The following is a 144,179-nucleotide window of genomic DNA, read 5'->3' on the forward strand; positions in this document are numbered from 1 at the left end:
CTGAGGGGAAGCGGCCCTGTAGTCCTGCAGCATCTCGCGAGATCTCGCCGGCTCTGCCCGAGTACTGAGAGTTCAGAACTTCAAAAAAAAAAAAAAAAAAAAAAAGCCGGCAGGCGAGAGCCGGGAGAGCAGCCGCTGCTGTGGCAGCTGCGCGGGAGCATCAGTGATCCGCTCGCGCCGAAGCAGGGCCCGCGCGCCCCTTCGCCAGCCGTGCCGGAGCCGTCCTCAGCCTGGTCTGCCGTGGCCCCGGCTGCCGGCCCGCAGACGCGCAGCCCCAGGGCGGGGAGAGGAGGCGGCGGCCGGGGGACCCGCTCCTCAGCACCGCAGAGCGGGCGGGGGAGGGAGGTGGAGGTGGCGGGTGAGAGGAGGGCGACGGAAGAGGAGGTGGCGGCGGGGCGATCTTCCCGGCGACCGCGGTCAGGCAGCGCGCGGCCACTCCTGATCGCGCTGCCCGCAGCCCGGCAGGAGGTGACCGGCCGGACCCCTCCCTTGCGCGGCTCGCTCTGGTGTGGGGTCGCTCAGGACCCCAGGGGGCCGGGGAACCCGGGGACCGTCCGCCGGGCGTCACTGCGGGACCGCGGGTGGGCGGGCCGAGGGGTGGAGGAGCCTCGGGCCCCGCCCCCCGCGTGCTGCAGCGGAGCCGCCACCGCCGCGGCTCCGCCGAGGCTTTAAACAGCGGAACCCGCCCCGCGCCTGCTGCACTCGCGAGCGGACTCGGCTGCCGGCGGCCTCGTGCCGGCACGGGCTAGCGGCGGAGAACGGGCGGAGGGGGAGCGGCTGCTCATCCGGCGTTGCGGCCGCGGACACCGCCGGCCAGGGGCGCGGAGGGCTCGCAGCCCGCGACGTCCGCCAGGCTCTCCGTGTCCGCCGAGGGTCGGGCGGCGATGGAGCCGGGGCCTACGGCGCCCTCCTCCGGCGCCCCGAGGCTGGCCGGGGTCGGAGAGACGCCTCCGGCGGGCGCAGCCGCCCCTAGGGTGGACCGGCCCGGCGGCGCCGTGCACTCGGCGCGGGAGGATGCTGCGGCCGCTAGCCGCGGCGGCGACGGGGTCCGCGGCGAGGGCACCGCGGCGGCTGGGGACGGGGTGGGCAGACCCCTGGGGCCCACCCCGAGCCAGAGCCGCTTCCAGGTGGACCTGGTTTCCGAGAACGCGGGGCGGGCTGCCGCGGCGGCGGCGGCGGCTGGTGTCGGGTCCGCGAGCAAGGGAACCTCCGTGGACGGGAAAGCCAGCAGCGAAAGCGGGCCGGCGAAAGGCAGCGAGGAAGCCAAGGGCCGCTTCCGTGTGAACTTCGTGGACCCGGCTGCCTCTTCGTCGGCGGAGGAGAGCCTGTCGGATGCGGCGGGGATCGGAGGCGACGGGCCCAACGTGAGCTTCCAGAACGGCGGGGACACAGTGCTGAGCGAGGGCAGCAGCCTGCACTCGGGCGGCGGCAGTGGGCACCACCAGCACTACTACTATGACACTCACACCAACACCTACTACCTGCGCACCTTCGGCCACAACACCATGGACGCCGTGCCCAGGATCGACCACTACCGGCACACGGTAGCGCAGCTGGGCGAGAAGTTGCTCCGGCCCAGCCTAGCGGAGCTTCACGATGAGCTGGAAAAGGTGAGCTCTCCCGGCCCTCTCCCTGCAGCCCTCTCGCCAGCCCTCCCTCCTGCCCCACACTGGTCTGCGCTGACCGCGGGATGTGGCCCCGGCTCTCCACCAGTGAGGTGGCGGGAATGGACACGCACGACGCGCTGGCATCTCTGGATTCAGCTGTCAAGGGTGGAATTGCAGAGGAATGTAACTTAATCTCTTAAAAGTTTGCAGCGGGTTAGGCTGGTTACGTGATACAGGAGAGGCTGCATTTAACAACCTTCCCCATCCAGTTATATATCTCGTGTGCGCCTTGTTTCTCACCCGCGCTTAACAATTACCATCTCTGAATGACAGTTATGTCTGTGGACCCCGGGAAGGGAATGTGCAAGAGCTCTAGGTGAGGACGCCTCTCAGCAGAGAGTGGAGAGCACACCTACCACTTGTGTCCTTTTTAAAGGCTGTATTTTAAGGCTTATGTACACCCATTAGGGGTCCCGAGAGTGGGGACTTTAGTGTTTAAGGGAAAAAATCTTAACAGGGTGTGTTTGTGGTCCATGAATTATTAAAGCTCAATTCCTGCAATCTTGAATATGCAAAGATCATAAATCTTGGGACGTACTGTTTCTGATAATGGCATAAGTCTGTTTTTGAATGCCAACCTTTTGGGGGGGAAAAAACTAATAAAAAAAAGGCGGGGGAGGGGGCACAGAATTGAGAGAGATTGAGAGGTTTTTTTCTATGGAGGAAGTCTGTTTCTGTAATTCTATTTTATGGCCACATATAACTTTTATTTCTTTAGGGTACATAATTGTTATTTCAAGATAACATTGATGCTTTTGAGATTCGGTTAATATTTAACTTTTTTAAAGTTGGGATCACTTGAAGTTTGCTTGTACAATGTGTAATGACTACATTGATGGAATTTTGATGAATGCAAAGAGTTGGTACCACACAGATTGAAAAGATCACAACTTTTCATAATATGGAAATGTTGAAATACATAAGTATGCAATTTCTTTTTTTTAAATTTTATTTATTGACTTTAGTGAGAGAGGAAGGAAGAGAGAGAGACAGAAACATTCATCTGTTCCTGTATGTGCCCTGACCAGGAATCGAACCAGCAACCTCTGTGCTGCAGGATGATGCTCTAACCAACTAAGCTATCCAGCCAGGACTGCAGTTTCTTTTTGATATGATTATTTGTTCTCATACATTTTCATATAAGACTACCTATATGAAAGTGTTTGATAATGTAGCATTAATATAGTTTGAAATAATTACAGAAGTCTCAACCCTTATAGCTTATTGATTAGAAGCCTGATAATCATTCAGCTTTGGATAATACTACTCCTGTTACTCTATTGTATATTGTTATAAGAAAAAGGTTTTATAACACTTATTCATACTGTTGTAGTTTCTCAAATCTTTTTTCCTTTCAAAACTCAGAAATTTTGTAAATTAGATATGTAGCTGGTAATTTTCCTTTTTTAAAGAGAACTTATTGAAAATATTATACAGGTATATTTCAGATTCATTTCATCAAAGCTGAGTAATTTAGCAGTAAAGCACTATATTTACCCATAAATTTTAGGAAGGCTTTTTAAATTAAAGGATGTTATATTCCTTGAACTTGTATGCTTCCTAGGGAAGTTTTTGTTATTTTAAATTAAATTCTCTCAGTAACAAAGCATTTGAAGATCCCCAAAACCTCAGGGTATTTTTGTTTGTTTTTACACTTTGGGCTCAGTTTACAGTGTGTAGAAAAGAACGCCTGTATTGTAAGCTGGATAGTAGTACTTGACGTCACTCTGCTTTTCAGCCTCAGCTCTTCAGCTTGCAGGGTTATTTTGAAGATTAGAAAAAAAAGAATGCACATAAAGCCCCATGTGCAGTGCTTGGAAAATAATAGTGTAATTATGATTTTCATCTTATATTGGCCTTTCGGAAAGTACATAAAGTCTCAGATTTCAATTTAGATCCTCTTAATTCCTACATTATTAGATGAATGTAGTATATAAAATGTTATGGTCAGAGTGGTAAATGAATTCTTTGAAGTTTTTGATCTTCTACCACTCGAGTCCTTTGTGGCCAAAAAACGGTTTATTAGGTTAACTAATATAGAACCTCATATTGAAGATAATTTTGTTTAGAATTTAGCAAATGGGTTAAAGAAATGTTTTGTGTTGAGAACCAACTTTGGCTACACCACTGCTGATGGAGGGCAGGAAAGGAGTGAGAGCATAGGTTGGTCAGATCAGCAAAAGTTCCTCCTCATCCTGTCTGGATTGAGTTCTACCTAAAAGCTTTCTAATGCTTCTAGCCCTCAGTGAACCATAGTCAGAATTTTTTAACATTTAGTTCTAGCACTTCATTGATTATCATGTAGTACTTTGGTCACCAAATACCTAAGTATCTGCCATGGAAATGACTTTGTGCTATGAACTATGGAAGAATAAAGAAGTAAAAAAACAAGCACTCCAGTAACTTGTTAGGGAACTTGTCCTTATACTTGAATTCTTGTCATTGCCCAGCACTGTGATTTTTAAAAGTATTTTGCCTAAAAATCCAACTGAAGGGAAATAAATATCTGTGGTGTATCTTGCTGTATAAAGCAGCACTCTAGGGCCAGGACTCGAGAGTTCTCTGTTTATAAAATATTTATTGTGGAGAGGAGTTTCTTAGGTGTTGGACACATGGCTCTGGCACTGGGGAATGATGCAGTGATTAGGGAAACAGATACTGACTCAGTTTAGACATGCATTAACCAAATAGTCATATACATACATAGTTCCAAACTTCTTTTTTCCCCAGTGTTGGAGAAGAAAACTATAGGCTGTTAGTGAGGATATAACTGGACGTAATTTTAGTTGGGGTTGGGGAGGCCTTTGACAAGAAGTGTGATTGAAGCTGAAACCTGGAAGGATAACTTGATGATGGGTGGGAAAACATTCCAGGTGGAAGGAACAACATATGTGTAGGTAGTGAGGTGAGAGAGTGGTATAGCCAAAGAACTGTAAGTGTAAGATTTTACTATTAATGTAGTCAGAAGTAATTGAAGGATTTTGTGTGAGGTAGCAACATGATCTATTTTAACATCGCTGGCTGGGGAATGGATTGGCAGGGCAAGAATGGAAGCAGGAAGACCCAAACTATTACTGTGGTCTGGGTTGCAGATAATAAGGCTTAGTGGCAGATTGAATTGGATGTTGGAGTGAAAGAGAAGCTGATTCTCAGGTTTTAGAGTCCAGCAACTGAATAGATAGCAATACTGTTGCCTGAGATGGGAAAGACTATAGAAAGAATAGATTTGGGGCAGTAAAGGAAGAATTCTGTTGAGTAGCCTGTAAAACACCTTAGTACATGAATCATGAGGGAGGGGAGCAGAAATATATATATATATTTTTTAGACTGTGTGTTTATATGTAGTGTCTAAGGTTGTGCATGAAATTATTTAAAAAGGAGACTGGGTAGAGAAGAGAACAGGTACAGGGTCTGGGATTGGGCCTAGGGAATATCTGCAGGTCTGTTAGGGGTTGAGGAAATTAAGGAGGAGCTGTGAAGGCTGGTCAGAAATAGCTAGGAGAGTAGTGTCAGGGAAGCTGAGAGAAGAGAGTTTTAAAGAAGGCAGAAACTCTAAAAGCTGATGCCAAGAATTGATTTTTTTAAATATTTAAAAAATAACCCCAAGGTAGTGATTCTCCTCCCTACAAGAGGAAAAAGAAAAAGAGGGTAAGCAAAGAAGTAAGTGTTAGATGGACGACTTCAAGATGTATGATGGAAGGCGTGGTTATCACATGTGGAAAAGTATCCAGTGGTCGGCAAACTCATTAGTCAACAGAGCCAAATATCAACAGTACAGCGACTGAAATTTCTTTTGAGAGACAAATTTTTTAAACTTAAACTATGTAGGTAGGTACATTCCTTATCGAGGTAGCGCCCGCACGTGGTATTTTGTGGAAGAGCCACGCTCAGGGGGCCAAAGAGCCGCATGTGGCTCGCAAGCTGCAGTTTGCCGACCAAGGGTAGACAATTGATAATAGCTCCTACTGTATTTTTTTTTTTTTTTTTTTTACAGAGACAGAGCGAGAGTCAGAAAGGGATAGATAGGGACAGACAGACAGGAACGGAGAGAGATGAGAAGCATCAATCATCAGTTTTTCGTTGCGACACCTTAGTTGTTCATTGACTGCTTTCTCATATGTGCCTTGACTATGGGCCTTCAGCAGATCAAGTAACCCCTTGCTCAAGCCAGTGACCTTGGGTCCAAGCTGGTGAGCTTTGCTCACACTAGATGAGCCTGCGCTCAAGCTGGCGACCTCGGGGTCTCGAACCTGGGTCCTCTGCATCCCAGTCCGACACTCTATCCACTGCGCCACCACCTGGACAGGCAGCTCCTACTGCATTTAAAGCAGTATTAAAAAAAAACAAAACAGTTTTAAAAGGTAGCATTACCTTGACACAGTTGTTTGTTCTTAGGCCAAGTCTTGGGAGCCTTTTGTTGGTGGTATGTCAGATCTTTGTATGTGGCCTGTTTTAGCCTTTTTCATGAATAAGTGGGTTCAATACCTGGTCGGAACACATACAGGAACAGATTGATGTTTCTGTCTGTCTGTCTCTTTGTCTCCCTTCCTTGCTTTCTAAAATCAATAAATAAAAATAAATAAAAAGGGAGAGTTAAAGAGAACAACTATATCAAATGTCTTTTAGGTCTTACTAAGCTCATTATATATTTTATTCATAAGAAATAGGTCTTGTACACATTTTACTTATGATGAAATGGACTCAGAAACTGAAGAAATTGCTGAATGTCACTCCTGGAAAGAGGTGCAGATGGAATTCACATCAGGTTTTGCTGACTTTAATGAAAGGACATAGTAACTCCTCTTTCTTATTTTTTCCTCCTGCCTATCCGCCCAGACCTGCTCTGAGAAGGCAGGGATGTTGAGAGGGGACCCACACTTGGGGATTACCACCATCACCTCTGTACCCTGACCTCCCAAGAGTGGAATGATTACATAGCCGATAAATGAAGAGGAATTCTTGATGTTTGATACGGCTGTCTCTTACACTAGGATCTGAAGTTGTGTCTCTTTCATCTCCATACAGAAAATAGGTACTGAATGAAGATTGGTCATTGAATGTATCAAGGTGGACAATTCTTTCCACCTAACAAGGACTTTCTGTAAAACATAAACAAGTATGTTATTTTCCTAAATCCTGTAGCTGCTCCTGAGTGGCTGTGTTGATTCTTGGGCAAGAAATTCCACACACTACTGATTACTTCAGTACATAGCTTGAGTTCTTTAAGGTCACCCAGGAGGAACAAGAATGGGCCACATCTCTGGGGTAAGGAGTAGCTCCAGGATTGAGTAAAGGTGCAACCCTGGTAAGAAATACCGTACTTGCATGTGTTAAGTCAAACTTGGACTATCTGACAATTTTATCAGAGGCTTTACCCTGTGATAAACCCATGCCTCTCGAACTGACATCTGGTTTATCCATAATACTGGATGCTTTCCCCAAGTATATTCCAATTGACTGCCTGGGTAGAAGGAAAGATAAATTTTGGCATAAAATGTGGAAAATAATATGTTATCATTATTAATGCTTTCTCTTTGTGTATTTGTGTTTACTCACATTTCCAATCCTGTGCAGTTGGAATCTAAAGGGCCAAAATAGTGTTTCTTGGTTCTTATATATTCAATGTGTTTGTTTTCATTAATTCCTAATTACATGTTTCATGTATGTTTTTGGAAAGTCGATAGTACTAATGAAATTGATTCCATGATGAAGTGAAAAGAATATGAATTTGATTATTCAGTAAATCCTTATTAAGTACCAACAATACTATGCTAAGTGCTGGGGATACATCAATGAGCACAATAAAATTTGGGGGCTTTCATTCTAATGGCAGGAGACACTATAGGTCAGATGTAATTGTGAAGAAATTGGAGGGTTGATGAATGGTGATTGCTGTTTTAGACTGGTTAGAAAAAGCCTCTCTGATATGGGAGCAGATACTAGAAGGGAGTAAGAGATCACCCCATGCAAAGTGCCTGAGGAGAAGACCACCCTACGCAGAGAACTGCAAACACCAACACCCTGAGATGGGGTTGTGCTGGGTGTGATTGAGAAACAAGGAAGCCACCAAGACTGGAGTGACGAGGGCAGGAGAGTGATAGCAAATCAAAGCAGTAGTGAGGAACAAATATGGGGGTCCTTGGGTTACAACACTGTTCTGTTCCTACAGCAGTGACATAACTCAAGTTTTGTTGAAAATCAAAACCCACCCTAGCCTAAGTCACTTACCTATCCTAACACAGTTGTAAAATAATCTAGAACATAAAAACACAACTAAGACACAGAGAAAGGAAAAGGACACAAACATACTGTACTGGACATTGCACTGTAACAGAAAAAATGACAAAAGAACGGGTAAGTCGAAACACTCAGTCTCAATTTTTTAAGTTTCTATGGGACTGAGTGTTGTAAACTCGAAACGTATGTCGAGCCTGTCATAATTCGACTCCCTGTAGCATAGAACCTTATAGATCATGATGAAGACTTAGCGTATTACTCTGTGATGTAGGGAGCCATGGAAGGTTTTGAGCACAGATGTGACATGATCTGACTTTTAAAAATATTGTTTTGATTGCTCTGTGGAGAATATACTATAAGGGCGTAATGGTGGAAGCTGGGAGACCAGTTAGAAGCCTATTGCACTATTTTAGTCAAGATGATAGGACTTTTATTAAGATTATAGTGTTTGAGACAGAAGTGTTCGGAAACTGGGTATGTTTGAAAGGGAGAATCACTGGGATTTGCTGATGGTTTGGAGAAGGAGGTGTATAGAAATGTTCATGCCTGGGTTTTCCCCTGGCTATAACGGAGTCTATAGGTACGGAGATGGGGAAGACTGGGAAGAGCAGGGTTTGGAGGTAGACTCAAGAGTTGGATTTCATTCTGAAAATTAGTTCTATGATAAAGCAGACATAAAATTTCACGTAGTGATTAGTGAAATATAATAACTTTAAAACCCGGGTTTTCAGTAGTCCTATAAAAATGTGCTTTTATGCCTCAAACTTAGGTAAAGCCATGAAAGTCAGTAGTTTTTCAAGTATATAGACTACAAAGGGGTGCAAACTAATGGATTGATTCCATCAAGTGAAAGTGTTGAGGGATGGACAACAAGGAAAACTACTTAAAATAGTGAAATTAAAAACATGTCCCGGTTGGCTCAGTGGTAGAGCGTCGGCCTGGCGTGCACAAGTCCCGGGTTCGATTCCCGGCCACGGCACACAGGAGAAGCACCCACTTGCTTCTCCACCCCTCCCCCTCTCCTTCCTCTCTCTCTCTCTCTCTTCCCCTCCCGCAGCCAAGGCTCCATTGGAGCAAAGATGGCCCGGGCCCTGGGGATGGCTCCTTGGCCTCTGCCCCAGGCGCTAGAGTGGCTCTGGTCGCAACAGAGCAACGCCCCGGAGGGGCAGAGCATCGCCCCCTGGTGGGCAGAGCTTCGCTCCTGGTGGGCGTGCCGGGTGGATCCCGGTCGGGCACATGCGGAGTCTGTCTGACTGTCTCTCCCCGTTTGCAGCTTCAGAAAAAAAAATACAAAAAACCATGTCAATGACTTCCTATTTAAAATATGAAAGCTGTAATTGGCCAGTGGCTTTATTATTCCATTTTTCACTAGAACCAGTACCAGTGCTCTTAAAGCCATTATGCAAACCATGGAGCTGATAAAGAACTTGGGGATTTCTAATTAGAGGGGAAAATCTGAAAAGTAAAAATAGCTTAGTGGAGTGGTATGTTGTCTTTCAGCAGAAGCTAATTATGGGCTCAGAACTTTCTCTGCTTTAAATGTTCACTATGGGGGTGGTGAACACACAAAACAATATGCCAATAATGTATTAAAGAATTGTATATCTGAAACCTATATAATTTTATTAACAATGTTATCCCAGTAAAATAAATAAAGGCATACATACATAAGTAAATATTCACTATGCTGTTCCTGAACATTTTAGGTTAAGAATTCTAAAAACCACTGGCCTGGTTATTTGTTGGGTTGCTGTGAATTAGTTCATCGGTGTATCTTCAAGTTTAGTATGCAAATTGTTTTGCAGTTTTTGTGGGTATCTGGCTTGGCAGGGCTGGCTTTGATTAGTGGAGGAGGACTTAACCCTTTGAGTAGTACGAACGTTCACATTGTCCTCATGCCTCCTGACCATCCAGAGTATGATTGTAACAAAAAATTTTATTTTAAAAACGTGTAAAGCAACATTTTTTAAAAAGGCAAATGTATGTTCTTGTTTCCATAAATTGGTTAACAAACAAACATGATTTTAAGTTAATAAAACTGGAACTGGAACTATTTTCATTTTTTGAAATAGAACTCACTACTCAAAGAGTTAAAGGGACCCATGACCATCTCCTGTAGTATGACTTCTACCCCATCATTCCACCTAAATAGTTCTGGTTCAGGTCACCAGTCACCTCCATCCTTATCACCAATTCCAGGACACTTTCTCCCCCCCAAGCAGCATTCACCCTTTCAGCAGCATTTGATGTTTTGAAGTTTTCTTATCACTTCCTTGGCTTCCATTATCCCATTCTGTCTTCATTTTTCTTCTTCCTCTCTGGCTTTTTCAGCCCAGTATCTTTTGCAGTTTCCGTTATCTCTAAACTTAGCCTCAAGGCTTGATTCTGGCTTTTCTTTCCCTGCTACTCTCCCTATGCTGTATTCTCTGTCTCTTTGCTAAAGAGTCCCACGCATACCCCTTTTCTGAGTGCTGGGCATCCAGTGCCTGCTGAACATTTTGCTTTGTATCTCAAAGGCACCCCAGACTCACAAACTTGTGATTGCCTCCCTCCCCTTTCAGAAACCAAACAACCCAGGCTTTCTTTCCGTGTGTTCTATGTCTCCGTGAATGGTACCACAACTCATCAGAGTGCACAAGTGAGAAACCTATGAGTCATCCTTGACACTTTCTCATTTCTCCATATCCAGATCATCACTGAGTTCTATCACCTTTATTTCCTAAATATTGTTTTTATCTTCACTTCTACCATCCTAGACCCAACTGCCCACATATCCCTCCTACAGTAACTGGGTTCCCCTAATTCACTATGGCCTCCCATCACTATTGTCCCCAGAATAATCTTTTCAAAACAAAATTGATTATGTCACCCCTTGGCTTAAAACTAGCTCTGCATTCTCTAGCTCTGGCCTACTTCTTCAGTGTGAAAATTACTCAATGACACAATACTTTCCTTTGGCCATAGGAACTATTTGTGATACTGACCATGAATTCCTTCTCCCTCATACACACAGTTAACTTTTCAGTTTAAAGATTTCACATTAATCTTTATTTCTTCAAAGAAGAAGCCTTATTGTCCTTCAATGTAGGACAAACTCCTTTTTCCTTCAAGCTCTTATTTCACTTAGTGATAGTATATTTATTCATACAATTATCTGAATCAACTGAGTTGACTTTATGTTCCATGAAAAGTAGCTTATGTTTGTGGCTGTTTATCATGTTTGTAGTACCTTACATATAGGCATGACACAGCAGACCCTCAATATATGTTGAATAATAGAATTTGTGTTTTTAAATAATATAGCACAAAAGAATCTTAAATGCTTTTATACCTTATATTTGTTATCTAGAATCTATAGGTCATTTGATTGGCAAACTGTCCCAATTTGCAGTTGGTATTTAAGGTGCAAAAATGCTAAGTAACTTGTACAGAATCATAGGGCCTGTAAGTGGCAGAACCAGGGTTGCAACCTGCTGCAAATATTCTGACTCCTAGTTGGTGTTACTTCCAAAGATTTGGACTCCTCAGTTTCACTGTATGGGTATCTCTTTTTCTAGTAGAAAAATCTTCAAAAAGAAATACAAGACAGTTTCTTATAAATAGAATGTTAAGTATTTTTCTTCCATTATGTCTGCATTTCCCTATCTATGTCTCCCAAAACTATGACCTAAAGTTTTAAATGTTCTAGGGTTCTGTTTTTTAATACCTTAATCACTAGTCACATGTTGTTATTAAACTCGGTTTAAATTAAAACATTCAGGCCTGACCCATGGTGGCGCAGTGGATAAAGTGTCGACCTGGAAATGCTGAGGTCGCCGGTTCGAAACCCTGGGCTTGCCTGGTCAAGGCACATATGGGAGTTGATGCTTCCAGCTCCTCCCCCCTTCTCTCTCTCTGTCTCTCCTCTCTCTCTCTCTCTCTCTCTCTCTCTCTCTCTCCCTCTCCTCTCTAAAATGAATAAATTAAAAATAAAAAAATAAATTAATTAAAATATTCGGTTCAGTTACTTGAGCCACATTTTTTTTTTTATATATTTTATTTGTTCATTTTAGAGAGGAAAGAGAGAGAGAGAAAGAAGTGGGGGACAAGCAGGAAGCATCAACTCCCATATGTGCCTTGACCAGGCAAGCCTAGGGTTTTGAACCTGAGACCTCAGCATTCCAGGTTGACGCTTTATCCACTGCGCCACCACAGGCCAGGCTTGAGCCACATTTTAAGGGCTGATGGCTGTTATATTGGACAGTGGAAATATAGGACATTTCCTTCATCACAGAGGTTACAGTTATACAGTTCAAGGGACCATTTTCCCCTTTCCTCATTCCTCCTTTTTCTTTTCTTTCACATTAGGTACCACTAGTGTAAAATTATTAACATTCAGATTTTCTTCTAATTTTGCATGGAATTCTTCCTCTTAGTGCAGTATTTGTTGAACTAGTGGAATTTATGTTTTTCTATCAAAGAATTAAGATCTGGTCTTAAATTGGAAAGGCTATGTACAATTTTATTTTTTTAAAAAAATTGTTTTGTTTTTTTAGAGAAGAAGGGAGAGAAACATTAATTTGTTGTTCCACTTATTTATGCATTCTTGGGTGATTCTTATATGTGCCCTAACCTGGGATTGTACCCACAACCCTGGCATATCAGGACAATGCTCTTAACTAACTAAACTACCCGGCCAGGGTAGAATTTCTTAATATTGTATAAACTGTTAAGAGTTTCTAAAACACTCTTAAGACTACTTACCTGTATCTGGTCTTCAAATCTATCTATGGAGTTGCAGTCACATTTTGCAAGGTTGTGATTTGCCTAAAGCCACATAACTAATTCTTGGTGAAGCTGAATCTTTTTTGAAATTAGGTCTCTGTCTCGCTGTCCTTTTCTTTCAGACCAGTGATTCCCAAATATCTAAAAGAATCACTTGAAGAAAAATTATATGTAAGTAGCTTTTGACAAGCTTTCTGGTGATTCCCAGAAAGCCAGATTGAGAGCCAGTGCCCCAGACCATGTTTTGAGTCTTAATCTTTGGTTGTCCCTGTGACTGTAGTATATAGTTATTTTCTTTGATGTGCTGATTATCAACTTTGATAAACACATATAAACAAGTGCTAACAATCAGAGATCTGACTTTAACCATTAGGTAATTGAATACTAAATTGTATTAAGATGCCCATTATTGAACATCTGCCATATTTCAGGAGCTCTCTCTTGTCTAGGCACAATAGCCTTCCAAACAAGGTAGTGTACAGATAGACAAACTCAGAGGCTAATAGTAACTTGCCCATGTCTGACAGCCAGTAAGTGGTAGATGCTGGAGTTATTTTTTAAGATTTTTTTCCCTTTCTGATTATGGGTTCTATTTTCCTGTTTAGTAATACTTTCAGGTAAAAACTGGTAATGTAGATAATACATTGTAGTGACTTTAGGTTGTGGTTGTTGTTTATCATCTTCTAAGGATTATTGATTTTGTTCTAACGGGTACTTAACTTGCCTAGGTACAAACTTTGAACTGAGTCTTCTTCCCCTTATGGGTAGCTGATGTCTCTTGTTCTGGGTTATGGTTCCAGCTGCTGCTTTTTGAGCCTGCTCCTGGGGGAAGGAGGGTGGTCTCTCCTACACCTGTGTCACTTAGTTGTCAGCTGAGATTTGAGGCTTACTCTTGCTATCATTCCAATTTTTTCCTAGAGATTCCCACTTAATTTTCATTCCTCTGTTGGCTTTTGGGCTCTCTTCTCTGATAATTTAAGACTTCACTTACAGCCTTCTAAGTTATATATGGTACATTTGGGAAATGCTCTCAGTTAAAAAGGGCAGTGAACTCAAGGATCTCACCCAGAGCAGCTCTGTCTATCAAGAGTATTTCCTTTTCTGGTCTTTGCTTTTTGTCCACTTGCCCTAGGTTCTTTTCCATGAATATATAATTAAGCTATTACCTTCAGAAAAAAGATTTGCCACCTCTGATCCTGTTTCCTTCTATAGAAAATGATACTTCATAGTGAGAAATAATGGTATGTTCATGTGAGAAATACATGAAATGCCAAGTACATGCCATGCACTAAACGTAATATTTTTGTGTTTCTCCGTGTATATTGTTTTTATAATATTTTGCCCATTTATGATTCCACTAGTCATGTATTTATATCCTTGACTACTTTTGGTTCTTATTTTAAAAATAAAACAATTTGAAATGTAGTTTACATTGTTATATAAATGAATGCTAGAAGGTACAAATTTACTGGTAATTTGGATTAAAATGCTTTCAAGTTATTAGTTTGTTGACATTAGCAAGTTGTATAGGATTTGAAATGATACATAATTATGTCATTATTAATGCATTCTATTGTAACTCAGTCTTGAATGATTAGTAAAGAAATGATGGGCTAGGTAGAGGACTGAACTCTGTGACTGCAGTCAGCAGTTCTGACTTGGTTCATTGTAAAGTCACATGGCCAAACCATCCACTTTTCTCTGTGGCACTTGAGTTTTGAGCTTTGCATTAATGCCACTGGATATTAATCGACCATTGTTAACGAGAGCAGATTGGATTCCTGTAAAACAATACTTTGTTTTGAGAGAGTAGTCTGCATGGGGAACATTACACTGAATACACCAATCACCGACAGCACGGATAGGAAATGTTGGTAACTTTGGGATAATATAATTGGCTAGTACTTGATGAAAAAAAAAATGTTAGAATAAACCCAGCAACTTTGGCATCTAAATTTGCATATGCATACACATCATATTTAATTATTCATTTGGCTATGTTTCATGAAACTAATTTAAGATTTTGGCTTACCCTAGTATTAAGCAGATGCTATTAAACTATAGTATATATATTAGAAATTTTTACCTTGAAAGTATCTTTATTAATACTTCAGAGGTTTGTTTTTAGGATTTAAATGTAGCATTTTTTGGTGAACATTAACATTCTTGGAGTGTAATTTTGGGTTTATTTAAGTCAATAATAAGATGTTTGTTAATAAAACAATAAATTCTTATATATTAAGAGTGTCCTAAAATAAAGATTCTCACTCCTTTGGCTGTCACTAACAGAGATTTAATTTGCTTAATTAAAATTGGGCCCAGAAATAATGATAGTTTTGCTTCTATTCTCAGACTATGCAATCCAACATGAACCTGCTGTAAAATGCTTAAAGTTGCCACTAAAGGAAATAGGGAAGGGAGAGAGCGGTCCTTTACTAAGCATGGTTTTAGTTATAGAGAAGTTGCAAAACATTGCTAGTAGTGTGATCCTTGATCATCAAAGCTACATTCTTCACACTGTACCCAATTGATTTCCGATGGTGTAGGACAGGGGTCGGGAACATTTTTGGCTGAGAGAACCATGAATGCCACATATTTTAAAATGTAATTCTGTGAGAGCCATACAACGACCCATGTATGTTACACATTATCCAATAAAAATTTGGTGTTGTCCTGGAGGACAGCTGTGATTGGCTCCAGCCACCAGCAACCATGAACATGAGCAGTAGGAAATGAATGTTTTATATTTTTAATGTTGTTATTTTTTTTACTAAAGATTTGTCTGCGAGCCAGATGCAACCATCAAAAGAGCCATATCTGGCTCGCGAGCTATAGGTTCCCAACCCCTGAAGTAGGAGGTGATAAATCCTTTCTCACCGGGCAGAATAGTGATGCCATGTTTGTATATAAAGGTCATTGTTTTTTGTTCTATTCTTCCAGAGGTAATCTTAAATTCTGCCAATATCATATTATAAGAAACTATGTATAATGTCTAGATGAACAATATTTTACAGCATTTATTTTTATGTACTTACTCAACATCTAGTTATTTAAACTCATGACATGGGCAATTGCAATGATGGAACATTTATTTCTTGTTTATAATAATACCCAAACTTTATTTAGCACTTATTCTGTGTTATAGCAGAAAAAAAAATTAAAAAAAGAAATGTATAACTTAATCAAATGATCGCCACCCAGATCAAGAAGTATAACATTGCTGGTACTCCCAGCAATCCTCAGTGCACTCCTTCTGATCCCTCTGCCAAAGCAGCTGCTGTCATGACTTGATAATTTCCTTGGGCCTTTGTTGTGATTTTTTTCCCCCAAAAAAGGCTTTTACTATCTTTATGTATTCTTTTTTTTTTTTTTAAGTGAGAGGAGGAAAGACAGTGAGACAGAACCCTGCATGAGCCCCTACTGGGATTCACCCAGCAAACCTTATCTGGGGCCGATGCTTGAATCATCTGAACTATCCTCACTGCCTGAGGCTGACGCTCGGACCAACCAAGCTACTGGCTGTGACAGGAGAAGAGAGAGAGAAGGGGGACAGGAAAGGCAGAAAAGTACATGGTTGCTTCTCATGTGTGCCCTGACCTGGGATCGAACTTGGGAAGTCAGCATGCTGGGTCAATGCTCTATCCACTGAGCCAACTGGCCAGGGCCACCTTCATGTATTCTTGAAGAATATTACAGTTGACTCTTGAACTATGCAGGTTTACTGTGCTGGTTCACTTATTTGTGGATTTTTTTTCAATAAATACTATAAATGTATTTATAATTTTCTTAATATTCTTTTCCCTAGCTTACTTTAAGAATATAGTATATAATGCATTTAATGTACAAAATATGTATTAATCAACTGAGTTTATGTTATTGGTAAGGCTCCTGATCAATAGTAGGCAATTAGCAGTTAAATTTTGGGGGAGGCAAAATTTATATATGTATTTTTGACTGCACGGAGGTTGATGCCCCCTAATTTCTGCATTGTTCAAAGGTCAATTGTAGCCTTGTTTTGCTTGCTTTAAAATTTTATATTAATGAAACTCTACAGTACATTCTTATCTGCCATCTTTGCTCAATGTGTGTGTTTATATTTATTGATTTTCATTGCTATTCCATTTTTATTCCAGTGCGTGAGATGCTACAATTTATTTACATGAGGAGGAACTGTATGTTGGGTGGACTGGGAAGGAAGTTGCTATTTCTAAGCTAAGAGCTAAAGGATAAGGAGCCCAGCCACACTCACAGTGTTACAGGCAGAGGGAGCAGCAAGCACAATGTCCCCCAGGGGAAAACACTTTAAACCCCATATTTTAGCAATAAAGTAATATTAGCTAATTAAATATTTTAGTTAGAGCTCTTTTTAATAATTTTTTAATTTAAAGGGTAGGAGTTTGAGGGGTAGGGTTAATTTTCAAAGAAAAGAAATAGAAATTGGAACATGATCTATGGTTAGAAAAATATAGAAACTTCACTCTAAAATGTAAAATAATACATTTACTTTAATCATGTCAATACTTTATGTGTGGTAAGAAAATATTAATGACAAATCTCAAGAATTCTGTGTGGGTAATTTATTTTTCAAGATTTCCTGAATGAGCATGCATGTGTATGTGGGCCCAGAGGTCGAGGTTGCAATGGTAAAGCATATAAAGGAAGAAAAGACCTAGTATGGCCTAGAACATTTGACTAAATGGAATTGCTAGTTTGAGCTAATGTGGATAACATCCTAGGTAACCTAAAAATGATTGGCTATTTTACCTATCCTCTCCACCACAACAAATCTGTCTAGGACATAGTTTCATACTTAAATATCTGACACGCCTTCCAGATGGGTTATGTTTGGACACTAGCAATTCTTTCTCCTCCATAGGTGGTCTGGTGCAGCTGTCTTAACAGTCCTGTAGGGCAGAGCATCAGAGACCCTGGGGGAATATCTACAAAGCACAGAGATGTTTAAAAAATCCCCTTGGGTGCTGTCCCTTGCAGAACTCCTGTGCTTTCTATGAGGACCATGTCAGAAGTCTGTAGGTTAGGAAGGAGAGATGAAGCAAGGTAAAGAGTGAAATGGCTGGGGAGTTGGGAAGTTTAAGTAGGACTGTTTTCTGAGTTGCCTGATTTGTCTATCTTTTGTTCCCTTGCCCAGAATAGATACCCACTGTGAGTCTGTGCTTCTGTGTAAAGGTCCATAGAGGAACAAAATATGTTTTTAGGATCACCACTAGAAAGTGGTTCTTAAACTATTGTAATTCACTAACTTACATAGTATTATAAAGATTGTATAAGATAAGATATTTGTTTACAAAAAATAAACAAGGGTGATTATTGAAGATGAAGAAAACTGCAAAGAAAGAAAAATGTAATATGAGATTATTTTAGTTTTTCATTAAGACAAAGTTATATGTATTGGCTAATCATTTTCCTGCTGTCCCAAAATATGAGTCAAACAGTGACTAACCCTGCCAAATGAAGACCAGGCAATTACACTGTGTAGCTTTCTGATCTGGAAAATAAAATTTAGATCCCCATCACAATTCATGTGCATTTTTTCACAGTAAATCAACCTGACTAAATAATCTAAAGTGACAGTATGTATTTCAGGGACAGGAGGAGAATCCCTCATTGCGGGAGTTGGTGACAACTTTGATCTTCCCATAATATAAAGGGTCTGATTTTCACAACAGATGCTACTGGAGCAGCACTGTGGGCACTGAGAGCTTGAGTTGTTTCCGGGGAACTGCTGCCCTCACTCTGCATGTGATCTTGTTCTTGATGGAAAATGGCCAGGCACTGAAAAGGCAGGTCACCTAGGACTAAGTTTCCTACTACCGTATTTCCCCGTGTAGTGTATAAGACTCTCCCATGTATAAGATGCACCTTAATTTGGGGGCTCGAAATTTGAAAAAAAAATGTATTACATAAAGTTATTCAACTCGTTTTATTCATCATAAAATTCATACATCTCATCACTGTCAAAGCTCCCATCCATTAGCTTGTCCTCATCTGTGATGATGAATCACTGTCTTCAACAATGAGCACAAAAAAAGCGGGAATGCAAGTAAAAAAATCTAACCACTGTATAAGATGCACCCAGTTTTTAGACCCCAAGTTTCTCGGGAAAAGTTGTGTCTTAAACATGCGGAATACAGTAATTCTTTTGAAATATATAACTTAAGACAGTCACGTTTTCATATTTCTGATGTGGCACTGGCACTTAAATATTATCAAATTGGGCCCTGGCCGGTTGGCTCAGCGGTAGAGCGTCGGCCTGGCGTGCAGGGGACCCAGGTTCGATTCCCAGCCAGGGCACATAGGAGAAGCGCCCATTTGCTTCTCCACCCCCCCCCCCTCCTTCCCCTCTGTCTCTCTCTTCCCCTCCCGCAGCCAAGGCTCCATTGGAGCAAAGATGGCCGGGCGCTGGGGATGGCTCCTTGGCCTCTGCCCCAGGCGCTAGAGTGGCGCTGGTCGCGGCAGAGCAATGCCCCGGAGGGGCAGAGCATCTCCCCCTGGTGGGCAGAGCATCGCCCCTGGTGGGTGTGCCGGGTGGATCCCGGTCGGGTGCATGCGGGAGTCTGTCTCTGTCTCCCCCCGTTTCCAGCTTCAGAAAAATACAAAAAAAAAAAATAAAAAAAAAATCAAATTGTATCATGAGAATTCTCAGCTGCCTTATGTGGCTGTCTTATTACAAATTGGTCTTTATTTAGAGAGCCTCAGGATTCCATTATCTCCATTTTACAGATTAGAAAATAATTTTTCACAGGAAGGCTGACTTGACAAGAGTATTATTGAACAGACACCTAACTTTCTTTTGACTGTTAAGCACTTAAATTAATAGATGCTACTGGGTATAGTGGAAAATACCCTGGATTAAAGACAGAAAACCTACCTTTCATCTCTAGTCTTTACTATAAAAATATCAACTCTAGAAGGGCTGGAAAGTACCAAGTATGGTGCTCGATAAAGTTGATTAATAAGTTTTTTAATGAATGAGTGGAAGGATGTGATTGTGGTTTATACCCAGAAAATTTTTCTCTTCAAATTCAAAATTGGGAAAATAATAGAACATCAGTAATTACTTTGGACATTTTAATATATTAAGTACGGTTAAGGGAATGGAACATATTTCTCTTCAAAGAGAGTCCATATTTGAGCATCCTTAATCCTACCTGTAGGCAACATTGTGGCATCCTTAAGACCCAAACAGATACTTTGATATATCTTTGTTCAATTGGTCTTTAAAATGATAGTAAAACAAAAACCCAAACATTTTCTCCTTCCAAATTAAAAAACAAAACAAAACAAAAAGCTTATTGTTTTCTGTCTACTATGGCCTGAAATTGATGAGCAAAGGACCCTTTAGCCCAACCTTTACCAGTTAAACTGTAAAAGTAGCATAAATTTGTACAGAAAATGAATAGATTGGTAATAAACATTGCCAGAAATGTATTTTATTAGTACTTTAAACTGTTAACTTAGAAGTCGCACTGTTTAAATGATCGTGATTTCTCTTTGCACAATGATAAACATCTTATTAACTTACTCTGGAAAAAACGTGATCATGGGTCATTTGATGACAATACAACCATCTTTCATGGGTATTAAGTCCTTGGTTAGTGACATTGCAAAGACCACTTTACGCTATGCTACCTAGTACACCTGAGATACAAATTTTGTGAACTTAGTAACTGGGATGTTCAAAGAAAGAGAAAAAACTTATATTTTAATGTAATGTGTACTTACAGCATTTAACAATGAGAAAAAAGCACATTGGTATGCACATTTGGGAACTGATAAGGATGTAATGTACACAGAAGACAGTCCTGCCCTTGAAGTTACAGAGCTAGTTAAAGCAGTTAAGTTTTTTGTTTTGTTCTGTTTTGTTTTTTTTTCAGAGAGAGAGAGGGATAGACAGGGACAGACAGGACTGGAAAGAGATGAGAAGCATCAATCATTAGTTTTTCATTGCGCGTTGCAACACATTAGTTGTTCATTGATTGCTTTCTCACATGTGCCTTGACTGCGGGCCTTCAGCAGACCGAGTAATCCCTTGCTGGAGCCAGCAACCTTGGGTTCAAGCTGGTGGGTTTTTTGCTCAAACCAGATGAGCCCACACTCAAGCTGGCGACCTCAGGGTCTCGAACCTGGGTCCTCTGCATCCCAGTCCAATGCTCTATCCACTGCGCCACCGCCTGGTCAGGCGCAGTTAAGTTTTTGATTGTAAGTTTTTTAAAAACTTGGTTAAGTATTGATTTTTGACCATTGTTTTTAAAAGAAATCTGATTTCATCATAGGCTGTAGCTAAAATACTGAAGAAAATTATAGGGTTAGGAAATAAACAGCTTGATTTTATGAGAATTTTTTTATTGAAAAATCATTGAACCAAGTCATTGTGTTATAAGTATGTTTTCTCTTGGGTCAAGCGGAATTGAAATGTGTTCTTTGTTATATAAAAGATAAATCAGTGAGTTAAAAGACAAGTTAATTTCTGGATATTGGAAACTAAGAACACTTTGTAAATATATATTTAAGACGTGCAAGGAGGAATAAATCTAAAATACATCTTACATTATAAAAGACTTTAATTATTAAGGACTTAATATCTTTCTGGTCAAATTCTTTTTTTGATAGTTAAATTTTCACTGAAAGCTTCGGAAATAACTAATCAAAAAAGAGAAATTACTTTTTTTATTTAGAGAAAAGTGCTGTTCATTGCACATTGACAATTTCTTATTTGGTAAGAATCAGAATAGTAAATGTTATGAAATATCCAAGTGGCAACATCAATATTTATACACAGGCCGAAATTCAGAGGAGAGGTCTAATCTGGAAATGAATGGGGGGCCTCACTTACTCCTTACAACATTTAGATGTTGCTTATAGCTACGGGTCTGGTGAGATGACCTTAGAAAGAAAATATAAGTGAAAAAAGGAGACAGGTTGGGACCAAGTGTTGAAGGGACTCTTACTATTTAATTGCTGGGTAGAAGAGGCTCAGAGAAAGTACAGTATTTCAAGAAAGAGAGAGTGGTTAACCATATCATATGTTGTTTCAAAAGTCCGTCGAGATAGGGACTGAAAAATGTACATTAGACTTGGCAGCAGGAAGGTCTTTGGATGTTTTATAAACCAGTTTGGTGTTGTGGGGTAAAGCTAGGTTGGTGTGCACTGAGGAGTGTGCTGTAGTATTTCAGCAGGTTTGGGCATTTGGTGACGGATAAGGGGAGCAGAGTGCAGTAAAATGTCAACCATAGTTAAAGGAGAGAGAATGATCAAGTTGAGGTGGAAAGTTGAATATACACGAGATAAGACATTATCCACAGTGTAAAAATCCTCCTTTTCTCTACTGCCTACAAAGAAATAATGACCATGGAGACCAGAGGTCTTATATTTCATTCTTGTATTTTCTATATCCTCAGAAAAATGTTCAACTCTGTTCTCTCTGTAAGGTTCTCTTTTCTTTGTTTCCATAGCTTCACCCACTGGCTTGTGTGCTGGCCCCTCTCCTAAGTTCCAGTCATGAATTTTTTAACTGCCTGGTAGAACTCTTAATTGTCTCATGGCTCCTCAAATTCAACATGTCCAACTGAGTTAATCATTTCCTTTTCAGGCTGACATAATTTACTAGTTCTCTATTTCTTCATTAAGAAATCCTTCTATTTACTGAGGGTCTTCCCTTACCTCCTGTCTTCCTTGCTTCCCCATTGTAGTCTCACCTCACTCACCCTCAGTCCCCGCTTGGTAGGCTCAAAATCACAATGCTCATTTTTGAAGGGTTGTTGCCCAAGTAAGTACAAATTAATTTATTACACCTCATTTAATATGGTGTTATCTCTAAAATCACTTATGTTTGATGTTTTATCCATTATGTGAAAAAACAAAAACTCATCATTTCTGTGAAAATAGCAGGTAGATTGAAGTTTTTATTTATGTACCTATGTATCAGCATAATTAGCATAATATATATCAGTTCATGATAGTAATAAATGTAAAATTTTCCCGATTATAAGATTTTTATGCAGTTTTTAATGTATGCAAGCCAAATACCCTACGTGACAATTGACTTCTCTCAGTTGGATGTATTTACAGAAATATAATGCAGGTATCCCACATTTTTTGAAAGTTCATTTTATGCCACCTTGCTTTTACAAAAGACCTAAAATTAGTATCTGTTTAAGCTGACTGAAAAATAAAAGTCTAAAGAGGATTTTTGCTTTATAAGAAAACAAAAAGTGAAAACAGCATTCAGCAGTTGTTTTGTAGAGAGCCTCTGTTGAAGCAGGCCACAGTGAGAGTGGCGCCACCAACCGGCTTCTCTGGGAACTACACTCGCTATCAAACTACCATCAGTTGTGAACCCTGTGTGAGCAGCTGTGCTTTGTCTCAGTTTATTTTGTGCATCTGTTAGCAAGATTGTCTGAAACTAATTGCTTCTTCACTTTCCACCATTTCATCTTATAAAAGGTTTTGTAGATACCCTGTATTTTTGGATAGTAGGGGAAACTTATATGTGTATTCTACTTTGGTTTCCTCTTACTTCAGGAAATTAACATAATTGTAAACCCAATTCCATTATATTTAAATCTATTGATTGAATTATAAATAACGTACTTGTTTTTTAATTTTTAAATTGTATATTAGAGATGACTGACATACTTTTTGAAATAGAGCTATTGAAACATGGTGAGGAAGATAAACTTTAATTTATGTGGACCCATCTTTATTTTAAAGCAGTTTCATACATATTATACTATGGAAAATATTACTTTTTTAAAAAAAATGTTCCATTGATAGAGAGAGAGAGAGAGAGAGAGAGAGAAGGTAAAGGAAAGTATGAGAGAGAAGCATTAACCCGTTGTTACACTTAATTGTTCCATCTAGTTATGCACTCAGTGATTGCTTCTCATATGTGCCCTGACCAGGGATTGAACCCATGCCCTCAGAGTGCTGGGACGACACTTCACCCACTAACCCACCCAGCCAGGGCTACTTTGTTTTTTAATATAGTTCTCAATTTAGTGGAAACTAGCATAATTACTACTAAACCTTCAACTTCAAAGTAGAAATCTGATGAACACCCACAACAAAAATTTTAAGATGCCTGTATACTTTTACAATTTGGAAAACATGCCCACATCAATACTTAGTCTTGCAAAGAGTTTCCTATTATATACACACATCTTTAGTTTTCTTTTTACAGAGATGGGAAGAGAGATGTCTTTCTGTGTATATTATATACATTATATTTTTTGGTAGTACTTGGAGGTTATGTAATATTTTAAAGTATTTAATAAATTAACTGCACAGTATTAAATATCCTAGAATGAACATTAAGGAACTGCTGTATACTTTAGATTTAATTGAATTAGCAGGCAAACATTTTATCCTGGTGTTTTTTCTTTTTTTTTTTTACTCTTTTCCAAGTGAGAGAAGGGGGATAGACAGACTCCTGCATGCACCTCAATTGGGATCCACCCAGCAACCCCCATCTGGGGCCAGGCTTGCAACAGTGCTATTTTTAATGCCTGAGGAAGAGGCTCTGTGGGGCTGTCCTCAGCGCCTAGCCATTGCGCTTGAACCAATCGAGCCATGGCTGCAGGAGGGGAAGAGAGAAGAAAAAGGGACGTGGGGTGGAGAAGCAGATGGTCGCTCCTCCTGTGTGCCCTGGCTAGGAATCAAACTCAGGACATCCACATACCTGGCTGATGCTCTACCACTGAGCCAACTGGCCAGAATAGTATCCTGGCTTTTGTTTGAATAATTGAACAGTTAAGTTATCAGTCCCTATGAGAAATCTTTTTCTTTTTTCTATTTTTAATTTGATGCTTGACCATCTAGAACATATCTAATAGTGGAAATAACCGAAAGTGGGTTGCTCTTGTGACTGAGCTACACAGAATCCTGGTCATAATTTCTATTTATACATATTTCTAACAAGTTTAATGGTTACTGGTTTTCATGTGTATGCCAGAGTCTAAGTGAGGCAGAGAGAGAAATATAGGCAGACACATTGATTGAAATGAGGACAGTCTACAGCCTGATACAAGAGATTAGAAAAATGACCAGAAGTAGTCATTTTAAGAAGTATTCATGACCCAGCAATTCCATTGCTAGGTGTATACCCAAGATAAATGAAAACATACATTCACACAAAAACTTGTAGACAGATGTTCACAGCAGTGCTATTCATAAAGCCAAAATCTGGAATTAGTCCAAATGATCATCAACTGATAAATGGGAAAATAAAGTAGGGTAAATCTGATAAGTGAAATATTATTTGGCATTAAAAAGCAGTGAAATACTGATATATACAATATCAGAAAAACCTTGAAAACATTAGGCTAAGTGAAAAAGCCACACACAAAGGCCACATATTGTATGATTTCATTATTCCATTTATATGAAATTTAATATAGCAAATGCACAGGGACAGGAAGCTGGTGAGTGATTGCCAGGCGCTGGAGGAAAGGCATAGTGGGGAGTGACTGCTGGTGGGTGTGGAGATTCTTTTCAGGGTGACGAAAATACTGATTGTGGTGACAGTTGTACAACTCTGTGAATATACTAAAAATAATTGACTTGTGTGCTTTATGTGGGTGGATTGTGTGGTGTGTAAATTATATCTTAATAAAACTTTTTTAAAAGTATAGCAGATTGGGGTAATTGAAAAAATTTATGGGAGTGGTTCTAGATACGATAAGCCTGAGGCATCTCTTACAGGACAGTAATCATTGACAGGTAGGTAGTTTTGAAACTTTATTGAAAGGGAAATTATTATAATTAATTTCTCTTAGGATATATTTTAGGTTTGTGAACTATCAGAAGTGGTTAACATTAAAGTTCATTTTTTAAGTTCTTAGTGAGCTTTGAATGATTTATTTTCTGTGTATTTCACATAAAGTATTAGCTTTGTCTCAGTGCAAACATGGGAATTAGTTGAAAATTTGATTATTTTTCTCTTGACATTAAAAAGCCTAGGTAAAAATAATTTTTAAAAGATACACTTAAAGACATTATCACATCTAACTTATAATGTTTTTGTTATTGCTGAAAAATCTAAATATTAGCAGTAGTTAAGATATATAAGTTGGAATCTAAGAGCTAATCTATGTTGATAGTACTTTGAAAAAGCATATAGCAATAATGCATTAGACAATTAAATGAGTCTACTTGGCTAACAGATATTGGTCAAGGGAAATAGGGAAGTTTGGATTATGACAGATTTTGCTCTGTGGTAACACAGAACTTGCTACACATCATTTGTATGCAAACATTTGCCGACCTGTGGTGGCTCAGTGGATGAAGCGTCTACCTGGAATGCTGAGGTCACTGGTTCAGATCCCAGTCTTACCCAGTCAAGGCACATACAGAAGCAACTACTACTATGAGTTGATGCTTCTGGCTCTTCCCCTCCGCCCCCTTTCTCTCTTTTTCTCTCTCCTCTCTCTAAAAATCAATAAATAAAATCTTTTTAAAAATTATCTATATTCAGAATTCACTGGAGGGCATCACCCACTGAAAATGTTTTGTTTTTTTTTAAAAAAGTACCATAGGAAATATAGATCAATTTTCAGGATTAAATAAATAATTTTGGTGGCTCTTCTGCATTTAAAGAAAGACATCTGAAATACAGTTGGTTTTTGTTCCCAGCTGTTGAGAATAGTGGTAGAGGAAAACTATGGGGATAGTGTTAGGGATGTGATTCTAGATCTAGAACATTTTCTATCTCCCAACACTTCCCTTCACCCTTGATGATCTGTTTAAGGCACTGTTACTAGAAATTTGTCATAACTTGGATATGTTGGGACTGAACAAAAGTTGAGAACCAAGGAGAGGAAAAGAAAGAAAATAGAGAACAAAAAAAATAAGAATTATAGAATTAGACATGAAATGTAAAAATCTAAGAAGAAAACATTGGTTATGGAAATGGCATTGTATCAGCAAGTTCATACCTGAATCTAAGATTACAAAAGAGAAAATTTAGAGCACTGAGTGACTGAATGCAGATATCGGGAGTGAGTTAAGAGAGGCGTTGAGAGTGAATGCCGGGATCCTTGAGAACCCTGCTGTCATGGATATTAAAGAGAGAACTTCGTTGGTGATGAAGAGGAGTTTTAAATTGTTGACACTAAAAGCTCAATGTGGGGAAGATGCCATATAGGCAATGTGAAGTTGTGACTGGAGATACAAAGTCTAAATTGACTGACCTAGCTAGCCTGTGCTTAGCAAATAGTATTTATTGTGTTGTCCAGACACCACCAAAGTGTAATTAAAAGGTGAAATTATTAAACTGGGTTTACTGTCATAAGATTTAAAATATTTGCTCTGGCTGGGTAGCTCTGATGGTTAGAGCATCGTCCCAATATGCCAAGGTTGCAGGTTCAATCCCCAGTCAGGGCACATTCAAGAATCAACCAATGAATGCATAAATAAGTGGAACAACAAATTGATCTCTCTCTATCCTTTCCTCTCTTTCTAAAATCAAATCAAATAATAAAAAAAAAAAAAAGATTTAATTTTTTAAAGCTCAGTAAGTTTTCTTTCACTTCACTGCTTGACATTTTCCTCAGGTAAAATATTCAGAAACCTTTGATTCTTAGAAATCTGTACTGTGTGTCCTTCTAAATATGGTTAAGTTTATTTAGTGATGTTTGCTTTTATTAGGTGATTTTAAATTTTAAATAATTCTTAAGCATAATTCACATTTTTCATTTTATAACCAGGAACCTTTTGAGGATGGCTTTGCAAATGGGGAAGAAAGTACTCCCACCAGAGACGCCGTGGTCACGTACACTGCGGAAAGTAAAGGAGTCGTGAAGTTCGGCTGGATCAAGGGTGTATTAGTATGTACATATCGACTTAATTTTAGAGTTATAGCACTTGTATTTATTGTAAAATCTTCCTAATCTCATTAATTCAAAGGGAGATCTTTTTTCTCGTTTTTAAACTTTTTTGGTCTGAGTGTTATAGAAGACCAAATTAATAACTTGTACCTCCTTTCCTTATGCATATTAAATTCAGTAAAGGAAACATTTTAAATTTAATTCAACTATACTTGCTATACTTGATACCTCTAACATGTATTTATTGCCCCTTGTAAATTTCACATATTGTTATGTGTCAGTAATTAAGTAAGAAGCTGTTAAATTAATGGGGCATCAGGATCAAGAAGGCTGAGCAGGCAGTAGAAATATGTCTGTTTCCTTTTCTGCTACCCCATTATCTTTTGACAAGAAATTTATAGATGTTTCAGGGAACAGAATAGGAAAGATCCTTTCCTTAAGTGTTGAGGTCACTTCAGTAATAGACAGTTTTAGGTGATTAAGGTTCAGATTTGCTTGTTTTTCTGTGTTTGAATGTGCACTAAGGAACTGACTAGAGTAGACAGACTAAAATGACCTCACAGTGGGACTCTGAAAGCACTTAACTGGAGGAGTATTGACACTTAGGGGAGAAGTAGAGGGAACATCCCAGTTCTAGCAGTAATTTTATAGCCTAGTCAATAGAGTGAATGTGCAGCTCTAGATAGTTTAGTTTGCCTAGTCTTAGCTTTTAGTATTTTAGAAGACTATGTTCTATTTATAAGCACAATAAACAAATGTAAAATTAAATTGGGGAAACTGTCTCACAGGATTTTTGAAAGATATGTCAACAGTTGGCATTTTGTGTTGACAAATATTATGTAATACATCTCATAGAAATTATGAAATGGTGTTACATAAAAAAAGCAAAAATTAAGCTTACAGGTATTGACAAAGGGGAACATAAGTTACTTTTTTTAAGGGTTGACATCTGCCTTTCTTGTTCAGTTGCTTCTGCTGCTTCAGATCATTGTGATGGGTATGGGAATATGGGGGTATATACACACGATCACATACTATGTTATGCTCAGGTTAGCTCACATGTAAGTTCTCATTAAGCTCTTTTAAAGAGCTGTTAAAAGGGAGGGTTAAGAGTTATAATTAAAATGTCTTTCTGTAGTTTTAAATGTAGTTATCCTACTCTTAGCTAGTTTAACATTTATTGCTATATTATATTGATCACCTTTTTTTTATCTCTGATTTGGCCTCTTTTCCTTTCCCAGGTACGTTGTATGTTAAACATTTGGGGTGTGATGCTCTTCATTAGATTATCATGGATTGTGGGTCAAGCTGGAATAGGTAAGTGAAGTTACTGCTCGATTTCTTTGAGAACGAATAAACAATAGTAGTTGTGTGCATATCTAGGCTCTGAACCTCATAAAATACAAGCAATTTTTAGTCATTCTAAACTTTGCTCTACTTTGTATAAGATTGTTGTCTTAATGTCACTTTTTTCATAATTCTGATTTTTCTAAAATGGGATAAAAATAAGGTAATTATTATGATATTCGGTATACTTGGACAAACCAGTTCTAAATATAGCAGGTTTAAATAAGAGCATATTCTCAGTCTCTTCTCTTCTTCTGTAAAGGTCTGTCAGTCCTTGTAATAATGATGGCCACTGTTGTGACAACTATCACAGGATTGTCTACTTCAGCAATAGCTACCAATGGATTTGTACGAGGAGGTAAATTCAGTCTTGTTGCATTATTGTTATCAGATTACTATTACTAAAAAAAAATGAGATTTAAATCTTACTTTTTTTACCTTTAAAAAGCAATATATCAGCCTATATAGACAAGAAAGTGGCTACTAAGCCCTTTCAAACTAGTGTATTTGAATATAAAATTTTACATTGATCCATCCATATACAGCACGTAAGCTTTAAGTTATTTAGAGTGTTCGGTGTATTTGGTAGCAAGAGTGGAGCTTCTAACTGGGTTTCTCATCCACTGGGCTGCCCTTTTTCCTCCTCCCAGGCTTTAGCCCTTAGATCAGTAGGGCTAAAGGGTTGTCCTGCATTTGGTCTGTATTGTATAGGTGTGACTTCTTTCCTTCCCACTGAGGGAAACTTAGGCACAGTTCTTTCCTCATTTTCTAACAACTTTTGTGAGTTACACTTGGGACCCTGAATTCATACCTCAACTTGAGCTATCTTCTGTGGATGGATGCCTGAGGCCTCTTTCATTGGAGTTCACAAGTTCTGCCTACTAGGATTTTACCCTCCCTGTGAAGAGTATCCAGGAGACCAGGGGAGTGGCCGTGGGACCCCTGAGAACACAAGAAAAGAATCTTATTTTCCAAACAAAAACTCATCATTCAGCTAGAGAAAGGAGAAGAATTGTGTACCAGCTTCTGTAATGTTATCGTAGTATATCACCTGAGAAAAGTATCAACCTGTTCCATCTACCTCAACTGTTTTTCAGATCTGTGTTGGATATTACACATGATTTCTTATTTATCTGCATCAGTTTTTTGGAGAGATTGAAACCTAGGTTGAGCATTTCATTCTTCCCCATTATCTTCATGTTTCTTATATATCAGAGGATTCAGATCACTGGTCCTGGGGAAACTTATAGCTCACATTAATATGATTATGATGAACATGCAATCACTATTTGCTAAAGTTGCATGTGTAATGAGTCTGGATTGAGCAATAATGGGCTCTAAGATGTGGATATGTCCAAAGTTATCAGAAAACACTGAGAGTTGTTTCTTGGCTCCTTGTGTACTGGGTGCTCCCTGCTTCATTTCTTTCTGCTACTATTGGGGATTGGATTTGGAGGGAGAAAGGGAATGGGGTGTTAGGTATTTGACGGAATAAGGAAATCATCAACGAATTTCTCCTTCAGCTCTTCGAATCTAGGTTTTGAGCCTCAAGAAAAATGGGGCATGAAGCCACTGACAGTTTGAGCCCCAGACTGTTTTCCATGTGAATCCAAACTTAAGAGCTATGTACAGGTTTTCCTGCATTGTGACTAAAACTTATTTCATTTTTCAATACTACCAATAGTGTTTGTATATATTCACAAATAAATCTATCTCAGAGATTGTGTCTAGTCCTCTGTCCTAGGAAACTAAGGAAGTATGAGAATGTGGAGTGCATGAAGATGTGTCACAACAGATTACCATGGTGCAGGTTTGCCTGAGTTCCCTCAAAATGACAAAATCAGTCAGAAAGGAAGAAACTACAGGAATGAACCAGTTGAATCCTACAAGTCTGAATTCTTCTGTTATTATCAGATATTCATACAGCTGAGAAAGTAAATATGTTTGTTGTAATAATGAAACCTATAGAGGAAAAAGGGAGAAAGGCAATAACTAAATATTTTGGAGCTTTGCTAGAAGGCATTCATTTTCCACTTGTCATTTGGTGACTGGACACCTGGCTGATCCTTTACAGAATATAAATGAGCTGCATCATGTACACTGAACATTTCCTGGAGTCTCTCAGTGAATGTAAGCCCCTTCTGTCTTTTCTGTTTTCTGCTTCATGGACTTGGAGACCCCTAACAGGATTTATTGGTTTCCTGAGAAAACAGTACTTTCCACATGGGAGAAGGTAAATACAGACTTAGAACTGCTGAGATTACCTTGCATCCTGTCCTCATGATTCTAAATCGAAAGTATCAGATTAGTGTGACTCATGGATTTTATCCCTAAAAGGACTCATTTCTTAGCTCTGCCCACAACAATCACCTATAACAAATGATCCACCAGTAGCAACGAGCACCCCTAGTGCCCACATTGTGTATTTCTATTCAAGGAACCAGGGAACCTTGGAGAAAAGATTCCAGATCTGGGCAGGAAATGTACTAGAAGAGCCTAGATAATCTTCTCACTTCTGGAAGTAAAGAAGGTAATAAAGGCTACTAATTTCATATCAAAAGGACCCCAGAGCCAACTTGAAGAAGTTAATACTGACTGAAGTTTGCTGTTTGAACAACCATACTATTACCACTAATAACTGATTTGGATGAAAACGTATAAAATATATAAATTCATAGACACCACCAAAAATCTCATTTTTCACCTTTGAAGAATACTAGGGAATGCTGTGAACTTGATAAAGAATCTAATGTTGAATAAAGTTTTCAAAGAATTCAGTGCTGAATAAAGCTTTACTTAATAAATGTGAAGTGTGGTTATGGGCTAGAGGGTTGGAGGGGAGAGGATTGTGGTGAAGGGAGTAAAGAGGAACAAATATGGTGATGGAAAATGATTTGACGTTGGGTGATGGACTCACGATGCAATCAACAGTTCAAATGCTATAGAGATGTTTACCTGAAATCTATATACCCTTTTATTTATTTATTTTTTTAGTTGAGAAAGAGAGAGACAGACAGATAGGGACAGACAGCAGACAGGAAGAGAGAAAGATAAGAAGCATCAACTCATAGTTGCAGTGCCTTAGTTGTTCTTTGATTGCTTTCTTGATGTGCCTTGACCAGCAGGCTCCAGCTGAGCCAGTGACCCCTTGCTCAGCCAGAAACCATGGAGTTATGTCTATGATCCCACGCTCAAGCCAGGGACCCACGTTCAAGCAAGAGATCCCCGCTTAAGCTGGTGAACCACGCTCAACCCGGATGAACCTGTGCTCAAGTCAGCGACCTCAGTTTCAAACCTGGTTCCTCAGTAGTATACCAGGCCAACACTGTATCCACTGAGCCAATGCCTGGTCAGGTGGAACCTGTGAATTCTTTTTGATCAATGTCACCCCATTAAATTTAATTTTCTAAATCTAACCTAAAATCTTTACTTGGACTCAATGTAACTAAGAACTTAATAAAAGAGATTTTTTTCTTTAAATAATTTACATAAGTGAAGGAAAAAGATATAGAATATTCCAACTTTGTAAATTAGAATATTCCAACTTTGTAAATCCTTTACTCAGTAGGAATACCTGTGAAGCATTGTTTCCCAACAAACTTAATGTGAATTGCATCGTGCCTGCAGCTTCAGGAATCATTTTATAGAATATGCATGCAAGGGAGACAGGAGCTTACTAAATGACACTATAAAATGACAACATCACATTCCAAGCTGGGAATCTCCGTGGAACAAGAAATTTTTATTTAACAAAATTTTCCAAGGAGCAAAAGAGATAGGGAATTAGGATTGAAAACAAACTTTAAGAAACGTTGTATAAGTGTGACTTTGTTTGCTGTTCTTAACAATAAACTATGTTTTAGTAGGATGGGACCAAGGATGCCTGGATTGGATCTCCTCTAGCTCAACCACTGGACTTGATATGGGCTGTTTCTCTTAAAAGGGCTCCACAGAGTAGAGAGGGACAGAACCAGAACTGTGCAGAGGATCAGGGTGCCAAAGGCTTACAGATGGGAGCAATGGAGGGTACTATGGGAGTCGTGTGAGGAGGAGGCCCCTAACAGGATTTATTTTGGTTTTCTGAGACCCGACTTAGTTTTCTATGGACTGAAAGTTGTCAGTAAGGAAATTAATAGGGAAATATTTTACCTAAAAATTTCCTTAAAGGTTGCAATTGTTTTGTTTAGTAATTTCAATTTGGAGAGCTCCCTTTTAAACTTGTGTAGTTATCTTATTAATAGAACTATTTTGAGGTACTGCTTGATAGTTTAATTTTATTTATCTTGATTCTTAACTAAATTATGACATTTATACTTTATTAATATTGAATAATATTTTATTCTTGTTTTGTAAGATACGTGTTTCCAGCCCTGTGGAAGTTTATGAATGTATACTTTTCCTAGTGTTACGTGCTTTTTGCCATGGCAGAGATTTCATATTACAAAGTAACCTTAAATTGGTTTTAACAGTACCTTTTAGAGATTAAACAGATACCAGTCTAGAAAAGTGTAGGTGTGGAGGTTGATTCTCCTCTCTCTCCTTCCCTTACTCCCCCACTCAATCTTGGCTGCCACACTTGGACAGAAGGACCTTGTTTGTTTGTTTTTGCATCTGCAGTGGAAATAGTTTTTAAAGTATGGACCGCCTGTAAACATGTAATAATGTCCAATTCTGAAGTCTAGGATAAAAATAATATGGGAACATTCAGTGTTTCTGAAAAAAAGAGTCAAAATTCAGAAAATAAAAGATGCTTTGTTTCAGGCTTGATTAGATTTTAATAATTATTTTTTGGTGTGCTGTTTAAAGTTACTAGCAACAGGTTAATGAATCATCCCCTCAGTTCCCTGTCTTTACAGCATCAGAATAGCAATGACAGTGACTGGCATCACCTTACCTTCCTCTCTGGCATAGTCCCTGCCCTAACAGACAGTTATGTTCTACAGGGATTGCAGAATAGGAAGGGGCTCTGGCTCCTACTGGGCTGCAGTAACTGTAGTCTTCTCCAGAGTTTGGATTCTACAGAACTTTCTTGGGCCATGTGCAACAGGTTCTGCAACGTAGATGGTCCTGGCCAGTGGCCACTCAGGTCTGCATTTCCTGAATTCACAGAGCAGAGTTCTCCTATCCCCACTTAATCTGTGATACAGACTCACTTGTGAAATAGATGACAACCATAGGCAGCTGTTTACAAAAGGAAAGTGTAAATTCTGGTTTGTGAATCATATTGTATTATATGAATTGAGCAGTAGAAGGGAAAAAGTTTCTCAGCTCTTTGATTCAGAGCATTACGCTAAAAGCAGAAGTCAGTACACTTTCAAATAAAAACCCAGGTTGTATCAGATTTTAGACAGGTAGTTCTGAGAATATAAATATAAACCTGCCTTTTCTGTGACTAAGTTGAAGTTTTAGATTACTTGTATTTCAGTCAGTCAATAGATAACGGAAAAATTTGTGACGGGCACTGGTTTTGTAATAGTGAAAATCAGACAAGATCCTGTTTTCTTGGATCAGAAAATAGTAACAATTCTCTTTCAAGAGCTAATTGTGGCCCTGGCCGGTTGGCTCAGCGGTAGAGCGTCGGCCTTGCGTGCAGGAGTCCCGGGTTCGATTCCTGGCCAGGGCACACAGGAGAGGCACCTATTTGCTTCTCCACTCCTCCCCCTCTCCTTCCTCTCTATCTCTCTCTTCCTCTCCAGCAGCGAGGCTCCATTGGAGCAAAGATGGCCCGGGCGCTGGGGATGGCTCTGTGGCCTCTGCCTCAGGCGCTAGAATGGCTCTGGATGCAAAAGAGCGACGCCTCAGATGGGCAGAGCATCGCCCCCTGGTGGGTATGCCGGGTGGATCCCGGTCGGGCACATGCGGGAGTCTGTCTGACTGCCTCCCCATTTCCAGCTTCGGAAAAATGAAAAAAAAAAAAAAAAAAAAAAAAAAAGAGCTAATTGCTAGGCATGATACCATGGTTTTGACATACGTTATTTGATTTACTGTGACATTGCTTTTGGTCTCATAATTTCTAAGGATGATGAGAGCAAAAATGAAACAATTTATACTCATTTTATTCAACAAAATTAAATGTTATGCCAATTATACTGGTTAATCTTTTTTTTTTTTTTTTTTTTGTATTTTTCTTAAGTTGGAAACGGGGAGGCAGTCAGACAGACTCCCGCATGTGCCCCACAGGGATCCACCCGGCACACCCACCAGGGGGCGATGCTCTGCCTGTCTGGGGCGTTGCTCTGCCGCAATCAGAGCCATTCTAGCGCCTGAGGCAGAGGCCACAGAGCCATCCTCAGTGCCTGGGCAAACTTTGCTCCAGTGGAGCCTTGGCTGCGGGAGGGGAAGAGAGAGACAGAGATGAAGGAGAGGGGGAGGGGTGGAGAAGCAGATGGGCGCTTCTCCTGTGTGCCCTGGCCCGGAATCGAACCTGGGACTTCTGCACGCCAGGCCGACGCTCTACCACTGAGCCAACCGGCCAGGGCTGGTTAATCTTTTTAAAATAGTGAAATTTCAGAATTATCTCTATTTACTTAACTCTTTTTCTTTTCTCTGAAATAAATGAAGACCTCACTTTTGTGAGGTGAAGCCAAACATTGGAAGTGAGGGAAAACTACCATTTCTCACATGTTGTAAGTGATAGGAAGTGCTTTCTGTACTTGTAATCATTGACTGTCACATTTTTTGTTTAGTCTGTGTTATCTGCACCAATAGAAAGGCTTACCTTCTAATGTAATTATTTCCTTTCCCCTTCTCATAAATACCAATTGCATTTGTCTCCTAATTGGAACACTGTTTGGGTTTCTGCCTGAATCAGTGAGTACTGAATTGCTACTCTTATTGATAGCAATAAATATTAAGCTGCCTCGCTTTGAAAGGGTTTTTATTTTTTAGGTTAACAAGTCCATTATATAACTTTATTAATTCCCATCATCACCAAGCAAGGCGTTGTAGGTTAGAATTTAGCTCCATGCTTCTTTCATTGCTAATTTCTTTCAAATTACAGCCTTTCAGGTCAGTAAAATGTTTGAAGAAACTATAAAAAGCAGTTCTGTAACAGATGTATTATCAGACTTTATTAGACTTAATATAAACCTGTTCAAATAAAACCCTGCTTATAGCCATAAGTAGCTCAGATGTGAATCTGGGAGGTCATCGGAAATAACTTTTGACTTGGGTTTTTGGGTTTTGTTTTTGGGGGGGGTTTTTTTGAAGCAAGCGAGAGGGATGGACAGGGACAGACAAGAAGGGAGAGAATGAGAAGCATCAAATTGTAGTTGCAGCACCTTAGTTACTCATTGATTTCTTTTTCTTTTTTTTTAATATTTCTCTATTTTTTTAAGATTTTATTTATTCATTTTAGAGAGAGGAGACAGAGAGAGAGAGAGAGAGAGAGAGACAGAGAAGGGAGGGAGGAGCAGAAAGCATCAACTCCCATATGTGCCTTGACTAGGGAAGCCCGAGGTTTCGAACCAGTGACCTCAGTGTTCCAGGTCAACTCTTTTACCCACTGTGCCACTGTAGGTCAGGCAGATTTCTTTTTCATACATGCCTTTACTGGGGGGCTCCAGCCGAGCCAGTAACCCCTTACTCAAGCCAGAGACCTTGGGCTTTAAGCCAGCAACCTTTAGGCTCAAGCCAGCAACCATGTGATCATATCTATGATCCCACACTCAAGCCGGCAACTCTATACTCAAGCTGGCAACTCTATACTCAAGCTGGTAAGCCCATGCTCAATCCGATGAGCACACAATCAAGCTGGTGACCTCGGAGTTTTGAACCTGGGTCTTCAGTGTTTCAGGTTGACACTCTATCTACTGCGCCACCACCTTGTCGGGCTTGGGTTTTTCTTTGATTTACATGGAAATATTTCAATTTTGCCAGTCTTTAATTATTAAAATTACTCTAACTTGGTTCCTAAAATTGTCTGCTGCAGAATTAGAGTTGTATGTCTCTGCTATTATTTATTTATTTAATTATTTATTTATTGAATTTATTGGGATGACATGGTTAATAAAATTATACATAGGTAGAACTCGGAGATTGTTATACTAAGTGAAATAAGTTAGTCAGAGAAATAAAAATACCATGTGATCTTACTTGTACATGGAATATCAGGAACTAAACAAACTGAGGAACAAAAAAGAAACAGACATGGCTTCATGGAACAGACTGACAGCTGTAGAGGGGAGAGAGGGGGGGACTGGATGAAAGAAGGTGAAAGGATTGGCCAAAGTAAAACCATATGTACATAACACATAGACGCAGACAACTGTGTGGTGATGGCCAGAGGGAAAGGGGGCGGGGGCGGGGGAGGTGGCAAAGGGAAGAAAATGGGGACGGAAAGAGACTTGGCTTGGGGCACTAGGTGCACCATGCAGTGTTCAGATGATGTTTTGTTGAGTTGTATACTTGAAACCTGTGTGATTTTTGTGAACCAATGTCACCCCAATAAATACAATTTAAAATTATATACAGATGTCAGATGTACAATGTTATATATTATATTGTGTGTTTACCACCCCAAGTTATATGTCTCTGCTTTTGAAGTTTAACTTATTCAAGTGATCAATCACAATGATAACATAACACCCAATCCTTTTGAAGATTCTATGTTTGTTACTTTGCCTTTACCTATTTTACTTAATAATGGCAACAGAACAGAGAAAATTTGCCAAAAATTAAGGGCAAATTCCATATTCTGTGTTTATAAACCAGGATGTTACAGTGTTAGACTGCATTTCCTAGAACAGTAACCAAAATGTATATGACCTGTATTTTCATTTCCTTAATGGTGTCATTTGAAGAGCAGTACTTAGTTTTGATTGCATCTATCACATTTCTTCTTTTGGGGCTTATGCTTTTGCTGCTGTATTTAAGAAATCTCGTGTAGCCGAAGGTCCCAAAGATTTTCTTTTAGGAATCAGGATTCAGGTGGATGTTCAGTTACTACTCCAGCACAATTTGTTGAAAAGATTATCCTTTTTCTGTTTAATTGCTTTTGCACTTCTGTAAAAAATTAATTGACCCTAATTACCCAGTCATCTATAGATTCATTGCAATTCCTATCAAAATTCCAATGACATTTTTCACAGAAATAGAAAAAGTTGTCCTAAAATTACCATGGAGCCACAAAAGACCTCAAATAATCAAAGCATTCTTGGAAAAGAACAAAGGCTAAAGCATCATACATCCTGATTTCAGACTACATAGACATCTAACATATGGCGAGGGAGCCAAGAATACTCAGTGGGAAAAGGATAGTCTCTAAGCAAATGGTGTTAGGAAAACTGGGTATTTACGTGAGAGTGAATGAAATTGGACCTTTTCTCACACCACCCATAAAAATTAAGTCAAAAAGCATTAAGGACTGAAATAGAAGACCTGAAACCTTAATATTTCTAGAAGAAAACACAAGGAAAAAGCTCTTTGTCATTTGGGTTGACACTTTTTTTTTTTTTTTGCTGTGACACCAAAAGAACAACAGAAGCAAAAATTGACACCTGGGACTACATCACACTAAAAAGCTACTGCATGGCAAAAGAAACAACAGAATGAGAAGAGAACCTAAAGGATGGGGGAATAATTGCAAAACATATATCAAATAAAGGGTCAGTCCACACTAGATAAGGAGCTCATATAACTCAAAAGCAAAAAAACCCAATCTGATTAAAAAGTGGGCAGAAGACCTGAATAGGCTTTCCAAAGAAGAAAGCAAGTTCATGAAAAGGTGTTTAGCATGTCTAATCATCAGGGAAATGCAAATCAAAGCCACAATGAGACAGCACCTCACACTGGTCAGAATGGCTATTATCAAAAGGATTAGATAACAAAAGCTGGTGAGGATGTGGAGAAAATGGAATCTTTGTGCATTCTTGGGAATGTTAATTGGCACAGCCACTAAGGAAAACAGTATTGGAGGGACCTCAAAAAATAAAACTACCATATGATCTAGCAATTCCACTTCTGAGTATTTAGTCAAAGGAAATGAAATCATTTTTTTTGTAAAGATACTTCCATCTCTATGTTCATTATGTTCATTGCAGTATTTTTTTTTTTAATTGAGAGACAGACTCCTGCATGCACCTGAATGGGATCTATCCAGCAAGCCCCTACCAGGAGATGTTCTGCCAGGCTGGGCCACAGCTCTGTTGCTCAGCAACTGAGCTATTTTAGTGCCCGAGGCCAAGGCCATGTAGCTATCCTCAGCGTCTGGGGCCAACTGTGTTCAAACCATTTGAGACATGGCTGCGGGAGAGGGAAGAGTGAGAGGGAGACAGGGAGGGGTGGAGAAGCAGATGGTCACTTCCGTGTGCCCTGACCAGGAATCAAACCCAAGACTTCCACATGCCAGGCTGATACTCTACCACTGAGCCAACTGGCCAGAGCCTGCAACATTATTCTTAACAACCTAAGTGTTTACTGATGGATAGATGGGTGGATGGATGGATGGATGGAGAAAATGTGACACAGTGATCCCTTGTCTATTGTGGGAGTTAGGTTCCAGAACCCCATGCGATAGGTGAAAATCCATGAAGTAGCAACCTTATATTTATTTTATTATTTATATATCTTTTAAGGCTTTATAAACCCTCCTCACACTCTTATAAACCTTTCCCACACTCTTATAAACACTTCCTATGCTCTTAAACACTTTCTACTCTCTTAAACCTATATAATTTTAACAATATATAAAATTCTAATGGGTACTCACCAGTAGTATTTTATTTCGATTTAATATTTTAATGTTTTAATATTTTTATTTTTTTATAGTTTTCAATTTTTTTAGGCTAGAAAATGCTTATTTTACCACAAAGGTAATTAAAATAATAAATATATAAAAACACCTATATACCGCAAAATCCCGTGATATAGTAAAAAATCTGCAATACAAAATTAGATATATACAATTTAAAAATCTGCAATACAGTGAGACCGCAAAATGTGAACCATGATATGGCGAGGGATGACTGTATATATTTATACACACACACACAAATACAAAGGACTGTTATTCAGGCATAAAAAAGATCTTGCCGCTTGCAACAAGATGGATGAAACTTGAGGACATTATGCTAAATGAAGTAAGTCAGAGAAGGACAAATAACTGTAATCTCACTTTTATGTGGAATCTAAAAAAGCTGAACTCCTAGAAACAGAGTAGAAAGTGGTTACCCAGGGGGCTGTGAGAGAAATGAGATGGTCAAAGCACAGACTTCTATTTATAGTAATAAATTCTGGGAATCTAATACATAGCATAGAGATTGTAGTAAATAGTACTGTTGTATACTTGAAGGTTAAGAGTGAATCTTAAATGTTCTTACTGTAACAACAATAAAAAATGGTGATTCTGTGAAGTGTGAAGGATGTGTTAACTAACCTTATTTTGGCAAACATTTTGCAATGTATTACATGTATCAAATCATTACATAGTACATCTTAAACTTACACAATATTTTATGTCAATTATATATTAATAAAGCTGGGGGAAAACTGACCCTACGTGTGAGATTCTATTTTTGAATCTATGCTGGTCCATTATCTATAGATGTAGCCTTAATCCAATACCATGCTCTCTTGGTACTGTAGCTTTATAGTAATTCTGGAAACTAGGTAGTGTGAGTCTTCCAACTTTGTTAATTTTCAAAATTGTTCTGGCTATTTTAGTACTTGAGCCTTTTTATAGAAATTTTAGAATCACCTTGTGAATTTCTTTTGAAGTATCCTGATGGGATTTTGATAGGAATTATGTAAAATCTAGAGAACAGTTTGGAGAGAACAGACATCTTAACTGCCTTTCATTCCATAAACATGAATGAAATAAAACATATTTAATTATTTTTTGGGTTTGTCAGTATATAGATTTTGCAAATTCTTTTTTTTTTATTAAGTGAGAGGCAGGGAGGCAGTGACAGACTCCCCCACATGTGCCCCAACCAGGATCCACCCAGCAAGCCCCCTACCAGGTGATACTGCTCTGTTGCCCAGCAGTTGAACTATTTTAGTGTCTGAGGCAAGGCCATGGAGCCATCCTCAGTGCCTGGGGCCAACTTTGCTCAATTTGAGCTATGGCTGCAGGAAGAGAAATGAGAGAGAGGGGGAGAGAGAGAGAGAGAGAGATATGGGTGGGGGGGGGGGGTGGAGAAGCAGATGGTGGTTCCTCCCATGTGCCATGATTGGGAATTGAACCCGGGACTTCCACACACCAGGCTGACACTCTACCACTAAGCCAACTGGCTAGGGCAGTAAATATTTTTTAGATTTAAGTATTTCCTGTTTTTGAGTACTGTTGTAGGCTACTTTTTAAAATTTCAGTTTCTAAATGTTCATTGCTAGTATATGGTAAAATGATAGATTTTTGTATATTATAACATGTCTATATTAGCGTTCTCCAGAGAAACGGAACCAATAGTGGTGTGTGTGTGTGTGAAGATTTATTTGAGGGAATTGATTCCCATGATTATGGAGGGAAAGTCCAAAACTTGCAGAGTGGGCTTGCAGTCTGTAGTCCCCCACAAGAGTTGATGGTGTAGTTCAAGTCTGAAGGTCATCTGCTGCAGAATTCCCTCTTTCTTGGGGGAGTCTGTCTTTGTTTTCTTCAGGCAGTTAGCTGAGTATGGAGAAGGACATTTAAAATACTAACTTCAGTACTGTTGTTTTTTTTCCTTTTCTTTAGGAGGAGCATATTATTTAATATCTAGAAGTCTAGGGCCAGAATTTGGTGGTGCGATCGGCCTGATCTTCGCTTTTGCCAATGCTGTTGCAGTTGCTATGTATGTGGTTGGATTCGCAGAAACTGTGGTGGAGTTGCTTAAGGTAATTCGCCTTTCTTTTAGTCATTTGTTTCCCAAGTCTTTATTGACGGCTTATGTGCCACTCACCATATTAGATGCTTGGAATGCAGTGAAGAACTCATAACTCATTCTTCAATTTCAGTGTGTGAGACAAAGAGGAAAATCATTATAGAATGTCAGAAGTGGGTACCTGTAGGAGACCTTGACAACACAGAGGGATCACTTAACTTACCATCCAGAAATGGTGGTGGCAGAGGAGTGTCAAGGAAGGGAGTCTAGACTTGAGCAGGCAGATAGGGGAGGTTGGGTGGGGTCTGAGGGGAACGGAAGAAAAGGAAAGAGGCCTGGTAGGGATAGAGTATGGTGTTAAACTATAGATATTTCTATATGACCAGAGTACAAGGTGGCAGGACATTTAAAACTAGAGAGAGAAAATATCAAGTCAGGAAGGGTCTTGTTTGCTATTATATTAAATCTTATCTTGATTGGAGTTCGGGACCATGACATGATCAGATTACCTGAGATGACCTAAAGAACTATGACCACAGTGTAGAGAATGGATTGAGGGATCACAACTGGAGACAAAAACCATTTAAATGGTGGTTATAGCTATCCTGGGGAAGGGGAAGATGTGGCTTATATTAAAACAATGATGAATGGGATTGGAGAGGTGTGGGTGAATTTGACAGATTTTTTCAAAAAGTCAATTAAGTGGATTGGTGGTTAATATGGGAAGAGGGAAACTAAAGAGAGAGAAGGACTTCCAAGTTTACACGTAGACTTCTGAGTTGGGGAGTCAGATGGAAGGTAATGCCATTCATTTGAGATAGAGAACACAGAACAGTTTAGATGTCTAATTTGAGGAACCAGAGGTGAATATCAGAAGAGCTGGACAGAATGAGTCATTGGGATGTGTCTAGTTAGAGCAGTAGAAGAGAATTAGGATTCAATATTATTAAATGAACTGACACAGTTGTTCATGTTAGGATGTTGTAACTCTTCTGCAGTAGCATGTGGTACATTAGGAAGTGTAAGCTCTGAAAACAACTGGCACATGCTATTGCCCTCTTTGCTAGGCCAGAAGCGTGAAGGGGAGGAAGGGCTATAAGTAAGCAAGCAATGTGATCAGTAAGAGTTCGTGTTCTTTCATTGTTAAATTTAGTGTATGTTTTTAATTACATTGATACTGAACCACAAATACTTTTTTGCTCATAGAATGGTAACCGTGTATTTTGGACAACTGTGCAAAAAGTGTATTCTTCTCTTTATGCAAAGTAAAAGACCGTGCAAATCATGAGTTCACTAATCACAATAAATGCAAAATATTTTTATGTGAAGAAAATCCTAACCATTAGTACTGTTTAGTCATATTATGATTTTTATTTACTTGTTAGCAATTCCCTTTTTGATTTACTGTGTCTGATTAAATATAACATTATTAATTGATCTTATTTTTGATGTCATCAGATCCTTGAATGACAGACACATCACTAATAGTTACTCCTTTTTCATAGGACTTCCTATTCATTTGTTAAATAGACAGTTATTCAGCTTCTACATGTAAGGCACTGTGCTCTCTCTAAAATGTTTTTGAAGAATTAGACTTTATCTAAAATATCTAGTATTGCTTATTACATTTATAATTTTTCTAGGAACATTCCCTTTCTATGATAGATGGAATCAATGATATCCGAATTATTGGAGCCATCACAGTGGTGATCCTTCTAGGTATCTCCGTAGCTGGAATGGAATGGGAAGCAAAGGTAAGTAGTGACATCACTGGACTGTCTGTAAATATTTAATATATGAACTTCTATAGCTTTTGTTTTAGGAATGTTATAAAGTGTGGTAACATTTTTTAGATTTTGAAAGATCCTAAGTAATTATTTTCAGAAAAACTTATGTTAGATTATTTCTAATTGACAAGACGGAATATTTGGATATACCCATCAGTCTAGGATCCAGATAAACACAGTACTTTAAAATTTTTTTACTTTTAACTTCCCTCCCACCTGTGATTTACATTATATAGAAATGCTCAGGTCAGTATGTTAGGTAGCCCAAATTAAACTACTGGCTTTGTGATTTGTTACAAAGTTCAATTTCAAAAATAAACATGGGGGCAGCAAACTTCAAGTTGGTGCCATTAGGGATTAAAGAAACTAATTTTGCTCCTTGCTATTGAAATCTCAGAAATCATGACTACTAAGCCAATACCACTGTTTCCGGGAGAAATTGCTGACTTCTCATGTTAATATGTAGGCAGAGCACCCAAAAAAAGGGTGGGCAAAAGTAAGTTTACATTTTTGAGAACAAGAAAAACTTTATTCTTGTATTATTATTAATGAAGGCAAGTGGACAACGGTAAACCTACTTCTGCCCACCCCTGTAAATATCTGTGTCTTTGAGAGAATATGCCGTAGTACAGCTCCTGTTTCCTGAACCGTGCATATCTGCAAGGATGTTGCTGAGCATCTCAGAGTTGCTTCAGGTTTCTTTGAGTTTACTTTATAGATTGTATAAAATCACATATTTGTATTATATAAGAACTATGATAATATTTACTAAGTCAAAAATTTAGGAAAGTCTGAAAGAATAATTTCCTATGGTAAGTAAGTCATTAGTATAAAATTAAATGATTTACTTACACTTTTCACAAATTGACTTCACTGAGAATTATTTCATACTGACTGGGATATTACCATGTAAGTGGTCCTTATTCTCACAGGTGACACAGTTTTTCATGAGTATCTGCTCAGATTTATTGGGAGGTTAAAAGTGGAAGAGGAGAGAGGGTGGGAAAAATGGGCGAACAGGGGTTCAAAGAGTACAGACATGCAGTTATAAAATAAGTAAGTCATGGGATGTAATGTTCAGCCATGGTGACAATAGTTAATAATATTGCACTGTATATTTGTTAAGAGAGTATGTCTTAAAAGTTCTCATCACAGAAAAAAAAATTTGTAACTGTATAGAGATAGATGTTAACTAGACTTCTTGTAATCACTTCACAATATATCCAAATAGCAAATCATTATGTTGTATACCTGAAACTGATATTTTCAGTTATGTACCAATAAAACAAACAAAAAAAGTGAGAGATGGGAGATGGTAGTTCTCATAGATTGTTCCTTTCCTCCATTACCATTGCTACTTAAATTCCTCTCCTGGGTGTTGTCTTCTTTTTATACTTTTCCTTCTTTTCATATAGATGTCACACATTCAATATTGTGTTTGTTTGGACTTGTATGTAAAACTTGGGTATGTAGCAAGTATGTTAGCCATGTCAAGATTGTACTGTACCTTGGAGGGGACAGGAGAGGGATCGGTAGTACTAAAAGCCCACAGTGTTTTGAAAGTTATAGTGCTTTATGATTTGTGGGAAGGCATGCACATCATTAATTCATTTCAAGTATATGGCATCATCCTACTTTTGCTATCCATTTTTTTCCCCACTTCACTGAAAATTCTTGTTCATTCACTTAATAAAAGTTTATGGAGCACCTACTCTATGCTTGTCATTGTTTGAGGCACTGAGGCAACAAGACAGAAATCCTTTCCCCCATGGAAGTTACCTTCTGGTGGAACTGAACCAATGTACAGCATAAAAGATTTGATTTTGATTTTAAATGTTTGAAATTCTAGGCTCAGATTGTTCTTTTGGTGATTCTGCTGCTTGCCATTGGTGATTTCGTCATAGGAACCTTTATCCCATTTGAGAGCAAGAAGCCCAAAGGTTTCTTTGGTTACAAAAGTAAGTAAAAAAGATAAAATTTTTAAAGGTTCATATTACACCATTCTATTAGTAAATAAGTTTAAATACATTTTAGATGTATTGTGATGTAATTGAGTTTGACTAATTGGCAGTTCAGTGTGGTTTTGTATCCTTAATGTATGTTACAATTGAAATAAAATATCACTCTTATTTATATCTTTACTTTTATTATTATCAACAAAAGGTAACAGAATGTAAAACAAAATCATTGCTACTGAAAAAAAGTGTGTTAGTTCTCTACTGATTTTGAGAATGTAAGTGAAAAGTAACTTCTGTTCTGACTTGGCTTTTTTTTTAATTCTGATGTGGCTTTTTCATTCTTTTAGTTGTATTTCAGCACAACAGTCTAAGTGTCTGAGGAACTAGAAATAAAAAGGAACTAGAAGTATTAATTTCTGTGTAATTGCAGTTTAAGTTTTTCTATAGTTTTTATTATTAATTGTGTGGGAATTTTCCACAGTTTTCATCTGTATTTTGTGCTCTCATATATTTGTGACATTTCTTCTAATTATGAATATTTTTACTTCAATTTTTTACATTATACATTTTTACTTTTTTTTAAGATTTTATTTATTATTATTTTTTTTAGAGAGAGGAGAGAGAGAGAGAGAAATCGGGTCGGGGGAGTGGGAAGCATCAAACTGTTGTAGTTGCTTCTCAAATGTGCGTTGACTGGGCGAGCCCAGGGTTTTGAGCTGGCAACCTCAGCATTCCAGATCAATGCTTTATCCACTGTGCCACCACAGGTCACATTATATTATATATGTTTTTGAACATCTGTTTTTGTCACTTTTATTTTATTTTTTTTGTTTTTGTCACTTTTAAAAGTAGTATTAAAAATTATAGTGAATGAGTACTTCTAAAAATATTCCTAACTGTATATTTTCTACTTACGACTTTAATCGATTTAAAAAATATCTGCTAGCCCACATTTTTCATTTTCTTTATTTCAGATCCTTGGCAACTTATAATACGTAATAGTATTACATAGTTGGCTAGAATAGTAATAATTTACATTGTATTTAAGTGGCACATCTGGGCCTAATTCATTCTGAGGTAAATAAATCTAAATATACCTTGGATTGTGACTTTTCTTTTTGGTGGTTGACACTGCTTGGGTCTCCTCTCATTGTACTAAGGCAGTGCTAGTAGTAAACAAATTATATTGATAAACTTGTCAGTTCAAATGACTACCTAAAGAGGATTCATTTTCCCCTCTGTTTTTCTTTCCGATATGACAAGTATTTCTCTTTCACCAAAGACCAGTGTCTCTGCTGTTTTCTGGATCCTATTTTTCACTTCCTGAAAGGCATTTATCCTTTTATAATTGCCTCACTTTCCTGTATCAAAACTCTCACCTCTTATAAGCTTATGAACTTGCTTTAGTAATTCTCATCCTTGAAAATGATGTCTCTTGTCTTCTGTTCTCCTCCAGTTACTACCTCATTTTCTAGTTCCCTTTCATAAACAAATTTCTCAAATTCATACCTCTCACTTATTCCTTATTTCAGAATAATTTCAAACTTGCAGAGAACTTGAAAATTTGATACAATAAATCCCTTCCAGTGGTCAGCAAACTCATTAGTCAACAGAGCCAAATATCAACAGTACAACGATTGATATTTCTTTTGAGAGCCAAATTTTTTAAACTTAAACTATGTAGGTAGGTACATTCCTTATCGAGGTAGCGCCCGCACGTGGTATTTTGTGGAAGAGCCACACTCAAGGGGCCAAAGAGCCGCATGTGGCTCACGAGCCGTGGTTTGCCAACCAGGGCGAGATTCACCAATGATGAATGCTTTTATAGTCTATGTTTTTGCCACATTTGTTTTATAATTTCATGTGTATCTAACTACTATGACTGCTAAACCTTTTGAAAGAAGCTACAGATATCATGACTTGTCTCTCAACCCTGTACTTAAGCATGTATCTACTAAGGAGGACAATTCAGGGAGTATTTCAGTCCCCGTCTTCTCAGCAGTGTTATACTTAGTTGTCCCATTCTCCTTGAAATACTTTTCTGGTTTTGTTTGATGTCACACTGGTCACTTTGTTTGTTTCTCCTGACACCCCTCTTCTCTTCTTCCTGTCCTGTGAATGTCAGAGTTGCACAGGTTTGGTTCTGGGCCTTCTAACTATATTCTTTCCTTTAGTGATGTCTATTTTCCTGGCTCCAAATGCTATTGAGATACTGCCACGTTTTTATTTCTGGATTTCTCTGTTAAACACCAGACAAACATAGCTGCTTATTTGATGTCTCTCCTTCCTAATTCTTCTCAGACTTTTCCATTTGAGTACATCAAAAGAGCCCAGATCTCGGTGTTTCCCACCTGCCCCTTTACTTTCCAATCTTTCTTTAATCGGTATGTTCCTCTCCCCTCTCAGACTGACCCACTGGAGTCACCTCCTAATTGATCTGCCTGCTTCAGGCGCTGATGCCTTCAGCCCACTGTCCACACAGCCTTAACCACATCATGTCGTTTGCATGTTTCTAAGCCTACCTTGGCTTTTTGCTATATTTAGGATACAATCTAAACTCCTTTAAAATGTTGCATAGTCCCACCCCCACTGATCTTGCCTACCTGATTTTATTTTCTTCCTTACTATAATAAGACCTTTACATTCTTTTAGTTCCTTAAAAGAGCTAAGCCTTTTTCCTACCTCTGGGCCTTCATAAATGTCATTCTTTATTCCCGGTGTAATCTCTCCCCTAATGATCACCTGCCTGATTCTTGTTCAGTAAAGTCTCTTTTAAAGTATCGTCTCCTTAGTTACAGCTCTTTAGCCTCCTGTAACCACACTGAATTAGGTTCTCTCATTCTTTATCACAACACCCTGCTTCCGTCAGTACATTTGCTATTCATAATGGCCTGTTTCTTTACTTATTGTGTCGCTCCCCATTGAGACTATTAAGTTCTATAAAGGTAGGAACAATGTGTAGCTTCTTGCCAGTGTATCTCTTGACATACTAGATGGCTTAAGTACAGGACCTAGCACATTGTAGATACTCAGATATTGAATGGATGGGTGGATGGATGAAAAATGACAGTTAATTGGTTCTTTTAGTGTCAGTACCTCTCAGAATAGATGGAAACGGTAGGACTATTTGAAGCTTTCATTATTGTTGAAATGGAAAGGACCTTTACCTATTTGCTCTATTTAAAATTACTTGGAAGCCCCAAAAATAGCCTAAAAAATTAAACAAGTCACCACTGGGAAATAGAGAAAGCTGTACAGATAGTATTTAAGTTGGAAGAAAAAGAAAATGGTTCCAGATTTGTGTGATGTTCCTTTTTTTTCCTACTTCCTTTCTTATTTCTTTGACCTCTTCAGGGGTTTATCTACACTTTGACTTACGTTTGGACTAATTAATGGTAGCCATCAAGTTAGAGGTGCTTGAAACTTGATTATTAAAATACACAAAATAGTAGGGAATGTCCCAGGTCAAATCATCATTTTAGTTGTAAACTGTTCCCTCTTATAAGAAAACAGGAATACCAATATGTGAATTAGGAAATATTCAAGAGTTTATCAGATACCTGAACTGAAGAAATGGTAGGGATCATACATACCACTTACTCTTGACTTAAACTATTATGTTCTAATTTGCTCTTAATTGCCGAAAATACTTTGTTCTCTACAGCCGAAATATTTAATGAGAACTTTGGACCAGATTTTCGAGAAGAAGAGACTTTTTTCTCTGTCTTTGCCATCTTTTTTCCTGCTGCAACTGGTATTCTGGCTGGAGCAAATATCTCAGGTGATCTCGCAGTAAGTACTGCACTGGTTATATTAAAAAGTACTGTATTGGTTACATATTAATAATGATATATATTTATATATATATATTTAAAGGTAGACATAATAAAAAATCTTCTTGTTTTCTAGGATCCTCAGTCAGCTATACCCAAAGGAACACTCTTAGCCATTTTAATTACTACGGTGGTTTACACAGGAATTGCAGTATCTGTAGGTAAATGCCTCACATTTCTTTATATGCTTCAGAAATTTCATGATGTACATACTATAAATAGTTATTGCATGACATTTTTAAATTCATAAATATTTCAGTAAAAGACACAGTATCACATATTTGAATTTAAAAAACAGTTTTAAGTCAACTAGTAGTGATTTTATGGAATTATCTAAACCAGCAAAGGCTCTATTGCTCCTCCTCCAGGATTTTTATTAATTATACTAAATTAGAAAGTGACATAAAATCTTCTCTGCAAAATCTTAAATTTCACTAAGCTAAAGAAGCATTTATATGTAAAAGTAATGCACTTAACTCTCTGATCTTTATACATTATTGAATATTTTTTATAGTGGTTACTTAATATTTTCTTATAATCTTTTTATATAAGATTGTTTTAATGCTGAGGTCGCCGGTTCGAAACCCTGGGCTTGCCTGGTCAAGGCACATATGGGAGTTGATGCTTCTAGCTCCTCCCTCTGTCTCTCTCTCTCCTCTCTCTCTCTCTCTCTGTCTCTCGCCCTCTCTCTCTCCTCTCTAAAAATGAATAAATAAATAAAAAACATTAAAAAAAAAAAAAGATTGTTTTAAGGCCATTTAAGGCCTAGCAATTTTTTTACCATAAAAACTGATTTTGATGAATAGGGCATACTATATTGAATGAAAAAACTAACTGAAGTCTTAATAAATTGAATGCATATTGTGTTTAACCATTTCAGTACACTTAATGGACTTGGAATCACAGCATTTTAAAACTTGAAAGGACTTAAGTGTTCAAGCAGTTTCTAAAATCACTGTTTTATAGCTACCAGAAATGAAGCTTAGAGATTTCACTACCAAGGATAACTCTTTCTTGCTTTAAAGAATTGTTTTCATGGCGTCTGACCAGGCAGTGGCACAGTGGATAGAGTGCTGGCCTGGGACGCTGAGGACCCAAGTTTGAAACCCCACGAGTGCAGCTTGAACATGGGCTCATCTGGCTTGAGAGCAGGGTCACTGGCTTGAGCATGGGATCATAGACATGACCCCATAGTCAGTGGCTTGAGGTCTAAGGTTGCTGGCTTGAACCTAAGGTCACTGGCTTGAACAAGGGGTCACTGGCTTGGCTGGAGCTACTGGCTCAAGGCATATATAAAAAAGCAATCAATTAACAACTAAGGGGCTGCAACTATGAGTTGATGCTTCTCATCTCTCTCCCTTCCTATCTGTCCCTCTCTCGCTCAAAAAAACATTGTTTTTATGACAAAGCAGGTTTTTTTGGGTTTTTTTTTGTTTTTAAATAGTCTTTAAAGGCTGTGTATAATGGTAGGTTCTATGTATAATTCAGAGTTTTTACAAACTCTGATATTAATTTATATATAATTTGCATGCAGTGGTTAAACGTCTCAATTTTTTTTTAACACAGAGAGAGAGTCAGAGAGACAGATAGACAGGGACAGACAGACAGGAATAGAGAGATGAGAAGCATCAATCATTAGTTTTTCGTTGTGCTTTGCAATACCTTAGTTGTTCATTGATTGCTTTCTCATATATGCCTTGACCATGGGCCTTCAGCAGACCGAGTAACCCCTTGCTCGAGCCAGTGACCTTGGGTCCAATCCGGTGAGCTTTAGCTCAAACCAGATGAGCCTGCGCTCAAGCTGGCGACCTCGGGGTCTCAAACCTGGATCCTTCCGCATCCCAGTCCGAGGCTCTATCCACTGTGCCACCGCCTAGTCAGGCTAAACGTCTCAAATTTTTAATTACACTTGCATGAAACCATATACTTTACCCAGGAAACATAGGTATATTCTTGAAATGTAAGCATTGTTTTTAATGCATAAATTCTAGCCTGACCAGGAGGTGGCACAGTGGATAGAGCATTGGACTGCGATGTGGAGGACCCAGATTCGAAACCCTGAGGTTGCAGGTTTGAGCACAGACTCAGGTGGCTTGAGCTCAGGCTCACCAGCTTTAGTTCAGGGTCACTGGCTTGAGTGTGGGATCATAGACATGACCCCATGGTCGCTGGCTTAAGCCCAAGGTCACTGGCTTGAGCAAGGGGTCACTGGCTCTGCTCTCAAGGCACATAAGAGAAAGCAATCAGTAAACAACTAAGGTAGGGGTCCCCAAACTACCCCCTGAGGCCATTTATCTGGCCCTTGCCTTACTTCTGGGAGGGGCACCTCTTTCACTGGTGGTCAGTGAGAGGAGCACAGGATGCTGCAAAGCGTGGCATTGCTCACATACAGTACTACTTCCGGTGACGCAGGATGCACGCGTCACGGCTCCGGAAGCGCGTCATATCACTTGTTACGGCTAGCAGTGACAAATATGGAACCGGACATTGACCATCTCAGCCAAAAGCAGGCCCATAGTCCCCATTGAAATACTGGTCAGTTTGTTGATTTAAATTTACTTGTTCTTTATTTTAAATATTGTGTTTGTTCCCGTTTTGTTTTTTTACTTTAAAATAAGATATGTGCAGTGTGCATAGGGATTTGTTCATAGTTTTTTTATAGTCCGGCCCTCCAATTGTCTGAGGGACAGTGAACTGGCCCCTGTGTAAAAAGTTTGGGAACCCCTGAACTAAGGTGTAGCAACAAAGAATTGATGCTTCTCATTTCTCTCCCTTCCTGTCTGTCTGTCCCTATGTGTCCTTCTCTATCTGTGTGTGTCTCTGTCACACACAAAAAAATGTATAAACTCTAAAGTTTAAATTTTATAGTTAAATGTTTTAAGCATACTGTAAGAATCTATCTTATTTTAATACCAAATTAAAGAATCACAAACTCCAAATTCATAGACTATAGACTATAAGGTTTCCATAGTATTTCAGTAAGAAAATTTTATTTTTGCCATATAGTCAGTCATTTGGGGGCAGTAGTGACAGAACACTTTTTAACAAACTCTGATGCTAATTTGCATAAATGTAATTTTGAAATTTCATTAAACGGGGGTTATTGTGGTGGGCTAAATTAAATTTTTAAAAAGGAATTCATTTATGTATGGATTTCATTTATCCTTAAAATCCATACATAAACCTCATTTTCAAAAAATTTGTTCCCTTAAAAGTTCCTACTTAGCATTCTTGTTTATTTCATATACAAGCTAAAGAAAAGAAAATTTATTTTGTTTTGTTTTGTTTTATCGAGAGAGAGAGAGAGAGAGAGAGAAAGGGACAGACAGACAGGGAGAGAGATGAAAAGCATCAACTTGTAGTTGTGGCATCTTAGTTGTTCATTGATTGCTTTCTCATATGTGCCCTGATCCAGGGGTTCCAGCTGAGCCAGTGACCCCTTGCTGAAGCCAGTGACCTTGGGTTCAAGCCAACGACCTTGGGCTTCAAGGCAGTGACCTTTGGGCTCAAGCCAGCAACCATGAGGTCATGTCTATGATCCCACACTCAAGCCGGATGAGCCCGTGCTCAAGCCGGTGACTTTGGGGTTTCAAACCAGGGTTCTTAGTGTCCCAGGCCAACACTCTATACACTGTACCCCTTGTCAGGCAGAAAATTTAGTTTTAATTTAAAGAATGATATTAACTGACTATATTTAAAAGTGGAAAATAATTCTCTTTTTACCTGACCCCGTAACACTACTGGCCTCATCCTCATTTTATTCTGTCTACATTCACCCTTGGAGCAATAGCAGTAGTCCTTTCTCCCTAAGTCAGTGGCTGAGCCAGCACATTTTGCCTCTACACCAGTGGTTGTATAACTAGTTCAAAGCAATGGAGCCTTTTTCTCCAAAACATATTTTGGAACACAAAACATGTAAAAGCATACTTGCTTTAGGGCTAGACAGGGCTCGGCTCTTCCCTCATCCCCCAGTGGTTTCCAAAGTACCTTTAAGGAAACACGATTTTGCAGACAGTCCTCTGAAAGTTAAATGAAGAAATGTAAGTCATTAAAATATTCTCCCCTTTAAACTTAATTTTGCCTTTATTATTCTTTTTATTTATTTTTTGCTGTAATGTCTATATTACTTCGTATATGATGTGACAGTAGTGTTAAAATGCTTCAAAAGTAAAAATATATGAAGTCTAAGGAATGGTAATTACTTAACATCATATGTTATTCCAAATAATGAAGTGCTTTCTTCAAGAAAACACTTTAAATGTTTATTATGGGAGTTTTCAATTTTGCACAAAAGTAGAGAGCATTTTCTAACGATCCCAACATAACAATTATCACCAAGCTTCAGAAAGGTTTCAAGAACTATCAATACATAGTTAACCTTATTTCATCTATACCCATTCACTGTGCCCCACAGGTAATTTTTAAGTGAATCTCAGATACCATATATTTTATCAGGGCAGACCTATTTTAGACAAAGGTTTAAAAAGAATTATAATTCATTAATGTTCAAATTGTTTTCCCATACAGAAGATATTAACTGAAGTGTGACATTTGGCAGATTTTAAATATAAAGTATTTGGAGTATAGGAAAATATGCCATTTGGAACACTTAAAAAATATTTTATTGACTTTAGAGAGAATAGAGAGAGAAAGAGAAAAGTGGGGCAGGGAAGGAGCAGGAAGCATAAATTCATAGCAGTTGCTTCTTATATGTGCCTTGACCAGGCAAGCCTGGGGGTTAGAACCAGCGACCTCAGCATTCCAGGTCAACGCTTTATCCACTGCATCACCACAGTTCTGGCTTGGAACTCTTTCAACACAAGATTTTTATATTTGCTTAAGGATGTCTTAACCAAATAGGCCAGGAAATAGTTTTCCTAATATACTATTTATAAAGAACTATATTTAGAAGGTTGTAGAGTATACAAGTGTAAATAGTACTCTGTAAGTTTCCATTTCACTATGTAAATATTGGGGACAGTGATTTCCAAATTTTGTTCCATGTAAAGATGTCTTAATTGTAAATGCAGTGTATGCTATTACAAGCAAGTGTACATGCAGTATCATAATTTTTTATGGGTACATATAATACTTAAATGAATATAGACATTAGCTGTATTATTTGTTTTGTCATTTGTGCTCAGGTTCTTGTGTTGTTCGGGATGCCACAGGGAACATTAATGACACTATTGTAACCGAGCTGACAAACTGTACTTCTGCAGCCTGCAAATTAAACTTTGACTTTTCTTATTGTGAAAGCAATCCTTGTTCCTATGGCCTAATGAACAACTTTCAGGTGAGCATCAAATTTATGCTATACACACATTCTATATTTATCTAGATGTCAGACTACTACTGTCAAATCTGACCATTTAGAGTACAGCAGTAACTTAGAAAGGAGGATGGTTCTTTTTTTTTTTGCATTTTTCTGAAGCTGGAAACAGGGAGAGACAGGCAGACAGACTCCCGCATGCTCCCGACCGGGATCCACCCGGCACGCCCACTAGGGGCGAAGCTCTGCCCACCAGGGGGCGATGCTCTGCCCATCCTGGGCGTCGCCATGTTGCGACCAGAGCCACTCTAGCGCCTGAGGCAGAGGCCACAGAGCCATCCCCAGCGCCCGGGCCATCTTTGCTCCAATGGAGCCTCGGCTGCGGGAGGGGAAGAGAGAGACAGAGAGGAAGGCACCGCGGAGGGGTGGAGAAGCAAATGGGCGCTTCTCCTGTGTGCCCTGGCCGGGAATCGAACCCGGGTCCTCCGCACGCTAGGCCGACGCTTTACCGCTGAGCCAACCAGCCAGGGCCAAGGAGGATGGTTCTTATATTATATCTAGATATCTTTTCAGAAAGACTGTAGGTAATTAATTAGACAAACAGAAAAATATGAAATGGTAAAATCTCAAGCCATTCAAGAGCAAAACGTCCTCCATGGGTAACACCTAGAGTATAATATATATATAGTATACTGTTTTTGAAATAAAAGGATGCATAGGAAGCATCTCATTCATAGTCATTTTATTGGTCTTTTTCTGGATCCTCTGCTTTTTGCATTGATTTGTGTGTCTATTCCTCCACCAATACCATACATTCTTGATTACTGTAATTGTATAATAAGTTTTGAAGTCAGCTTGATCAATATTTCCCATTTTATCTTTTTTCAAAATTGTTGTAGCTATCTTAGTTTCTTTTCCATATACATTTTAGAATAATTTTATGTTTTTATTCTATCTACCAAAAGTCTTGCTGGGATTTTGATAGAAACTACATTAAACTCATATGTCAATCTGGGGAGATTTGACATGTTTACTATGTTGAGTGTTCCAATCCATGAATATGGTATGTTTTTCCATTTACTTAGATCTTTGATTTCTTTCATTAGCATTGTGTAGTTTTCAGAATACAAGTAAGTCCTGTACATATTTCATTAGATATATGCCTAAGTATTTCATTTTTAGTTTGAACAATTTAAATCCATACTAATTGAAATGATTTCAGTTTTCTAGTTAGAGAAAAGTCAATTTTCTCAATTTCGTTATGTAAATACCCCTTTAAAAGTATTGGTTAGTATTAATAGCGTTATTTAATTAGGTACGGCTCATAGAGTCATGCTGTGATAAACTACTATTTAACAATATAATTAAAATTCTTTTTAATTTTTTTTTTTTTTTTTTTTAATTTTTTTCTGAAGCTGGAAATGGGGAGAGACAGTCAGACAGACTCCCGCATGCACCCGACCGGGATCCACCCGGCACGCCCACCAGGGGCGACGCTCTGCCCACCAGGGCAGTTGCTCTGTTGCGACCAGAGCCACTCCAGTGCCTGGGGGAGAGGCCAAGGAGCCATCCCCAGCGCCCGGGCCATCTTTGCTCCAATGGAGCCTTGGCTGCGGGAGGGGAAGAGAGAGACAGAGAGGAAGGAGGGGGGGAGTGGAGAAGCAAATGGGCACTTCTCCTATGTGCCCTGGGGGGGGGGGTGGAGAAGCAAATGGGTGCTTCTATGTGCCCTGGCCGGGAATCGAACCCGGGTCCCCTCGCACGCCAGGCCGACGCTCTACCGCTGAGCCAACCGGCCAGGGCCTCTTTTTAATTCTTAATGGATGCTTGAAAGTTTGTGAACTTTTCAAACATATGAACAATGTAAAGATGAGTAATCACAAGTATTCATAGAATATTAGTCCTGCTTTTTTATTATTACCTTTATAAGGTATTCAAAGTACAAAGAAATTTCTATGAAATGTGTAGGATTTTAGAAACTGAGTAAAGACTATATAAAGAGAGAAAGAATTACTAAAATTTAAAGGATAACTTGAGAATTGCTTGATAGTCCTGGAATACTAGAAGAAAACACGAAGATGTAGTAGACTCAGGAACCTGAAATAATACATTCTGTTGTACATTTTTACAATAGATGGTTCTGTTATTCAAAGTAAAAAATAAAAGTTTTGCTTCCTAGTGGTTTTTTTTATTGTTATGTAAGTACAATAACCATAATAGTTGAGGATTCAATGTATTTCAGAACTGTAAATTTTATGTACAATACATAAATTTTATAACAAAATTTTGGAACTTAAATTTTTAATGGCATTATTTTTCTTTTCTATTATATAGTTTCAAGCAATTGACTACACTTTCAGTGCTTCTAAATATTGAATTCAATTATGTAACAGAAGTTTGTTTTGCTAATCACAAGACTAGGCAGAATTGTAGGAATGAAAGAAAGTATTCACGTCCAGCTATGATTCAGGCCAATTCTGACATTGATACTGTGTATGAAAGGCACAAATGTTGGCTTCTGACCAGTGACTGAAATGTCAATCACATTTCTGTGTTGCTACATTAAAACAGAAAAGTATGTTGTATCAAGTCTAGTATGGGTTCATTCAAGCAAAGAGGAGTTTTATATACATAAAGCTGCTTTTCTTATTTAAGTGAAATTTTAAGTAAAAAAAAAATTGTTAAATACTTTGTAAAGTGATACAAAATGGGGGGAAAATCCTGTGAAAATAAATTGCTTGTCTTTTAGAAAATTAAGAATGGAGGCTTGCACATAACTGAGGAACATATAAGTGGAAATCTCCATCATAAAATATATACAAAACCAAACTTTAGAATGCTGTTTTACATATAATTGACTTTTCACATTTCAGAAGGAAAAGTGATTTGGTCACTTTGTCTTAAATTTTTAAGTTTTTTTTTGTATATATATTCTTATGTTTCTTATTCTAGTAGTTCTAAATTTTAATGTCTGCTGAAACCTTGAATCCCCATTGTTTTATAAACAAAAATGTGAGTTTCTTTGCTCTTAGTCAAAGCAGTTCATACGCGGACTTAGATCCCACTGCCTTCTCCTTGGACGGGACTGCAGTCATGGTGTGTTTGTACACGTATACGTGCATACATGCTGACCTTGCCCTGTTCCTTTATTTGATGCTTCACTCTGCTTGGAAAGCAACTGCTTTTTATTTTTACGTGTCCAAATCAGTGTGCCCTGAAGATACTTCTGAACCCTAAATCATCAACACACATACCTGACACACAAAATTTCACCATTTTATTTGTCGTGTTTTTATCTTTCATTGTGCTTTTGTCTTTTTTTCTCATTTTTAGAGACAAAAACCATCTTTTTTCTTCTGATGTTACCAGTATTGATGTTATCATTATTCTTGCTACTCATATTTTACTATAAAATGGTGGCTAATGGAGAGGTATTGGGTAAATATATAACTAGAAAACAGGAAAACTGGCATAGAGTGTTTCCAAATGCTAAGTAGGAGAATTATTTATCTCAGTTTGAGTATATGGAAGAAGAGAAAACATAATTTTTTCCCTCACAACATGAAAGGTGAAAGGTTATGTTATTAGTAATGTGTCAATTTTGCTTTAGTCCATCAATGTGTTGTATTTTCTGTTCTCCACTTTTTTCTTCATTTATCTCTTGTTTTTACACTTACTTAGCTTTGAGGTCATTGCAGATAGGCATGGAATTTTGTATTATCTAATAAGTATACATAACAGAAATGAAGTCCGCCCATTTTTTATCTTGCTCCTCCTTATTTGTCTTACAATCTCATTTCCTAAAGATGGGGTTGGCAGTGCTAAGTAATCTAGCACTACTAGCTGTGAAAAATAGTGATTATGAAAAATGAATGGCCTATATATAACTACTAAATCATTAAAAGGCTGAATTGAAAATCATTTTTTCAAGTTTTTTTCTCCTCACGATGCTTAGAGAAGGCAATGCTAATGTATCTTAAAACACATGTATTCTTCACTTTTAACCCTAAGTCTTCTAAAAGATACATTTAAATGAAGTAATTTAAATACACATGAAACCAGACTTAAGTATTATGACCAGGTAATTTTACATTGGGTTTAAAGTATTACAGTCAGAGGTTTATAGTCATAAACTATTAGAGTAATAATAGCCATAACAGTGTAATGCCTGATTTCCTAATTCCTTGGTCTCAGTTGCCATGCTCTTGGTGAATGTAAATGAAAGGTAAATCTCCACTAATGAATGACTCTAGTGATGATCATCACTCACTACTGATGAAATTTATAATTGATGGATCAAGCTGAACAGTACCTGAACCCAACAACTCTTTCACCTCATTTTGGTATACTGACAGATTTTAGAGTTACAGAAAGAATAGCGCAGTGAATACCTGCATACCTACCCTTCACTTATATTTACTAGTTATTTATATTTTGCCCCATTTGTTTATCTTTCTGTGTATGTATATTCCTCTGTCCTCAAACATATAAGAATTGTAGACATTGCAACATGACAGTTTGAAGTATTTAAAACATTCTATGCAAGCACAGTACAATTATCCCACTCAAACAATTTAATGTCAGTGAAATGTTATCTAAATATATATATATTCCATATTCATATTTTCCCTCTTGTCCCACGAATGTCCTTTATAGCCATTTTCCCCACTTTCAGGATCTCATCTGGGATCATGCATGGCAGTTAATTACCTTGTTATTTTTAAATCCTTTAATCTAGAAGAGTTTCCAGCTTGCCTATTTTAATCTTTCAGGATGCTGACATTTTGAAGGGTTAAGGCAAGTGATTTTACATTGTGCCCCTCAGTTTGGATTCATCTTGTTATCTTCTCATGATCTAAATGATATATCCATTTTTTTTTAAACTTCATCATTGGGAAATGTTTGGACATGTACAAAGATAAGGGAAGCAATACAATGTACCTATACATACACATTTTCCAGATTCAACAATTTTCAATGGACAGCTGATTTTGTTGTATTTATAAATCCCACTTCTAGAAGCAAATCCTAGATTTAGATTGTTTCAGCTGGAAATATTTCCACATTTAGCTCTAAAAAGTATTCTTCAAACAAACAACCCCCCCCCCAAAAAAAAAAACATAAACACATCCACAATATCAATATACTATCTTAACAACAAAAAAAAAGAAACAACCCTCTTGATGGAACTATGTATATCGCATCACCTTGAAATATTCTTGCCAGAAAATCTGTACATTAGTCTGGTTCATTGTTGAGGCCTACTCAGCAGCTCACTGGAAACACAGAGGTGAGATAGCAGCTCACTGGAAACACAGAGGTGAGATAGAAGCTCACTGGAAACACAGAGGTGAGAGATGCAATCATCAAAATCTAGAGTGAAGGTTTTATAGGAGAAATAACATAAAAATCATAAAATGCAAAGGAAAGAGTGAACCTGTAGATTTAAAAGACTTTGAAGAGACACATCAAATGTAAAGCAAAATCCTTTTGCGGATCCTGATTTGTACAGACCATTTTGAAAAGCAAAAGAAGAGGGACAGTTTGGGAAATGTGAATGCTGGTTGGCTATTTGGTGCTGTAAATGAATTATTTAGGTTTTAAGCTGTGACAGTGGCTTTGCAGTTACAGTTTTTAAAAGTTCTTACCTATTAGAGGCAAATACTGAAACATTTGTGCATGAAATGATATCTGTGGTTTGATTCACAATAATGTGGGATTGGCGCAGGCTTGGTCATTGTTGAAACTGGGTGATGAATGGTTGGTAGTTCAATAGGCTCTTTTCTCTGCATTGTGTGTCTTTGAAATTTTACAAAAGAAAAAGATTTTTTATAGGTAAGGACTAGAGGTATATCTGTTTCTGAATTTGTAATGCATGTAACAGTTATTACTGTTGTTTATAATCAGAGTTTTTCCCAATATTAGTTTCTTTCATTAGAATAATGATGTATAAGTATGTTCCTTTTAAAATTGTTTGTCAAACTTATTTTTCCATTTTTATCACTTTTTTTTAGGTAATGAGTATGGTGTCAGGATTTGCCCCATTAATTTCTGCAGGTGTATTTTCAGCCACTCTTTCTTCTGCATTAGCATCCCTCGTGAGTGCGCCCAAAATATTTCAGGTAAGTATTTCCACATGACAAGTTTTACTATAGGGGAGTTTAAGGGAATATATTTTATTCTGCGATTGTTAATATTTTTAAATTATTTGCTTACTTCTGTCAATCCCATATGTATAATGCACACACACACACACACACACATATCAAGAATGGTGTTGCCTGACCAGGCTGTGGTGCAGTGGATAGAGTGTCAGTCTGGGATACTGAGAACCCAGTTTCAAAACCCCAAGGTCGCTGCTTGTGTGCAGGCTCATCCAGTTGAGCACGGTGTTGCCAGCTTGAACGTGGGATCATAGACATGAACCCACAGTCTCTGGCTTGAGCTCAAAGGTCGCTGGCTTGAGTCCAAGGTCGCTGGCTTGAGCAAGGGGCCACTTGCTCTGCTGGAGCCCCCTGGTCAGGGCACATATGAGAAAGCAGTCAATAAACAATTAAGGTGCCACAATGAAGAACTGATGCTTCTCATCTCTCTCCCTTCTATTCTTTGTGTCCCTGTCTGTCTCTGTCTCTATCTCTCTCTTAAAAAAAAAAAAAAAGACTAGTGTTTACTTTTAGGCATATAAATGTAAATGTCTATAAATAATAAACAGTTTTACATTTTTATACTGTCAGAATATAGTCTTTGAATTGTGTTTCTGGAAGTAGTGATAAATTTTTGCTTTTTTTTTAACATACTCTGTTAGCATAAATTTTCATATTTACCAAGGATAAGAAGTGCGATTCAAGACTGTAAATTAGAAGAATTAAAGGATCTTGTTTTGATTAGCATGATGCCAACCTAAATTTTTTTTTATTTTACAAATAATTGCTGAATATGTACCACACACTGTGTTAGGTACTCAGAGTATAATGATGAATTAGATAGATAATATCTCCCTTTAATGAGCATTAAATGAATAGCTGATACTGAATAAAACATTTTTATTACAAAATCAGATCAACAAAATTTTGATTTTGCAGCTTTGTTCTTAATGTAGTTGTAGCTAGTTATTACAGTGAAGATGTAGAATATATTTCTTAAAACAATATTCAGTAGTTTTTAAAAAATGAATGAGTTCTATAAATAAGATTTTTATCTGCTTTAAGTCTAGCATTGGAACTCACTGTAAAGTAGGTCACATCTCTGTCATACTTCTCAAGCTTCCAGATTTCTTCTATTTGTATGCCTGCTTTTCTGATTTTATTCATAAAAGAATTTCAGCATGGTGGTGGGATATGGTGAATAAAATCTTCAGGTATTGTAAGCTTTTTCTACTCTGAAAATGTTTGCATCTGCTTTACAGTTTGTAGGTAAAGTAATGTGAGACGGGAAAGAAAGAGGATAAAGAATTAGAAAAGTGGGTTTCATTCCTGACCAACCTGTTGTAACTATAAGCAAATCTGATGTCTAATTTCAAAATGTTTCATATTATTGTTTACATTTCTTCATTAGGCTCTATGTAAGGACAACATCTACCCAGCTTTCCAGATGTTTGCAAAAGGTTATGGGAAAAATAATGAACCTCTTCGTGGTTACCTCTTAACCTTCCTAATTGCACTTGGATTCATCTTAATTGGTTAGTCAAATAAATGGTGTGCCTAATGTAGATTTTGGTGTATTTATAGTATTAGCTGTAAACATTGAATTATTAAATAGTAAACAATGTTGCCTAGTATACTGTTAGTTTCTTTCTGATCAAATGAAAGAGTGTTTAAAAAATACTGCAAATAGCACTCAAAGCATATTTTCTAATAAAAAAGGTATTACCATCACTAAGTCCCCATTAGGGCTAGAAAGAACTCTTAGGTTTTGTCCCTACAACAAATACAATAATAGGGTAAAGAAAAGAATTTCAGCATTTCCCTTGAAAGTAGGAACTCTACTGTTTGGCACTTTGCCTCTGCTCGCCGGTGAGCTAATGGGTCACATTGCTAAAGACCATTTGACTTTTATTAAAAGTCTGATTATACCACCAGCTGTGGAAACTAACCATCAATTCTATTTAGGAGTATGTATCCTTTAGAAACTTGCATGTGTGCCTGCATACAAGAGTGTTTTTAGTGTTCTTAGTTAGAATAGTAAGAAATGAAAGCAACCTTGATACCTGTCAATGGAGGAATGAAACTGCAGAATAATACTCAGCAGTAAAAAAAGAATGAACTTGGTTTTCATATCTATCACCACTATTTTCATATCACTGTGGATGAACCTCAAATATAATAATTTGAAATCAAATTGCAGAATGATACATATAGTATGATACTATTTATGTGACTTCTAAAACACCTTAACAGTACTGCACAATGCTGATTGACTATATATGGATATAGGAAAACTTTATAGCATTGGGAAAAGAATATACCGACTTTGGAATAGTGATATATACTGGTGGTTTCAACTGTACATAAGGTTTGATTTCTAAAAAGTGAAGTGCATATGGCAAAATATATTTATTAAATCTAGATGGTCAATATAGGAGCAGCATTATGTCATTATCTGAAGATTTGAAATAATTCATAATTTTGAAAAGTTAAAAATATCTAATATGTCAATAATTGTGCCTTATTTCTTTTGCAGCTGAACTGAATGTTATTGCTCCAATTATCTCTAACTTCTTCCTTGCATCCTACGCACTGATCAATTTTTCAGTATTCCATGCATCACTCGCAAAATCTCCAGGTGATTTTACCCTGTTTAAAAGCTTTTTAAATGTGGTCATTTCTTAGATTTTAGAGGAAATAAACCTAACACATTTTAAAAGATGGTATGTGTAGGATTAGCTCATTAGTGCTCAGTCTGCTTTTATAGTTGAGTCACATTAACTGTGCCTTCAAAGACCTCTTTATCATGAATTTTACTGGTAATATTCTGTTTTTTATTTTCAAGTAATGCTATCATTTAAGATAACATTACTCCCAAATTCTGACCAGCACTGTGAAAGAATTATTTTGCTTTTTTTCTTCGTTTTTGTTTATTTAGCTGCTTTCTCTTTTAGTTCTAAGACCATTATATATAGTTGACCTGAGCAGATATATTTTTAACACAGTGAGTTCTAATATAGGGGCCTTTATCAGTGGGAAACACATTCGTTACAGGATTTTTGTTATAAGCCACGACACCACCTGGATATCAGGGAAGGAAATGAAAGGACAAAAAGCACTGTACTTGCAGGGGTCTGGAGGTCTCGGAATGGGCGAGAGAACGTGGTAACTCAGGACAGATAGCTTAGCTGCAGATTTTACTGTAAGAACGTGAATTTTAGAGGTGGGTGTGGCTTTAAAGGAATCTTGTGTTTGCCTCTTCTTTAATTTGAATGTGTTAATACCAGTACCATTAGTTGTGGTATTGTAATATCATTTTGCAAGAGATTATAACTGGGGGAAACAGGTAAAAGGTATGCGGATGTCTCTGTATTATTTCTTAAAACTTCATGTGAATTTGTAATTATCTCAAAATTAAAAGTTTAACTTTAAATATTGCAAATTTTATTGAAATGACTTAAAATTTTTAAAAATTTGAGTGAAGCTTAATTCATAAGTTTTTACCAAATGGGAAGATATGTTTCTATAACTAACTCTTAGTTTTTTCAACAAATAGATAAATTTTTAACAATTCTCAAGAATATTTTTTCCAAAATGTTTTGTATATTCATTAGAATATGGTATGTCTCATACCAAAAATCAGGAAAGATAACCACCACACTATCAAGGACTCAAACCTCTTTTTAAAAACTTTCTCCATCCAGTTATTAGTGGTCACTAGGGTAGGTTGAATTACACTTTTTTGCTAAAGAGTTTACTGGATACAGAACCACTAAGACAGAATAATGTAGAAGTGTACACAGGTGTGCTCTTTTCATGGCCACCCAGAGTCATGAAATTAAATCGTACTCAATAGTGGTTTATGACTTTACTGTTATGTATTAGCCTTATACTTAAATGTTTAAAGATCTCTCTGTATAGCAGCCACAAGAAAGTTATTTTGTACATACATAGGTACCACTGTCTAAAGCAGATGAGGTATGTGAATGACTCATTTATCTATTTTATTTGTTGTTAGGATGGCGTCCTGCATTCAAATACTACAACATGTGGATATCACTTATTGGAGCAATTCTTTGTTGCATAGTGATGTTTGTCATTAATTGGTGGGCTGCACTTCTGACATATGTCATAGTCCTTGGGCTCTATATATATGTTACCTACAAAAAACCAGGTTAGTAACCTTTTCTATTTAGTATTTCAAGCTAGAAACATCTGGAAATTCTTTATTTTTCATATCTAAGCATCATCTTCTATATATTTAAAAGATACTTTGTGTAAAATGTCAAATATTTTATTTTTAACCACATGTAGTTTTAATGAAATAATTATAAGACGTTTTATTCTATGAAATCCCATTCATACCCATAAATTAAATTTAATCCTTTTTGTGGAAAAATAACAAATTCATATACTTAACATTCTGTTGCACTCAAAAGATTTTTAAATTATTCTTTGAAATTATTTGATTTGCATTATTGTAGCTATAAGCTTAATAAGCATACGTATGGATGTACTACCTGGTATGGTCTGAGTACCTACTGTAATACATACCACAGAATTCACAAAATACCAAAAGATGTAGTATGTTTCCACTAGCTTACTATGTGACAGGGAAAACTGGACAAACATTTTAACTGGGAAATAGTTCAAGATTATCTAGAATGTGTCTTATTGGTAACTGTTGGTATATATTCATGTAAGAAGATGATGCTAAGATATAATAGAATTGCTCCACTATTCACTATGGTGACCTGTAATACAGAAGAAAGGTAAGTGATACAAGTTTGAAAATTTGGGGCCCAATAGACTAGATTAGGAACTGATTACAAGAGCAGTGAGGAAACATTTTTTAATTCTACTACTATACAATGACGTTTTGGATTAGATAGAATGGTGGCTTTAGAGATGAAGCGGACAAAGAAAGTATGGTTTTAACTATCTTAGAAGCAATCTTTTCTCTAATATGCCTATTGACTCTCTAAAGTAACAAATGCATAAAATCATCATTTGTGTTCAGGCTGCTTATTTAATAAAGAAAAAATTGCCTATCCAAATAGCTTTAAACTAGTAAGTACTATGAACTGTACTTTTTAACTTAATATTCACGGAGCTGCCTCTTTCCCTTTAACTTTGGCTATATAAACAATAATTTTAAAATGTTTTCTTTATCTATGAAAGACTCTGGAATTGCACACAGAGCATGTATGCAGCCCTGTCATCTCAGCCTTTTCTAAACTGTACTTTAAAAAAAAACAAAACACAATTATAGTTCCGATTAGCATTGTCTTAATGTCATGCTGTGAACTTGAACTATTAAAAGTTCCAACTATAATAGTTTATTTTAGCAATTGACTTTTTAGATGTGACAGCACTCTTTACTTCTCTGTGTCTCAAACTGGTGCTTGGTTGCTAACGTTGGTGTGCTGCGGCATGAACGCTGTCTCCTGCAGACGTGAACTGGGGGTCCTCCACGCAAGCCCTGACTTACCTGAGCGCGCTGCAGCATTCCATTCGTCTTTCGGGGGTGGAAGACCATGTGAAAAACTTCCGGTAAGTGAGGAAGTAATACAGAAATGTTCTGTCTTAGGTGGCAAGTAGTTATTCACTTACTGTCCAGTAATAATTGTATATGCTGGTATTTCATGAGAAGTTCTCTTAAAGTATAGAATATTATTTTTTGTTTTGGTTGAACTTGGGCATTTATTTAAACAAGGTGAGGTTCTTAGTCATCATATTTTACAAAGAGATAAATTATCCTCTACCTTACAAAAACATTGTAAAAGCCTTAGAGGTCTCATATGAAGACTTTTAGATAGTAGGTATCAAGTGAACAGTTTTTTCCTTCTGTGGCCAGTGAAGTCATAGAACTACTCCATAACTACTAAGTATGAAATCCATAAAGATTTTTGATGTAACTTATTTTGTAATTTTATTAAGGCACTAAATATTTTCATGTTAGTCATTTCTTTCTCATCATTGACTAACTGGAAACCAGTTTTAATGATTGAGTCAATGCCTTAATATATAGTATTTATTACTGTTTTTTTCAATAAATGACTTTACATTTTATCTTAATAGTTTATTGATCAGTCATCAATTTGAAAACTATTCCTAAATTTAACATGCTTCTAATAGTTGATAAGAACCAATTACTAAAGCACTATTGATAAATACTTTTTTAAATCCAGAAATATTACTTACATATTTTTTAAAGAAACCCTGAGGACGTCATAAGCACTAGAAAAGAATAGCTCTCCCAAATCTCTCCCAGTAAGAAAAGTTTTTGTGTCCTCTTTTTGTTATTTGTTTTTTATCCACTTCCCCTTTTTTCTCGAGTGAAAGGTTCCTCGAGAGCACAGATCTTCAGCTTTGGAGTAGAGAGAAATTGGGAAAAGAAACAGGAGTAAGAGCCCCGGGAGAGCATTTTCAGATCTTATTTTCAGTTTGGTTTAAATAAACTCTTGTAAAAGTCAAAAAGGAAAATAAGAGAGCCCTGGGAGGAAAACTAATTTCAGTGCAAGTTGAATAGTTGAGGCTAAATATTGCATAGTATAGAAATCATTCCTTTATGTAAAGTTGTATCCCAAAACTGAGAGTATATATATCCAAGAATCAAAGTTAATTTGCCATCAATAAAAACTGTTGCTTTGGTTTATTATAGTGATGGGAACATTTTTAAAAAGTTTTATATTCTAATAAGGCTTTTAAAGTTTTCATCAGAATTATATATGGACATAGTATAAAAAGGAAAAACTTAGTTTGTCATTAACATCAGCATTTTCCCCATTTATCATGTTTCTATTTCTCTTATGTATCACAGGCAACTACTTTCAACTCGTATTTCATTTAGTGTTTACTTCATTTTCCTAAACACATGCTGTCTTGCTGTACTTTTTGCTTTTTAATTTTAGGCGTTATCTATTGATGGCTTTCATCCCTGTGCACTCACCAAATACACACACGCCCTTCCTTTTATCTCATACTCCCAGAATATTTTAATGCCATTACTTTGATTAGATCATACTTGGTATTTTTATGACTTTTCAACATGATTCAGAGCTAAGCCATGTGGTAAATTATGACTGCTTTTTTTCCTGTATGGCTTTTTCTGTTTTCTCTATAGTTAGTAATTTTCTTATTTTTTTCTTACCACTATCTCAGTTTTCACCAAACTTGCTGAAAGATTTTGTTTCCTTCGGTTTGTAGTTTCTGTTTCCTTGAAATGTTTTTCTCACTGTTCCCTGTTTCTTTAACTTGAGTTCTTAGATTTCACCTGATCTTAAGTGATCCTTGGCCAGGGAAGCTCTGCACTGGTGGGTGGGGCTTGTCAGTGAGGTCCTTAATGTAGATTAGTGTGGCCTTGCTGGGTCTTTGAGAAATTTAAGTTATCTTAAAGGCTTTCTTTTTTATATGATTATATTTCCCAGAACAGAAGCTTTTAATCTCTGCTTGTTCGTAAATTCCTGACTACCAGAGTTCCGATAGCCAAGTGGGAAAGGAGCTTGGAGGCTTCTGCGTGCAGCATATAAATGCTCTCCTGACTCCCCTACTTCAAGTAGTTTCTGCCCTGAGCTGTTGCTGGTTTCTCCCAGACCAGATGCCCTCGTAGGAAATAAGCCCTAGCCTAATAGGATTGGAGAAGGAGAGGGACACCTGCCCATCGTAGTGATGGAAATAACTGGGTTTGTCTTATTGCTTCTTATGAAAACTTTAAACCAGTCCTTGGTTTCTTTAACACATTGCCCCTGCTACTTCCAAATGCATCTACTGCCTCTAATTCCTGGGGGTTTGGGTGATTTTTAAGATGTAAAATCAGTTAGCTTTGCAGATTTCTCTTATGCTCATTTAGGATATAGCCTTTTTCTGATGTACAAAAACCCTTTAGTGTTCTTCCATCTATTTCCAAGCTTTTAATATCTCAGTGCTGTGGTATCCTATTATAAATATTCTTTATAGTTTTGTGCCTTAAAAGATCCCATTATATCATGGAAACTTTTGAGAAGGAGTTAAAATCAAGGCTGATGTTTATACTCTGTCATCATTACTCAGTCATCCCTAGTATATTTTGCACAATACCTTTTTTTTGTATGATAAAACTATACCAAATGTATATGCCTTTGTGCTATGTTTACTATTTAGTAAATATAGAGACTAAAAATTAATTTCCCATAGTAATAGACTATACTGAGTATAGGTTAAAGTACCATAACAAAAAGCTAAAAAAAATACAGTGGCTAAATACGACAGACATCGGTGTCATGTGATATTCCAAAGATACATGGATGGTTCGTGGCAGGCAGATTGCTGCGCTTGGTCATTCAGTTCCCACATTCCTTGTATCTCCTCAGTCTGCCATTCCCCTAGGAGGTGTTTCTGTCCTTGTGGTCAGTGTCATTAGCACATCCAAGGTCTAGCTTGTAGGAAAGGAAAGGAAGGTATGGAGAGTGACCAGCTTCCCTATTAAAGGACGTGACCTGGAAATAGGAATATCATGTGGGCTGTAAATCAGTCAGAGCACTATTATTAGCTGCTAGGAAGGCTAGGGAATGTAATCGGTAGCTAGGGAGCCAGCACAACCTGCGAACGTGGGGACAGTGGACCATATTAGCAGTCTGGGCCCTAGAGGATGATTCCATGTTTGACTACCCCGAAGCACTTCTCCCAGGCAGAACTGATTTTTCAGATAGCTGCTAAATTATGAGTGTTCGTTCATTTTTCAGTCTTTAGTCAGGTTTGCATGCTTATTTTGTGAATATAGTTAATAACTACCCTAACAATTTAGTGATTAAGACAATTTTCAGTATATTTTCTTTTTGTTGTTTAAATTTTATACATTCTTGTTTTAAAGAATTTTTTCTTATCAGTTTGAACTTATAAAATGGATATTTGAATATTTTTTCATCAAAAGATTGATTTCTATCTGTAGGTAGGAGAAAATAAATACAAAAGTCATGTAGCTGTCTTGTATTTGCAAAGACATTTTAATTCAGTTTGGGCTTTCACCATAATTAATTGGATTTAAAATTTTTAGTTTAAATAGGAGCCTTAGAAGCCTTTTCTTAACCATAGGTGGATTTACTCATATGACAACAGTCATAAAAATTAAGGTAGGTTAGAAAGGGTTAATATTATAAAATAGAAGTAATTATGATTTGATCAGACTAAGAACAGTGACCTGTTTCTGTACATGGAGGCAAGGCCATGTTCTCGGGAAGTTTTGTGAGCTCTGTGAAAGAACTGGAATGTTTATTACCTTTAGAAGATTAAAAGTTGTTACATTCTTTTTAATCAGTATAGCCATTTCTTTCTGTAATACCTACCAGAATCTTGATGTATAATATATTAGCTGTTACTTTTGAAGAACATTTGGCATAATGTTTGTTCCAAGAAGGTTCTGTTCTACATTTCTCATGTATCAAGAAACCCTAGTTAAAAGTCATCTTTTATGAGAATCCTGTGACCTGTGTCTTGAAGACAGTTGCATAAATGAGATTCTAGTGTAAAATAATATATTCTTAGAGGAACAATGTAAAATCATGTCCATGTTATCTAAAACTTAAACTGTTAATTTTGTTTTTCTTTTTCTTTAAATTAGGCCACAGTGTCTTCTTATGACAGGTGCTCCAAACTCACGCCCAGCTTTACTTCATTTGGTTCATGCTTTCACAAAAAATGTTGGTTTGATGATCTGTGGTCATGTACATATGGTAAGTGTTGTTTTGTTTTCTTTTTTTCTTTTTCTTTTTCTTTTTTTTATCTTTTGTATTTTTCCAAAGTAAGAAGTGGGGGGGGGGGGGGGAGTGCAGAGAGACTGACTCCTGCATGAGCCCAACCGCAATCCACCCGGCATGCCCACCAGGGGGCGATGCTCTGCCCATCTGGGGCGTCACTCCGTTGCAGCCAGAGCCATTCTAGCACCTGAGCTGGAGGCCATGGAGCCGACCTCAGCACCCGGGCCAACTTTGCTCCAGTAGAGCCTTGGCTGCAGGAGGGGAAGAGAGAGAGAGAGAAAGGAGAGGGGAAGGGTGGAGAAGCAGATGGGTGCTTCTCCTGTGTGCCCTGGCTAGGCACTTTGGAAAAATATGAAAAAAAAACAAAAAAACATTTATCACTGTGTATGTAATTTATGTTGGGGGAGGCTTTCTAGAATCTGAAATGATTTTAAAATATAAACAAATATGTTGGGTGTTTTTTTAAAGGTAGTTATTTTCATCAAAATATTTTTGCAGCAAAACTGCCTTAAAACCTTATTTTTAAAAAGATGTTAGAATTTTAAACTTTGTTTTTCTTATTTATTCTGAGTAGATTTCAGTAAGCTGTATTGCCCTTATAGAATGGTTTGGCTAAGCAAAATAGCTTCTTGGTAACTAAGGAGGCTAAATGAAATTCAATATATGTTTCTTTCTTACTGATATTTCTCATAAAGCCCTGAGAATACTGGGAATATTTACTTACCAGAAAAAAAAAGAGGAAGGGGTTGGAGCAGATAGACAAAACGTGGTAAATATCTAGTATCCAGTATGTAAGAAGAGTAGAGCAAATGCTGAATTTCTAAGTTCAAACACTTTTAATTACCCATTAATTTTTGTTTTAACCATGAGTAATAAAAAATATTAAAAATAGTGATTAGCCTGACTAGATGGTGGTACAGTGGATAAAGTATCGGACTGGGACACAGAGGACCCAGGTTCAAAACCTCAAGGTCACCGGCTTAAGGGCAGGCAAGCTCATCTGTCTTGAGCGCAGGCTCACCAGCTTGAGGGTCACTGGCTTGAGTGTGGGATCATAGCCCTGACTTCGTGCTCGCTGGCTTGAAGCCCAAGGTCACTGGCTTGAGCAAGGGGTCATTCACTCTGCTCTAGATCCCAGGTCAAGGCACATATGAGAAAGCAATCAATGAACAACTAGGTGCCCCAATGAAGAATTGATGCTTCTCATTTCTCCCCTTCCTATCTGTCCCTATCTGTCTCTTGTCTCTGTCAAAAAAAAATAAATAAATAGTGGTTAGCTTTCATCTAAAAGTAATTTTCTATTTTTTGGCATCTTCGCTATTAAAAACAGTCACCTGTTCTGCGTAAGAAATTGGAATATTTAATTTGTCATACTAGTTTTTCTTGTTCATCTTGTTTTGGTGCTAGAAATGTGTGTGTTGTATGCCTGTGTTCCCGCCCCTGCTTGAGTTGCTCTTCTGCTTAGTAGCAAAGCCAAAGCCACATGTGTGCATCTGTAGGGTGGTGGAAGGACACACTGAGACACTGATTCCACTTGGGACCTGTGCAGTTTTCTAGTTTGTCTCCAAGTTCATCAATTCAAGTTGGCATTTTGAACACAAGAAATTACAAATGAGAATGTTTTTCTACCAGAAAAGATAAATTGTATTTTCCATTACTTATTCATGAGTAATTAGGGTGTAGTCATAAATTTACTTTCAGATTTTTGCTTTATATATTTGTGTATAACACATTTTATGTGTTGCTTACAAGGATCAAATGGACTTGCAAGTTAAAAAGCTCATTTCCTTTATTCTGTTATTTCATCATGTAACAGAAGTATGAAGAAAAAATGTATTTATATTGTATAGCACGCTTTGATTTTCAGTGATATTTCTAGAAAGCAAGTTGGGAGACTTTCTGTGGAAGGAAAGCAGAAATCGCCTTTTCTCTGCATAATCTCTTCCCCAAATTCAGTCATTCCTCACTGCAGTTACGTAATACCAAAGACTTCTTGTTTCTCAGCCTGTGTTTCTTCCTCTTCTGCCTTCTATGGGCACCCTGTGTGCCTTAACTATTCCACCAACACCATCTCTTCATAATCTTAAGTACTGGAAAGAATCCACTGACATGAAAAGGAAATGCCATTATTAAACTTCTCTTCCCGACTCCCAATGTTTAGGCACCTTGTTTAAGCCAGTACAATAGGAAGGTTTTTATAAATGTGAAATATATTACCTTTCAATTAAAGATATGATTAATATTTTTACCTTAAAGGGGCCTCGAAGACAAGCCATGAAAGAGATGTCCATTGATCAAGCTAAGTATCAGCGGTGGCTTATTAAAAATAAAATGAAAGCCTTTTATGCCCCAGTCCATGCAGACGACCTGAGAGAGGGAGCACAGTATTTGATGCAGGTAAATTTCTCATCCTTTCAAATGATAGCATTTTAGTTTGTTGTAAACTTTTAAAAACATTCTGGCTTTCATTCTTCATATTAATACAAATGGTAAATCTTTTAAAATATCTTGATTAAGGTAAACTAAGATTTGTATAACTTGAAAGTTAAAGGGACTCTAGAAACAAGGTGACTTTAGCTAATTGAAGAACCTATTATCTTGGCCTGTTTCTCTAACCTCATTGGGTTTTTGGTTTGTTTTTTGGATTTTTTGTAGGCATGTTCAGCAATGGTAGTTTTTAATTGTTTTGTTTTTAATTTAGGTTCCTTATTGTCTTCCTTGCTGTTTACTTACTGGCACTAAACTTAGCCCTGTCTTTCAGTTTTGTGATGGCGTGAGAGCCTGACTGTGGGGTTGGAATCAGTGGTAGTTTAAATGCTAGCACTGCCACCTCATTATTATGGATTTTGGAGTGAGCAAATTAATAAACTTCTCTGAAACTTCAGTTTTCTCAGCCCTAAAGATTGTGGAAAGAAAAAAAAATGGGCTGACAAGAGTGTTTGCCAACAGATTTTAATAGGAACCCTTCCTTCAAAAGGAGCTCTCTCAGTATGTTGATGGTGGAGCTGCTTTGTTAAAGTAGAAGTGGGAGGCTCAGAGCACTGTCATTTGAGCCCTTTCTGTTTTGTGTTTTTGAAAACTTGACAAACACAGGGTTAAGAATAGCCGAGGCAATCCTCAGGAATAATAAGAGGTAAGAATGGGTGTCTTTGGCAGATATAAAGCTTTATCATAAGCCTGTAGTAATTAAGACACTGCAGTATTGAAACAGCAATGTAACAAAACAGAGAGAAGAAAAAGAGCCACCCATTAGGAAACTTTATATTTGACAGGTGGCATCGAAAGGCAGAGCTAGGACGATTGATGTGAAAAAACAGTATAACAAGTCCTTACAAAGACCACTCTCAAACCATTTCTAGATGGATTAAAGACCTGTATGAAAGGCAGTTTTCTAAAACTTTTAGCCACACACCAACAGAAGATAACATGTTTACCAGTAAAAGAATATGGTTCAGAATATCTATAGAACTGTTAAGAGAAACGAGGGAACAAAAGGTATAAGGTACCCTACAAGATACAAGGAAACCTCAATGACAGAAGTAAACATTAACACTGCAGTGTAGTTTTATTCCGTACCCATCAGACTGACCACATGAAGCCTAACAGTACTGAGTGTTAACCATTGTGTAGAGCAACTGGAAACCTTTGAACTGTGTGGGAATGTTGAGTGGTCATCACTTTGGACAGTAACTTGGCAGTGTCCTGTAAATTTGAAAGTGGGAATATCCTAGGACATTTCCATTCTTAAGTGTATATATACTGTAGGGAAAATCGTACACATGAAAAAGGTTATTAAAACACTTGTGATACTGGAAAAAAATAAAAGAAACTTCAACTATCAATCACAAAATTAAAAGTTGTGGTATAATAATGCAGTGGAATTCTATATACCGTATTTTTTGCTCCATAAGACACACCTGACCGTAAGACACACCTAGGGTTTTAAGAAGGAAAATAAAAAAAATATTCTGAACCAAATGGTGTGTTAAAATATTTAATAAAATACTGTATTTTTTGCTCCATAAGATGCAGGAGCATTTTCCCCTCCACTTTTTTTGGGGAAAAGTGCATCTTATAGAGTTTAAAATACGGTAATGGTGAAAGGATCTAGATGTATATCAATGAGAATAAATTTCAAAAAGTAATCAGGGAAAATTGCAAGGTAAGAAAAGAATATGAACAATTTTAGGTTATACATTTTTAAAAATGCAAATTTAAAATGTATACATATGTGTGTCTAAATAATGGGATGCATAGTAAGACAGAGTGCATGAGAAAGACCAGTGGAGTGCTTGATGAGTGTTTGTAATGTTTATTTTCTTAAGGTAGGTGGTGGGCATGTGATTATTACTGTATTCACTTTTGTATGCAAAATATTTAAATATTTCAAGTAGAATGTGATTCCTGATCATAAGGTTGGATCCAGTGGGTAAATCTTGTTTGTTTTTACACAATTTATAGGAACAATTTAATAGCTATTTTATATATTTAATAAGTTTTATGAAGGAAAATACTTCCTTAGAGCAATGGTTCTTAAACTTCATTATGCATGAGAATCACCTAGTAGACTTGTTACAATACAGACTGCTAGGCCTCACCTTTGAATTGATTTCAGTGGGTCTGGGATAAGGCCTGAGAAGTAGCATTTCTAACAAGTTTCCATGTGATACTCTTGCTGCTGGTCCAGGCGAGGCACTATACATTGAGACTTCCACTTAAGGAAATATATAGGATAAACAAATTTACAGAGACTGAAGGAGATTCAGCATTACCAGGGCCGAGGTTACAGAACTTCTCATGAGACAGTTTTGGAAATAGGTAGGGGGGGTTGGTTGTACAACACTAAATGTAATTACAGGGGGTCCTCAGGTTATGGCAGTCTTGACATACGACATTTCAAGTTTACAACAGTCATTCCTATAAAAACTTTAAAAAATTGAGACGTGAGTGTTTCGGCTTAAGCCATGAGCATCATACTTACAGACCATGTGAGTGAACTAGTTTGGCTGCGCATGGCGGGAGAATATGTAGTAACGCGGCACATGATGGAGGAAGTTGGCGTTCCCCAGTATGCTCACCTACGCCATTGTTAAACTGTTAAGAGCTCAAGGATCCGTTTGTGTTAGGCTAGGGTGTGTTTCTGCTTACACCAAAATTCGGGTTATGTCACTGTCGTAAGAACGGAACTGTGTCATAACCCAAGGACACCCCCCCCCCCCCCCCGTAATGCCAATGAATTGTACAATTAAAAATGGTTAAAGTAGCAAAATATTTTATTTTTTACTGCAATAAAAAACTTTTTAAAAAGTGCACACCACCTTTGGAATAGAATTATAAAGTCTTACAAAAGAGAGGTTCATTGGCTTTTGGGGCATTTCTGTTAAGCATATTGAATTGCAACTGGATGTGGTAGCAAGAGAAACTGATGGAACAGCTGAGAAGGAAATTAGCTGAATTTCAGCAGAAACTTTTTCATGATTGGTAGAATTCAAAATTTAGTGTTGGTATGATTCAGAACTGTAAACAATGCATTTGGACTTTTGCTTCTAGGTCTTAATGGCTGCTATCAAAATATATAACTTAGAATATCACTTATAATTGATTTTTATAAAAGATGAAGTATATCTTTAAAATTATATTTTTCCTGTGTTTTAGGCTGCTGGTCTTGGACGTATGAAACCAAACACACTCGTCCTTGGATTTAAGAAAGACTGGCTGCAGGCAGATATGAAGGAAGTGGATATGTATATAAATTTATTCCAGTAAGTATCCTTTTAACTCAGTAACTTGGTTCAGAGAATACTAATTTTGAAACTTACCCTTATTTTTAAAGACTTTTTTATATAGTCTTTTCTAATAGTAGAAGCATAAGAATGTGGAGAATTGCACACTGTTATCTGGGTTTTGGACTAATGATCTATTAACAAAAGATTTGGACTGATGTTTCTGCGTTTCTTTATGCACGTGAACATTCACCCACATGAGTTCATATGTTCTGGCTCCCCATTTCAGTTAGTAAGCGTTTTCATATCCCTACAGCTGGTGCTAAGCAGAGTTCCTGAATGTTGGCAGACCCATGACCTTTTCAGTTATGTCATAATTATATCTGATACTGAGGAAGGCATTTCATCACTGACCTCAACCTCAGAGGTTAAATTTGGTACCCTCTCAAACTAATTTTGCAGTTAATCAATTGGTTCATCTATTAAGTTATTTACTTTTTTTTTTTTTTTAAGTATGTACTTAGATGTTTTGCTTTTCGACTCCTTGAAGTGTAAGTTTTGAGCTTACTATTTGCTTTCAGTGCTGTTTCCAGTGAGTGATCTTTACCAGATGGCTTAGTTTTGATTTACAGAACTTGAACTTCCCTCTTACGAGTTTTCTAGTGGGTTTTTTTCTTCTTTTGTTATTTGTCTTTCTAACTATACTATTCATGTTATTATTTATTTCCCTTACTTGAACTCCTCTTTTATCTGTAGAGAAAAGCACATAATTATTTGTCTGTGTCACATATGATAGTTTTGTCTTCATAGCTGTCTTAAAACAATTTGAGGAAGTAGCAAGATCTCATACTTTACTTTTATTTTTTTAAGTCTATTCCTACTGCATAGTAAAGTACACAATGAGTAAGATTTTCCAAGTAATTGTTAAATGCTTTTAGTAAATATTAAAGCTTCGCTGGCTTGTCCCATGTTGTGACTGCTCTTTGGCTTCGGGTTTATTACTTTAAGTAAGGATCCATCCTACATTTTAACCTGTTGCCATTCAGTGGAACAACCTGAAGCTTTGCAACTTGAAAATATTTTAGTAGATTTGAAGTCAAGTTTTAGAGCTGTGTAGTAGGGTTTAATGTATATTATGTATGTATGGGATGCTGCCATTTATTTCTGCTTTAAAAAAAATTAAAAGGACATATGAATACATGTCTGCAAATGCATATAATATCTTAGGACTACCTTTTAAACTAGTTTTGTAAAAAAATTTTAATTTCCTTAAAAATACTCTTTCTCCTTTTGCAGATCCTTTCATACTCTGCAGTCTGCTCTTATTCTCAGTAAAATCTATGTTTTCATGTATTTCTCTTGGCTTTAGGGGTATAAGCTTAAATTAATATGGTGGTATTCCTGAAAGGTGTTTTTCCATAAGTTTAGCTTGTTTCCAATAGGATAAAAATAGTTGCTGCTTTAAGCACTTTAGGTAGAATATCAGTACTATAAAGATCTACATGTAAATAGTTTTGAGATATTATAGAAAACGGAAAAAGGAATGATGTAGGATTTGAAACTAACATGGCTCTCAACATAATTTTAAAGACATTAAAGAATCAGATATTTAAAGCTGAAAGTAATTTTATAGATCAATTATTGCCTTCATTTTATAGAGGAGGGGACAAATTTTTGTGATTTTTTTTTTTTTTTTAATTTTTTCTTCTCCCCCCCTCCCTATTATAGTGATGCCTTTGACTTGCAATATGGAGTAGTGGTTATTCGTCTAAAAGAGGGTCTGGATATATCACATCTTCAAGGACAAGGTACATCTTTTCTGAAATAAGGTTTCTTATTTTAAAAATATAAATTACTTTGCTAGAAAAGTGTATATAATGCTTATAACTCCTTTAGTATCTTAAGTTTTTTTATTTTATTTTGCAAGAGGGAGAGAGACAGAGAGATAGGGACAGACAAACAAGAAGGGAGAGAGAAGAAAAGTATCATAATTGCCACACCTTAGTTTGATTGCTTTCTCATATGTGCCCTGACGGGGGGTTGAGGGGCTCTAGTCAAGCCAGGGACCTTTGGGCTCAGGCCACCGACCATGGGGTCATGTCTTTGATCCCATGTTCAAGCTGGTGAGCCCACGCACAGGCCGGCAACCTCGGGGTTTCGACTATGGGTCCTCAGCATCCCAGGCCAACATTCTATCCACTGCGCCACTGCCTGGTCAGGCAGTGTTTTAATATTTACCATCTATTTTGTTATGTACTTATTGTATGGCATTTAAGATAAGATCTGTTTGGCTCCACCAAAGTTTGTGTTTTCTCTTTATACCAACATGGATAATAATAACTTTAAGAGAAAAAAACATTAGTAATGATTACAAGTTGGCCAAACTTATAGAAATACATAGTAAGTCTGAGAAAAAAATTTTAAGTGCTAAATTGTTAGACATTTTTGTGTTTATGAAAGTCATGATTTGTATCTAGAGGCATGTTAATAGTGAAAAACTAAACTTTGTGATAGCATTTACTCTGTCTCCAAAAAAGACTCTAAAAATCATTTTTTAAAATATTTTATTTTGAAATAATTATAGATTCTCAAGAAGTTGTAAAAAATAGTACAGGGAAGTCCTGTGTGCCCTCTATTCAGTTTCCCCCAATGGTAATATCCTGCAGTTCTATACGTGCACACACACGTGTGTGTATGCTTGTGCTACTGATCACACATGTTGATTCATGTAACCAGCCCCACAGTCAAGATCGCACAATCAAGAGCTGTGTCACCACCACAAAGATCTCCCTTGTTCTACCCTACATAGCTGTCACCATACTCTCCCCTTATCTCCCATCATTAAACTCAGACACCCACCACCAATCTCTTCCCCAACAGTATAATATTTAAAGTATTTAAGAAATAAACCAACCATTTTTTTAAAGTTAAGATAAAAACCAATTAAGCTGTACTTAACAGCTTTTACAAACTTTAAAAACTGGAAAATTTCATAGCCTCTAATGATTTCCTGGTAGTTTAAAAAATACTATAAGCCTGACCAGGCAGTAGCACAGTGGATAGAGTGTCAGACTGGGATGTAGAGGACCCAGGTTTGAAACCCCGAGGTCGCTGGCTTGAGCATGGGATCATAGACATGACCCCATCCATTGTTGCTGGCTAGAGCCCAAAGGTCACTGGCTTGAGCCAGGGGTCACTTGCTCTGCTGTAGCTCCCCAGTCAAGGCACATATGAGAAAGCAGTCAATGAACAACTAAGGTGCCACAATGAAGAATTGATGCTTCTCATCTCTCTCCCTTCCTGTCTGTCTGTCCCTTTCTTTGTCTCTGTCACCAAAAAAAAAAAAAAAAAAAAAAAAAAAAAATATATATATATATATATATATATATATAGTATTAAGAAATTTTGTATACCTAATATTTTACCCTTATCGATTAATCAAATCATCAAAACAAGCTAAAGCCTAAAGAGCTGCGAGGCGTATAATGAACTTTTTGTCATCTGTTTATGTATGTAAACTGTTTTAATCCTCCCACTCCACCCACCATTTTAACGGTATTGTGCATTCAAGAAAGGAATACTTTGAAGTCTTTATTCATATAATACAAAAGTATGGCTTGATGAAAAAACACTTTCTTATTCTGGAGTAAGCCTTGCAAAATACTATTTTAATTTTCACATGCTCTAACAGTGACTTATGTTTAGGGTATTTGTTAACTGAATAATTATTTGTGGTGTTCCTTTCACTCAAAAGTATCACAGTTTGGCTGATAAATTAAAAGTTCTATAATTTCCTGAAATTTTGAATGTGATTGGAACTTGAAAATATTTTCATGTGTTTATAATCATTACCAAAATTGTTTTGAAAAATTGTTATTCACCATTAAGATCTGAAGACAGGGACTGGTTTAGCACAGGGATTAAGAGCACAGGTTTTGGAGTAAAATCTGCTTTAAAATCCCAGCTTTTTTTCTGAGCAGTTTTGTAGTCTGGGAAATGTATTGACTTCTAAGCCTCGGTTTCCTCATCTGTTAAAACATAATTACTTCATACTCTGGTTTCTCTTCAGATCGCGTAAATCTTTTGCCTTTTAAAACATAATTACTTCATAGGGTCATTGTGAAGATTAAAAAGGAGATACAGCCTGTGAAGCATTTAGCATAGTGTCACCTAATTTCTATTGTTATTTCTCTTAATGCACAAATCAGTGATGAGGGTTAAGGATAGAGGAGATGGTCAACTTTGTATTATGTTTGTCTTCATGGTAGTTTTATATGGTGGAAGTTAAATGTTTACTGACTCTTTCCTGAAAGACAGAAAATGAAGAAAGTACTTCAGAATGAAGAAATGATACTCTAGGAAAGGTCTCTATCCCCTAATTTTGATTCTATAGTTATGGGTATAGTGTTTCAGTGTTGTCTGTCATCTTACAGGTGTTTGATCATTTGTCACATTTTATATTTTATTTTTTACATGTGTAAATGACTTTGAGAGGAGGTTAACATTCACATATCATTCTTTCGTCTATAAGATTCTTGTGTTCCATGAATCTCATTCATTACTGATTTCCCAGCACCTAATTCAAATATCAAACACTTAGTTGTGGCTCAAGATATTGAAGTGAACAGTCATTTCAAAATAGATTATCACAGCCTGACCTGTGGTGGCGTAGTGGTAAAGTGTTGAATCTGAAATGCTGAGGTTGCTGCATAAGGCCCCGCTCAAGGCAGATATGGGAGTTGGTGCTTCCTGCTCCAACTCCTTTCTCTCTCTCTCTCTCTCTCTCTCTCTCTCTCACCCCCTCTATAAAATGAATAAAGTCTTTAATTAAAAACAATCACATTTTTTTTACATCAGAAATTATTTATTATAGCCTGACCAGGCAGTGGAGCAGTGGATAGAGCGTCAGACTGGGATATGGAGGACCCAGGTTTGAGACCCTGAGGTCACCAGCTTGAGTGCGGGCTCATCTGGTTTGAGCAAAGCTCACCAGCTTGAGCCCAAGGTCGCTGGCTCGAGCAAGGGGTTACCAGTCTGCTGAAGGCCCGCGGTCAAGGCACATACGAGAAATCAATCAATGAACAACTAAGGAGCCATAACGAAGAATTGATATTTCTCATCTCTCTTCGTTCCTGTCTGTCCCTATCTGTCCCTCTCTCTGACTCTCTCTGTCTCTGCCACAAAAAAAAAAAAAAAAAAAAATTATTTATTATAAACTTGTATCATAATAAACTTTGCTTGAAATTGTCCTCTAACTGATACTGTACTATGATATTTTCTTTAGTGGTTAAAATAAGATTTAGGTAATATTTTAAATCCTTTCATATCTACAGAAGAATTATTGTCATCACAAGAGAAATCACCTGGTGTCAAGGATGTGGTACTAAGTATGGAGTATAGTAAGAAATCAGATTTAGATACTTCCAAAACATCTGGTGAAAAACCTGTTACACATAAAGGTAATTTTTATTCAAACAAAAAATTTTATTAATGGTAATGTTTTTAATTTGGGAAAAAAATTGTTTTTATTATATAACATAGCTAATAAAGTAACCTGTTCTCAAATTTGTACTTTTCAGTTAAAATTTATGACTTTCAAAAATATCTACAAAACAATTAATTTTTAAGGTATTAAAGTAGATCACAGAACAGAAACCATGCCAATTATCTACTAATATGGTTTGCATGTTTTTATTTATACTTGCTTTAAAGAAAACATAAATTATCATTTGAAGCACAGGTTGACCTGAACTTAAAGAAACATGGTAATTTTAGAGTAATGTGCGTATAAGCACATAACATTGAAAGGAATGAAGTTTGTATAATTAATTTATTTATATTTTTGGCAACTCAAGGTATTTAAATACCAGGGGTTTTGTTTGCTGATATTTTTACATCTACTACATCTGCAGTTGTTTAGGTAAAACAGTGTAATAAAAAATCAAGTGCAATTTTATTTCTCAATTTAGTCTCTCTGAAGAAACAAACTATTTGTATTTGGGCTGCTGAACTATTCAGCCATAATACTTCTGGTAGCTCATGTGCTTTAAGCCACAAATTGATTTCCAGATCTCATGAAACTTTAGATAATTTCATCCACAAATCTCTTAAGTCGTGTTCATGACAAGGAAAGAGGGATGACTTCCAAATCCGACTCTCCTGCCCTCACTCTCCTACCTCTGTGCCGTCCAGTATCTCCGTCTGTCCTATGCCCAGGTGACATGCAGCCAGAAAGTATCTGCACTGTAAATCATCAAACCATATCATATTTTTGGTTCCTCTAAAATAATTACCCTTCTCTTTCTGAAATTGACCACATTGGACCATTCCTGTCTCTGAAAATTGATCTTTTCTAGATTATTTAGAAGCATTAATGTTGCTTTTTATTTCTTTCTTCCTTATTTATCTTGTTTGCTTAAAGTGATGGTAGCTGAGAGCTTAGTTGAGACACCTTTTCTCTTTCAGTTCTTTGCCGGCTTGATTGTACTTTTTTCCTGTTTCTTCTCAAAATTCCATGAACTGATTATGACAGTTCTTATGTTCCTGCTTTTATGTTTAGTTGATGGTATACATTCTTTCATTTCCTCTTACTTTTTTTTTGTCCTTTTCTCTTTCCTAAAGCAAGCCCTTGACAGAGTTTGTTAGGAATGAATAGACAAAACTACGATGGGAGGGGAAGAAGTAGTACTTGTCAAGCATCCACTTTGTGCCTCCCACAATTTAGTAGATGTTATCTGTCCATTAGCTCATTAATGTGTGTCACAATCCTGTGAATCATTATTTTTAAAAAGTAGGAAACTGGGTCACTTCATTTCTATTTATCCTTTTAATGTAAAAATGTAAATACTTTCAACTTAGCTTAATTAAAGTGTAAATATTTCCTTTACATTTCTGAGCTCTTTGAAATGAATACAGAATGTCCATAGTTACATTTCTGAGTGGTTTTTATCATCAAAGACAGATAATATCAAGTATCTATAGGAACAATAATACTACTAAAAAATTAAGTGCAATAATTAAAATGTTTCTTATTCCATAACAGGCATAAGAAATTAGCATTCTAATATAGCATTAATATTTTTTGTGTTTATTTTTTTATTTTGCCAATTATTTTCAAAATTAGCATAGAAACCATAGAAAAGTTTATGCAGTTTTAAAAGTCTTTAGGATTGTAAACATTCTGGTATAGTTATTATATAGTCATTGGTATGTCTGTCTTGAATATTAAGGCATACAGTATACAAGGGAACAAAAACAGCACCCTTTAAATACTATTTTGTGTTGAGCAGTGAGCTAAGTGCATTAATGTTTGCAATATAACAACCTTGAGAGGTAGGTATTCATCCTTTCTACAACTGAGGAAAGTAAGGAGTAAGTCAGACAGCCAGAAATGGGGTTAACAGGTATACTGGAATGCTGGGAGTCTGGCTTAAGAGCCTACTGTAATGTACTTTTCCCTGTCCTAGTTGGAAGTTTTATATGCCATAAACCAATAATGCGAGCTTATATTAAGAAAAAAATGAGATTAGGAAAACAGTTAACTCCTGGAAAACATTTATATTATTTAAATGTAAATGGATTAGTATATGCAGGCATACTTGCATATGAATAAATACAACTTTATGTATTTAAAAAAATTACTCCTGTATAACCTGGCATTTTACATAAGTCAAGAGACTGTCTGATAAAATTATTAATATTTCAAGCAGTGATTGATTTTTATAAAAACTATTCTTTAAGTGTTTACAAAATTACTTTTCAGTCATTTTCATAGTGATGCAGTGGCCTGTTTAAAGTTTATGTATTATCTGCAACGTCAGTTTTTTAAATATCATATTTCTATTCTGTTAGCCATAGTTCAACATCTTGTCAACTGATGTCAAGTACAAAAGTTTAAAAGTTTAAAATTCTGCTGAAGTTTTTGGTCAGTTGTATAGGAATACAATTTAGGGGTGAATGTTAATCAGTATCCCCATTGGAAATGTCCAAAATATGTTTGCTTTTTAAAATCCTGAATACTCAGTGTAGAAAATATCAATCTTCAGTCTTGATTATTTTTCAGACTGTTTCTTCATACTAGGTTTTGTTTTTAAATGTGCTCTATTTACATTTTTATTTATTAATAAATATAAAGGTGATTAACTTATATTTTGTGTTTTTTAAACATAATCTAGATGAGGAAGAGGATGGCAAGACTCCAACTCAACCACTGTTGAAAAAAGGCAGGCATTTTTCATCATTTTATTTTGATCCTTTTTTCATACTGTTAACTCTTTAACTCCAACCCTTTTATTTTCTTTTTTTACCTTAGTTTCTATTTTCATGGTGAGGTGATGTTACAGTTATTTATTAAATGCAGATTCGAAAAGTTATCATTCATCCAATTAAAGAGTTAAATCACCTCAGGGAAAGGTGATATATCAAAGACAAATTCTTTTAAATCATCATAGTATTTCTGAAAACTTCAAACTCTGAAAGTCAATATTAATTTTTTAATTTAAACTGCATGGTTTACATGATAAGTAGAGACACTGAAATAGATGTCTTTACAGTGTCACTGCATTCTTTACCATCAGTGGTACCCAGCCAAGTCCTTAATTTTGATACTAATATATTTTTTATTTCAAAAACTACAATATTTCTCACAGTCCTGCTGCGTTGGGAGATACACAGTCATGTCAACGTACATGAATTTAATGAGAAGGAGATAGAGGTGAGAGTTTCGGAGCAGTGTGGTTTGGTAGCCATATTATTCCATCACACGAGATCATTCGTCATGTTCACGTACATCGTGGCAGCATGAAAAGTGAATGATAGATGTTCTGCAATAGTGACCAGATTTCCTGCTATGGATTTCTGCTTTTAAAAGTTTAGCCTAGGAGTTTCATAATAGTCATTTGCTTGCTCAAAGAACCAGTGTTGATTTTTTTTTTTTAATTATCTGGGAATATAAATGGGAACTCCTTGGTATATTGTTCTTTCGACTTGTAGCATATGGGTACCCTTCCAAGGAGTTCCACCATCTTTCTGTAGTTCAAAGAAAGATGTGATTATATGGCTTTAGAATTGGGTGTCACATATTAAGGGCATAAATGCTAGGTAAAAATGAGTTTTTCCTTAGACTGAGGTTTCACTGTGATAACTGTAAGATTGTATTGGTATGTCTTCCACTTCCTTCTGTCTTTCATATTACAGATAACAACATTTTACCTAAAAAATTACTTTGAGCTTTAAATTATTGAAAAACCAGATTCCAAAAGAAATATATTTATGGAATAGTCATAAATTTAATTTATACAGTTAGCCTAAAAGAGCTTTTCAAAAATTCAAAATCTAGCAGTCAATTATAATTTTCTTGATTGATATTTATGATTCTCTTTCATTCAGATTGCTTCATCATAGTGGAAGTTAGGCAAGATAATTTGGATGAGTTTAGTTATATAAAGATGTATTTATCTGTAACCATCTTAAAAGTATGTTTTAATTATAAACAACTGAACGCTTATAATGAATGCCATATACAACTATCTGCATTGTAAACATCTGAATCTATAAAAGTTAGGAAACTATAGAATTCAGCCAAAGGGACTTTATTTATCTCCCTTACATCTTATTTTTCTGCTTACTCCTTTAGAACCCAAAGGCCCTGCTGTGCCTTTAAACATAGCTGACCAAAAGCTTCTCGAAGCGAGTTCTCAGTTTCAGAAAAAACAGGGAAAGAAGACTATTGATGTCTGGTGGCTTTTTGATGATGGAGGTAAGTTCGTTAATGTATTTTTTTAACAGTTTTAAATTTACTGAAGTTGTGGGAATAGTACTAAGAATCGGCACGTATTCCTCACCCATAAACCCCATTCTGGTTTTTGCAGCATTCCCGGAAACACCAGGACTCATTTCAGAATCGGGTGTTGCACTTAGTTGTCATATTTGGGAGTCGCTAGGTCCTTCTTTGAGCTTCATGACCTTAATCATTTTAAAATATTACAGACCAAATATTCTGTAGAATGTCACTTAGGAGTGCTGTTTGAAGTTTCATCACAATTACTTGTATTTTTGGTAGAAGCGTCACCAGCGACGCTGTGCTCTTCTGTCTCTAATCTCATCGGGTGGCACAGGGAGTGCTCTGTCTCGTCACTGGGGGGGGTTAGCTTTGCCTCCTGAGTAAGCTGGTTTTCACCAGCTTTCCTCACTGAAGTTACTGTTTTCCCCTTTTATGATTTCAGGTATTTGGGGGATGAGGAATTACTCTGAGACTATGTAAATACACCATCGGTACTGCAACTTTTACCACCCTCTTTAGCATACATTGACATTTCTGCCTGAATTAACTGTGGTGTGTTTGTGGTTGCCAGATGATGATTTTTCTATCCTAGTATTTCTTCCTCGTTTATTAGTTGGCATTTTACTGTAAGGAAGAGCTTTCTCTTTATTTCTGTGTGTACATGAATTTGTATTTTACTCAGTGGGATATGATTTATCAATGATCATTATTTGTTTTGATTTTCAGATTGTCCCGAATATCCTGTTTAGTCTGTGTCCATGTGTCATGTCCCAACCCTTCCTTATTTCCTTGTACAGTAAGAGGATCCAGGCTCAGTGCTGTGCTTTCTGTACACCAGCCGTTGAACCACCCTTTCTGGAGGAGCCCAGACTCCTTTTACTGGAGAGGGGCGCTGAGAACAAAGACCAGGGCCTCGGTCATGCTCGTTGGTGCTAGAGCAGCACTGCCCCCCCGCCTCTCCGTGGGCAGAGCTAGGAAATCACACACGTGTGTGTCTGTATGTGTGTAGTTTGAAAACCAGTTCCAGGCTAACACTGCAGGGTGCAGTCCAGCTTCTCCCCTTTGGTTTCTCATTCAGCGAGTGAATGTCGCTCCCATTAGGCTCAGTGAATACTCCCATCTCCTCTGTCTTCCTGTATGTGACTCATCTCAACTCTGCAGGCCACCTTCCCACTCCACTGACTTCCTCCCACGGCCCGACTCCCTTGGGGCTTCCTTCCAGTTCGGCCCTGTCTTAGGCTTTATGACTGAATCAAGGAAGGACAGAAAGAAAACATTGGTTTTATACTGAGTTGTAAACATGTTTTTAAATTGAATTAAAGATTAGAGATTAAGTTGAATTAAGAGTTCTTACTTAAGAAATTAGCATTTAGTATATGATTTGTTATATTTTTATGACTCAGGTTTGACCTTATTGATACCTTACCTTCTGACGACCAAGAAAAAATGGAAAGATTGTAAGATCAGAGTGTTCATTGGTGGAAAAATAAACAGAATAGACCATGACCGGAGAGCGTAAGTCTATTTAAAGGGCATTTAACTAGCAGTACTTTATTATTACTACATAGATTTGTTAGGATAAATATTAGGTCATCCATAAAATGTCAGTCATGTTGCTCTGTTCTGTACTGAAGCTGAAAATTCTCAAATAAAACCTCATGGTCTTTAATTTAGTCCTTATGTTTAAGTAGTAGATATTTAGTTTTACTGATATGTAATTTTTAAAAATATATTTACATTTTAGAAAGTCTTCATTAATATTTATGGCATTAAAGTGTTAAGCAGCTTTTTATTTAAATCGGGAGAAAGTGCACAAAAACTACATATTCATACATAGGGTACATTCTGTAGACTTCTAGACAACAGGATATGAATGCCGTTACCACCCATTCCCTATCGGTTTGTATTGTCATCAGTGTGGTTCTGGTTCCAGCGCTTCTCTAAGTCCCTTGTGTGGTGTCTCTGACCTTTTTAGCATTTATTTTGCACGCTGCTCACAATTTCATGTTTGGAAAATAGAACTTTGATCATGAGATTCCTCTGACCAAAATACTTCATAACTTTTTCTGTTACATACTATAGAAAGTCTATGCTAACTCTGACAATCAAGGTCTTTTACAAATCTACACTCCTGTTCCCTATTTTTATCTCCTGTTCCCCTAAATATGCCTTATAGTTTAGTTTATGTTTCTGCACCTATCCAAAACATGCATATGATTTCAGACTTTTACTCCTTTGCCTATTTTCATCTATCTACTATAAATAGCTTTTTATACTCTATTCTTTAAAACTCAGAACAGTTATCACCTTCTTTATAATACCTACTCTAATTTTTTCTCCTTATTCCCTCCACAATTTGTTACATTTCCTTCCTGACTCAAGATGTACTTGATACCACTCATCACATTCTGCACTTGTGTTATGTTTATTGTATTTTCTTAGATTTGAGTTTTGTGGGCCCTATAGCAAGCACATAGTAGGCACACAGTAGATTTATACCAGAATTCAACAAGGTGTTTTTCATTTCAAATAGTGAATTATATAAGAAATAGTAGAAATAATTAACAAGTTAAACCTGTTGCTCATCTGTTTTCTAATATCTTAATTTAGAAAACTCATTTTTGGCCCTGGCCAGTTGTCTCAGTGGTAGAGCATTGGCCTGGCGTGCAGATGTCCCAGGTTCAATTCCCAGTCTGGGCACACAGGAGAAGTGACCATCTGCTTCTCCATTCCTCTCCCTCCCCCTCCTCTCTCTTCCTCTCCCACAGCCATGGCTCAATTGGTTTGAGCTTATTGGCTCCAGGTGCTGAGGATGGCTCCATGGAGCCTCCACCTCAGGTACTAAAAATAGCTTGGTTGCGAGCATGGCCCCAGATGGGCAGAGCTTTGGCCCCATATGGGGGTTGCTGGGTGGATCCCAGTCAGGGTGCATGCAGGAGTCTGACTCTCTAATTCCCCTCCTCTCTTGGAAAAGAAAATAAAGTCAAAGAAAACTCTTTTTATTAAATATAAAATCCTATTAATCGCTTTTCCTGTTTGTATGTTTCAACTTTTCTGTTGTTGCTACCAAGATTTCATTACGAACTATGCTTCCAAAAAGATATTCATTGAAAAATCAGAGGCTTGTTGGAGCTCTGTTTCCATGCCTGTCCACGGTATCCCACCCTTATCCTCCACAGCCTCCAAGTGCTGTGAACCTAATCTACCATCACTTAGAGCTTCAAGTTCACCTGAAAAGTCATACTTGTGCCTTTTGAGGTATGCATTTGGCATGGATGGAAGAATCCAGAAATATCAAATAAGTAACTATACTAGTTTTTACTGAAATCCATATACTTTGAGTAAAATTAACTTTAAAAGAATAATTGCATTCAAATTTCATTATAATGTCTTTCGCTGTCCATTATTGGATACTAAGGAGAGATTCAGAGAAAGGGAAAGAATAAAAGTCTCGAGGGATTTTAGATGTTTACTCTGTGAATGTACAGTGTGAATTCAGACAGGCTTGTTTAGGATGTGATAGAAATTTTTCCTATAAATCATGCTTTTCAGATACACAGATTCACCCTAAATCGAATAAAATACTTATGTACAGCCTTCATGTATCTCAGTGCTATTCTTCTTTATTTAGGATGGCTACTTTGCTTAGCAAGTTCCGGATAGACTTCTCCGATATAATGGTCCTAGGAGATATTAATACTAAACCAAAGAAAGAAAAGTAAGTTATTGAATAAATTACTTTGTACAAATTTTTGATACTTTTTGAATAATCTACTCAGACATTCCAGTAACAGACCATTCAACATAAACTAATATGTGGGCATTCTGACTGCTTTAGTTACATGTGAAATCAGCTTTTTAAATTTAGCACTGATAGTTAACATGCTTCCAGCAGATACCAAGGTAAGTCTAAAGGGCCTTCAGTTTTCAGAGGATTCGATTACTACTTTGTAATTTCTAAAAATCATTAATGCCACAGAAATTCTAAATGGTTCTTTAAATTTCCACTTCTTATGCCCACATTGATTATGACTACTCAGTCCCTACTCCACATACAAATTACTTCCCACTATTTTATTATTAAAACAGGAGAATTTAAGAATTTGCCTATAATATTTGCATTCATAATTCTCAAGATTCAAAAGTGGATTCATGGAATATTCTATCTGAAAATGGTGTATGGTAGTTCTAATTATATGTATACTACTGGAGAGGATTTTAATTATTCTCAGATAAATGTTGAATGAATGATAAAGCCGATGTAAAGAAGTCATTGTAAATAAAAAAATATAAGGCTATACAAGGTTGTAAGGTTATAATCAGGGAAAGATTTGTTTCCTGTTATAAAATAAGAAAATCCAGGAGCTTTGTATAAGATACAGTATTTGCAAGGGGGGTGTTCCAGTAGTGAAGTCCAGTGTGTGTGTAGGCTTATCCACACCAAGCAATTCTCAGACACCAGCAGGGTATCCAAGAAGTCCCCATCTACCCAGAGATAGAATCAGATTGCACAGGTGAAGAGCTCCACCTCGCAAGAAACTCCCTCCACTTTCAATTCCAGTCACAAGCCCAGGTGACCTATTCTCTGACCAACTGGCTAGAAATCAGTGGTTCACATGACCCCCACATCTCTTTCAAATCGGTAAAATGGCTCACAGAACTCAAGAAAACCCAATTACCCACTAGATTACTGCTTTATTGCAGCGGGTAGTGAAGGATACAAATCTACAGTCAGATGAAGGGAGACATAGAGTGAGGTCCCCACCAAAAGAGCTTCTCACCTTGTGGAGCATAGGGCCTGCCCAGGTGGCACCTGGAAGCATTCTATTCTCCAGAAAAGGGGGAAAAGGAACAAGGAGCTGTCCTCTCTGGTTTTTATGGAGGCTTCATTACATAGTCATGACTGATGAAGTCATTAGTCATTGGCAATTGAACTCAATCTTCAGCACTTTCCTGGAGGTTGAGGTGGTGTGAGGACACGACTGGAAGTTCCAAACCTTTAATCACAAGGTCGGTGCCCCGGCAACCAGCTCTGACCCTTGGGTGGGGTCCAAGAGTCATTTCATTAACTTAATAAAAACACCTTCATCACTCTCAACACTTAGGAGATTCCAAGGGTTTTAAGAGCGGTAAGCTAGAGATGAAGACCTAGTATCTTATAAATCACAATATGGTAATACAAAAAACTTTTTCACATTCACACAGGAATAGAATGCTATTCATGTTCTTTGAATGTCTTTTGTCCTACTAAGTATACTTGGATCTAGAGATTAATTCAGCATTTTCTTAAATGTTTAATATCTGCCCCTTCCCTTCAACAGATTCTGGTACCTTTTCTTATACTACTTTTATTTTTTGGTACTTGAACTGGGAAAGCCTTTGCGTGTTTTGAGTATAGAAGTAAGACAATTTGACTTATTGAGCAAAAGGATCATTCTGGCTACTGTGGTGAAAATTTACACAGGGTTGGGGATTGATACAGAGATCAGAATAGTTAGAATATAGAGGGGAGACCAATAGATGGGAAACACTAACTTCTTCAATTATAATTCTGTGTTTAAGATCTTACTATAAAGTAATTCAAAATAAGGTTGTCAGTATTCTTTCTATTTTTTTAAGTATTGTAGCTTTCGATGAAATGATTGAGCCATTCAGACTGCATGAAGATGATAAAGAACAGGATATTGCAGATAGAATGAAAGAAGATGAACCATGGCGCATAACCGATAACGAGCTTGAACTTTATAAAACCAAGGTATTCTTTCTCTTCTGCTTAATTTTTATTAACCTTCCATGTGTTTTTAAAAAAATACTTAAGACATAAAAGTATCAAGCACTGAAATTTGTTACAGGTGGAACCAGCTGTGTAAATTAAATCTACTTTAAGTTGGATTTGTATGTGGACATTGCAAAGAGTTAATTTTTTTAAATTATAGACTGATTTTTATTATACCAAAATTAATTTGGTTTCTTTTTCTACTTACAGTTTTATGAACCACGATAAATTCCAATTTTCAAATGGTCTAGGAATGACCTTTTCTTGTTTCATTTCAGACATACCGGCAGATTAGGTTAAATGAATTATTAAAGGAACATTCAAGCACAGCTAATATCATTGTCATGTAAGTAATACCTATACTAAGATTTTCTTAGGTATTCATTTATGATAATGCAATTAGGATTAATTTCTATACCGAGTACATATCTATTTAATACCTATGACTTAGTAGTTATAAGGAAGAAAAAAACAAGCTTTTAAAAAGACACTTTGCTTTAAACATTTGGAGAAATCATTTAAGATAGGAGGAAAGAAAAATCTTAAGCTTATATGAATCTAAGTAGTTCTTTATCATAGCCTATTTTGGAATTTTTCCTTGATCCTTTTAAATTTTTTTTAGCTTGGAAACACTGTAGTATAACCATCAAGTATGCGTAGGGTATAACGGATTGGAGTTAAAATTTGGACCTCAGGCATCTTCCTCATAGAAATGATAAAGTTACTTAGAGAGTTAAATTTAAAAAGTGGTTCCCACACACAAGCTTTACATTACCACCACATTGTCCTTGTGGTGAATAAAGATCCTAATGCTCACTCTGGCTTGCCTTCCACTAAACCAGGTTAGCTACATATTACTTGAACCCAAATTTTCTCAGTTCTGGAGCATAGGTCCTTAAATAGGTCAGGAATGCTCAAGCCTTCAAAAACATGCCAAATGGCCTGACCCTGACCAGTGGTAGCGCAGTGGATAGAGTGTTGACCTGAGATGCTGAGGACCTAGGTTCGAAACCCAGAGGTCACTGGCTTGAGCGTGGGCTCACCAGCTTGAGCGTGCAGTCATCAGCATGACCCCATAGTCACCATCTGGAGCCCAAGGTCGCTGGCTTGAAGCCCAAGGTTGCTGGCTTGAGCAAGGGGTCACTGGCCTGGCTGGAGCCCCCCCAGTCAAGGCACGTATGAGAAGAAATCAATAAATTACTAAAAGTGATGCAACTACGAGTTGATGTTTCTCATCTCTCTCCCTTCTTTTCTGTCTCTCTCTTGCAAAAAGCAAATAAACAAGAACAAGCCTTTTTTGAATAAAGTACTACCAAAGGATTGTGCTTTTGATTAACAACAAACATTTACACTGGACAATTTTAAGTGTTGCTGATGATGATCAAATATCTGTAATGGAAGATGCTAATACCTAGAAATCTGGAAACACTCTATAGGGCAATAATAGGTCCTGTTACTACTTATCAACAAATAGAAGTGAAAGCCTAGAGACATAAGATAAAATTAGTATGTAGAAATGATTGTGTTTGAATTTTATCCATGTATAGTTTCCACTTTCTGAATTCAGATGGAAACATTGTTTTCTCCTAAAATAATTTTATACTTATTGATGAAGGGGAAATTAAGGATTTAATGTTAGATACCAAATGTGTTGTGATATTCTTATATAGAAACTTTTTAAAATCTTTTGTTCAAACTTGAAAAAACAGGAAGTGTTATGGCAGAGTATGGCAGTAGTTGCTATACTATATGAAGAATTTCCCTGCATTTAAAAATATTCTATAACTATAGTAATTTTTAGTTGCTATATTATAACATTTTAATTTTTATTACATTTTATTTTTCTCAACTTAAACGCATTGCTGAATTTCCTTTCTCTCTGATACCAGGAGTCTCCCAGTTGCACGAAAAGGTGCTGTGTCTAGTGCTCTCTACATGGCATGGTTAGAAGCTCTATCTGAGGACCTGCCACCAATTCTCCTAGTCCGTGGGAATCATCAGAGTGTCCTCACATTCTATTCCTAAATATTCTACACAGTGGACAGCCCTTCAGGTGGTACTTCATTGCCTAATGAAGTAACTGAAATCTTCAAGGACACGTCAACATCACAATGGCGAACTGAGACTTTTCTTTCACTATTTCATTAATTTGAAAGCACATAAGGAAGTTATTCCATTGATATGTGTGTGGAGACTTCAGTTTTAGGCGGTAATATATCTCAGTTTTAATGATGATTCCTTGTTGTTGGACTAAAGCTCATGAGAGTCAAGTTTTCCCTTGCTACTTGAATAGCAATAAAAGTGTGTTATTTTTTTTGATTGATGAAAGGAATACAAAAAGCCTTTAGCCTTGAGGTGCCTTCTGAAAATAACCAAATTTCATCCATAGATCCTCTTTTATAAATTTATACAATGTCAAACTTTGCCTCCAGCCATTATTTTTATTTCTGGTCTCTTCCACCTTCATATAAAATGGACACTACTTTTCTTCTTCCATTGACCAATTAGTGTTGAGTACTGTATGTTTTCTGTTATTTTTGTAAAGGTGTATGTTAGATAGTAAAGGTGAGAGCGCAAGTTAATGAAAAACGCAAAAAAATAAGTGGGAACCAAAAAGTGACCCCAAATTTTGGTTTGTATGAGTATGTATAATGTAGACCTAGGGGAAATGACCCAATAAACCTTTCTCTTTCTTTATTTAACTTCTAAGTGGATCTTATTGGTATCTTTATTCAATTATTATTGAAACCTTAGGGAAGATTGAAGATTTATCCAGTATTTCTATATACTGCTGAAAAATTATAGTCCTTCTTTAGATAAAAGTCCTTAAGACCATTACTATTTATTAGTGGAGAGATTTGTCCTAATTTAAGAGTTTTCTTCAAATCTAAGGGACTTTTAAAAAATGCTAAGAAAAATTTTCTGGAGGAAGGTTATTGCCATTTCTTAGAATATTTCAGTAAACACGACATGGAATTTGCTATACCATCCTTTATAATCATTAAAATAATGTTTCATCAAATGGTTAAATGGACCACTGGTTTCTTAGTGAAATGTTTTTAGGCTTAATTCATTCAATTGTCAAAGTACACTTAGTCTTAATTAATATACTCAGGTTTGAACAGATTATTCTGAACATTTAAATTTAATCCATTCTTAATACTTTAAAACTTTTGTGTTAAGAAAAACTGCCAGTTTGTGCTTTTTGAAATGTCTGTTTTGACATCATAGTCTACTAGTATAATATAACAGTGCATTATGTACTGTTACTAAAAGCTTTATATACAGTTATTAATGTGAAGTTTTTCATTCTTTATTCAAGGAAGGATTTCCTAAAAACATTTCAAGGGATACATATCTACATATCTGTATGTGTGTTTGTATATGTGTGCATACACAGATGCATATGTGTATATATAGTGACATCTATGTTGCTGGGTTTTTGCATTTTAAGTGATCAAGATTCATTAGACTAAAACTTTTTTGTTTGAGTAAACATAAGTTCACAATTAGATTGAAGGAGACAGGTTTTCTGGAGAACTAGATGATCATTTGAAGGGCATGTGAGTCCCACATTTATCATTCAGTGAGAAAATGGAGAACATTTCATCTGAAGTACTTACTGTTCAGTGAGTTCATTGCTATAAGTTTCAATGGTGATGACTTTATGCAGGTTTGCAGGAATCTTGATAGAAAGCTATAAAATTACTACTGTTGTCAATAGTGCGGTATTTTTGCTGCATGAATATGAACTAAGTTAATATACAAAATGGAGATCTGATAATTTTGAATTTAGAATGTTAAGAGACTAAAGTAATGATTTTTTCCAAAATATTTTTTCCTACATTATAACTCACAGCATTGTTGCATTTATTGCAGGTTTTGTATGTAGTGTTTGGGAGGAAAGACGATAGAAATCTATTAGTCAGTGAACAATATTTATGTTTGAATGTTTAAAATGGGGAACAGGGCACAAGCCGAGTGCTGCTCTCCTGAAATGTGCACAGGTACACCTCCTTTTATTTCCGGTTTCTCTCATTCAGGAAACTTTGTGATCTGTACTTCAGGAACCAGACGTCATGCATCATGCATATGTGTATAAAGTACATAAAATATATCTAAATATGCATCATGGGGGGTTAATATTGTCTGTGAAATACTATGAGAAGCTTTTCACTTAAAAAAATGCATTACTTTTACTTAAAACTAGATACCAGGTCAAAATTTTCAAGGTTATTGTAGTGTTCTAATAAAGGTCAATAATTAATTCTTAGAGATGCTAGCTAGTGTTGAAGCTATTCTACTCTATTTTATTTATACTGAATTTGATTATTTTAATGCCAATTTTTTTTCTTTTTTTAGTTCTAATCATTGGTGATAACTTGGAAACAAATAATTATGCAATGGCATTTGACAGTTCATTATCCCTATAGGTAAAAATTCAGTGGGTTTAGAGAGAATGGTGGTGTTAAGCTGATTATTAATGGTTAATTAAATCAAATATTTATTTGTTACATTATTTCATTTGTATTTAGGTTTTCTTTTACATTCTTTTTATATGCTTTCTGATATTACATATTTTTAAAGACTATGGAAATAATTTAAAGATTTGAGCTCTGGTGGATGTTTACTAAGTTTGAAAATGTAATATTTTGATAATACTGTACTATAACTGTCACACAAATGCTTTTCTAATGTTTTAACATTGAGTATTGCAGTTGCTGCTTTGTACAGAGGTTACTGCAATAAAGGAAGTGGATTCATTAAAACTATTTAATGTCTACTCATATCTTGCTCTATAAATGTGTCGTTTGTGACTTTATTTAACTATTTATATATGTATATATATGTAATTTTAATATTCACTCCTTGGGAAAGCTGTTTGAAATTGTTCACTATCCCTAAGCCTTTGGAATAATCATTATTGATACTGATAATATGATTGAGCCATATAAGATGCAGTTCATTTTGATTAAAAAAAATTTTAGCTTTTTAAATCCTGCTTTATTTATCTTTGGGCCAAATCATCATCAGATTAAATGAATTTATAGTTCCTGAATATTTAATCTGATTCTTTTCTTCCTAAAATATATTTGGCTAAACTGATTGACAGTTTCACAAAACGTTTTCAGTTTCTCACTTGGACATTACAGTAGGTGTGGCATATACGCAGGGCAGCTCTCGGTCCCTGTTCTACTCTTGAGAAAGCAGCTTGGAGCCATGTGGAGAATTTCCCAAGGCCACGTGGGGAATCAAGGAGGGATGCTGGCCCAGAGCCCAGGTCCTTCATCCCCAGGGCGATCTCTGTTAGGCATCTACTGCTGCTCGATCCGTAACTTAGAGGGCTGTGCTAGGCAGGTAATTCCCAAACTTTCTACACAATTAGGAAAATATAGATAAGCTGTTGGCTGCCTTAATAGACCTGAAACCAAATGTACGCATCCGTTTTATGATCTTTGCTTCTTGCTTATTTGCCAATAGGCTACTATTTAGGCCAGTGTACTCCCTACTTTGGAAAGTTAAAAGAGAATTCAAAGGCAACTAGGAATGTGGCATTTCCTAATAGGAATATAATTCACCTTTGATCTAGTGAGGTTTTTTTTGTTGTTGTTCATTCACCAGGAGGAAAGATAAATGCTTCTGTCTTTATGTATCAACAAGATGTTTGTCGGGTTTGAGCAGAGTTGGTAGTTTTTTTAACTGTTTGAGTAAATATGGCACAAGTCCTAGGATATACTTACGCATCAGAAAGGGCTATTTAGTTTAGCTAGTTCAGATAGTGGATACACAAACTGTGTTGGTGTGTTAACCAATTTGACATACTTTATTATTTTTGTTTTTAGAGAACTAAAATATTTAAAGATCTAACTCTCAATGCTCTTTATGGAATTTGGAGGCAGTGGTCACAGACCTGTTTCACACTGGTGACAGGCATTTCAGATGGGCTCGCAAATGGAGGCAGTAAGAACTTTAGCCCATTTTTCCCCTTGAAACTACCGCTGAATTTTGTGTTAGACAAGGTAAGAGAACTTACTTTAGGGAAAATGTGAAGGCCTCTGAATTTGTCACCTGCTGTTGGGCAGCCTTATTTGTGTTGCTGTCCTTACAGATCAGGAACTAATTCTAAAAAGTAAAGTGTCTGGTCAACACATATCCTTTGTTCCACTATTCTAGGATATGAATGCAAATTACTAAGATACTCTTCCCATGGCTACAAATGAAAATAAACTTATTTTTTATCCATAGAATAGGATCGGTGATCTATGGATATGTAAAAACAGAGGACTCTAACTCAATACTTGTCAAATTTCGTTAGAATACTGCTAAAGTCATTGGGGTAGAGAATTGTGGAGATCTTTGTCACGGAAGTGTTAACTTATCCAGTATAAGAAGGAAAGTAGTTTGCAGGGCAATTTTATATCCAGCTCTTATATCTCTAATAACAGATAATGCCAAAAAAAAAGTTTAAAATTATGATGGCGGTGTTTTTTAATTTGCATATGGTACACATAAAGGCATATATAAAGTACTGTGAGACACATGATTATACTTGCTCTTCTACATTCTAAATAAAATTGAGCCCTAGTTGAAATCATTTTTAATGGAGATAGTCAAAATTGGAAAAGCAGCGAGCTTTTGTATCTGAACGACCAATAAGCCACAGGTTATTTTATTTTAAACCCACATTTTTGCTTAAACCATGAAAAACTCTCCTTTGAGTTCCTAAGAAATATTACTAGTTAAGAAATTTAAAAGATGGGAAAGGCAGTAGAATAGGAAGCAATGCTCCCAGAAAGCTCCTCTTTGTGGCTACAAGTCTTGCAGTCATAACTTTCCTCTGGGAAACAGTGAATTGTGAAGAATGGAAGTCAAAGATTTTTTCTTTTTTTTTTCTGAATTTTTTTTTTAGATTTTATTTATTCATTTTAGAGAGAGGAGAGACAGAGAGAGACAGAGAGAGAAGGGAGGGAGGAGCAGAAAGTATCAACTCCCATATGTGCCCTGACCAGGGAAGCCCGAGGTCTCAAACCCACGACCTCAGTGTTCCAGGTCGATGCCTTTACCCACTGCGCCACCGCAGGTCAGGCCTTTTTCTGAATTTTTAAATCTGTTAATCAGCATCTCCTTTTAGCTGCATGGTACTAATCTCAGAGGTGTAACCTACAGCTCTCGGGTCGTCTGTTCCTCTATGGCTTTTCTGTCAGTAAAGATAACCTTTTGTTTACTGTCCCTGCACCTGTGAGTTTAGCATTGTTAACATAAATTTCACAATTGGGTTTTTAAAAATAATAATTAATGGTAATGAAGCACGGGTGTATTTATTATGTGTTGAAACACTAACTAGAACAGTGGTTTTCAAACCCGTTGCGTTGGAATTACCTGGAGGATTTGTTAAAACATACTTTATTCCTGCCAAACTGTCTCTTCTGAGTGAAATCCCTCCCTACCACATACGCTGCTGCTCAGCATAACCCTCCCTCCCTTTATGTTTGCCTCAGTCCTTTACCTGTGCCTTATCTATTTTCTTCCACAAGATACCCATATTTCCATCTCCTCTTGCACCAGCTGTGAATTCAGATACTGACCTCCAAAATTCATCCGTGCTTTCCTTTTATATTAGAGCTTCGTCAGGGGCAGGAATAGAACCCAAAATCGCCTAACAGAACAGTGAAGTCCAGGAAAACGACCGAGTGCATGGCCTCAAGTTAGTGTGAGCAGGGATTCGGGACAGTGTCAGAGGGCTCTGTCCTACCTTTCGCTTTCTGGTTTGCCTCTCCAGCTTGACTTGATTTTTCAGGTAAGCTGTCACCTTGTAGTGTCCTTGATGCCTTCTGAAAAAACCATACTCGATCCCAATAGGTCAGCAACAACTGTAGTTAAAAAAGGAAAGAAAAAAAAAGTGGGATGCTGGCAGAGACTAACCTCATTATTTGTCAGGAATCATACCCTCCCCCTCGGGTTTGCCCTTAGAATCTGGGTGTATCTAGTCCCTGAAATTAGGCAAGGGCCTCAGACCTCCAGTCCACCGTGGCTGGCTGCTCCAGGTGCTGGCTTGCCCAGATTCAGCTGTTGATTCAAAGTTGAACAGTTCTGTAGGCCAACCCTGGGCCACTGACACCATTACTAGGTTCCCAAATCTCTGCAGCTAAATACTGATTATAGCCATGCCCTCCCAACTCCCACCCAGCCCAGCAGCCGCACAGCCATCCCCAACTCCAAGTCTGCGTTCAGAGGGCGTTCGGCAGAAGATTCCCGTTTCCCTTGTATACAGAAGCTAGATCAGCAGCACCTCTCTCATCCTTTCTCTTTAGGGTAGTGTCTCAGGAACTCACTCCCACCCCTACCCCACACCAGGGAGCAGCCTCTGCTTTATTTTCATTTTCATTCCCCCTCCCGTGCCGATGGGTCTTCCTGACCCGTGGGAAAATGCATAAAAGCTCAGCTAGCAGACTTGAGATCACAGGAATGTCTGCTTTTCCTACAGCACCTAGAAATGCAATGACCACTTAACAGTGCTTTTAGAAATGCAACAGCAGAATCTTCCCTCACCAAAACAGGCACAGGATACCTTTTTAAATAATCTGACTGATTTTTCCTATTGTTCTGCATTAAATTCTTACCAGCTCATCCTATTAACCTAATACCATGCCCAAGCAATCGTAACCCACCAAAAGCTTTAAAAAGTGTAGTGCAGGATTGACATTTTGGGGGAAGACATTCATTAGCACCCAGACAAGAGCGGGAGGGAGCCAGAGGGCTCCAGTGGCATCAATACCAGTAGGGGATTTTAAAACAGAGAGAGATGACAGGGGACGGAGGGGTTAAACCAAGTAAGGAACAGAAAAAAGGAGAGTTTAGATTCAGAAAATGCTGAGGAAGAATTAAAAAGGCAATAATTTATACACTCACAAAAATTAAAAGATTTAAATGTAAGACTTGAAACAATGAAACTAGAAAACGTACGAGCAAATGACACCTAAAACACAAGCAACCCCCCCCCCCCAAATGGGACTACATCGAACTAAAAAGCTTCTGCACAGCAGAAAAACCAACAAAATGAAAAGACAGCCTACAGAACGGGAAAAAACTATTTGCAAACCATACATGTGATAAGGGGGTAGTGTCCAAAATACATAAAGAACTCATACAACTAAATAGCAAAAAAACTCACCCAATTTTATTTTAAATGAAGAGTAATGTTCATTGTTTATTTTATATATTTATTTATTTATTTGTTTATTTATTTTTGCAGAGACAGAGAGAGAGTCAGAGAGAGGGATAGATAGGGACAGACAGGAACGGAGAGAGATGAGAAGCATCAATCATCAGTTTTTCATTGCGACACCTTAGTTGTTCATTGATTGCTTTCTCATATGTGCCTTGACCGTGGGCCTTCAGCAGACGGAGTAACCCCTTGCTGGAGCCAGCGACCTTGGGTCCAAGCTAGTGAGCTTTGCTCAAACCAGATGAGCGCACGCTCAAGTTGGCAACCTCAGGGTCTCGAACCTGGGTCCTCCGCATCCCAGTCCGACACTCCATCCACTGTGCCACCACCTGGTCAGGCTAAAACTAACCCAATTTTAAAATGAGCAAAGGACCTGAATATACAGTTCTCTGAAGAAGATATACAAATGGCCAACAGGTACATGAAAAGATGTTTGACATCACTAATCATTAGGGAATTGGAAATTAAAACCCCAATTTAGATATTATCTCATGCTTGTTAAGAGTGGCCATCATCAAAAAGACAGACAATGCCGGTAAGGATGTGGACAAAAACCCTTGTGTACTGCTGCTGTGATTGTAAATTGGTATAGCTAGTATGAAAAACAGTATGGAGATCTTCAAAAATACAAAAATAGAACTACCATGTGATCAAACAATTCTACTTCTGGGAATATATCCAAAGGAAATGAAAACACTCACTTGAAAAGCTATCCGCACCCCATGTTCATAGCATTATTTTCAAGAGCCAAGATGTGGAAACAATCGTAAGTGTACACTGATGGATGAATGGATGAATACGTTGTAGTATGTGGTATATGTACACACACACACACACACACACACACACACACACACACACAATGGAACGCGCTTCAGCCTTAGAAAGGCAATCCCATCATCTTCGACAACATGGAAAGACCCTGAAGGCATTATGCTAAGTGAAACAGCTTAGAAAAAGACAAATACTGTATAATCTCACTTATATGTGGAATCTTGGGGGGAAAAAGAGAACTCATAAAAAGGGATCAGACCTCTGATTACCAGAGGCAGAGGGTGGGGGAGGCGGAAAAGAAGGAAGATGTTCAAAAGGTGCAAACTTCCAGTTTAAGGTAAGTTCTAGGGTTGTAATGTACAACATGATGACTATAGCTAACACTGAATTATATATAGAAAAGTTGCTGAGAGAGTAAATCCCAAGAGTTCTCATCACAAAGAGAAAAAAATTTTTTTTACCTTTATTTTTATCGTATTTATACAAGAAGATGGAGATTAGCTGAACCTATTGCGGTAATTATTTCACAATAAATGTAAATCAAGCCATTATGCTGTATGCCTTAAACAGATACAGTAATGTGTGTCAATTATTTCTCAACAAACTGGGGGCGGGGGCGGGAGACAATGAGATGTACTATGGATAGGGGGAGAGACTGGGGCGTGAGAGGAGGGTGACATCAAGCGTCCTGGCCCGGGCCACGGGTGGATGCTGACATTGCTAAGGCAGGAAGTGAAGCTGGTGGGGAAAGGCATGCATGTGAGAGGAGAAAAGGCGTCATGTTAGTGGAGAGACAGGTCAGAATGATGTAATGTGGGAGGCAAAGAGAATCATTTAATGGTTACTGTTTACTACGGTTTTTCTCTTGCTGTGTCAGTTTTAATCTTTTATTTTATTTTATTTTATTTTTTTCCAGAGACAGAGAGTCAGAGAGAGGGATAGACAGGGACAGACAGACAGGAACAGAGAGATGAGAAGCATCAATCATTAGTTTTTTGTTGCACATTGCGACACCTTAGTTGTTCATTGATTGCTTTCTCATATGTGCCTTGACCGCGGGCCTTCAGCAGACCGAGTAACCCCTTGCTCGAGCCAGCGAGACCTTGGGTCCAAGCTGGTGAGCTTTTGCTCAAACCAGATGAGCCCGTGCTCAAGCTGGTGACCTCAGGGTCTCAAACCTGGGTCGTCTGCATCTCAGTCTGATGCTCTATCCACTGCGCCACCGCCTGGTCAGGCCGTTTTAATAATCTTGTTACATGTTAATCCCTATGCACTGAAATCTTTTTTAGCAGTTAGGAAGAGCATGCTTTTATACTTTCAAATTTTATAGACAATATATTTCTTTTCTTTTTTTTTTTTTTTTACTATTTTTTCTCATTTTTGATTGGACTTCTTTCTGTTTCCTAGAAGAGACACACTTTTAGATTTATCTGTCACTTTCATTAATGCTCTCAGATATACTGGCTGAAGAAACAAATGCAGAGAAGCAACGCTCCAATGTTGTAATTCTCACCCTCATTCGAAATGAGCAAAATTCCATGAAAAAATTTTTTGTCTCATAATCCCTAAAAAAATATATTACAAGATATCAATCTATGGAAATATTCATTGGTTCTTGAGAGATCACTATCTTGGAAATCTGTAGATAAAGAAAAACTCATGCTCCTATCGCCAACAGGCTTAACTATTTCACAACGTCAAAGTAATTCTTCTATTTCTATAACCATGGCACAAAATTAGCTCCTTGGCAGAACGCTGCGCTCCGCTCAGGTTGCACAGAAAGCTGACAGGTTCCGTTGGCTGAGCTTGTTGTACTGGAATAGCTGATAAACAAAGAGCTATCTCTTCAACTTTTCAAAAAGTAATGAAGAAGAAAGTCACCAGGGTAGTTTGGTGAGAGGAAGAGTATTTTCTGCTTACTGTAGGAGACCATGTTTGTTCCAAGAAGTTAAGAAGTTGAGTATAAAAATACTGGAAGGCCCTTCTGTAAGAAGAAGGAAATGCAGACGTGGCTTATCGGAACCGGGTTTCAGTCCCAACCCGGTTGCTTCCTGTGACCAGGGCCCCTCTAAGCCTTCCTCCTCAACTCAGCAAGCATCGCTCTATCTGTCCGCTTCAGAGGGGTGTTGTGAGACCCAAGTGAGTTAAGAGATGTGAACTGGTGGCGTATGGGGAGTGCTCAGTGGATGTGCACTGTCTCTTCCCCTCTCTCTCTCCCAGGTCAGCAGTAAGAAGACAATACTCCACCAGTCAGGGCACCGTGGTGACTCCACCTTCTTCCTCACCACCCAGGGACAACCCAGCACCCAATCCTATCGAGGCTTTTTTTTTTAATTTTTAAAATATTTATTCTGAGTTCTTTAATTCTCCTTTTTAAATATTTATTTTATTGATTTGGGAGAGAGGAGAGAGATAGGAACATGTGTTTGTGTATGTGCCCTGACCAGGGATTAAACCCAGAACCTCTGTGCTTTGGGACAATGCTCTAACCAACAGAGCTATCCAGCCAGGGCTGATGTTCTCTGAACATCTCCAATCTCCACCTCTCACCAGCAACAGATGAGCTATGACATCTGTTCTGGTTTCCAGCATGGTGAGACTGGCCATGTCAGGCAACATGTCCTAAGCCAATGTGATGAGAAGGATTTACAAAGGCAAGACAGGAAAACTCCCTGAATCTGGGGAGGTGGCCCCTCGGGTGCTATGGGCCACATATGTGGGCTCTTTCCCTCCACATGCCCTGAATGTGGTGGGTGCATCCCTGAGGAACTGAAGTCCACCTCAGAGCTACATCTAACAACTCGTACCCTTATGTGGGAGACTGCAAGTGGCAAAGCCTTTGTAAGTTTGAGGCTTAACAAAAAGCTAAGTTCTCCCCCCCCCACACACACCTCTATATTGGCTATAAAGCTGAGTATTTGCACTCATCCCAACCCCTACTTCACTTGCTTGCTTAAGTTGCAGCCACTACCGCCCCTGGCCTTCAGCTCTCTACTCTAGCCAGACTAATCATCTGCATAGTGGTCCCTGTAGCCCTGGCTGGTCTGTCTTTGACTTCCCCCTCCAAGAGGAAGCTCAGAATCACCTGCTGTGGGAAGTTTCCCCTGATGCCAGCGGCCTGCGTTAGGGGCCCTCTTCTCCACTGTGCACACCCACTGGCCCCTCTGCGGCATCAGCACCGCAGCCCAGTCACCTTGCTCTGTTGTTTTACAGCAGTCTGGGAGCTCCCTGCGGGCAGGGACCTAACAACACAGGGCATACAACTTAATGCTGTCAAATGTGAAGTAAATGAATCAAGTGAATGAATAAACAAAAGAACTTGTGTTTTTATCTTATGAACCCCTTGGACCATGCAACTTATTTTATTTCTTACTGAACCTGCACTGATCGGTAAAGGACCATCAGGAGTTGATGGTAGCTAGTCAAGGTATTGCTACCGCTGGCTTTTCACCTCCTTCCCTTACTCTACTGCTACTCCTTAAATAATACCACAATATCAGTATATTTTTAGAACCGTGGGAGTGTTGAAATATTTTTAAACTAAATAAATCTGTTTTATCATTGTGAAAAAGCCAACTGAGTGTCTACCATCAATGCCTTCTCTTGTCAAGTGTCTGAGGACCGAATGCTTCTCCAACCCATACTCTTTATACCTACTTGATGAATGAGAAAATGCTATGTGAATATTATTCATGACTTTTCCTAAGTGGCAAAATCCTGCTCTTCCTATCTAACACAGCTCAAAAGTCACCTTCTCGGTGGAACTTCTCTGACATCCTGTTGCCAAACTCCTGCAGCCCTCTCACCTGTCCTTTTAAGCCACCTCATTATGTACTTGATTTTCCAATTAGACTAACTGACTTAATCACTTTCATATCATCTACAGCTTATTTGGGTTGTGAGCAGCTAGGAAATTTCCACACAGGATTTAGTATTACAAACATCTATTCCCAAGTACTGTGGGAGGTGCTGGGGACAGAAAAATAGGACACTGTCCCTGTCCTTGAGGAATTCACAGAGTCCTGATGTGAAGCCGTAATTGCAAAGCAACGCCAAAATCCAAGAACAGTGAAGCAGACGTTTAAAAACGCTCTAGTAAAACACTTGCTGGAGAAAGAGGCCAGAACTATTGGCCGTTACGGGACACATGGATACCTTTTTCATCTACATAGTTCATGAGCTGAGGATGCAGAGAAGTGCAGGGTTCGGGATACCTGACATGGAGGAACTTCCTTTTCCTCTCCTTTTCTTTCTTGTCCCCTCTCTTCCAATTAGTATAACTGTAGTTCTGACTTAGTTCATTCCCTTCTGTCTTCTTTTTGACATTTCTCAAGTTTCACCCTTTTAGTTATTTTTTGGAGGTGGAGTGTTTTGAAGGGGGGAAAAAGTGACCTGAAAATATTTTCTTTTAAAAAGCACATCTTTTTTCCTTATTTTTGACTTCAGTTTTATAAAACGCCAGAGTAAAGACTGGATGGGGTCGCCTCCCTGCTCTCTGGGGACGAGGGGTTAGCCCGGCAGGTCTCTCCCTCACGCGGCGAACCTGCTGCAGCCCGCAGCGACCTCCACTGGACTCCGGGCCGCGTAATTCACGTTCTCACTGACAAGCGCTCCCCCATGTGGCTCCAGGGTTAGTAACATCAGTGACTTGCATACTATTGACTTCCGTTCTTTTTAGCAGAGACGCTCTTGTTTTATTTTTAGCACTTTTTTTTTTGTCTCCCTCAGAGCAGAAGAAGTTCCCCGCTTTTCTCAGGCTAGCATGGACTCTGGCAGAGGATTTTAGTGGACAAGTAACCAAATTCTGCCTGGGGCACAAGTTGGGGTAGATACTGCAGGATGCCCCCAGACTACCCCTGCCATGCAAATGAGGGAAAGAGGAAAGACCTCCAGGAGCTGAATATTCCACTAGGTGCCAGGCAACTCACATCATTATTTAATTTTAGAATATCCCGATTTAAGTAGGAATTATGCCCAATTTACACAAGAGCAAATTGAGGCTCTCAGAGGGCCAAGGTCTCAAAATGATGTAGACAGGCTTTGGTCAAACTTGAACCTTACTAGTTCCAAAGCTTTGCACTAATGAGATGCAGTACAAGGGAGAATTTCCCACTCAATTCCCTTTTTCTAGGGATGTCACACTCAGGGAAAATTCCTTATGTTTTAAGTTCAGTAAAACAACATGGATCATCATCTATATGAATTTTTTATCTTAATGAAGCCCAGTCTAACATATGTTTTGTTGCTGTGCTTTTGATGTCAAATCTAAGAATCCATTTCTAAATCTGCAGTCATGAAGATTTACCCCTATGATTTCTTCTAACAGTTTTATAGATTAGCTTTTATATTTAGGTCATTGATCCATTTGGGGTTAATTTTTCCAGTTCATTCTTTTGCTTGTGGTCATCCAGTTGTCCTGGCACCATTTGTTGAAAAGACTATCCTTTTCTCCACGGAATGGTCTTGGCAGCCTTGTTATAAATCAGTTGACCATAAACAAATAGGTTTATTTCTGGATTCTTCTATTTTATTCCATTGATCTTTATGTCCATTCTTGTACCAGTGCGATGCTGTCTTGATCGCTGTTGCTTCACAGTATAAGTTTTGCCCTTCTTTTTGTTAAATTTTGTTGTTGTTGATGCTATTGTGAATGGAATAATTTTATTTTCAGATAGTTCATTATAAATGTTTAGAAGTACAGTTCACTTTTGTATATGGATCCAATACATTTTTAACTTTAATTCTGTCTGAACTGTATTTTTGGCACTTGAAACTGAAAGAATGCTAACCAGTATTTTTCCCTAGAGTTTGTCATGACAGTCTTCCCCGAAGGTTGGGATAAGGAAATATATAATATTTAACAGTGTTTACAAAGAGCTTTCACATGATTTTATTTGATCCCCACTCATCCTGGGAGGTATACAAAATGGGTATTTTCATCTGTGTGTTAAAGGTGAGGAAACTGAGGCTTGAGAGGCTACAGGACAAATCCAGGCCTGAGCTTAGTAAGTGGCATCTCTCGCACCAGAACCCAGTTTTTCAGACCCCTGGCAGCCCGAAGCCTTTCATGTAATGTTGCCCTGAGGAGCTCACCAGGCCTGTCAGATTCACTGTGCTGCTGGGCCTGCTGGGAAGAAAGCGCGGGACAGGGAACTATCGCCCTGTGATGACAAGGACACAGGGCCTCGGAGAACAGGTCAAGACTGAGCTGAAACTCAAGGGACTAAATTCTAGTACCCACCTGAAGGTAAAATGGTTACTTATCAACTGCAGAACCTTTTTTTTGTCTTAATTTGAAAGAGTATGAAAAATGAAACTGCATACCTCCCCCTCAAAAATAAATGGTTTGGAATATTTGTGGCAGACTATTGACACTATCTGAGCAACTATACCAACTCTTTAAACTGCAAGACCAACAGCTGAGGAGGCCAATTAGGCATTGCACTTTCTTTTTAATAAACATAATTATAACGAAAGCTGAGTCTCTCCTCACACAACTCCAATCCACCCCGCTCTCCGTCCACGGGAGCCCAGGCTGGCAGCCGTGAGCAGTCAGGGGAGAAGGCAGTATATTGAACTGGAGAAGTCAAGAACTGGTTTCCGATCTGGAGAGCTCCACAGTCAGAGCAGAGCGGAAGTGGCCACCTGCACGCCGAGGCAGAAGGCCCCACGCCCGGGCCTCACGTGTTGTTTTCCGGAGACCAGGCAACTTGCTGACTGTCCTCAGCAGCTCTTGCCACTTTCCTCCTCTTTGCTTTCTCCACTGCACACACTCACCTGCAGCAGCAAGAGCTGCTCTTCCCTTCTCCACTTGTCTCGTTGTTTTCCTAGGGACTGATTAAACCCATCGCTGTGTCCACGACTCACAGGCTGTGCAGTAAGGATATAAATTATACTTTTTGAAACTTCTGAATCACTTTTCAATACAATCGACTTTAGGAGAAGGTCTCTAACTTATTCACAGTTCCCTCTGACACCGGGGGGGGGGGGGGGAAGCCCGCATAGAACCAGCGCACCAGCACAGCCACACAGACTTTGCAAGACTCCCCGTACAATGGTGCTATGAGGGCATACAAGTGGTCAATGTGAAGACAGGTAGGGACAATTCTGCAGCCTTCCCACACTGGGACATTATGCAGAAACTGTGAGTCCTCTACAAGAAATCCTCTCAACACCCTTGCTGTGGGACCAGGCACAAGCACTTCTAAACGGTGCAACTCGGAGATGAGCCTCCAGGACTGCTAGCTAGCGTCATCCCTCCGTTAGAAAGACTTTTAGACTCTGCTGGACAAGCTGTCAGGTTGTTAGGACTGAGCTGTGCGAGGAGAAAGGCATCATTCGTTCCACTCCAATCTAAGACTTTTTGCTTGAGATGAGATCCACAGTGACAGAAAAGGACCAGGAATCTGGAATAGCTACCAGGCGCTGGAACAAGGCCAAGCCAGAAAGAAGTGGCCATCACATGGAAATCCCAAAAAAGTCTTTTTCATCTTTTTCATCCTTGTGTCGTGTGGCACCTGACTGCCTCAGTGATGGCTGCCAAGCCCCACCAGGCCCCTGGAAGCACTGGAAGCACCAGAGAGTGACTGCCCTCCCCGAAGTCTGAATGACAACGACACAAAGAGCCGTCATGGCAAACACGATTGCTTCAATGTTCTTACCACTCACTGTGCTGTCTGGGCAACCCGGGAACTGTAAACAAAACCAGGCAAGGAGAAGAGCCTGAGAGGAACTGACGTGTCCTTGTTGCTCTGGAGTTCAGTAGAGACCTGAGGATGGGCAGCTGTGCACAGCAGGAGCAGAAGCTGCAGGTCTTGACAAGAGTCCGGACCATGCGTTACTCTAGCCCTGAGTGATGGAACGGACAGTCAAATATAACTTGAAACTCTGCCTGTGAATAACCGATTTAAAGCTGAAGTTCATAATACCTTGAAAATTCTGCATTAGACTTTTCCTTGGAGCATTTAAGACATAAAGAATATGGAAGGTATAAGTACAATAGAAACTCTGAGCGGAACAGTCAGGGAATTGTCTGAATTTTGCTCCTTCCATTATTCTAGCATTTTTGGACGTATGGGAATGCGTGTTGCCCATCATTTTGAATAATGCTGTAAGAAGAAACTGTAACATTATCTCTGAGCCTCCTCGTGGACTTCCTTCGTTGTGTCTCTTTACTTCCTTTAGTTCGTATCTTGGAAAAATGCCTCTTGGATTTTTAAGCAGAATGTGACTCCTCATTCATAAAATAAAGATATTTTTAAACTTAAAAAAAAGTTGAAGCAATGGAAATTCAGTAGAGTGTGTGCTGTACTTGGCATATAGCTGAACACTGGAGTTAAGGTCAGTGAGGGAGGTCCAAGTTGGCTTGAGTGTTGAAAAATTTCTTTCTAATTGCTCTCCACTGGAGGTCATTTTTTAAAACTTAACAACTGCTTCAACCATGTTCTCATACTTTAGTAGGGCTATGACAAAAATAATTGTGTGTATTAATAGTGTCTGTTAACATAAAAGAATGGTTACAAAATTCTCCATCTTGCTCCTGAGTCAAATAATTCAAAGAGTCAGGTCCACTGAAAAGACGATGTATTTTTTAAAATTCTTATTCATGTGTCACAGAGGACAGTGATTGAGAGAAAGTTGGGTGGTGCCAATAGAACCTTGCTTGGCTGTCAGATCTCCTGTGAAGGGCATGGTTCACAACTGGAATGCCAGTCTTCTTGTGGGTCACCCACAGGAGAAGCGGTAGTGAAGGAGGTGGAGGGGTGTAGGCTATCTCATAATAATTTATAGTAGGGGGGAGGGTTAGGGAATTTCTCATTCATTAGAATCCTCCCCTGTTACACCAGCAACATTTTCTAATGATGCCACGTCGATTTGAGAACTAGATTACGTTTATGATTATGGCTTATTGCATATGAAGATTATAAAGAATGAAGCTTTGGTATTATTTAGAAATATGTGTACATATATTTATTTCTATAAACCATCTATGATGATGGCAGAGAAGGCATGGATAAAATGTTAGGCCCGATTTGAAGACCAAGCTGATAATCAGAGAGACTGTTGACTAAGTGAGGAGGACCGAGGGTGAGGTAGAACAGATACCCACACCGAGTCCACAAGCTGACAAATGTCGTCTATACACGTTGTCATCACTACACCCTGTCTCAGTGACACCCAACCGAGTGGGTAAAAAGCTTCCACAAAGGCCGCCAAGCTGGAGTGCTCTCATAGCCTGCTCCCACCTGAGAGCTCTGTGGAGGACAGCCCCGCTCCTAAGTGTGGGTCCAGAGGCCCAGAACAACCTGGGCTCAGTTGCCACCAGTAGGGGGCTCCTTCCTTCGCCAGAGGAGGCGGCCGGCCACCCAAGAGAAAATAGTTGGTCTTGAGCTGTGGACCCTATTCCTTTTCCCTCTCTGTCTTCCTCTGCCATAGGGGACTGGGGAAAAACCAGAAAGATATTTTTGTCTTTATTTTACTTAATCCTCCCCTTTCTCCTGACACAGATCAAAGAGTATAAGATGTCCTCACTGTCTTAAGACTGTTCCTTGAACATCATCGATTCTCAATGAATTTGGTAGGCCTGACCTGTGGTGGTGCAGTGGATAAAGCGTCGACCTGGAAATGCTGAGGTCGCCGGTTCAAAACCCTGGGCTTGCCTGGTCAAGGCACATATGGGAGTTGGTGCTTCCAGCTCCTCCCCACCTTCTCTCTCTGTCTCTCTCTCCTCTCTCTCTCCCTTTCTGTCTCTCTCTCTCCTCTCTAAAATGAATTAAAAAAAAATTAAAATTTTGCCTGACCTGTGGTGGCGCAGTGGGATAAAGCATCAATCTGGAACACTGAGGTCGCCAGTTCAAAACCCTGGACTTGCCTGGTCAAGGCATATATGGGAAGTTGATGCTTCCTGTTCCTCCTCCTTCTCTCTCTCTCTCTCCTCTTTGAAAATTGAATAAATAAAGTCTTTTAACAAAAAAAAAAAGTGAATTTGGTTAAAATGAACTGAATCTGCGATCACTTGCACTGTACCTTTGGTTCTGTTTACTTGACCTCAACACTGTGCAGTCTTCCTATGGTGCTATCCACTTACACGCTCAGCTTGCTTTCTTTGGTTTTGATGATCAGGAAGTTCCTTCTTGCTGGTGTAGCTGAGACCCTGCATCCTGTGTTTATCTGGCCATGGGGACATGTTCATCTCAAGTAAAGTGGCCATTTTCTTGAGAGACCGCAAAAAATCTGAGTCTCATAAATATCTCAGAAAAAAAATTTTTTTTTTAATTTTTCCCTTGATTTGAGGGGGTGATGGGAAGGGAGAGCAGGAGGGAGAAACATCAACTTGTTGTTCCACTTAGTTGTTGCGTTTAGTTGTGTACTCATTAGCTGCTGCTTGTATGTGCCCTGACCCGGGATCAAATCCTCAACCTCAGTGCAGTGGAATGACACGTTAGCCAGGGCTCAAATAATTTGAATGCCAGTTCATACAAGAAAGCAAATGCAAATATTTATCCGGGGGGGAGGGGGGGGGAAATGCTCTCTCCAGTGCAAATTCAAAGAAACACAAATTAAAGCAAATTTAAGGTGCCATTTGCCACTACTAAATTAGGAAACAAATACCTTAACATGGTAATCAAATATGTTAACACTTTTGTAGTGAATCTGATTTATTTTTACAGCACATTGGGGAGCGATCTGACAATATTAATATCTACCAACAGAATCTTAGTTAGCACATGTCACAGTGTAAACAGTGGCCCTCCACATAAAAGTATTTATCTTGTAATCTTTGCTGCCAGGTTTTTTTTAAAAGGACATAATGCAAAAGAAGTTAAAACTGTATGTGAAGGTATTGAGGACTTCTAGTGTTATTATATTACAGACTTGGTTAGCTGAAAACCTTCCCACTACAGACATCTTGAAATCATAAGTAAAATATAATAAATATTAGTTAAAATAAATAAATCAGAGTTACATGTTCAACATGACTGAATTTCCAAAATGTGAGCAAAGAAGTTGTTCATACAATATAATGACATTTAGGAAAAAATTTAAATGCTAAGTAATGTTATATAGTATTTGTAATAAGTACATTATAGAAAAAAAACTGTAAAATCAGCCAATAATAATACTAAATTCATATTGCTGATTACCTCTTTGCAATAGCTGGAAATATTTGATCAAAAATGGGCCTTCTACCATATCATTAAATTTTATTTATTTATTTTTCTTTTTCCTTTTTTTTTTTTTAGGTAAAAGCAGGGGAAATAGTGAGGTAGACTCCCACATATGCCCTAACCAGGAACCACCTGGCAACCCCATCTAGGGCTGATGCTTGAATACTGAGCTATTTTTAGCTCCTGAGACTGACACCTTACAGTAACTGAGCTATCCTCCGTGCCTAGAGCGGCTCAAACCAAGCCACCGGCTGTGGGAGGGGAAGAGGAAGATAATGGGGAGAAGGAGTAGGAGAGAAGCTGATGGTCACTCTTATGTGCCCTGACCAGGAATTGAACCCAGGACATGCATACACTGGGCTATATCCACTGAGCCATCCACCAGGGCCAACTTTTATTTCTTTCAAAAACAAAATATTCGAAGCAATATGGCAAACATTTTGTGAGTGTTAAGACTTGACAAAAGAAGGTACATGCTAGAAAGATTTTGTAATAAAAAGATATTCACTCTCATAACGACAGAGACAATATAAATGTTCAATAAATTTTGGAATGACTAGATAAGTTATGCCATTTAAATTTCATATAACATTATGCAGCTGTTTAAAAATGAGCATTTTCTAAGGTGTAATCAGAATAAAAGGAGGCAGTGTTGTAAACAAACATCATAAACAGATTCATTCAAAGAAATATCACGAAGTCTAACAAATTATTAGAAATCCAATCTCCTAATCTAAATTTCTCAAAGCTCCTTCATTCTTAAAGCACAGTAAAAGCTCTTAAGATCATCTTCTGCTTTATTGAAGATGGCTGGGTAGGTCAACGCGGCACTGGCATCCACCCATGACCACACTACAATTACAAATAAACTAAAGAACAACCATCATTGAGAAGATATCTTTCTGTCTTATTCTGACTGCCTCACAGGCAAGGTTAGCTACCTGGGAAGCCTCTACTCCATTTTTCCTCCACATTTTTAACAGGACTCCAAAACCAGTCCCACAAACTCTCTTTTCCTTTCTTTCCCAGGTTCTGGATTTATTTAATTTTTCTACTGCCATTAAGTCCGAGCCTGCTGCAATATAAACCACTCAAGCATGTTTCAAAGTTTTTTATTCTTTCTCCTTATCCATTGTCTCAATTCTGCAAATTAAAGGCTCTGGAACTGAACTGACGAAGAAGGAATGCTTAACTTATGAAGGAGGGGGAGTGGACATGAATATACTGCATTAATTTTCCCTGCTAGCAAAATCAAGTGAAACGTTTATGATCTATTGTTATGCAAAGAAAGTTACACTATAAAATTCATATTTGCTATGATTTAACTATAGATTCAAACTGAAATAAGTTCCAGTTTCAAGTAATAAGGTCGGCTAGGTATTTGGATCCAACTTCCCAGTGGGGGATAAAAAGTAAAAATGGAAAATAAAATATAAAAAATATATTTTGCAAAAGCATCAAAGTGCAATAGTAACTTATTGGGCCAATATCTGAGTGAAAGTGGGCTCTGAAACAGCTAACTAGACTCCTCAAGCCACAGTGCCCAGAAAGCATTTTCCCTATCTTCCCAACATGAGCTTCAGTTTTTAGGACCTTAAAGGGCTCATGGGACCAGCAGAGAAAAAGTTCAAGGCACACTCAGAAAAAGTCTAGTGGAAGAGCCTCTCAGAAAATGCTGAGACCTCAGAGGTTCACATTTTCAAGTAAGAGTTTAATCTATCTAAACTCCTGACTCTAAAGCAGGGGTCCCCAAACTTTTTACACAGGGGGCCAGTTCACTGTCCCTCAGACCGTTGGAGAGCCAGACTATAAAAAATTTAAGAAGATTAAATCACATCAAGTATCTTCTCTAACCATAATAATATGAAACTAAAAATCAAACTCAAGAAAAAAAATCTGAAAAACACAAAAAGACATGGAGGCTAAATAAATAACATGTTACTAAACAATGAATAGATTAACAATGAGATCAAGAAACAAATCAAAAGATACCTTGAAACAAATGAAAATGAGAACACAACAATCCCATTAAGAAATGTGCATAGGAGACTGACCAGGCGGTGGTGTGGTGGATAGAGCGTCGGACTAGGACACGGAGGACCCAGGTTCAAGACCCCGAGGTCGCCAGCTTGAGTGTGAGCTCATCTGGTTTCAGCAAAGCTCACCAGCTTGGACCCAAGTCACTGGCTTGAACAAGGGTTTACTCGGTCTGCTGTAGCCCCACAGTCAAGGCACATATGAGAAAGCAATCAATGAACAACTAAGGTGTCATGAAGAAAAACTAATGATTGATGCTTCTCACCTCTTTCCGTTCCTGTCTGTCTGTCCCTATCCATCCTGACTCTCATTCTCTCTTTAAAAAAAAAAAAAAAAAAAGGAAATGTGCATAGGACCTGAATAGACTCTTCTCCAAAGAGGACATACAGATGGCCACAGGCATATGAAAAGATACTTAACATCATCAGAGAAATACAAATTAAAACCATAATGAGAAATCACCTCACACCTGTCAGAATGGCTATCACCAATAAACCAACAAACAATAAGTATTGGCAAAGATGTGGAGAAAAGGGAACCCTTATGCACTGTTCGAAATGCAGAAAGGTGCAATCACTATGGAAAGCAGTATGGAGTTACATCAAAAAATTAAAAATAGGCCCTGGCCAGTTGGCTCAGTGGTAGAGCATTGACCTGGCGTGCAGGAGTCCCGGGGTCGATTCCTGGCCAGGGTACATGGGGGAGGTGCCCATCTGCTTCTCCACCCCTCCCCCTCTCCTTCCTCTCTGTCTCTCTCTTCCCCTCCCGCAGCCAAGACTCCATTGGAGCAAAGATGGCCCGGGTGCTGAGGATGGCTCTGTGGCCTCTGCCTCAGGCGCTGGAATGGCTCTGGTTGCAGCAGAGCGGTGCCCCAGAGGGGCAGAGCATCGCCCCCTGGTGGGTGTGCCGGGTGGATCCTGGTCGGGCGCATGTGGGAGTCTGTCTGACTGCCTCCCCATTTCCGGCTTCAGAAAAATACAAAAAAAATAAATTAAAAATAGAATTGCCTTATGACCCAGCGATTCCACTTCTGGGAAACACTAATGAAAAAGAATATATGCATCCCTATGTTCATTGCAGCATTATTTACAATAGCAAGATTTGGAAGCAGCCCAAGTGGCAATCAGTACATAAATGGATAAAATAGCTGTGCTATGTATATGCAATGGAATACTACTTGGTTGTAAAAAAGGAAAGAAATCTTACCTTTTGTGACAGCATGATGGACCAGAAGAGCAATATGCTACAGGAAATAAGCTAGTCAGAGAAATAAAAGGACCATAGGATTTCACTCATATGTGGAATCTAATGAACAAAATAAACTAATGAACACAATAGAAACAGACTCACAGATAGAGAACAAACTGACAGCTGTGAGAGGGGAGGGGGGTTGCAGGGCTGAGTGAAGAAGGTGAAGGGATAAAGAAAGAAAAAAGAAAACGAACCCTCATAGACACACATAGCAATATTCTGATTACCAGAGGAAAAGGGGGTGGGGCGAGGTAAAGGAGGGTAGAAAGGGGATAAATGGTGATGGAAGGAGACTTGACTTGGGGTGGTGAACACATAATACAAACTACAGGTGCTGTATTATAGAACTGTACACCTGAAACCTGTATAGTTTTATTAACCAATGTCACCCCAATAAATTCAATACAAAATAAATAAATAAGAAATTGACAATCTAGAAATTATCTATGGAAACCAGAAAGTGTAAGATTTTAGTTTTTTTTTTAAAAACTAAACAGAACTTCTTGACTTAAAAATTACGTAACATTTTAAAAATTGGATTGATAGATTTAGTAAAAGATTCAACATAGCCAAAGAGAGGATTAGCAGACTAGAAGGTAGGTCAGAAAAAGTTAGATTAGAAACAAAGAAATGAAAAGATGGAAATTATGAAAGAGAGAAGATGAGATACAGAGGATAGAACATGAAAGTCAAAATACATTTGTTAGGAATTCTTAAATAAGAGAATGACCTGAGACAAATGCAATATCTGGGATTAGAACACAGATTTTTGATGCTCACAAATAAGTAGGATAAAAAGAAATTCACTCATAGATATTTAATAGTGAAACTAGAGAAAATTGAAGTCAAAAAGAGATTTTAAAAGTGGCAACCTCAGTGACAACATAGATGAACCTTCAGGACATTATGCTAAGTGAAATAAGTTAGATAGAGAAAGATAGTATCTATCTGGTATCACTTATATGTAGAAAAAACAAAACAGACAAATTCAGAGAAAAAGAGACTAGAATTGCAGGTTCCAGAGGGTGGGGGTGGTGGTGGTAGAAATGAAGAGATGTTGATCAAAAAGTACAAATCTCCAGTTATAAGATGAATAAGTTTGGGAATCTAGTGTACAGCAGGGTGACTATAGTTAACTATTGGTAAGAGAATAGATCTTAAATGTTCTTACTCCAATAACAATGAATGGTACTTATATGAAGTGATAAATGGTATAATAATCATTTCACAATATATATATATATAAATCACATTGTATACTTAAATTTACATGATGTAGTATGTTACTTATATCTCAATAAAGCTAGAAAATTAAAAAAATATAAAAGCTGCAACAAAAAATATTATCTTGCCTGACCTGTGATGGCACAGTGAATGATGTGTTTACCTGGAATGCTGAAGTCATCGGTTCGAGACCCCAGGCTTGCCCAGTCAAGGCACATGCGAGAAGCAACTATGAGTTGATGCTTCCCACTCATCCCTCCTCCCTGCCTTTCTTTCTCTTTCCTGTCTCTAAAAGATCAATAAATAAAATCTTTAAAAGGAAATGATTATCTTAAAAGCAAGCTTCTCGACAGTAGCAGTAAAATTCAGAAGATAACAGACTATCTTTAATGTTTTCAACTAAAATAAATGCTGACCTAATATTTCATACACAGCAAAATATCTTTTAAGAATGAGGATAAAATAAAGACATTTGTAGATAAATGAAAATTGATTTCTAATCAGTACTCCTCACAAAAGAAAATTCCAAAGGTTATACTAGAGTTGGAAATAAAGTGAATCCAGAAAGAATAGATATAAGAACAAATGAAGGAAAAAAATGACTAATATATGGCTAATTCTTAGTAAATGTTGACCATATAAAGCAATATCTTGAGTGTGTGTTTTTTAAAAGCAAGACAAACTTTAAATAAACAATTGAAACAAAAATTTGGGTAGCTTTCGATCAAAAGAATGAAAAACAGTATGAAAAATACTGAAGCAATCCCCAGAAAGGCAAGAACAGATAGAAAAGAAACTCTTCATAGAATATCAAAAATAAATAGAAAACACAAAGACGTAATATAATTCAAAGTCAGGTAGTATGATACCTCTGGCTTTGTTCTTTTTTCTCAGGATTGCTTTGGGTATTTAGGGTCTTTTGAGGTTCTACACAAATCTGATTAATTTTTTTTTCTATTTCTTTAAAAAATGTCATTGGGATTTCAATGTAGATTGCATTAAATCTGTATATTGCTTTGGGTAATATGGCCATTTTAACAGTGTTGATTAATCCATGAACACAAAATAACTTTCCATTTCATTGTGTCTTTTTCAATCTTTTTTAATATTGCTTGGTAGTTTGCAGTATATAAATCCTTTACATCCTTTGTTAAGTTTATTCCTAAGTATTTTATTCTTTTAGTTGCAGTTGAAAAAGAAATTGTTTTTTCCCCTGAAATTTCGTTATTAGCATACAGAAATGCAGTAAATTTTTGTACATTGATTTTGTATTTTACAACTTCACTGTAGTTGTTTACTGTTTCTAATAGTTTTTTGGTGGAGTCTTTAGGGTTTTCTATATAAAGAATCATGTCATCTGCAAAAAGTCACACTTTTACTCCTTCATTCCAATTTGGATGTCTTTTATTTCTTTTTCTTGCCTGATTGCTCTGGGTAAGACTTCTATTACTATTTTTATAAGAGTAGAGAGAAGACATCCTTGTCTTGCTCCTGATTATAAAGGAAAAGCTTTCAGTTTTTCACCCTTGAGTATATTAGCTGAGGGTTTGCCATATATAGCTGAAGCTTTATGGTATTGAGGTACTTTTCTTCTACACCCACTTTACTGAGTGTATCAATCACAAATGGAAGTTATATCGAATGCTTTTTCTGTAGCTACTGATTATACTATAGAGCAATGACAATAAAAACATCATGGTAGCCTGACCAGGCGGTGACGCAGTGGATAGAGCGTCAGACTAGGATGCAAAGGACCCAGGTTCAAGACTCTGAGGTTGCCAGCTTGAGTGCAGGCTCATCTGGTTTGAGCAGAAGCCCACCAGCTTGAACCCAAGGTCGCTGGCTCCAGCAAGGGGTTACTCAGTCTGCTGAAGGCCCGCCGTCAAGGCACATATGAGAAAGCAATCAATGAACAACTAAGGTGTTGCAACGTGCATTGAAAAACTAATGATTGATGCTTCTCATCACTCTCCGTTCTTGTCTATCTGTCCCTGTCTATCCCCCTCTCTCTCTGACTCACTCTCTGTCTCTGTAAAAAAAAGAGAGAAAAAAAAAACATCATGGTATCGGCAGAAAAACAGACATACAGGCCAATGGAACAGAACTGAGTCCAGAAATAAAACCATATGTATATGTGGGCAAATGATTTTTGACAAAGGAGACCAAAAAAATACAATGGAGAAAAGAAAGCCTTTATAATAAACGATGCAGGGAAAACTGGAAAGCCACAAGAAATAAAATGAAACTTGACTACAGTTTATCCCCCTGTACAGAAATTAATTCAAAATGGATCAAAAACCTAAACATAAGATCTAAAACAATAAATTACATAAAAGAAAACACAGGAACTAAACATATGGACCTTGGTCTTAGAGAAGATTTTATGAATTTGACGCCAAAGGCAAGGGAAGTAACACCAAAAATAAATGAATGTAACTATAACAAACTAAAAAGTTTCTGCAAAGCAAAAAAGAAACCATCAACAAAACAAAAAGGCAACCAACTGAATGGGAGAAGATATGTGCAAACAATAGTTCCAACAAAGAATTAATGCCTAAGATATATGAAGAACTCATACAACTCAACATCAAACAAAAACAATCCAATTTAAAAATGGGCAGAGGACCTGAACACTTCTCCCAAGAAGGTATACAAATGGCCAACAGATACATGAAAAGATGCTCAACTTCACTAGCTGTTAGGGAAATGCAAATCAAATCAACAATGAGATACCACCTCGCATCTGTGGGAATCGCTATTATCAATGAGACAGGTAATAAATGTTGGAGAGGTTATGCAGAAAAAGGAATCCTCATTCGCTGTTGGTGGGACTGTAAACTGGTACAGCTACTATGGAAAACATTTTGGCTATTCCTCAAGAACATTAGGAACAGCACTACCATGTGACTCTGCAATTCCTCTTCTGGGTATCTACCCCACAAAGTTTGAAAACATTTACTCACAAAGACATATGCACCTCCATGTTCCTTGCAGCATTATTCATGGTGTCTAAGACATGGAGACAACTAAAGTGTCCTTCGAATGGGGACTGGATAAAGAAGATAGTGTACATATATACAAAAGAAGGTCAGCCATGAGAAAAGATAAAATAAAATACTGCCATTTGTGACAACATGGATGGACCCTGAGGACATCATGCTAAGCAAAATAAGTCGGCCAGAAAATTCAAAGAACCATATGATTTCATTAATATGTGGGATATAAAACTGAAACTCATAGACACAGACAACAGTGTGGCGGTTACCAGGGAGAAGGGGAGTGGGAGTGGGGGAAATAAAGAATGAAGGGATCTAAATATATTGTGATGATTGATGAAAGATGATTTGACTTTGGGTGGTGGGCACACAATGCAATATACAGATCATGTATTATAGAAATGTTGCACTTGAAACCTATATGATCTTATTAACCCTTTGAGTGGTACAAACATTCATGTACGTCCTCATGCCTCCTGACCATCCAGAGTATGGTTGATTTATTCTAAACATGTGTAAGGAACATTTAAAAAAGGCAAATATAGGCCCTGGCCGGTTGGCTCAGTGGTAGAGCATCGGCCTGGCGTGCGGGGGACCCGGGTTCGATTCCCGGCCAGGGCACATAGGAGAAGCGCCCATTTGCTTCTCCACCCCCCCCCCCTTCCTCTCTGTCTCTCTCTTCCCCTCCCGCAGCCAAGGCTCCATTGGAGCAAAGATGGCCCGGGTGCTGGGGATGGCTCCTTGGCCTCTGCCCTGGGCGCTAGAGTGGCTCTGGTCGCGACAGAGCGATGCCCCAGAGGGGCAGAGCATCGCCCCCTGGTGCGTAGAGCATCGCCCCTGGTGGGCGTGCTGGGTAGATCCTGGTCGGGCGCATGCGGGAGTCTGACTGTCTCTCCCCGTTTCCAGCTTCAGAAAAATACAAAAAAAAAAAAAGGCAAATACATGTTCTTGTTTCCATAAATTGGTTATCAAATAAACACGATTTTAAGTTAATAAAACTGGAACTGGCACTAATTTAATTTTTTGAAAAAACAAAAATAAAAAACTCACTCCCGGGGGTCAGCGAGCATGAAAAAATCTCACTACTCAAAGGGTTAACTGTCACCCCAATAAACTTAATAATCAATAAAACACAAAGATAAAATTACACTAAACCTAAATGAATTGCATCCTACAGTTAAAAGAAGATAAAATGCCTGCTTGGATACACAAAATCCTCAGCTATATGTTGTTTAACAAAAGACACATCTAAATCATAAGGACAAACAAATGTTGAAACTAAAGGATGAAAGAGAGTACCCCCGGTAAAGTCTAAAAGAGATGACTGGTGCGTTTACATTAATATCCAACTAAAGAAATTTTCAGGCATAAAGCATTACTAAAAAATAAAGCAGGTTGCCTTTAAAGCACAAAATGTTCAATTTACAAGAGAGATACAATAATTTAAAATTTATATGCATTTAATAGCATATCCTCATAATATATAAAGTAAAAACTGACAGACCTCCCAGGATAAGAAGAGAAATGCAAAACAACAGTAGGTTTTCCCACACTGCTCTGTAATTGGTAGAAAGAGCAGAAAACTGCAAGAAAACATACAAAGAAGAAATTCTGGGCCCTGGCCAGTTGGCTCAGTGGTAGAGCATTGACCTGGTATGTGGAAGTCCTGGGTTCAATTCCCTACCAGGGCACACAGGAGAAGCAACCATCTTCTTCTCCTCCCCTCCCCCCCTCTCCCCCACTCCTCTCCCCTGCCACAGCCATGGCTCATTGGAAAAAGTTGGCCTGGGGCACTGAGGGGATGGCATCATGGCCTCATCTGAGGCACTAAAATAGTTCGGTTGAGGAGCAATAGCTCCAGATGGGCAGAGCACACTGCCCCCTAATGGGCTTGCCAGGTGGATCCTGGTCAGGGTGCAGGTCTGTCTCTCTGCCTCCCTGCCTCTCACTTAAAAACAATAAAAAAAGAAAAGAGAAAGAAATTCTGGTGAGGTTATGCTTGGTTGTTTTTCTTTCTAAACGTTTTCCTCACCTCACACTTGTTAGAATGGTTATTATTAAACAGACAAGAAATCAGTGTTGGCGAGCATGTGGAGTAAAGGGAACCCTGGTGCACTACTGATGGAAATGTTAAATGGTAGAACCACTATGAAAAACAGTAAGTAGTTTCCTGAAAAATGGAAAATAGGCGTACCATATGTCTTAGCAATTCCACTTCTGGGTATTTATCTGAAGAAAACAAAACCATTAAATTAATAAAGATAAATGCATCCTCACCTTCACTGCAGCGTTATTCTTAATAGTCAAGATATGGAAATAACCTAAATGTCCATCAATGGATGAATGGATAAAGAAGATGTGATATATATTATAATACATACACTACACACACAATGGAATACTCTTCCACCATAAAAAGGATGCAATCTTGCCATCTGTGACAACATAGATTGACCTTGAGGGTATTATGCTAAGTCGTACAGAGAGAGACAAATACTGTATAAGCTCCCTTATAGTATGTGGATCTTAAAAACAAACCAAAAATCAAGCTCACAGACACAGAGAACAGATTGATGGTTGCCAAGGGCAGGGGATGGGAGATGGAAGACATGCGTGAAGGGGGTCAAAAGGTAAGAAAAAGAAAATCCCCTAATTTGAGTGTAGAATTGCAGTTGAACAAGAAACAGAGGAGTTGAAGTGAGGCTTCCATGGCTTTGTGTCTTGAGAGACCATACAAGTGGAGGTTGCCTATCCGTTCCTAATCATCTCAGTGGCCCTGAGTGATTCTGAGCAGCAGAGGGGGAGGAGAACACGTGTGAATCAGGTGTTAACAGCATTTCCCCAAACGTTCTCCTTCCTGCTTTTCGCTATGATTTGGGTTTCGGAAAGTCCCCGTGCTTGCTCTAAAGTAAACCACGCTGCCTCCCCAGGGAGTGTGCCGTGGGCTCTGTCCACTTTGATCCCGATTCCAGGAGGGAAATGACCTGGAAAGGAGCTGGCATCCAGTCCTGTGGTGGAGACAAACACACTTCCAAGGATGTGAAAAATCCCACTTGTTCTAAGTCATTTTGCTTCCTGCCTGAGATGTGAAAAGGGGCCCTTGTTCTCAGTGAAGGGGTGTGCAGTTTAGCCTGGTATGAGGTAAAGGCACTTTTTATTATTTTATTGTCTGTGCAGAATGCACCGCCACCTCCCCGATCATTACACAGGAGCCTTACAGTCTTACTTAGTATCAGAGGAACACACCCAGGGGCCAGAACAGTTCACCAGAGACTGAACTAACAGCAAAGTGTGGAAGAGAGCCATTCCAAGATGAAAGATGTTTCCTGGTGCCGAGTGAGGTGATGGAAAAATAAAAAGCCAGACAAGTATGTACACAAATGTAGAAAGGGTACCTCTTCTCCAACTCCATGCAGTACTTAGGGCTTGCTTTTGCAAAGTGCCTTTCATACAAACTCTTTCCAAAACCACTTTACAGTTAATAAAAAGCTCTGCATTAGCTATTTGTTGGTGTGCAGTAATAAATCATGGTAGAGGCAGAGGAAAAAACTGCATTCAGGAGATGACACTGTTGACAACTGTCTGTGTGGCAGGGATAGTTGAAGATCCGGTCCTGGGGCACAGGAGGGCTGCCCTTGTTCAACTGCAGGGCTGACTCCACACTGGCAGGGTCTCAGGAGGCTTTGTTAAGCAGGCATGACCACTTTTTGAGCAGTGGCCACAAAGATTGCTTCTCAGTATTTCTCAGGTCTCCACCCCCACCCCCCCCCACCCCCACCTCCCCGTGCCCATGCCTAATTTCTAAGGTGGAGATACAAAACCACACACAAATTGCCTCATTAGGTCAGTGTTAAGTATGATAGTCGGGGGTGGAAGGTTGAAGATAGATACACAGTGTACAAAATTTGGGAGAAGAAATTTGACTAAAATTAGCCAAGACCCATACTCAATGTAGAGCCACCTTCAGGCCTTAACAAGAGATATTCCAACAGTGAGCCTCTATAAAACAGTTTATTCTGGAAGCTGAAACAAAAACTGAAGTATTAGTTTTATAAAGTAGAAAAGGTTTTGCTGCTTGTTCAGAGCAAGCAGATACTCTTTGGTGATTGTGAAATGCAAGCAGTAGATGGCAATGTTGCTCTTATTTTGGGGAAGAAATAGCTATTTGAAGCTAATGAAATTGAGTCAAGAACACTTAAAATTTGGGGTTAAAATGTAGTTTCAGTTGTGTTAGAAATGTATGTACGATATCCCACTAGAAGATAGAGTTTCCATCAATTTTTTATGAGTTTTTATCCTTTTCTGCAGTGTTAAGGTTGTACTTTTATATTGCCAAGTGTGACCAGAACAGTAGATATATGGTAGGAATTTATGCTAACCCCAGGCCATTTGCTTTGACCTCCTAATATACTCATCAAAAGAGGTAGTCAGGAGCTGACAAATATCAAAAGTTACCAGTTTGGGAAAAAGTACTCTATTTGTTTGGAAGAAATGACAAATTGCAGAATTGATACATTTTCACAATAACTAGTTTCAGAAACTGGTAATAAAAAAGCAGTGGCTTTTACAATAAAAAAAAAGAGAGGGGACAGATGGTGCTGGAGGCAGTCTGGAAGGAAAAGAAAGCAATGGCAATAATATTATAATTATATCCACCATTTATTGAGTGTTCGCTCTGAGCCAGGCACTGTGACAAGGTTTCAACATGTTTTCTATTATGTAATTCTCAGAAAAATCTATAAGGCAGGTATCATGACTCCCATTTTACAGATGAGGTCACTGATTCTCAGAAAGTTCAGAGATTTTTTTCCTGAGGTTTTACAGAATTCAATTTTAACTCTTTTTATTGGCTACCCTGAACTATAAAAATAATTTCTCTCACTTGTTTAAAGCCAGTAAAAATAAAGGCAAATTTACTGTTTTCAGAATGAATTTTCAAAATTTATATGAGCCTGACCAGGTGGTGGTGCAGTGGACAGAGCATTGACCTGGGACGCTGAGGACCCAGGTTCAAAACCCTGAGGTCGCTGGCTTGAGCACACACAGGCTCACCAGCTTGAGCAGAGAGCTTACAGCTTGAGTGCAGACATGAACCCATGGTTGCTGGCTTGAGCTCAAAGGTCACTGGCATAAAGCCTAAGGTTGCTGGCTTAAGCCAGGGCTCACTGGCTCAGCTAGAATCCCCTGGTCAAGGCACATATGAGAAAGCAATCAATCAACAACTAAAGTGCCAAAACTACGAGTTGATGCTTCTCATCTCTCCCTTCCTGTCTATGTGTCTGTTTCTCTATTGTAAAAGAAAAATATATATATATATATTTCAGAAATGGGAAAAAAAGAAGCCTGTGGGATTAGAAGAACTATTTAAAAAAAATTTTTTAGAACCTTCCGTTCCTATTCAAAATAATCAGATCAAGTTTGTGTGTGTGTGTGTGTGTGTGTGTGTGTGTGCGCGCGCGCACGTGAAAGAGTAATATATATAAAATCTTGAAAATAATTAATATGGCAAAGGCATTAGGGACTGAGAAGCCTGCCAGCTTCTCTTTTAATGATATTGCCAATTCATAAGAGTTATGTGGTGCAAAAATAAGTTGCACAAACTGTCATCTCATAAATCAATAAAAATCTTTCTTAGCCATTATATCCTGCAGTATATGTTTATTTCAAGGAGACACTTTCCCCACAGTGAACCAGACAATAATTTTTCCTTACTGGCAAATTGCTATTTAATGTGAGTCCATATTGACGCGTGGCATTAGAACCTTGCCTGCTGCTCTCCCACCGGGAGGTTTAGCTAACCACGGATAAGCCCAGCCAGTACAGGGAAGCTCATCCGGAATCTCTTCAGCAGATACATGGGCCTCCTTTGTAAAGTCAAGGAAACTCCTTAGAGCCAGTCAAATCCTTTTGAAATGTCAACAGGAAAACAAAGAATTCCCCAAGTATGTACTTGTGAAGTTCGTTACACTTCAGATAAGCACAATGAGCAAAGAATATAAAAGCCCTTTCAAGGCTGTCTTTGGAATATCTTGGCTTTGAGGGTGAGGTTGGAGGAATAGGGTAGGCATAGAAAAATCAGCCGATCTTGTTTCCAGTTGGGGTTTGCTCATGCCTCTGAATGTGAAGTCATGGCTGACCAAACCACTCCACCTCTCTTTTCACTTACTTCAGTCTGTGAGTCCTTGTGGAAATAGGACCAGTCTGGGTGAATACGAACACAAACCCAGTACAAGAGTCCAGGCCCACCCCTCATGCTTACAAGGTTTGATCAAGAGTACAGATGAGGCCCCGGCACTGAGGATGGCTCTGTGGCCTCTGCCTCAGGCGCTAGAATGGCTCTGGTTGCAGCAGAGCAATACCCCAGATGGGCAGAGCATCACCCCCTGGTGGGCATGCTGAGTGGATCCCGGTCAGGTGCATGCGGGAGTCTATCTGACTGCCTCCCCGTTTCCAGCTTCGGAAAAATGCAGAAAAAAAAAAAGAGTACAGATGAAAGCCCTAGATCCTGTTTTCTCATTTTAACATTATATATCAAGCTATCAACTGTTGAATACAGCATGTCCTATTGTTCTGAGTCAACAAATATACCTTCCTAATGGCCTGAAAAGAGTCTGGATTCTCAGATCCCTCCAGGTTCTGCCTGAGAACATGGACATATAGGGACAGCCGTCTCCTGGCTGCCCAAAAGGCCTGTGTGAGGGCATCCCTGCCCATGAGTCCATTCTCCAGTCTGTCCCTTCTCCTCACAAACAGCTGTCCCTGGCCCTTCATCCCCCACCATCACCCCCGGCCTTACGAACCACCCTTTGGAGGAATGACCCAGAGAAGAAGCTGGCACTTCTAGAAGCTCTCTGGATCCACGGGAGTGGGGAATTCTGGGGACCATGTCTGAGCTGGGGATGGGGTGTGGGCTCTGAGTAATCATGTCCCCTGAACCCTGCAGACTTTCTGCTCCATGGAGAAGAGCATAGCAGAGGACAGCCAGGGCAGGGCACACACATGGGGCCTGGCTGAGGCCCTCGTGAATGAACCGAAATGAACCTAAATGCACCAAGTGTAAGATACTTCACAATTGGTCAAATGTATCTGTAAAGGGCAGCTTTCTCTGTAGAAAAGGAGGTCATGAGAAGAGATAGAAGATCAAGAGCAGGCAAGGAAGAAAAAAAGGAAGAAGAATCAAGAGAATGTTCCTCAAAAGAAGCAGGAAGGGAGTAATGTGATAACATTGCATGGCTCAGGCAGGGGACAGCAGAGAGGAGCCAAGTGGCATGAATAAAGACATGGACCCCTGAACTGTGGGCCCAGCATTTTAGAAATTAAGGAAGTATGTTCATCTTTTAGAAGCACTGTCATTGAAATAAAAGCAAAACCCATTTTGGTCATTGCAAACATAATGTATAATCATGCTACTACATCAAGTTGAAGGGACAGAGACGTGCAGGGTCCCTCAGGTACATACAGAGGGAAGAGAGTTTGGAATGGCCCGGTAATCCCACAGTGCGGCCTCTGGGGGAGCTGTCCTGTGGTCATCCACCCCGGCCTCAGCGTCTGCTCTCACTGCCCAGGCGGCCACTGCACATACGGACCACCCTTCGCCCTCAGCCTCTCCCCGACATGCTTCCTATTGCTTCTCCTTAGTGTGGCCCAAATGCAAACCTTCCAGAAGACAGTCTCATTCCGGGGTAGTCAACCATTTTATACCTACCGCCCACTTTTGTATCTCTGTTAGTAGTAAAATTTTCTAACCGCCCACCGGTTCCACAGTAATGGTGATTTATAAAGTAGAGAAGTAACTTTACTTTATAAAATTTATAAAGCAGAGTTACAGCAAGTGAAAGCATATAATAATAATTACTTACCAAGTACTTTATGTCGGATTTTTGCTAAGTTTGGCAGAATAAATCTTTATAAAACAACTTACTATATAGTTAAATCTATCTTTTTATTTATACTTTGGTTGCTCCGCTACTGCCCACCATGAAAGCTGGAATGCCCACTAGTGGGTGGAAGGGACCAGGTTGACTATCACTGGATTGGATTGTCCTTATCCACCATGAAACCTGCTGGAACAGTCTTCTCAGGCCCCTCCCACCAAGGACGATTAGCTGAGCTACTGAGCATTACAAAGCCTCCCTGGCCAGGGTGACTGGTCACTTGACCCGTGGTTGAGGTAGGCCTCAGACTCACACATGGCCTGTGTCCAGGTCCTTTTTCCAAGGTTGGCTGCACGAAGTAACCTACGCTAGTCCAGACCTGAGGCCAATAAGTTGATTTTCGAAAAGAAGGCAAACCTTACCTATGATGTCTTTTTTTTAGTACTTTTTTTTTACATTTTTTTAATTAGTTTTAATGGGGTGACATTAATCAATCAGGGTACATATGTTCAGAGAAAACATCTCCAGGTTATTTTGACAGTTGATTATGTTGCATACCCATCACCCAAGGTCATATAGTCTTCCGTCACCTTCTATCTGGTTTTCTTTGTGCCCCTCCTCTCCCCCCTCTCCCTCCCCCCCCACCCCGTAACCCCCACACTCTTGTCCATGTCCCTGAGTCTCATTTTGATTTCCTACCTATGTATGGAATCATACAGTTCTTAGTTTTTTCTGATTCACTTATTTCACTCAGTATGATGTTATCAAGGTCCATCCATGTTGTTGTAAATTTACAACTACGATGTCTTTTAAAGCTCAGCAAAAGGCAAAACACACGAAGGAAGTGATTGAACAGAGGGTGAGGCATGACGGCGGCCAAACATTTAGCGACGCTCTGCTCTGGCTTGCTGCTCCGTGAAATGAAGTGTTGATACTCAGTGGTCTCCAGGTCCTTTTGGGGGAGCACATTTCTCTGACCTGACTGCACGTCCCGGCTGCAGCGTGGCCTCACGGAGGTGAACACAGCGCTGCTGACGCTGTTATAGCACCGTTCCCACGCAGTAACCGCCTGCTCTGCTTTCATTACCCCCTTGGAGAGCGGCGTCACCTCCCTGTCCTCTTTCCTCTAAGAACTAGTTGTGTGCCAGACCTCAGGAGGTCATTTTCAATATCCACATCTCAGAAAAAAACACAGGCCTTTGGTGACCACAGTGTTGAGGGGGCCTGGCAGAGGCTTTGCCAGGAGCCACGCTGTTGATCCTGGCAGGGTTTCTGCCCTGATGTGGACAGGGCATGGGAGACCAGCCTCGCCTTGCTTTCCCTCCCTGCTCCAGCTCCCCCACTGTGCAGTAAGGCCTGGGTTTCTGAGATTCTCAGTAGGAGCCAAGCAGCTTGCCTCAGGCCAGGGGTTTGTGGCCTGTGCCCGCGGTCTCCTGAGCCAACCTTAATGTGCTCAGATGAGCTTATGCCCAGAGACCCACGGCTGGAAAATGACTCAGGGCCAGATGCAATCAAACCCCGGGCCAGCCAGGTCTTAATGAAAGCTGGAATATTGCAGATCACACCTAAAATATACATCATATAAAACAAATGTAGTGAGAGGATGGGAATTATTAACTGGAGTTCCCCACCTCTTTTCACCACATGTCCTTGCCAGTTGGGCTGAGACCAGAGCCTGGCACTGTCCCTCAGGCTGGGGCAGAATAACGGGAGGGGTCTGAGGAACAAAGGCAGTAGTCTGAGCTTTTAATTTCAAATGCCTTGGGGTCATGTATTTTAGGACCTTGAGACGATCAGCCACACCTAGTACCCATTCCCACTAGATAGAGGTGCCCTAGGCTGGGGGAAGGAGTTGTTGAAAAGAGAAAGAAACAGAAGTGTTCCAACTGACCTTGCCCGTTGTGGTGCTTGAAGGGAAGGAACCCGAGTCCTTGTATTTCCTGGGCCTAATCTGGGGTGGAAATAATATACCCAATGGGGCTGGTGGTCCCAGAGCAAAGTGACCCTGTCACTGGATTCCCAGAGTGCAGCCTTTGGGAAGCAATTCCATGTACAGCGTGTGCTCTATGAGGTCAACAGAGCAGGGGAAGCTAGCTCACGGAGGCGCCAGGTAGCCCAGCCACATCCTTCCAAGTGCTGGGCGAGAGCACCCAGAAGCTCTGGCGGCCCTCTGATTAGGGCATGGAAGAGAGCGAAAGGGAGAGCCTGTGAGCCCTGGGGGCCACGGCTGCCAGATAAGGTGGGCACAGAGTAACCTGCAAGCCTGACAGAGGGAGGCCGGGACCCGCAGACACGACGGGAGATGCCCGGGGCCGCGTTGCGGGCTGACGGAGGACGGTGTTAAGACAGGGGTCCCCAAACTTTTTACACAGGGGGTCAGTTCACTGTCACTCAGACCATTGGAGGGCCAGACTATAAAAAAAACTATGGGCCCTGGCCGGTTGGCTCAGCGGTAGAGCATCGGCCTAGCGTGCAGGGGACCCGGGTTCGATTCCCGGCCAGGGCACATAGGAGAGGCGCCCATTTGCTTCTCCACCCTCCCTCCTTCCTCTCTGTCTCTCTCTTCCCCTCCCGCAGCCAAGGCTCCATTGGAGCAAAGATGGCCTGGGCGCTGGGGATGGCTCCTTGGCCTCTGCCCCAGGCACTAGAGTGGCTCTGGTCGTGGCAGAGCGACGCCCCGGAGGGGCAGAGCATCGCCCCCTGGTGGGCAGAACCTTGCCCCTGGTGGGCGTGCCGGGTGGATCCCGGTCGGGCGCATGCGGGAGTCTGTCTGACTGTCTCTCCCCGTTTCCAGCTTCAGAAAAAAAAAACAAACAAACTATGAACAAATCCCTATGCACACTGCACATATCTTATTTTAAAGTAAAAAAACAAAACGGGAACAAATACAATATTTAAAATAAAGAACAAGTAAATTTAAATCAACAAACTGACCAGTATTTCAATGGGAACTATGCTCCTCTCACTGACCACCAATGAAAGAGGTGCCCCTTCCGGAAGTGCGGTGGGGGCCGGATAAATGGCCTCAGGGGGCCGCATGCAGCCCGCGGGCTGTAGTTTGGGGACCCCTGATGTTAAGAGGACTGTAGGTGTCAGTGGACTGCTCTCTGCTCAGCACAGCCTTGCGTACCCAGCTCTTTTCTCTCTGTCCCAGGGTTTTGGTGGTGAGTTTGTGAGTATGTATTTTTTTTGTTTGTTTTATAACTTTTTGAAAAGTATACTTTAGCATCCACATAGTCCCTCTCTCCAACTGAATAACTCACTTGGCATAAGCAAACTACTCTGGGTCTACTTAGCCCCGCTTCTTAGAGTGCATGTGTGGATACTTGTTGCCCTTTGTCCTCGGCTGCAACTCCAAGTGGGAAAACATCCCGCTTAATATACTGTTTCGAGTAAATATTATTAGCGCCAATTTACCCATAAAGACAGAGAGGTATAGAGAAGCAAGCTACCTTGCTCCAGTCACAGAGACAATGGCCGCAGAGGTAAAATCTACACTCCAAGCCTGCACATTTCTCAAGTCTTTGCTATTCCATCACACCACACAAACTTCTCCATTACTAGCCTGGGTCAAACATCAAGTTGTATATGAAGAAATAATTCAACACAGAGTAATTATTCAGCGCGTGTGCATACACACAGAAGAATAAGAAAAATCTCCACCCAACTACAAATAAAACAAAATAAACTTAAACCTCATGAAATAATAACTACTTCTTGCTTTATCCACAGACACCCCAAATAAAACACACTGGGTTCATGTCCTTTCTTTCCCTCAGTCTGCTCTCTCTTGAGTATTTCTGAATTTGGTTGGTGGCAATAACTCCCAAACAATGTCCCCCTAAATGAGAACACAGGTTGTCATTTTTTACTCCTCTCTGCTGGTACCAAACTATCAGCCTTAACAGTTGGAATACTCCTCAGTAAAGCTTTTTCTCTCTGTTTATTTTTTCTATTATTTCAGACATTTTCCCCTTCAAATCCTTTCCTAAAATAATTTTTAAAAACTATTAACCCCTACATATTATCCAGCTTCCCTCTGAAATGTTTTGTAATACGTTCAAATACTTGCAAAGGATCTAACCCAGCATATGATGAACCCTGACATTTGTAAAGAAAAGCATTTTATTGTTCATTGTCTTGAACACTCTGTAAAATGCATTTAATAAAATCTATATACTAGTGATTGAGATTCAGAATCATTCATTTAAAAAAATTATGTTTCAACAAATGGTGTTGCTGACCTGTGGTGGCGCAGTGGATCAAGTGTCGACCTGGAATGCTGAGGTCGCCGGTTCAAAACACTGGGCTTACCCAGTCAAGGCACATATGGGAGTTGATGCTTCCTGCTCCTCCCCCCTTCTCTCTCTCTGTCTCTTTCTCTCTCTCTCTCTCTTCTCTAAAATGAATAAATAAATAAAAATAATTAAAAATAAAACAAATGGTGTTGGTACAAATGGATGTCTATGTGAAAAAAATTAGAAACTCAGCCCATACATCAAATTTTACAAATGAATTAACTCAAAATTATCATAGACCTAAATTTAAAACCTAAAACTGTAAAATTCCTAGTAAAAATTTTTGTAATCTTGGGTTAAGAAAGTGATTTCAGATGCGACACCAAGAGCAAAAAGCCATAAAAGAGAAATATTGATAAATTAGACTTTACTATAAAAATTTAAAAATTTTGTCATGTGAAAGACACTGTAAGAGGATGAAAAGACAGCCACTGACTGGGAGAAAATATCTGGAAACCATACATCTGGCAAAAGACTTGTCTTTCTCAAAACTCCCTAATAACAAAAAATAAATAAAATTTCGACAAAATATTTGGACACCAAAAAAAGATACACAGACAGCAGCACATAAGCACATGAAAAGATGCTCAATCTCATCAAGGAAATATGAATTAAAACTACAGTGTGATGCCATTTAACATCCGTTTGAATGGCTAAAATTGAAAAACATAAAAATCTGACAAGATAAGTGCTGGTAAGATAATGAAGCAACTGGAACTCTGTGCGTTGCTGGTGCGAATGCAAAATGGTACGACAAACAGTCTGACCATTTCCTTTTAAATTCAACATGATTCAGCAATCTCAGGTCTAGATATTTAGCCAAGTGAGATGAAAACCTATCTCACACAAACATCTGTACATAGATGCTTATAGTCTTTTCGAGAATGGCCAAAAGGACTTCAACATGCTCTTCAACTGGTCAATGAATAAACACACCAGGATCCATACACACAGTGGAATACTAGACAGAAATAAGAAAGAATGAACTATTTGATGAGTACAATAGAATGGATAAAGCCACACCCCAGAGGTTGTATGTTTCCATTACATGACATTTTGGAAAAGGTAACACTATAACACTTTCAATCTTGGCTACAGTGGTTACCAATGGTTGGGTTTGGAGGAAAGATAGACTATAAAGAGATAGCAAAATGAGGATTTAAGGGGTGATGCAGCTGTTCTACATCTTGACTGGGTGGTGAAGTCAATTGCCAAAACCCATAGAATGATAAACTACAAAAGGGAATTTTCCTGTATGCAAATTTTCAAATATATATATAGATGAACTACATCTTTTTTTAATAATTAAAGATTTATATCATCCTATGTTACCCTAAGAATTTTATCCTAATGTGATGAATTTTTATATTTGAAAGCCTGTTATAGAAGTCATTATATTTTGGGTGATGGGTACACAATACAATCAACAGTTCAAATACTATAAAAGCATTTGGCCTTGGCTGGTTGGCTCAGTAACAGAGCATCAGCCCAGCATGTGGATGTCCTAGGTTCGATTCCAGGTCAGGGCACACAGGAGAAGTGATCATCTGCTTCTCCACCCCTCCTCTTGTCCCTCCTCACTATCTGTCTCTTCACCCCCTGCAGTCATGGCTTGGTTGGAGCAAGTTAGCCCTGGGCACTGAGGATGGCCCCACGGCCTCGCCTCAGGTGCTAAAATAGCTCAGTTGCCAAGCAACAGAGCAATGGTCCCAGGTGGGCAGAACATCGCATGGTAGGGGTCTTGCCAGGTGGATCCTGGTTGGGGCGCATGCTGGAGTCTGTCTCTCTGCCTCCCCACTTCTCACTTAAGAAAAAAGAAAAGAAAAAAGAAAAAAAAAAGTTTCCCTGAAACTTATGTACTCTTATTGATCAATGTCACTCTGCTAAATTTGATTTTCTAAGGAAAAAAAAAAAAATTAAAAAGATTTAATCATTATACTTCTCTTTCACAAAGTATATATAAATTTAAAACTAAAACATTTTTAAAAAATTTCATGTGATCATAAGTCTTTGTAATTTAAAAATGCTGATTAAAGGTATTTTCGCCATTTATAATAGTTCAAAATGGATCAAATTAACAGAAATATATTATAAATTTTGGTAATAAAAGTAAATTCATACAGAAATACATTTACATAGAAAGTAAACATTTTCTTGGAAATGTATCTCCTAATGAAATAGATATTGAAATTTGACTTGTCTCTTTGTTTGCATCTTCTCCTTCCCCTACCCCAAGTATTTTCACCCTCCAAAATTATTCCATCATAGAATTCTCAGTGCTTTACTTCAGTGGTCCCCAACCCCCGGGCTGCGGACGGTACCGGTCCATGGGCCATTTGGTACTGGTCTGCAGAGAAAGAATAAATAACTTACATTATTTCCATTTTATTTATATTTAAGTCTGAACGATGTTTTATTTTTAAAAAATGACCAGATTTCCTCTGTTATATTCGTCTAAGACTCACTCTTGACGCTTGTCTTGGTCACATGATACATTTATCCGTCCCACCCTAAAGGCCGGTCCGTGAAAATATTTTCTGACATTAAACCGGTCCATGGCCCAAAAAAGGTTGGGGACCACTGCTTTACTTGCTTTCATGAAGTGGGAGAAGAGGCTGTGGAAGTGGAACCAGTCCTCACTGTGGGCGTGGTCTCAGGCTGGCCAGTTCGAGGGAAGAGAACATCTGGAGGTTGAAGCTCTGCTTGGGTAGCACGTGGAATGACTTGGATACCTGCTGCCTTCAAGTTCATCCTTCCCCATCTCCGCCTTGGCCTTATCAGCAGCTTCCATCCCTGGTCTCCCTTCTGAATCACCCCCCCCCCCCCCACCTGGCCATCAAGCTTCTCTCTGAATGACAAGCTTGGACCATCTTCCTGCTTGGCCTTCAGAGTTCACTGCCAAATCTTTTCCCTCCCTTCCCACCCTCCAAACATGACATCCTCTTTCTCTCCTGTTTCCAAACTCCCGAGCTGCCCTTCCATGGCCTGGGTCATGACCCCCTCATTATATCCGTGTCTGCCCTGCCCTCTGCCCTCTCGCCTGTCCCCTCTTTCGTCTGAGCGATGTGAGAGCATGTTTACAGACTTCTCAGCTGTACCCCCGCATCTAGTGCAGGGCCTATCATGTGAAAGGCTTTTAGGAGGTAGCAGGAAATCAAACGTCAGAGAAAGAGGAAAAAATACTGTTGTGTGTGTTTTTTTTAATTGCTATAAAATGTTTCAGTGTGGAATAGAAAGAGACAGAGAGAACTTAGACCTATCAAACATTAAGGTTTACAGGACCTTAAAATGATTGGTCCATGCCTGTGTGGCATTTTAATATTTTTATGGAAAGGATATGCCAGATGTGGGCCTTACTTTTTGGGGGCTGTAAAGTCTGATTGGGAAGGGGCCACGTGTGTGTTCTCTCCATTTCTTCACACAGGGTGGGCTCTAAATATATATTAAATGACAATGAATTGCCAGAGGGTTAGGCTGGTTTGTTAATCTTGGCACTCAGGTTAACCATGGTGATGTTAATAACAAAATTCCCTTTCTGAACACAGCCCCTTTTCATCCACAATATGACAGATTGTGGCTTTGAAGTCTCATTTTATGAAGGGGAGAACAAAAAGAATGTTAGTGTTATAAAGTTCCAGCACTGTTTCCCATAAATGCATCTTTTAATTGTACTTCCATAAAAAAAAAATGCTCGATTGCAGCAGATAGGGACCTCTCGCATTCTGTCCAAGAAGAAGGCTGAATGAGGGAACCCTTGCCAAGCCCCCGGAGCGGGCGGATTTGTACAGCAGTGTCAGCCTGTGTGGGAAGGCTGAGTGCCATACCCCTGACTCTGGATCAAGTCTGTGCCACCAGAAGGGACCAGATAAGTCTCAGAGGGAGGGAAATGTCACGGAGTGCAGTGACAGCATCAGTCACCAGCCTTCATGGTGGGTCAAGGTCCAAGCACACAATGCCTTGGGGTCCCCCGCTCCCCTTCCCCAAGAAAGGCTGACTGGCAACTTAACAGTATTTCAGTTTTACTTATTTTAAAAATCCACTAGTCTTTATTCAATTTGGCATCTCCATGGCCTCTCCAGTTAATGTGTCGCAGACACACATGAGCCTTTTGGAAGCCCTGGGGCTTCCTGGCAAGGTGAATGAAGAAAGCATTAGCAGAGGCAGACACAGGCCAGGGGAGTCAGTTCCATCCATCGTCAGCATGACCTTCCCACTGGCCCCGGGCCGACAGTTACTCTATGACACACAGCTTTGACAGATCTCCCAACTTACGGAGAGTCCCGACAGCTTTAAAGGGCTTCAGTATACAAGAGTGTAAAATTCATAAATGGAATGAGTCTGGAAATTCAAGAAGAGAAACTTGCTGGCTTTTTAAGTTAAAGAAGACGGTGCTATATACAGGTGGGGAATCGGGGGAGGTGGTGGGAGAGAAATTGCTGAGTGTTCAGGAATAAGAACGAAAAAAAAAAAAAAGAAATCTAACACTGCTTCCCCCTCACCTGTAGCCAGTCAGGTATGATGCAACCCCCCATTATGAAATGCCCTTAGGAAATGCTAAGGGAACAGAGAGGCTTTCTAGTATCCTAGCTTGGCCTGGTGGCAGTGGCTGCTAGGAATAAAGTAGATTTAGGGAGTGTGGATGGGCTGAGGAAGGGGGCAGATTTCAGGTCAGTGGAGGTAGCGATGCCTTAGCCTCTCGAGGGGTCGTGTTCCTGCAAGTAGGTTAGATACTACTTTTCTGAAAGAGGGGATTATGCTCAAAGGGGCAAGGCAGGCCTAGTGGCCCAGGGGTGGGGGCCACTGCCAGGGACAGGAGGGAGTGAAGTATTTAGTCTAGGAAACTGTGACTTAAAAAGAACCAGGGCCTGGCTCAGACCTGTGCTTCCTGCACGACTTTCACCCCTGACCACAGGTCCTTGAGAAAGCATCGTGAGACTTGTTGCCCCTTGAAAAATTGTAGCACTGTCTATATTTCTTTAAACTTTCTCCCAGATTCACTTTGATGGATAGTATGATATCCACTTTGGTGAACGAAGCTCCAAAAAATCATACACATTTTGAGTTAAAGAGTATAATTATGGCAAACAATGTATCAGGATACGAAATAGACTTAAAAAATCAAGTCAAGTTGGGAGGTACCACAGGGAGGAGCGGGATACAATGCCTTCATTCTACAGATGAAATGAAACAAAACAACAAAAAGTTTCTTCTCTGGGTCACAGCCAAGGTAGTGGGAGAATCAGAACAAGGATGCTTAGTGATTGCTGACTGAGTACAATTCCTTCTTCATCAGGCTGTTTCAGCACTGGGTCCACACTGTGTATATATGCATATGTGCATGTATGCATGCGTGTGTGTGTGCGTGTGTGTGAGAAAGGAGAAAGAGGTGGGGATGGAAACCCATGGGCCCACAGCACGCCCACACATATACTTTTAGGATGATCTCGACTAACCCTTAGCAATGGCACACTTGCCACTTTTAGGATGATCTCGACTAACCCTTAGCAAATGCCACTGGTGGGCTCTCTGATCTCATAACGCACTTACACCCCAGCCTGGCTGTGGTGATGGGCAAACAGTAACACCTGCCAAAAGAGGCGGAGCTGTCCCTTGATGAGGCTGACACGCTGTCTTTGCAGACTGCTGGCTAGCTTAGGGGAGGGTTCACTTCCTCTGGAAGAAGACACTGACTCTTAATGCATTTTAGCCCCTTGATTGTCAATAGGAGGGACCCAGGCTTGAGGCTCTGTGGGATATGTTCTCAAGGGTAGGCAGGCGGTGTTGCAAAAACCTGCTCTGAGTAGGGTTGTATCTTTCTGAAACCCTGCTATCCATCTGATCTGCTTTGGCCTTAACAAATTCATTGCAGCAAAAGGCCTCATTTGGCACAATCTTTAGGGTCTTATTGTCCTCCATAGACAAATATCATGAAGAAAGATGTAAAATTAGCTTACTAAATACCAATGACCTATACTGTTTAAATTTAAAGTTTAAAAGTACAGGTAATTCATTTTTAAAAAATTAATATACATAATTTTTTAAAAATCTGTGAATGTTTATTAGAAACGTTAATGCCAACCCAGGCACAATTAACATATGCAAGTACCTCTGTTTCATCTTAACTATGCTTCATTTGCACCAAGGAATTGAGATTTGATTCTTTCTAAACTGTGCTATTGGCTGACCTTGCCGGGATTAGGTCAGTACACACCAGTAATTCTTACCCAGATTCTCTGCAGACACTACACATCTGAGCAATCGTTTGTTTTACCGTCCCTCTTCGCTAAGGCATCTGTTGAAGGTGGCATTGTTCCAATCCCACTCAATCAACAAATTAAACTTTCCCAGGAACAACGAACAGTCCCCCAAATTTCATCAACTGCCCTGGCTTAAACACAGCCTGGTAAAAGCTAACGGGTAACAAATGCTACCAACAATGGGTGTTCTGAATCTTGCCTGGTGGTCTCCTTGGTTAGCACGGGGGCAGCACCCCCCACACCACAGAGAATGTGGCATGTAGATGGGGACGCAGGCATCTCGCAGGCAGGGCCAGCTTGTGGGCACTGTTAAATAATGCAAGGGAACCTCGGATATGCTAACTATTTAACCTCACTCTGTCCCACAGTTTATTGCTGAAGCCACATAGTAAATACTTTCTCTGTTCCCCTAAAAACTCATTATCATGGTTCTCAAAATTGATGAGTTAGTCACAATGTTTTGGGTGTTGTGTTGGTGTTTTTTTTTTTATAAAATGTGCTTTTAAAAGTTAATCTCACTTAGACAAGGTCTCCCTCTCTCCCTCCTCCCCCTTCTCGCTTTTAACCAAGAGTGTTTTCTAACTCCAGCTCATATGCAAATACCAAGCAAGACTCTTTCCTGGCTGGCTTCCTTTAGTGATAACTCACTTGCCAAGACGATAATGGTGCTCTGGCTTCGTACTGCACATGCCCTTTCCCCCCACTGTGCTGAGAATGACAAGAGGATAAGTAATTCATAATTCTGAAAAGTCACCCCAAATGAACTTTTGGAGAAGGAAGCTCCAACCACCCTGGATCAGGGTAAAATCTACAGGCTCCCAAGACTCATACTTGGCTTTCCTTTAATCAAGGTATAATTTGGGTGTCTCCCTAAGAACTTCACTTTTTCTAGAAGGTTTAGGGAGGGAGAAGGCTAGTATGACTAGAAAAGGAAGCTGAAATTTCCGGGTTGGCAGGGATTGTGTGCTGTTTGGCAGCTTATCTGATGACCGAGGTGTTGAAAAAAAAAATCAGCCAAAATTATTGAATAAATTAATTTGGGCATGTAAAGTAAAGATAGCTGAAGGTCACACCAAAAGAATTTGTTCCACCTCTTCTAACCTTGACTTTCTCCTTACGGAGAGAAGTGGGGGAGGAGGCAATCAGTCATTTGAGTCTTGATGGGAACATGGGAGAGTGTTAATTGCAGGAAAACCAGCAGTGAATACGGAATGGGGGTAGTAGGAACGAGCACCTCCTCTACGTTTGGCTCTGTGCTCAGAGCTCTAAATGCCTTACTTCATTGAACCCCAACAGGAGTTTTGGGGAAGTAAATACTAATTTCTACTTTCACTGGAGTGAAGTGATTTGCCGAGATCCTGATCCTGGGTCATGGAGACAGCACATCCCAGAGCTAGATCTTGAACTCTTGCCTAATTCTGAGGCCCACTGTCTTTACACTGTTATACTGCCTAGGGTCAACCCAGATGTGGAACAGGAAAACCCTCCTCATGGCCGATTGACGGGAACTTCTTTAATCAGCGATGAAGTCCATTTAGAACTCTTTTTTTTTTTTTTTTTTAGAATGCTCAGAATTTGAAACTCACAAATTTAAATCAATTTCCCTTCTAAATTTAAGTAAACCATTTCATAAAACAGTTTACATATTTTGAAATGATGACATACTCTTCCTCTTCCAAAGGCACTGCTACAGACTGAATTAGTTGTATCCACCTAAAATTAGTCTGTTGAAGCCTAATCCCTAATATGATGGTATTTGGAAGTGGGAGCCTATGAGAGGCGATGAGGTCCTGAGGGTAGAGCCTTCATGAATGGGATTAGTGTCCTTACAAAAGAGGCCCCTTCCACCATGGAAGGACAGAGTGACAAGACAGCCATCTATGAATCAGGAAGTGGGCTCTCTGCTGGTGCCCTGATCTTGGACCTCCCCAGCCTCCAGAACTGTGAGAAATAAATTTCTCTTGTTCATAAGCCACCCAGCCCATCGTATTTTTGTTATAGCAGCCCAAATGGACTAAGGCACGTCAAATAAATTTTATCTTCCTCTGTTAATGATAAGAGAACATTCTTTAGATCTTGTAATGGGCTAAAAAGGAGGATCTGTATTTTAGCTTCGTCTTCCGGTGACTTCTCCTTGGAGCTGCTAAGGAGTTAACATCGTTGTGTATCAGTCTCGTAATGGTTCATTCTGGGGGAGAAAGGAAACCAAAGAACCACTCAGGAGTCCTGTGGCAAGTGTTCCACTCCTTTATCTCAGGACCGTACTTTCCAAATCACATCTCTAAGCAAACCCTGGCAGAAGGGCCTTCCCATGCATGTGGGGAAATCCTTCTTCTATAAGCTCAGAATGCAGTCAGATTGCCTGAGTCTTCTACAATACATAAGCCAAAGGTTTCTCTCAGAGTCTCATTCTCTCTGATAAATGATTTCTACTTCCTTCTGCACAGGTAGGATACGTCGAGAAGTGTTTAGAGCCTCCTGTAAAGATCTTTTCCAAACATTAAAAAAAAAAAAAAAAGGTACACCACCACGGAAAATAACTTTGCCATCTGTTTCTCGTTATTTTCTTATCTGTGTCTCATCCTTCATTTTGACAGGTGAGGTTTTATTTTTAGATTCTTGTCTTTTAGGCTGGAGGGCTCTTGCTGTGGTTTTCCATACATTTTCACCTCTACTCTCGTCAGTACCCTTTTAACGGGGGATTGTTTGGGTTGTGAACTTGGCTGCTCAAGTGTAAGTGCAGCTGGCACACATCGTGCTGGGCCTGGGCTTAGAGCATGTGTGTGGGGAGTGTTACATTTGCAGCCTGAGCTTCGGGGTTGTGGTTATTCCACTCAGCATTTCCATTTTTGAATATCTTTCTTTTTTTGAACCATCCTTGTGGTAGATCCGATTCATGACTATCAGCACTGAAGTGAATTTCTCACCACTCTTTCGGAAGAAATGCCTCTTTATTTAGGAACAGGTTGGAGGAGGGGTCCGTTTTGCTGCCTCTTTAAGAACCACGATTAGAGAAGAGACATCAAAGACTATCCAGAGATTTACTAATTACTATCAGGATATGTCTCAATCACTGAATTGTGAAGTTGCTTTCCAATACATGTTCTTTCTTCCTGAGTTACTAGTACCCTTTTCTGTAACTTATCTGGCATCTTTCCAGATATTTCTACTTGCATCTTGTGAGAGGATAACCACATGACGGTGATGTTTTACTAACCTCCACATTTCTCAAATGTCTATTTTTTCTTCCTTGCAGATATTCACAAGGTATGAGAAACTGGAATGAGTTGGGACACTGTTTTCAAAAACTTGGTTCACGTACTGCTTGAGAAATGGATGTGTAGGGCAGGCAAGGACTGTGAAAGCAAAGTGACCCTTGGGGAAATCTTGTTTATAATTACATTTTCTTTGTTCCATGCAGCCCATGTGACTTCTAAATATTAAGAATTCTCATTGGAGATTAGGACAAAATATATTAGTTGTCCATTTATTGAATAATTCTGATGCTGAACCAGGCTATACTTTAGGGGAACAACTTCCTGGTGGGCAAACATATTTTAGCGAGATTCCTATCAACCTGGTTGGAGGGTCAATTCAAGTCTCTAGCTTGGAAGAAATGTATGGTGGTTTAGAAACATTCATTTCCACGGACGCTTTACCCTTTGTGGAGCTCCTACCAGGAAACTAAAATGGGGCACAACGAAATTACATGGCATTTTCACAATACCATTGGCTAAATTATAATGAAGGCTGTCCTTGTAAAGAAGGTCTGTCCTGGTCCGGCAGAGGACAACAGTGGCAATCTTTGGTAGGTTCTGTCACCATTCAGGCGAGCTCCTTAATCCAACTTCATCTTTTACTCTTTTATTCTTCCTTTAATATTTCCCACCTATCTTATCAATAAATTGGTGGGCTCTACCTCAGACATATCTAGAACCATCTCCTTTCTACTGCCTCCATCACATCTCCCCTGGATTACTCCAATGACGTCCTCTCTGGGTCAACGTTTGCTCTTGGCTCTCTACGGACAGTTTACAGAGAAGCTAGCTAAAGGGGAGATCAGATCATTTCATTTCCTGCTTAATGTCTGATAATGGCTTCCCATTTTACTCAAAATAAAATACAACTCCAGCAAAATTCAATATCTTCATATAGGCCTCAAGTTCCTTCAAATTCCCCATCTTTCCAGCACCCTTCCCTCCTTCTCTTTTCTCTGCATTCTGCTATATTCACCTCTCGTTGACACGAACATTCCAAGTTCAGTCCTTCTTTGAGTTCTCTGAGCTCACAGTTCTCTTTCCCTGGAAGCTCTTCCCCCAGATTTCTGCATGCTGACTTCTTGTCATTCGGGCCTCAACTCCTCAGCCCTGCCCCAGCCCTTCTCCACAGGGGCCCTCGCTGACTTCACCGCCCTCCTAGTCCTTGTCAGGAGAACGTTTTCTTAATTACTCTTATCTTCTGCCTTCTCTCTGGAATATACGTCACATAACATTGAGACCTTGGATATTTTTCCTTGTTGGAAGCTCAGGCCTTAAATAATGTCTGCCCATTGTAGGTTTTTAATACAATAACTATTTTTCACTGAGTGAAGGAAAAGCACATACGCACAGTACATGCAGAAAAGGTGGTGAGTGGGAGATAAAAGATCTTACTGCCTTGGCATGCTGCATTTCACCTTCATTCTTCATCTACATATTTATTCATTTAATAGATAATTCAAGACTTGCCTGACCAGGCAGTGGCACAGTGGATAGAGTGTCAGACTGGGACGCGGAGGACCCAGGTTTGAAACCTTGAGGTCGCCGGCTTGAGCACAGGCTTACCAGCGTGAGTGTGGGCTCGCTGGCTTGAGTATAGGATCATAGACATGACCCCATAGTCACCAGCTTGAGCCCAAGGTCACTGGCTTGAGCAAGGGGTCACTTGCTCTGCTGTAGAACCCCCCCCCTCCGTCAAGGCACATATAAGAAAACAGTCAGTCTAAGGTGTCACAACAAAGAATTGATGCTTGGGTTCGATTCCCGGCCAGGGCACACAGGAGAAGCGCCCATTTGCTTCTCCACCCCTCCGCCGCGCTTTCCTCTCTGTCTCTCTCTTCCCCTTCCACAGCCAAGGCTCCATTGGAGCAAAGATGGCCCGGGCGCTGGGGATGGCTCTGTGGCCTCTGCCTCAGGCACTAGAGTGGCTCTGGTCGCAACATGGCGACGCCCAGGATGGGCAGAGCATCGCCCCCTGGTGGGCAGAGCGTCGCCCCATGGTGGGCGTGCCGGGTGGATCCCGGTAGGGCGCATGCGGGAGTCTGTCTGACTGTCTCTCCCTGTTTCCAGCTTCAGAAAAATGAAAAAAAAAAAAAAAAAAAAAAAAAAAAGAATTGATGCTTCTCATCTCTCTCCCTTCCTGTCTGTCTATCCC

At 38.8% G+C, this 144,179-nt stretch overlaps 1 protein-coding gene and 1 non-coding gene across 2 annotated transcripts; both read left to right on the forward strand.

Moving 5' to 3' along the window:
• Positions 1 to 747: 747 nt before the first annotated feature.
• SLC12A2 (solute carrier family 12 member 2) lies at positions 748 to 96,447 on the forward strand. The gene is made up of 27 exons (XM_066382141.1): positions 748 to 1,610; positions 27,392 to 27,511; positions 28,753 to 28,828; positions 29,121 to 29,216; positions 41,529 to 41,668; positions 43,299 to 43,409; positions 45,292 to 45,400; positions 49,065 to 49,192; positions 49,310 to 49,394; positions 54,378 to 54,529; positions 60,520 to 60,627; positions 62,060 to 62,183; positions 63,185 to 63,286; positions 64,667 to 64,822; positions 66,102 to 66,201; positions 70,247 to 70,358; positions 72,639 to 72,779; positions 76,038 to 76,144; positions 77,834 to 77,913; positions 81,439 to 81,564; positions 84,280 to 84,327; positions 85,740 to 85,862; positions 87,290 to 87,401; positions 89,518 to 89,604; positions 91,506 to 91,641; positions 91,941 to 92,008; positions 93,552 to 96,447. Exons 1-27 carry the CDS (start codon positions 885 to 887, stop codon positions 93,685 to 93,687), a joined length of 3,609 nt encoding a protein of 1,202 aa, XP_066238238.1. The 5' UTR covers positions 748 to 884; the 3' UTR covers positions 93,688 to 96,447.
• TRNAA-UGC (transfer RNA alanine (anticodon UGC)) lies at positions 34,406 to 34,481 on the forward strand. Its single transcript has one exon. It is a non-coding gene; the product is annotated as a tRNA-Ala (tRNA).
• Positions 96,448 to 144,179: the final 47,732 nt, after the last annotated feature.

The sequence above is a fragment of the Saccopteryx leptura genome, chromosome 4 (genome assembly GCF_036850995.1).
Source record: "Saccopteryx leptura isolate mSacLep1 chromosome 4, mSacLep1_pri_phased_curated, whole genome shotgun sequence".
Taxonomy (NCBI): Eukaryota; Metazoa; Chordata; class Mammalia; order Chiroptera; family Emballonuridae; genus Saccopteryx; species Saccopteryx leptura.

Coding starts and splice junctions, on each gene's coding strand:
- SLC12A2 (XM_066382141.1), top strand. CDS start 885: ATGGAGCCGGGGCCTACGGCGCCCTCCTCCGGCGCCCCGAGGCTGGCC. Junction 72,780..76,037: donor GAGCACAGTATTTGATGCAG/GTAAATTTCTCA, acceptor CCTGTGTTTTAG/GCTGCTGGTCTTGGACGTAT. Junction 84,328..85,739: donor TCAACCACTGTTGAAAAAAG/GCAGGCATTTTT, acceptor TTACTCCTTTAG/AACCCAAAGGCCCTGCTGTG.